This window comes from Lotus japonicus, chromosome 2 (assembly GCF_012489685.1).
Source record: "Lotus japonicus ecotype B-129 chromosome 2, LjGifu_v1.2".
In the NCBI taxonomy this organism is placed as follows: domain Eukaryota; kingdom Viridiplantae; phylum Streptophyta; class Magnoliopsida; order Fabales; family Fabaceae; genus Lotus; species Lotus japonicus.
In genome coordinates, this window is record NC_080042.1 from 43374331 (window position 1) to 43492842 (window position 118512).

Here is a 118512-nt window from a genome sequence, read left to right on the forward strand (position 1 = left end):
TAAATTAGTTTTCATATATATAATTTAAATTATAAATAAGTCAATCGTGTATAAGTCAACCGTATAATAATATATGAAGAGAAAAATGAAACAAATAAATGAAAATGTGTTGTATATATCAAACAATTTCAAAAACATCCTTAAACACTACATTTACAGTACCGATCTGTTGTTTGCCCGACTCATCCAGTTAGGGATGATAATTTCCACCTGCATGTGGGGATCCTGTGGGATTGCCCCATTATGGGACCCGATCTTGGAGAATTTTTTTCCTATGAGGGTGAGGGTGGGGACGAAATCCCCCCAGAGACAAATTTGGGGATGGGGGTGGGGATCAACCTCCCCGCCCCATGTGCATAGGTAAAAATTTAATAATACCCTTAATAATAAAGTCAAGTAGCTAATAAAAAAATGTAAAGGATCATAAACGTAGCCGATTAGGTACTTCAAAATTTCAGTTTGAACAACAGATTTATAATGAAGATAAAAATGTTATTGTTGTAAAAAGAATGTGATTTCTATATTTAAACATTTGTGTTACAAGTACAAATTCATGTATTTTTTATTTTATTTTTAATGATATATTGGTGATCCCTATGGGGATCCGTGGGACCTGTGGGGTGGGGTTCACCCCGCCACGGGGATAGGGACTAGGGATGGGGGCAGAGAAGGGATGCGAGGATGGGGAGTGGAGAGGCACTCCATGGCCCCACCCCGCGCGGGTGTCATCTTTGCATCCATTATACAAAGTTTAAGACCCTTTCTTGAGCGTATTGTAGAGAGAGGTACATATAACTGATCATGAGTGAAGACGGGCCTCAGAAGGAAGAGTCCAACCTGAGATAGTGTTTGTCCTTGCTTTTGTTTATGGTCATCGCGAAGCATATTGCAATTGGAAACTGTCATCTTCTGAATTTAATTGGAAATTTGGAATTAGAATGGACTTGGTTCCTTCTTGAAATGTGTACTTTGTCATTAGCATTTGTTCCCGTGATAACAGTTGCACCAATAGCACGTTCACCAAGTTCATCCACAATTAACCTGGTTCCATTGGTAAACCTACTGCTCAGTCTATATTTCTCAAAAGCATGACTGAAGTACCTACTTTCAATAATAGTTTGTGGTTAGGGATTTCTGAACTTTTTGTGTCGTTCAAAAATTCTATGGTAACCCACTCACCCCAGATTTCCGAATCCTCATCAGATCGCAAGGTAGAGTCGGAGCTCAGATATTCATGTTATGGTGCAGCTACCATGCCAAGCATGTAAGTGTTCATCATTTCAACTGCCTCCAGTTTAGCGGCCAATATTTCTCTATCTTGAAAGAATTGCGGGTCTTTCATTTTGTGTGGAAGGTCCGAATATGTATATTTAATCAATTCCATTAATGGGTCGGGACTAATTGGGATGAGAAGATCTAGCGAGATTTGAACATCATACTTTCATGCTCAGGAATCAGAATGATCGTCATTTCCAATTTTAAGAATCTAATCTGCAAACTCCTTGATTTCTTTTGCTTCATCAGCCGTCTCAGCTGCGGTTAGACGCATGTTCTTAGACAATTTTATAACTTTAAAATGCTTCCACAATGATGAAGAGTTTACAGTAGCTTCCACAACTTCCTGTTTGCTTCCTCTAGTTATTACAGGTAGTATTTGTCTAAAATCACCTCCAAGTATTACTATTTTCCCCCCAAAAGGTTTATGTACGTTGTCTTCATTTTTCAACCTCATTAAATCTCGGAGTGTAACTTCAAAGAGCTTCGAAACAAAACTTTTTCAAAATTGAGCTTCATCCCATATAATAAGGCTTATTTCAAGCAGAAGCTTTGCTCGTAGACTTCTCTACTTTATATTACATATTGAGGTCTATGTAACATCTAATAGAATGCAAAATTTAGAATGAGTTATTCTGCCTCCTGGCAAGAGTAATGATGCTATGCCGCTGGAAGCAACATTAAAAACAATTAGTCCTCTAGATCTAAGTGACGCAGATAAAGTGTTCCAAACAAAAGTCTTTTCGGTTCTACCATAACCATATAAAAAGTAGAAGCCTCCTGAGTTTGAAAACACTGATGTGACAACCTTATCATATACATACTTTTGCTCATGTGTAAGCATACTAAGCAACTCTTCATATTGTACCTTTAATGCATCTTTGTCATAGTTTAGTTCATCGACAATAAATCTATTATCAAATTGCAGGACTTCATCATATTCTGGAGATGACAAAGATGGGTAATCATGTGGCATTTAGGTTACAATATGACCAACTTTGGTGGATGAGTTATATATTTTTTTTTTCGAAAGCAAAACAATATTATAAATTGATGAGGAATAAGAGATATACAATCCACATCAAGAGGAAAAGTAGACCATAAAAAAATCAGAACTAACCCAAAAAAAATCAATAGCCAGCCCTGAAAAGCTCCAAAGGAGAGACAAAAGCCCCAAGCCTAAAGACAAACAACACTAAGATTCCAAGGAAAATTCAAACCCATCATAGACCCCAAGAGCACAAGCAACACCCACAAAACTACCGCGGCTGCCTTATGAAAATCTCTGCGCATTGATATGTGCTGCAATTTGGTAGATGGCAACATCATCAGTGTAATCATAAACCATGTCCAACTGTTTCCCCATATATTATTAAGATATGAAATGATTTTGGCAAAGGCCAGCAGGTAATTTCTCATTAAATATTGTAAGAATTCATAGCTGCCCCCATAATGTAGAAAAATAAATAACTGATTATATAGTAAATGCTAAAGAATGTAATTCATGCAGAAGATCATAACGAAGAATCAGAATAACTTACACACACAAAAATGACAATCTTTTAATAAATTATAAAAAAAAAATTATTCCATACACACATATAAAAAAGAGGGGGGGAGAGGATGTGAGTGAGTGAGATTCACACAGTTGTTTACATTATTAATATTGTATCATTTCTTGTACTGTTTTCCAAGAGCCTTTCTTACCTTGTGAGCATCGCAAATAAAAAAAAAATCATTCTCATATGAATGTAAAAATGCCTTCCAAAAAAAAAATATGAATGTAAAAATAATAATTACTCAAAGTTCAATTATAAAAGAAACATAGTTACATAGAGTAACATATCTAGCAAATGTCAATCTTATAAGCAATTTGTTAACCGTCGATGATGAGCTTTTATGATTCTGGCATTTTTTTTTAACATGACATATTCATGAATTTGATAAAAGAATAAACAGACCCTGTGACAAATAATTAAGCAGCTTGCATAATTGATATTAAAGCACGAATGATCACCTTAATCTATGGGACTAGAAGAAATTGTCCTTTGCAGTATTAAAAGCATGGATAAGCTTTTTTTTGTTGAATGTTAAAAGCATGGATAAGCTAGATCCTTAACAATATGGGGCCGGTAGGCATTCCTTCTCTTTGACCTATTAACACAATCAAATGTCAATTGTCTAGAAGATTTTAAGAACTTAAAAGTGATACATAGAATTAAGATTAGAAAAAGGAACCTAGACTGGGCGGGTCAGTACAAGCCTGTTGACCCGCATTGTAAAGTTAGAGCCTTATGGATAAAGGTGTGGGTCTCAGCTTAAGGACGTGGGCCCGGAATACTTTGTCTTGTTTATATTTAAGGTATTTTACATTGGGATTTGGGCCTTGTGTGTAAGGCCCAAATCCATGAATATTCTAGATAAGGATCACTCCCACTATAAAAGGGGTGTCCTCACCTTGTACTAAGTACCTTTTTTATCATTAATGAGATAATTTCCTTATTCATATATCACATATATTCTTTTAGCTCTGCTAGGGTTTATCAAGGATACCTTTTATCCTCTTTTAGACCTAGTCCAGAACAGAACCTTTGATATTCCTTCCACAACAGCCTTCTTGTAAAGGTCAAGTAGAAACTGGAAAGGAAGCTGAACCCATGGCGAATTAAAAAAGTTGAACAGGCACAACGGGAAGGAAGGATGCAAAAGGTAGAACAGAGATGAAAGGAACAATGAGTTTGACATTGATAGAGAATAAAACACAAGTATTTAAGTGCAAAATTCATTACAGAGGAAAAAGAATATGGCTTTGAGATTCAAAAGGAAAGAATAAAAAAAAGTACCTTATTGTCTGACTGCGAGGAAGAACGGTCATCGGAATAAAACGCCAAAATTATAATTTTGAATGTAGCAACCGCGACGGAGATGAGAGGAACCGTGAACCAAGAAGCAATATGCGGCCAAGGAGAAAAAAATAGGGAAGAAATATCAAGGTTGATGAATCAGTTGTGATATCCGAGTTCCTTTCAATTTTGACATTTGAAAAAAAATGATGCCCGCATAAGTAGAGGAGAGAAATAACAGATTGAAAAAGAGTGCACCGCCATTTTCTTGAGTTGATTTATTGATTGTGCTCAATTAATTTTGTCAAAATTTCCATTTATAAACATTAAAAATAAATGCAAAATGATGATTCACACTCAAATTTGGTGTTGAAAACGTATTGCATAAACATGCGGTATTTTAATGATTTATTTATTGGTTTATTAGTTTATTGACTCATTAATTTGGACCAATGAAAACTAACTAATGTGGACCAATAAGATTAGGACATTTGTCTTTAAAAAAAAAACATTAGGACATTTGGAAATTCAATAATAACAACCAATGAAATGAAAACATGAGGAAATTAATTAACAATGTGGCCCACTTTGGTGGATGAGCTTTATATATTATTAAGATATACTGTATTCTAGTAAGGGAGGACTTTACGGTAATTTCCCTACTTTAAATGGGGTGCAAAGCCTAAGGGGTGGGGCGGTAAACCCAATTCCTGATATTGCGTTAAAAAGCAAGAGTGACCCGTGAGGTTTTTAATGGGAGAGTTTAAATCTGAACCGTTTATTTCAATTTAAGAAGCATGACTTAATGCTCTTACCTCTCATAAATAAAGCACTTCTCTCACTTGATATGCCCTCTTGAAATATATAGCGAGAATGTTTCAGAAGCTAAAATGTCAACTTACATCAAGCCGGGTGAGATCAAGGAGATGACACAAAATCATGTTCACTTGTAGACTCGGGCTGCAGGCAGAGTATGTGATCTATACCCAGTTAGTCGCAGATCATTAAATGATGGGATGCTCAAAGCAGCATGAATATATATATATATATATATATATATATATATATATATATATATATATATATATATATATATATATATAAGTAATGCAGAATGAAACTTGTGTTTCAAGTTTCAACAACCAAGCTATCAGGTGTGCTTCTTAAGGAGCTAACCATGAAGGAGACTATCGAAAAAATCAAAAACCTATCCCATTTTGAGATCTTCCTAGAGAGACGATAAGGAGCTTTATTTAGAGCTAGAATATGCATTGCCGCTGAACAGATAAACAGGACCCAATCCTTATACCCTAGCTTTTGTGTAGATTGATCTAGTTTCAGCATCTAATGCTCCTTCCTTCCCCCCAAATGATAAAACCTTAATAGAAAAGTTCAGATGAACATTTCAAACTAGAATATCACAGGATGCTATTGGTAAGTTCAATATCCATTCAAACAATTTCATCAAGCAATTAGTGGGCATGAAATTTTTATACCCAAGTTTAGGAATGAGGTCATACTAATTTCAAATACAAACAAACTCAGTTTATCACATAAATTTACCTGAGTCTTCAACCGGCAAAACAACTCAAACTCATAGAGAACAATCCCTATGATTAACAATTATCCCCAATTTGAGGAGCAACCATTTCCATCTCAAAGACAAATAGTGAAAATACAAAGTGTGAGGTCCCCAAATCCTCAATAGAATATTTACAATTAGTAGTAAAAAATAGAAAGACACAGTTCAGAATCTGCAGCAGCATGAATCAATAAGAAAGCAAATTGAAGCAAGATCAAGTCAGTGTAAGCTTTAATGAATAACTACTGAACGCACAAGTGATCTTCGACTGTGATTCCAAAGCATCTATCTGCCAAGTCTCAAAACTCCATTAAAAATGCTATAAATACATAAAAAAAAGGAAATTTCAAAGAAACAGTAGCACAGAAAGGAAATAAGAGAAACAAAAATCTCCCTTGTATTCCATAAGTCTGCTTTATACAATATGCAAGCGATGTTTATTATCTCGGACATATTTAACAATCTCTTTGATAAAAATAATTTGGGACCTGCAAAAGTATAGAAAAGGCATTTCAATTAATCACTTTATTTTTTTTGGTGCCTCGGAAAACAATTAATCACTTTATTAACATTGTGTACTATGAGACTATATATTAATCATGAAATTTGAATGAAAACAAATGGAAGGATACTACGACTTACCCAGTTTTGTAGTCCCTTCCAGACAAACCAGCAACTTTGAACAAAGCAGAAGTCCATTCTAGTATCTTATCCTCTTTGAACCTTCCTTTCTTCTTGGTAATGGCTTCGCCAAAACTTCCTTTCAGATATCTCACGTATGAGGAATCCACTTTGTAGAAGATTGGCAAAACCAATTGTTTCATCTCTTCCCTGCACTTAAGAATCTTGACAAGTTCGTCAAGACACCAAGAAGATTCTGCATAGTTTTCAGACAAGACAAATATTGAACACCTTGATTGTTCAATTGCTTTAATAAGAGCTTCAGAAACTTGGTCCCCACTCCGCAGCTGTTCATCATCTTTGAAGACCTTGAATCCTCCTTGGGTCAAATCTTCAAAGAGAGAAGCGGTAAAATGGTCGCGAGTATCTCTTCCTCTAAAGCTGATAAAAATCTGGTGGCAGGCTGGTGTATGCCTTAGACAGTCTAATGTTTCTGTCCAGTATTCAGTGTTCTTATTTTGTAAGGAAGACACCACATCTTCGATTACACGAGGTAACCCCTTACATTGAAAAGCAACTTCACGACCCACCTTGAATATGTCGGGTGGGGAGTCACGATCTATGCCGGAATATTGTTGGAGCAGCTTCCAAGCATCCTCATCAGATAAGGGACCCAGATGGATCCAAGGGTGACATCTGATCATTTTGCAGTACTTTTTCTCATGTGTGATCAAAAGGATCTTGCACTGTTTACTAGGATCAGGAATGCCAATATCTTCAATATTTTGAGGACCAAAGTTTGTGGAAACATCATCAAAGATGACAAGGACTTTATCCTTACTTTTTGATAATGTCGACTCAATTGCTGATGTTCTTTTATATTGACTTCTAACTTCTTGAAAATTCAAATTCAACTGAGGAGCAATTTGGTTTTGAAGGTTCGCGATATCTCCTTTTTCTGACACAGTGACAAATACAACTGGATGAAAAATATTTTTATACTTCGGTATCTCAGTCTTCACTAGAGCTGTTTTACCAAAGCCCCTCTCTCCAAACAATCCAACAATATGGTATTTATCATCTTGTAGTGCCTTCAACAGATCATCTTTAGCCTGATTCGTAGAGCCCAAATACCTGAAGTTTCCTGAAGATGACTGTAAACCTTGGAAAGCATCAGCCTCCAACTCTTGATAAGGAGCTTCTTTGTTAGACTTCCCAGCTAAAATGTTGAACTCAACAGGCATGGACTCTGCAAGAGATTGGGTGGACTTGACAGCTGAAGATTGGATGGAGTTAGAGGGTTGTACAAGTGGAGACATGAGTTGATTTAATAAAGAAGCTCGATGGGATAACCCCCCGTTACCTTTTGTACTTGCTTCGACCTCGGTAGAGTCAGAAGACAAGGAGTTTGCAGACAAAATTGGGATGGACTCTAGAGGTGGAGTTGCAGAATGCTTTGTCAAAATTTGTGCAAGGATGGTTTTGAATGCCTTGTCAACATTGGTTGCCTCCAGAGCAGATGTCTCGATGAAAGAGAGGCCTTCTTTCTCGGCATAACTCTGCGCATCCTTTGTGGCAACACAACGGAGATGCTTCAAATCCGTGTTGTTGCCCATCAGCATGATTACAATGTCAGCATCAGCGTGATCCTGATCATTTTCAGCCATGTGGTTACGTTTTCGAAAGTGGCTGGTTTGGTGACATCATAGACAAGAAGAGCTCCGGCAGCCTTGTTACGGTTTTCACCCAGTAATGACATAACCGTTGTCCTGTAATATTCCTGACCTGACGTATCCCATATTTTAGCTTTCACCATTCTTCCCTGAACCTGCATATATTATAATATTATGCCCCACATTCTGATAACTCTTGCTTTACTCATTTGATACATAATCACATATCATTAACAATTCAATATATCATATTCAATTCATTCCTCTCCTCGTGTCTAGACTTTAGAGATTTAAAAAATTAAGAATAGGTTTTCTAATAGAAAGGTAAAATAAGAGCAATCTGTAGTGACGACTCTTTCTATTATAGAATGGTATATATGCCTAAAAAATGAATAATGAAGCAGGGCAGTGAGGGAAGGGAACTAATGACTTAGAACAAGTAAAATTAAAATAACAATTCTGATGAAGTGAAAGTGAGAAATTGTCCTGACCTCAAGGATACGAGTTCGGAAACCAACGCCGATGGTGGGCTGGGACTCCAAGCAGAATTCGTTGCGAGAGAATCGGGTTAAAAGATTGGATTTTCCGACATCAGAATCGCCGACCAACACCAGCTTGAATAGATGATCGTACTCATTTTCACCCGTCGTCTTCGCCATCCCTCCACCACGAACCACTTCTCTATTCTTCTGAAACTGACTTGGGTCTTCTTCTCCTTTTCGTTTAAGTTAACTGCCCTCCATTACCTTTGACTTTGACTTTAACACCTCCATGGCTCCATTTCATAGGCAATTTCTTTACTACCCTATCCATTCAAAAGTGAAGGTTCCATACATTTAGTAATGTTTTATCCTAATAAACTTTTTAAAATTTAAAATTTAGATAAAAAAAAATGAACTAAAGGGTATTATACTCTCATATATTCAATGTGTACCGGAGCAACACCCCTAAATATTTTTTATTTAATTTTTGTAATCTTGGCGTTGTACGCTATTTTACAAAATATTCATATGTCAATTATTATTCACGCAAGCAGACAAGAAATATTTTATAAGAATATTTATTATGTGATGATTTTAATTGAGCCAATTTATTTTACCATTTATATCATTTTTCCGATGACGGAAAATAATGTCATACCTTGACCCGTTGTTTTATTGTTATTTGAAGGGTATGCAAAAAATGCTACTACTTTTGAACATGGATTAATTTGTGATCTTATGATATTTTATTGTGTGATTAATTTCATGTGGATGAGTGGAGGGATGATTGTAGGCGTGTGATGCCAAGATAGATTAATTGATGAAAGTCACAATTCACTTCTTTGTCTTGGGTAAAGACAAGATTAGCTAAAATTTAAAAAACAAAAAAAAAAAGACAAGATTAGCTAGAAAATAAATCGGGGTAAATCACCAATTTAAAACTCCATTTAAAATGCACAACATGAATCAATTTAAGAAAGCAAATTGAAACAAGATCAAGTCAGTGCAAGCTTTGATTAATAACTACTGAACGCGCAAGTGATCTTCGACTGTGATTCCAAAGCATCAATCTGCCAAGTCTCAAAACTCCATTTAAAATGCTATAAATACATAAAAAATTGAAATTTCAAAGCAACAGTAGCACAAAAAGGAAATAAGAAAGGAAGATAGTACCTTTCTTAAAGAACTAACAATAATTTCCACCACCTAAATTTAAGGAGATAATTTTTTGAAGTTTAGTTTATAAAACTTCAATATCTTTGAGAACCTCCAGTGATATAAAGGAAATCAGAAAGGAACATAGTACCTTTCACCTGTAGAGAAGATTTTCACAATGACGACACTGGCCTGATCATAACTGGCAGCTAGCTCCTGGATACTTCTCACGAGTTGCGAATACGAATCTGGCTGCAAAAGAAAATGAGTACGAAGATCAAAGGCGCATGATTATGCATCATGCCATTATCAAGTATTGTACTACTGGTCCCTGAGAAAAGAAATCGATTTTGTTGAACTCTCAACTAATTACATACATGAAAATTACCAATTACTAAAACACAATGGTATTAGTGATGAGATTTTACACTTTAGTGTACTAAGAGTGTCTCTAACCCACAGAGCTGGATCCAAATATTTGGAGTTCATAACCAATATAATTTTTTCCCACCTTGTGTTCTAGACAATTTGTCAGATACATATTGAAGGTAACTTTAACTGTACTATAAACTGCTCAACCATAATTTGGTAGTCTATCAAACACAATGTCACATGAGATACATGCTCCAATGCCTGTATTCGAAATCCCTGTACAAGGTTATCCTCTTCTTCCCATTATGTTGGATTGCCTTTAATATGAATTTCATGAATCATGGAGAACCGCTCTGATCCCATTAAGTTTTCTAATTTGGATTGTGCAATATGTTGCCACATCATACGCAACAATGTATCAGACGGAATTAAGAGAGCATAACTGTAACGAAAAGGGTACCGCAGATAATCAAGACCAACCGGATGTTTTACAAGAAGAAAATAGAGTTTTCAAGGTCAAATCCTGTGTTCTTAATAAAAGCCTCTGCTTCATACAAGCATCCAACAAGAGCAAGCAAATCAGCCATGCAAGAGAAGTGCTCTCTCTTGTTAGTGGAATCCCTAGTTCCTCTTCCATGGAATATATTATAAAAGTTCCAGCCTTCCTCCACCAAATCCAATGTGGCTTCATGCACTGAGAACACCCAGATATGAGAACACTGAATGCACCATTTAGATTTGAGAACTTTGTGCACCTGGTTAGCAAAGAGTTGCATATGGCTACTTCCTTATCGAAACCTATTTTGATAATGTAAGAATGAATTTGCTTCCTTGGCTGACATACATAAAAATTTCACAACAAATATTTTAAGAAGGCAACAAAAAGTTACCCCCTTGTAATTCAGCAAATATTTTACAATGATACTCATTGTTATTACAATAAAATGGTTAAATAAACTATAATAGTTTGCAGACCCTATTTATCTGTTACTTCATTCTGCACAACAGTGTAATAGAAGCAGCAAGGTAAAGGAGGATACAGTGGTGGTGATGAGTAGAAGCAGGAAGGTAGAAGTGGATACACTGGTTTTCTAATGGCAGATGGAAACTGCGACACACCATTTTCAAATTTAATATCTTCCTTGTTGTTTCCTTCCTTGTAGATACCAACAAGGGTCCAGCTTAATGAAAGTCCAGTTCCAACCCAAGTTTCTGTGGCCATTGCCAATTCAGAACTTGGTCTGGGGTATTTCGCCTCACATAAAATCTCAACATGATTCCATTTATTCTCTGAAAATGCCCCCTCAACTTCGCATTTTAAATCACACCAAAATGTTTGCCACCATAGACCATTAGTTACATAGGTGCATGCAGAGTCAAATTGTTTCCTGCCATTGACAAGTACACTGAACATGAATTCCAAAAGCACGAGACTTTTCACATGGGGAACTACATGACAACACAGAGCTATCTTGGGGAATTTCTTTCGGAATGAGAAACATGTTGATGTTTTCTTGCATCTAGAGTTCAAGTCCCTGTGATATGCAAGCTTAGTGAACAACAAGTTAAACTCATGATACACTTGGGGATCAGGACTGCATACTTGAATCACATTATCAGGGCTCATGTGCGGATAATACACATCAAGGACATATCTGGCTTCAGCTTCATGATAAACAACCATGACATCTGAAGATACTTCTGAGCTCATCTTTTCTTTCTCTCCATGCCCTATAAAAACACAAAATCCTCCATGCCCATTACCCATTAACACTTCAACTTTTGGCAATATATAGATACTACCCGGTAGCTGATTAAGGCCTCTGCATCCCTTGAGGGATAATCGTTCAAGCCCAACAAGATTTCCAATGGAAAATGGCAATTTTCCTATGGCAGTGGCGTCTAAATTAATTTCTATTATTTTCTCCATCTTTTCTAATACTTCTGGGAATCTCTTGAGACGTGAGCACCCCTCGAGATCCAGAATTTCAAGAGATGTCAACTTGATGCAGGGAACAAGAATTTTTAGCTGGGTGCATCCTTTAGCGCTCAAAGAGCGGAGATTCTCAAGAAACCCAACAGATTCATGAATTGTAACTAAACTTGTGCAGTTATCAAGGGACAGATTCATCAGGAATGGTGCTGCACTTAGGTTCGGTAGTTCAGTTAAGAACTCGCAACCATCAAAATTTATTGAAGACAAGGATTCCAACATCTGCAAAATAAAAGAAATTGATTTAAGATATCATCAACTCTTAGGTCTAAATTCATATTGAAATGAAAAACTGCGAAACTGCTACATGCCTTGGGGGGTTGGAACAATTTAAGACAACTTTTAGACATATTGAGTATCACAAGTTGTTTAGGATTGAAATCAGATGGTAAAGATGGTGATGGATAATATCTCCAATCTAGCACCCTCAAACTATTTGGTAGATCTTTGGGGCCTGTACAAGATGCTGCATTTTCCATAATTAGAACTCTCAGGCTTTTCATCTTCTCGAAGGCATTTCCACCCCACTCCACTTCATTGTTGTTGTGCATATCAAACTTTATGAATTCGACTTTGTCAGTTCCCTTCCAAGGCCAAAAGTAGAATTTAAACACAAAATGTACATGTTAGCAGTGTCGTCTACATATTTGAAAAATTAACTCATCCAAAATCCTACATTTTCTACTAATAATTTTTCAAACAAGAAGCTGAGAAAGGAGGATTAAGAATCCCAAAATTTAGCACATATTCATGAAAAAATGATACATAAAGGAATGAAACATGAAGAAATACCATGTAGAGATGGTTATAATTTCTTACGTACCATATTGTCTTCCAAAACATGAATGATATCCTTATCTAACCATAATCTACTACGTCTTCCAGGCTTGTTTGTTGATTCTTGCCTAACAATTTCTCTGCCCATGTCTTGAACTAAGTCATGCATTCTCAAAACACCAATAGCATCAATCTTAATAAGAGATCTATCTGTCAACACTCTAATACCATCTTCTACATGAAATCCACGAGCCTGGAGCACTTGTTTGACATAGTCAATTTCATATTTATTGAAGAAACAAGCAATGTCAAGGAAAATTCCCTTCTCATCTTCTCCCAATCCATCATAGCTTACCTTAAGAATTTCATGGATCTCTTTATGAGGAATTCTTTCATATTTATCTAACGCGGACTTACACTCATCTAAACTTTTCCCAAATAAGTAAGAACCTATGACTTCCAAAGCCAACGGAAGACCACATGCATAAGAAACTGCACGGCTAGAAATACCCAAACAACTTGTATCAACTTTGTTACTTTTAAAGGCATGCCAGCTAAACAATTCAAGAGCTATTTCATCACATAAGGGTTTAACATCAAGCAATTTTACTACCCCATGAGCAGCTAGCAACTGTTTGTCTCTTGTTGTGATAATGATCTTGCTACCAAAGCCAAACCAATCATACCCTCCCGCAAGTGATTTTAACTGTGCCAATTTGTCAACATCGTCTAGAACCAAAAGAACCTTCATTTGTTGAAGCCTCCTTTTTATTATTGGAATTCCTTGATTGACATTTCCCACTTTGATATCTTTCTCCCCAAGTATTTCAGAAAGTAACATTTCTTGGAGTTGTACAAGACCATGCTTACTAATTGTCGATTCTCTGATATCAGCAAGAAAACATGAACCTTCAAATTGATCAGCAATCAAGTTATACACAGCACGAGCAATTGTGGTTTTACCTATTCCACCAAATCCATAAATGCCTACCATGACCACTTCAGATCCATCTCCGAGGAGGGATCTCACTTCTAGCACAGCAGAGTCTAGCCCAACAGGGTTATCAACAACATGTAAAGGAGTGCGATTGATCTTTTTTGAGACCTCTTCAACAATATTGTAAATAAACATATATTCTGGTTCAGAACTGCCAATCATAAAAAAAATATGGAAATCACATTGTTTCAGTTCAATCAAAGTTAATCATAAAGAAATTAATGTCTCAATTAGATAATTTCATTCATCTCATATTTTTATTTATTATTAATACTAAAACCTTTAGGCAAAAAGAAAAAGAAAATCAAAGTTTAGGATACCCACCCAAGTTGGAAATGCCAGCCTGATAGATTAGCTGCTTGACATAAAGCCTTCCTCCATTTTTGTACCTTTTCCCTGTCATCCTGAAACCTTTCCTCATGTTTCACCATGGCTTCTGCATAAACCCCCGTTTGATGCCGAACTTCTGATGGATCGACATCATAAAAAATTGGCCATACCAATCGACTGTGTACATTCAACGACTCAAGAATCTTGACAAGTTCATCCAAACAAAATGTTGATGATGCATAATTCTTGGAGAAAACAATGATTGCAATTCTAGACTCTTGAATGGCGTTGAGAAGAGCTGGTGTAATTTCCTCCCCTCTTTTAAGCCCATCTTCATCATAGAAAGTGTGAATTCCCTTTCGACGCAGAGAATGGTAGAGATGACTTGTGAAATTTAACCTGGTGTCTTCACCTCTAAAACTGAGGAAGACATCGTAAGTCCATTGAAATTTGAAGTTGGAAGACAAGGATGGTGCTGCTTGCTTTGCCATGATACAAGAACTTCAAACTCGGAAACAACAAGAGAACAACGAGAGGTGTCTTCACCTCTCTGATCCGCCACCGCTGCAAGGGTGTATCAGGTCACCGTCAGACCTGCCGGAAGTTCGCCGCAGCGGGTGCTCCATGGCGGAATCACGTCTCGAATCTCACTCTCTCTGCTACCGGAGTTCACCGCGAACCACCCATAGGCGTTGTAGGCAGCAATCGCACTATCATTCGCCGCTCACAGTAGCCGCAAGCTCAGCTTCTGGTCACAGGTCAACCATAGGTGCGTAGATGGCAATCCATTTCTGTGGTCATGGCAACTCATTTCCTTTCCTTTCTTAATTTTATAACTAACAATACCAACTTAAAAATAAAAAAATAATTAAATACAACTAAAAAATAATCAAACGATAGTAAAATGAAAGGGCATTAGTTTTAACACCCCTCTTTTATTTTCTAAATTCTCATAATACCCTCTCTTATAAAGAAATAATCAAAGTGTGATAGTATTTTCACACCTACTAACTGTGAAACATTTTTTTCACACTCAATGAGTGAAAATACTTCACACCCACTAAGTGTGAAACGCTTAAAACGAAAGAAAGAATGTGAAGAGAATGAACATATTCGATTCACACAATTGTGTTTCACACTCAAGGGTGTGAATGGACCAACTGTTGAGGATTTTATTTTCAATTTTAAATTTTTTCGTTTCTTTAGAATTAGATTTCACGCTCAAGTGTGTGAAACATTTTCAAATTTCACACTCAAAAGTGTGAGTTATTGAACTGTTAATAATTTTTTTAAATTTTTTTTTGTTTTTTTTATATTTTCATTTCACACTCAAGAGTGTGAAATTTAAAAAGATTTCACACTCAAGAGTGTGAAGGAATCAACTGTTAAGAATTTTATTTTTAATTTTAAATATTTCGTTTTTTATAATTAAATTTCACACTCAAGTGTGTGAAACATTTTTAAATTTCACACTCAAGAGTGTGAGTTATTGAACTGTTAATAATTTTATTTTTAAAAATAATTTTTGGTTTTTTTATATTTTCATTTCACACTCAAGAGTGTGAAATATTTTCAAATTTCACCCTCAAGAGTGTGAAGGAACCAACTGTTAAGAATTTTATTTTTAATTTTAAATATTTTATTTTTTTATAATTAAATTTCACATTCAAGAGTGCGAAAAATGCAAGCTCACACCCTAATGTCAAACTTTCCCTTGTATAGTTTGAATTTACCACCCTGCTCACACCCTAATGTCAACTTTCCTTCACATTCAAGGTTCCATAGTCAGACCTTATCATAATAACAACAAAGTCATTGTTCTTCCCCACCAACCGAGCCCAATCAAAGACTTTCATGCCGATTTTGGAATTTCTACAAACAACAAACACGGTTAGCTTATTATTTAATAAAGTCAATAAATTGTATATATCATATTAAGCACATGAGATATGTGATATTTTATCAGTGGTGAAGGCTTCTGTACAATCTACCATAACAACATGAGATAATGCATTCATGTCATCTATTGCATTCATTAAATCTTCATCCTCCTTCAATATGTGACCCCATTCTTTCATATCATCCACTTCATTATCTACTTCTTTCACATGATCCACCTTGATATGATCCCCTTCAGCCACATTATCAACTTTCTCAATGAGCACATGAGACATGATTAGCTATCCTGAAATGGAAAAGGGTAAAAATCAAAATGAAAAATTCACAAACAAGTAAATTTCATACTTTTGAGTGTGAACGGAACAACTAGTTCCCACTCCAAAGTGTGAACTGCAAACCAAATTCACACTCTAAAGTGTGAAATACGAACAACAGTGATAAAATGAAATTTTCACACTTACTAACTATGAAACATTTTCACACTCAGTGAGTGTGAAAATGTTTCACACTCATTGAGTGTGAACACTTAAAACGAAAGAAAGAAGGTGAAGAGAGAATGAACATACCTCAGTTCACACTTACAAAGTATGAAATGTTTTCACATATATTAAGTGTGAAAAGTGGCAACGAAGAAAACTATGAGATGAGAGTAAAAGGGAAGGGTGGTGTGACAAACAAAAATGATGGTAGTGATAAGGTAGGCAAAGGGATATGTTTGGAATGAAATTAAATTTTAAAGGGTATATGAGACATTTTGGTTCATAAAGGAGGGTGGGGGATTAATTGAGGGGGTGTTAAAACTAATGCCCAAAATGAAATTCGGGTTAGTTTTTTTTTAAAAAATAGTAATAATAAAAGTAGATAGGGTTAAATACTTAAATATGTTTTTAGTGCTGACTACTACACTATAATCTGAAATGATCCTTGAAAAAAAAATTGCATAGTTATTTAGTTTTTTTGTCCTTGAAAAAATATTTTGTTTGAAAATGGTCCTTTTGACATCATAAAGTTTTGAGAAATTTTTATTTCTCAATAATCAATCCACGTGGACTTTCACATATGTTTTAGTCCTTCCAAATTTCTTTCATCAAATATAGTTCTTCTATCTTAATTTTTTAGTATTCTTCATTGTTCTAGCCCAAATTAAGATGACAAATATTCTTAATTTTTGGATTTGTCATCTTTATCAAACCCAAAAAGCCATAGACCCAACAAATCCAAACTCAAACATCAACATATCGAAAACTAGAAACATCAATAAATTCAAACCCATAATGACAAGGTTTAACATTTAAAAGATCGTTCAGAAACATCAACATATATCCAAATTCAAAAACCCTCATCACCACCTCAAACCCAGTAACCAAATAGAGAAGAGGGATGAGAATCTTGCTTCGTCCATCCCTACATCCCGCTCTGTCGATCTTGAATCTCACTCAATCAATATCTGAATCTCCCACTATCGATCTTGGCATCTCCCTTCGTCATCCCTAGATCTTCCCCAATCATCCTTGGATCTTCCTATGTCGTCCCTGAATCTTCAACCGTAGTCGCGCTTGTGGGGGGTGTTGAAGAATCTTGCTCTTTCGATCTCTACATCCCGCTCTGTCGATCTTTGAATCTCGCTAAGTCGATCTCCAAATCTACCTCTGTCGATCTTTGCATCTCCCTTCGTCATCCCTAGATCTTCCCCAGTCATCCTTGGATCTTCCTATGTCGTCCCTGAATCTTGATCCGTTGTCGCGCTTGTGGGGGTGTTGAAGAAGCGGAAAGTGTGGAGAGCATTGTCAAGGTCGAACCCTCTCCACCGCGACCTTGCCTAGAGATTTCGAACAGATCTTACGCGGATGTTGTCAAAATGGGTGCGGGCATGAACTACCCTCCATGCTCGCCCTCTTCATCGTTTCCTTGAGCTTTGCAACCAAAGCGAAACCTTTACCACATTGGTCTCTCATGTTCCAACCATCACCGTCTCTCTTCATCTCTTGCTCTCTCGATCTCACTCTCATCTCCCTCGCATTCTGTTTCAATCTTTCTCTTTGAGCATCTGCATTTACGCATTTTGCTTAAAAATAAAAACATTTTGCTTAAGCCATCGATAATTGGCGGGAACCGCAATGGGAAAAGGTTTTTTCGTGCGAAACCTTTCATGGAAAGTTTTCGATGGTTCTTGAGATGACGATGTTCGTCGGTAATTCCACAGACAATTTTTGAAGGATTTTCCGACGGTCCTAACCGTTGATAATTCCAACGCCCACTTTGGTGAACATTTCGCGGGTTTATTTTGAAGCATTAAATTCCCCCCCCCCCCTCCCCCCATTTTTCGGGATGTTATCAGCAACTTAAATTGTCGGTACTATAATCTTTATATAGCTTACCAATGACTTTAGCGACAACTAAAACCGTTAGTAACCTATATATATTAGGGTTGCCTAGCACTTTCACTCACACATCTTCTTTTATCTTCTCTTATTTTCTTAATCTTCTCATATTTTATTGCATTGTTTTTTTATTGTTGTTAGTATTTTGTAATATGTTTATATTTTTTATTTTGTAGTATCTTTAAGGCTTAATTCCAGTTTGAGCCCCTGATGTTTCACAAATGTGCGGTCTGCACCCCTATGTTTAAAACATGCGGTCAAGGTCCTTCATCTATCTAAAACGGTCGATTGAAGTCCTTCCTTCCATTTTAGTCAGATGATCAAACAGAAATGGTGACGTGTCACTTATTTAATTCATAAAATATAGGCTACTAATTGATGACGGAAATAATCCGTCACAAAACCCTTCAGCAAACACTTCACGCACTCTCACTCTCTCACCCGTTCACTCACATCTCTCCCTCTCACTCCCGTGTTTTTCTCCTCTCCCTCACAATACCATCTTCTTCATTACATGCACAGAATTCAGAGTATGAAATTTGGAGATGGACAAGAGGAGAAATTTAGGGTTTTGAAAGGGGAATTCAAAATTGACAAAGAGAATCACCTCTAAACAATGATCGGACTTTGGATATGGGAAGAGGAGGTCGAAAACTTCCAGATCCTGCCCTTGATTTTCAAAACGATGCACGCCGGAGAAGACCTCGGAGTGACGGCGACCGATCATCAAATTGGTTGAGGGGTTTTGAAGCTGGCTTCAAGGGGAGTCAAACCGTGGAGTTGATTTTTCCATTGGAGGTCGGACGACGCCGGAATCGGGACCAGAAGGTGGCAGCGTCTAGGGTTTCATCTCCTCTGTTTTGTGTCGATTTTCTTCGAATCGGGAGGTGGTGTTGTAGCGTCGGTGTTTGCTGAGACAGAGGGAGGAGCACGCGATTGACAGGTGGTCGTCGCAGCTCCGGTGGTGGTCGTTGAACCATTTGCAGGGGTAGAGCTTCATGGTTGTGGCCAATGATGGTTATTGCGTGCGTGGAGGTGGTGGTTCAGCCAAGGAAGGAAGGAGAAGTAGTATGATGAGGGTGATTAATAGAGGAGAAGGGCGCTGCCATGGTGTGTTGGGTTGTAGAGGAAAGGGTAAAGAAAAATGAAGAAGATGATGTTGTGAGGGAGAGGAGAAAAACACGAGAGTGAGGGGGAGAGATGTGAGTGAAAGGTGAGAGACTGAGAGCGTGAGGTGTTGGCTGAAGGGTTTTGTGATGGATTATTTCCGTCACCAATTAAATAAGTGACACGTTAGCATTTCTGTTTGGTCAACAGACAAAACCTAGTGGAAGTTAACGGAAGGGCATCGTTATCACGTTTTAGATAGATGAGGGACCTTGACCGCACGTTTTAAACACAGGGGGTGCAGACTGCACATTTGTGAAACATCAGATACCTAAACTGAAATTAAGCCTAAGTTTAATTATTGTGAGAATTTTACTATGCTATATAAAGTTAAGCTTAATTGAGGTTAGTAGAGCTTTTCTTTTATAGTTGATTTGTGTGTTAATGTATTAGGGATGGTGGAAGAAAAAATACCCTCTTTATTAGGGATGATATGTGTTATCGGTTGCAATTTTTTTAATTTTTGATTGGTTGTACTCTTCATAATAATGTTATCGATATTATTGTCTATAAATATCATATAAATGTTTGTGTTTATACTAATAATGAGATAATATTAATTGTATAGTTATCATAAGGTACTTATCAAACGGTGAAAATTAAGAGAATGTTACAAATTAAGAGAATGTTACAAATTTTATTTTGTAATATTCTACTACATACATCGATAGTGGTAATTTTGTGATAGACGAAAAGACATGCATTCATATGGAATTTGGATGAATGGGTGCAATATATTGTCTTGAAGACCGCAAAGAATTAAAACTTAAATTATATTTTTCAACCGAGAAGGCACTTTATTCTCTAGTAAAAGGGGTATTTTTTTCGTCCTAGAATATAATTTACTGAAGGATTTTACCAACGATCGTAACCGTGAGTAACGTACCGACAGGAAAACCTTTGGTACGTTACTGACGAATAGGACCGTCAGAACTTATCCATAACTATGACCAAGAGTAAATATTACTGACGAGTGCTTTGACGATCGATTGTTAGCCATTAGAATACCGTCGGTATTTTATCATTCCCGAGCGTTTTACATCATTACTGACAACCTTTAGCAATTGGTAATTCGTGTTTTTCTCGTAATGCCACTACTATTTCTAGCCAAGCCACGGATGAGCTCCGCCATGGACCACGGCAGGAGAAGCAATCAAGACTCCAGCACCATAATCATCATTAGTAACCTTCATGGGAAGATTTCTATGATTGTTTTGTCTTTGTTGCATCAGAAGGAGACCAGTCATCACGTGCAAAACTTCCTTCAAGTGTTTTTTTCCGAGCATTTGCAGCTAATCCTCCCCAGCGAACCCTCAGGCTATCGATCCCACCCTTAGCTTGCTATTTTTAGGGGTGTTCCTTATGTCATTCTAATTCCTTGTACGAGGGCTTTCGGTGACGAGGACTTGCCCTTTTGGGTAGTTGGATGTCGGATGATCTGGTTATAGCTCTGTGCTTGGGAGCGAAACTCCTGGTTGTTGTCGTCACTAGCCAAGCGGGCCATGTAACGCCTGAGTCGGCTGTCTCGGGCGAGATGTTCAACTTTGTCCATTGATAGCCCTTTTGTGTGTATAAAATGCAATCGGCCGTGTACTGATCATTATCAAGTAATAAAATTATTGATTCTCATGGATTCTTTTAGTGCTAATTTCTACTAATTCTCTACTAGATAAACCGTTGTAAAAGTTTATCTATTTATGATTATGGTAACAAGCGGAAAAATACGATTATAATAATCAAATGCTAAAAACACATCAAAGGAGAGATTTCATTAACCAATTGCTATGCTTTTACCTACTTCAATTATATTAATTTTGTTCTACTCTTCATGATGCTTTGCCAAATTATTTACTTACTAATACCGCAGTTAAGAAAACTAGTTGTTTGAAAGCATTAAGATTTAAATTCAAGGCCAACATAACTAAGTCTTGCTTCTTATCCCTAAGGTAACAATGTTCAAATTAATCAACTTCTGAATCCCTAATCTAACACAATTTTCCAATTGTGATTGAAATATAAAACAACCAAAAGGCTCTTGGGCACGAACTAAGGTTAAGCAGCGGGCGGTTTCGGACGGTTTCAGGCTCATTTTGGCCCAACCGACCAAAATTGAAATGTTAATAATGTGAACCGTGGCCGACCGTGGTTGTTCTCGGTTATGTCGGTCTCGGGCCATGTCGGATGACGGATTGTGCGGGTGGGTTGGGCGGGTTTGGTCATCAACATAAGAGAAGATCAAGCAGAAAAAAAAAAGAGGATTGAGAAGATTTGAAGCATTCTTATACAGGAGCAAATATACAAAAGAATATCAACTAAAAAAGAAATAACAAGTCACAAACCAAAAAATATATATAGAAGAAGACAAAAAGAATACAAAGAAATTATTGAAAAAAAATACAGAGAGAAAGATCCAGTTGCTTTAAGAAAGTGTTGCTGACTCCAAGTGCAAGCGGCTCCTAAGGTGAAACAAAGCCCAAAATTGCCGAGATCTGAAACTAATCAAGCCTTACTCCGGCGAGCCCGAGCTTGAAGCTTCGATCCCAACATGCAACAATGCCGAAAGTGCTTAAGCCTGGAGCATGAGCTCATCTCTTTAACTTGGAACTTGCTTTGAGGCTGAACTAACCATAGATCTTAGAGGATAGGAGGTTAGAGACAAAAGTCTTGGGTAGATAAAGTGAAAAGAGGGGCTATCTGGGGTTGAGAAATGAGAATATGATGGAATAAGTCTTGGAATCAGAAGAGAAGAGACGACGATGGGCGGTGGAGACATGGAGGTAGAGGATGAAACTCAGAGCCAGAGGGAGAGGGGATTTGGGTTTAACACCCCACCCATGAGGCTTCCCACCCCACTTTATTGAAAACGGGATTTAAATTTCCGTTTTTAATACAAATAAAACGGAACTTAAAAAACCGTTTTGTATTTTAGCATATGTGGCACATTTTCAACCATTCATTGTATACTAAAAAAAAAACGGAATATTAAATTCCGTTTTAAAAACGGAAATTTAAATCCCGTTTTCAATAAAAGTGGGGTGGGAAGCCTCATGGGTGGGGTGTTAAACCCAAATCCCGAGGGAGAGGGTAGCGTGTTTGAGAAAAATGAAAGAGAAGGAAGGGTTCTCTCACTTCTTTGACAGGTGAAATAACAATGCTGCAAGAGAGAAAGTCACTTTTGATAAAAAAAACAATGATGCAGGCTATGTTTGTTTTTCTGTTTGCACCCCTCAATGTGCTTTTGACCTGCACTGAACATTGTGCCATTATTTTCGGGTAGTTTGAACCCACTTTCATCCTAACTCAGTTTTGGTTCAAAACCCACTTTCACCCAACTTAACAAAACCATCACTTTTACTTTAGCTTTGAGCAGTTGAGGATAACAATCTTCACAATGTCAACCTAAAAGTGCTTTCCATTAGTATTATCCAAACATGATTCATGATATCAAACTTTGTTTCGAACTAACCTACTTTGACTCAAACTCTGTTTTCCAAACCCACATTCACTCAAACCCTGTTTCACAAACTGAAATCCAAACACAGACGCAACCTGCAAGAGAGAAAGTCACTTTTGAAAACTGATGTTGCGTGTCATTATTACTCTATGTTGGGACAGTGTGCCTAGTGTGAGACAGCTGCAGATTTTTATTTAATATTGATACTATCTCTTGGGCGGGTTCGGGTTCCAATGGATTAAGTTTTCCAAATCCGAACCCGCCCGTGTAAACCCATAGGAAACCGTAACAGTGACCCGTGAAACCGTGAACCCGTCTTGGACCGCCCGTTTGCATTGGGTTGGGCTCGGGTAAGCCGGGTTCGGTTCGGACCGATTTTTTTTACCAGGCCTAGCACGAACAAAACAGGAAAGAAATTTATGAAGAAGTAAAGAAATTCATATATAAAAACCAAATAGTATCAAAACATAGTGTTAGGTTAACTACATCATCCCCTAGTACAAAGATTTACCTAGGCATAGCTACATAAGAGAGAAAGATGATCATGGAGAGGTTGGAATTCGTGACCAAAGTATGGATTGTCAATCCTTGCCCTCGCAAAGCTCATTTTCTCCTCACAACCGTCCAAATGTGTTTTTGAATGTGAAAGATACGTAAACGATGCAAAATTTCTATTAAAAACCACAAAAATCCTTAATTAAACTTAAAGTCGCAGAGGATGCTCAACTTTTTATCCCTCAGTCCTGGCACCGGTGGAATAGTGCCCAAGATCGGTGCGTTAGCGCCGAAAGGGATCAGAGCGATCGCTCCATAATGCTCCTTGTGATCGCGCCAACATACTTGCACACCAAAACCAGAAAAAAGACATAAAAATACCATAACACTCTAAAATAAATTAGCAATGCAAGAACGTATGACCTTAAACTAAACTAAAATGCATTAAGATTAACAAATTGATCTACTAAATTATCGTTAAATACCCAAGAAAATGACCCTCTACCCAAGGGTCATATTCATGTACTCATCTGTCACGTGTTCGTGACCCTGGTGGTAGTCGCAGTACTTCGTAGTGTTCGTCCTTGCCCATGGCCTGAGGGACTGGGGCTAATCCACATTTTGTAACTTGGTGGGCATGGTCTTCTGGCATATGCGAGACAAAGGACTGTTGAGGGGAGCATAGTAGTTATACCTCCCTCTAGGTCCCTTCTTATCTCCGACTTGTCTTGTGGGAGCCTCCCTCCTATAACCTTCCTACCGATTGTCTCGGGGTTTCTCCGAATGATCTAACATTCGTGTTTTTCACGTCCTCTAAGTTGAGGTACTTCTCGGGTCGTGCTTGAAACTCATCCAAAGTTATGGGGGTTGACTTGGCGAGGGATTTGGACCTGAAGAGGAGGTAATTGATTAGGCTTGCTTCTTTGTAGAAGCAGTTGAGGAAATTTCTGAGTGCTTCCCTTGCTTAATTCGGGATAGGGTTCTTGACATCCCGGCATGATCTCTACTTGAAGCAAACTTTCGGGGGAAATAGGGGCTAATGTTGTTCCACCATTGTATTGAATCGAGCAAGAGCGATTGAAACCATCTCAGGGGGCCTTTCCTCCGGCTCAAAGGTAAACACCGTCAAAAGAATACTTGGTTGTGCCTGTAGAGGCATGAGAAAGAATAGTCGGTTGTGCCTGGAGAGGCATGGGAAAGAATAGTCGGTTGTTCCTGGAGAGGCATGGAAAATACTACTCGGTTGTGCCTGGAGAGACATGGGAAAGACTACTTGGTTGTGCCTGGAGAGGCATGAGAAATAATACTCGGTTGTGCATGAAGAGGCATGGTAAAAAAAATACTTGTATGGAGAAGTCTTTTATACTTGTTTAGTGAAAAGCTTGGTGGTTGCCAAGGACTAGACGTAGCCCTATGATTTTAGGTGAACCAGGAAAAACCATGTGTGTACACTATAAGCTGCCTTCTAGATTATCTCTACCGTCTACATAGCGTTTTCCGAGACGATGCACATATCTAAAGCTATTAGTGCAAATCATGAATGATCTAGTCAATCGCTATCAAATTCCGTAGACACAATCCAACCCCCCTTGTTGTGTCCTAGTGGTTTTCCTCAGTTTGTGGCTCTGGTTGGGTTCTCATTCTCGAGATCTTTTCTCTTTATGATACTCCTCGCGCTCAAGTTGTTGTATTCAGGATTCTAGGTCGTGTACAATGGCTTGCGAATCAACCCTTGGAGGTTCGACCCTGACTTATGCAACGTCTTGAGAGCGTTCCATGTCCTCAACTCGTTGTTGGAGCTTGATTAAGGTATGGTTTGCAGTTGTAGCAGGATGTCGGCAAGTGCCTAGCGCATGTTGATTGTATATCTATTGTATTCTGTAAGTTTACCCTAGCGCCTTGGCTTTTTTGTATGTTTGTGTTTGGGCGGTCGGCCTGCTGTCAGGCGTCCGTCGGCCGGTTCGTGATGATTCGTTGTGCGGGAAAGACCCGGAGCAAAATGACTATTACTGAAGCTTTCGACGAGGACCCGAACTTCATGTCTGATCGAGGGAGGGTCGATGATAGTAGTGTGGGATATGGGTGGTTAGAGTCTTTTGAGTTGGTTGTTACTGTCATAGCTCTGATTCGTCATTCATATTTTGGGGCAGGGTAGGTCCCCGACACGTTACTTTCGTGTGGTTCTCCGTAGTTGGGAATCACATGGAGTAGTCGGTTGTAGAGGTCTAGAGGAGGCCATCTGGGGCTGACTATTCCTTTCTGTCACTTGTATAATATTTCGAACTAATTATGCTTTCTGAAAACTTGTAAACCTTGCCGTCATTTGAGGATACTCGTGACGATGTTTTTAGTTACAGCAGGACTGTAATAGTATTGTATATTAGTTTATGTTTATCGCATTTTGGGGTTGAGTCTTTAGTTTAGAATGTTCTTTATTCTAAAAGAAAACGAAAAAAAAATATACCTGCATTTTCCGCTTTATTTTATTTTCAAGTTACTAAGTGACACCCGGAAATCGGGGTGTTACATTGTGGTATCAGAGCTTGTCGAGTCTTTGGGGAGTCTTTGGGGAATAGGTCTTCTGTGCTAAGTTGTGTGACTCTGCAAAGAGTAAAACCTTGATTGTCTGTCTGCCAAGCGATTTTCGCTTTAATTGATTGAAGTTGCTACCTAATCATATTGAATAGCTATGCATAATACTATCTTATGATTGGTAGTGACTGTTTGCTAAACGAATACAGAACATGGTGAACGCGAACCAACTTGCTGAGATGGTAGCCACTTTGGTCCAAACGATGACTGTACAAACGAATGACAATGCACAGAGGCGTGCTGCTGAGGACGCACGCGAGCTACACCTGCGTCAGAGGGAAGAATCTCTGGACCAGAACAGGGGATTGAATAATTTCAGAAGACAGAATCCACCCAAGTTCACGGGTGGGACTGACCCGGACGAGGCGGATCTCTGGATCCAAGAGATAGAGAAGATTTTCGAGGTGCTGCGGACTGCTGAAGGGGCCAAGGTGGGCCTGGCAACTTATCTACTGCTGGGCGATGCTGAGTACTGGTGGAGGGGCGCCAGAGGGATGATGGAGGCAAACCATGTTGAGGTGAACTGGAATTCTTTTCGTGCTGCTTTTCTGGAGAAGTATTTTCCTGATAGTGCTCGTGACGAGCGTGAGTCGCAGTTTCTGACTCTTCGTCAAGGGAGCATGACTATTCCGGAATATGCTGCTAAGTTGGAATCTTTGGCCAAACACTTCCGATTTTTTCGTGATCAGGTTGATGAACCCTATATATGCAAGAGCTTTGTGAGGGGACTGAGAGCTGACATTGAGGACTCAGTGAGACCGTTAGGGATTGTGCGGTTTCAGGCTTTGATTGAGAAGGCTACAGAGGTAGAATTGATGAAGAACAAGAGATTGAACAGAGCTGGAGTTGGGGGACCGATGAGGTCGGGTTCCCATAATTCTCAGGGAAAAGGAAAGTTTCAGATGAAGAAGCCTTATCAGCGTCCTACGGGGGAAGGGTTTACCCCAGGACCGTACAGGCCTACGATTGCTGCTGCGGGAGGAGCAGGAAGCTAAGCTGGGAGCCGTGAGATAACATGTTTCAAATGCGGGGAGATTGGGCACTACTCCACGAAATGCCCGAAGGGGAAGCTGAGGTGTTTCAAGTGTGACCTACCAGGACATCTGGCCAACAACTGCAAGACACCCAAGGTTGAGCCATTTGTTAACACCGTAAGGGGAAAGCGCCCTGCTGCTAAAGGAAGGGTTTATATCATGGACGGTGAAGGAGCTGAGGGGTTAACCAGAGGAGAGCGCAAGAACGATGGTAACCTTCTAACTATTCTTTCTCATTCTAGTACAACATGCTCTTCATTACTCTCGTAGAATGTGCAACACACCTAACTTGCTTTTACTGTCTGAGTTTTGACCTTATAGTTATTACAACTACTAAGACTTTATTTGACTGTTACTCGTGTTTTAACTATAGAAGTTACACGAGGTTTAGAATGACACGCTAAGCCTAGAAAGTAGTCTTGCACCGATGCGTTTATAAGGAAGCTAGAAGCTGAAGAATGAATCTTAGAGAAATTTCTTATGGGCAGTATACGTGTTATGTTGAGGGTGTGTGGTTCCGTAGCGGAATCGTTAGGGACTTGATATCAGGATATTTGTGGTTACTGGATGTTAGGAACTCATTGACTGTTCCAGTGGGTTTTTCTAAATTTCCACCTTCGATGTATTAGGCCTGATCACCTTAATATTGAGGGGGTGATATTCGGAATCACAGCTGGTCATGGACTTTGATAGAAGGATGTGTAAGATGAATTTGAATTGATCGAGGATTAGTCGGATTTGAGAGGAAAGTTCGTGTTAAGTAATTGATTTTCTTTGGGAAGGAGTTGTAGTTTTAAGAAATGAATATTCATTTAAGAAGTGTTGGAGAGTTAAAGGATATTGGTGGTCCAAACTTAGTGAAGGACAAGAAATAGGGACATAAGTCGAGTTTTAATTCGAATAGTGACTAAGTAGAAGTTTGATTTCTTGGTGTGTGTAAAGATAGTTACGAAGTTGGAGGTGTTTTAATGGACTAGCAGTTTTCAAGGGGATGATTCGTCTAGGAGTTATCGAATGATCAAGTGGAGTTTTGGACTGTAGATGAAGATCACGAGGACAAGTTGAGTATTTACTTTGAAACGACAGAGAGGCACCGAGTTTAAGAAGAATTTCGGGCGACCGAAAGTAAAGAAGCAAGTGGCTAAGATTGTGCGACTGCACAGAGTGCCAACCGGTATCATTTCAAGCAGAGATCCGACGCAAGTGATCGAGCCAGACGACATGAAGTTGAATGATGGTTTGTCTTTTGAGACGCCGCCAATTAGCATTGGGGATAGAAGAGTGAAACAGTTAAGGGGAAAACATATTGCTTAAGTGAAGGTTATGAGGAACAATGACACGGGCAATACTACATGAGAGTTAGAAGAGAAGATCAAGTAACAGTATCCCGGATTTTTCACAGAACTCTGAGTTTCGAGGACGAAACTTTCTTTTTGGAGGGGAGTATTGTAAGACCTGGATTTACAGAACTAGTTATTTTCCGACTCACGCGTAGATTCAGTGTAAGCGTGACAGGAGCTCGCCGTTTGAGAAAGTTTAATGAAGAATAAAGTTCAGGAATTGCTTGAAGATAGTACCATAGTCGTTTTAGGAGTTAGTGCGAGTCGTCTGCACACCTGCCTTATGGCGAGAGTGTCCAGAATAGGCTAATTCCGCTCTTAAAGCATTGTTTAAGCGAAATTCTAAATCCTTGGAAAAATAAGAAGTTCTCTTTATTTTTCCTTCGACCAGTGTTTCATTTCGGAACCCTGGACTGTACGCACGATAGTATTCACTTCTCGGAAGTCCGACGACGCTAATTTCTTTTCTTCAAAAACCCTAAATTCAATCACTGAATGAAGACTTTTTCTATTTGGAGCTTTTAACGAAGTTTCTATCCACGTAGCCAGATTTGTTTCGATGTTTCCAATCTTTCTTCAGAACGGAGTTTTGTCGTCTGACCTTCACAGCAAAAAGTAGTTTTTCGGGACAGATTAACTTACACCGCTTTTGGATCGTTTTGGATCGTTTTTCCCTAATCCTAGAGATTTGTTTTGAGTTCTGGAATTCTGTCGCTAGAATCTCGCTTAGAATGCATCGATGAACGTGCTGCAAAAATCGGAATCGCGAAATTTTCATTTTCCCGCGATTTCACCTTCCTATAACTAGTAAAAAAATTAAAATATCTCCCATTCTTCCCATTTGTGGCCGCGAGTTGAGGAGAGAAAGGAGGAGAGGAGAATTTAGCCGAAACTTGACCGATCTTCGAGCTGTTTGTCCCTACTTCAAGGTATCGAGGTAACTAGCTTGATTCTTACCTCTGATCATTGTTTCTACTGCGTTTTTATATCTCTTTCTGTGCTCAAAGTTTCGAGCTTTTCGTAAAACTATCTGTTTTTCCTGATTTTTCTGTTGGGATATCTTCTATACTTGCCCAACAACCTAGAACACTCGCCATTGTTCGCCGATTTTGATCGAGTTGTCAAAGATCTGAAAAACTGCTTAGAAAACCCATTTGTGCACATATCGAAACTTTAATGTCGAAAAGTCGCAATCCGACTTAGTTCCTTTAGGATTAGTTGCTACAAATGTCGTTAGGAACATCGCTATCAAATTTGTTTTCTGAAGTTTTAACTTTGAGTTTTTGAGCTTTTATTTTGGACCAAAACGCCCCTGAATAGCCGTATTTTTACCCGGTTGTTCTAAAATTTTTCCGACAGTTTCTTTACCCTAGTTTTACCCTAAAACTACCTTGTAATTAATTTAGATCGAAGAAAAAGCGTCGGAACCCTTTTCTCCTAAGTGGCCGTGAGCATGTTTGTGTTGGGGGGGGGGGAGTTTTTCGTTTGCGAAAACTTGTCCTTTCGTACTCGATTGTTGTATTCTGAAACTCTGATGCTTTGTCTATCGTTAATGAGTTGTATTGTGATCGAGCTAATCGATTTTGTTTGGATTTCTGCTTTGTTTTCTCCGAGGTTCAGTTGAAGGAACTTTGGGATTTACGGAGCAACTGTGTGTGGAGAACCTAGACCAAGAGACTGGAACAACTCGAGGTGAGGGAAACTTACTTGCTAGCTAATGTCACTAGGCGTCGATTTATTCGACTTGGTTATTGTGTTGAGATTGAATATTGCTTGATTTGATTATTGCTTGGAACTGAGAAAATGATTTCTGGAGGCTTCGGCCGAGTGAACTTATATGAGACGTGTGTCTCCGTTTTCTGAGAGGCTTCGGCCGTTTACTGGTTTCTGTCTTATCGCTTTTTAGTGGATATGACAAGGTTATTGTAAGACCTGGATTTACAGAACAAGTTTAATTTCCGACTCACGCGTAGAATCAGTGTAAGCGTGACAGGAGTTCGCTGTTTGAGAAAGGTTAATGAAGAAGAAAGTTCAGGAATTGCTTGAGGAATGTTTCATAGTTGCTTTAGGAGTTAGTGCGAGTCGTCTGCACACCTGCCTTATGGCGAGAGTGTCCAGAATAGGCTAATTTCGCTTTTAAAGCAACGTTTAAGTGAGATTTCAAATCCTTGGGAAAATAAGAAGTTCTCTTTATTTTTCCTTCGACCAGTGTTTCATTTCGGAACTCTGGACTGTACGCACGATGGGTTTCACTTCTCGGAAGTCCGACGACGCTAATTTCTTTGCTTCAAAACCCTAAATTCAATCACTGCATGAAGACTTTTTCTATTCGGAGCTTTTAACGAAGTTTCCGTCCGCGTTGTCAGATTTGTTTCGATGTTTCCAATCTTTCTTCAGAACGAAGTTTTGACATCTGACCTTCACAGCAAAAAGTAGTTTTTCGGGACAGATTAACTTACACCGCTTTTGGAAATTTAGAGATCGTTTTTCCCTAATACTAGAGATTTGTTTTGAGTTCTGGAATTCTATTGCCAGAATCTCTCTTAGAATTCATCGATGAACGTGCTGCAAAAATCGGGATCGCGAAATTTTCATTTTCCCGCGATTTCACCTTCCTATAAATAGTTGAAAAATCAAAATATCTTCCATTTTCTTCCATTTGAGGCCGCGGATTGAGGAGAGAAAAGGGAGAGGAGATTTTCACCGAAACTTGACCAATCTTCGCGCAGTTCGTTCCTACTTCAAGGTATCGAGGTAACTAGCTTGATTCTTACCTCTGATCATTCTTTTCGTCGCGTTTCTTTAGCTGTTTCTGTGCTCAAAGTTTCGAGCTTTTCGTAAAACTATCCGTTTTTCTTGATTTTTCGCTTGGGGTATCTTATGTACGTGCCCAAGAGCCTAGAACACTCGCCGATATTCACCGATTTTGATCGAGTTGTCAAGGATCTGAAAAACTGATTCAAAACCCTTTTTGCACACATTTCGAAACTTTAATGTCGAAAAGTCGTAATCTGACTTCATGCCTTTAGGATTAGTTGCTACGAATGTTGTTAGGAACATCGCTGTCAAATTTGTTTTCCGAAGTGTTAACTTTGAGGTTTTGAGCTTTTATTTTGGACCAAAACGCCCCTGAATAGCCATATTTCGATCCGATCGTCCGAAAAATTTTCCGACAGTTTCTTTGCCTTAGTTTTACCCTAAAACTACCTTGTAAACAGATTAGATCGAAGAAAAAGAGCCGGAGCTCTTTTCTCTTTGTGGCCGAGAGCATGTAGTGAGGGGGGGGAGTTTTTCGTTTTCGAAAACTTATCTTTTCGTACTCGATTGTTGTATTCTAAAGCTTTAATGCTTTGTCTATCGTTAATGAGTTGTATTGTGATCGAACTAATCGATTTTGTTTGGATTCTGCTTTGTTTTCTCCAAGGTTCAGTTGAAGGAACTTTGGGTTTTTCAGAGCATTTGTGTGAAAGGAACTTAGACCACGAGGCTGGAGCAACTCGAGGTTAGGGCAACTTACATATTAGCTAAGATTGCATGATAGGCGTCGATAAATTCGACTTATGCTTTACTTTGATATTGATTATGATGATGAATTAATGTTATGATGTTTTCCATAACTTATGGTATTGAGATGTTATTGAATTGTGCGTATTGACGCGACTTCGGAGCGAAGAATCACTGAATTGATTCATTTTGATTTCTCGGGTTGGATGAACAACCCTAGGCAAGTCCAAACTCAAGGTTTGAGACTTAGCCGTTCGTTTGTATACTTAGACTTTCCCCGGGAATTTCTTTTGGTGGGGTTTTGGAAAACTTAGAATGAATAGAATTTCGAAAACTAGAGACTTTGGGAAACTTAGACTTTGAGAAATAAACTCATAACTTGACTAATTGAGTTCGAAACATTTTTATTAACGAATAAATCATAGGGAATCTCAATGGGAAAAAGATTGCGAAAGACGGGGAAAAGTCGACTTTTGATGTGGGTTTTGGGGAATTGGTGGACACCTCGGGGGTGAGCCACGGTGATGATTGAAAGTCACCGAGTACTTTAGTGCTCTTGTTGTTGGAGTTGTGTTGTATTGACCGACACTAAACTCTTGAGTTATGAGATTGGGTTTTGAGCTAAACACTTGCGTTGGGAGGACGATTCGATGTTTGGCTAACCATATTGCATCATGCATCATTTGGTGAAGAACGGGAATGCTTCATCATTCGGTGAAGAACGGGAATGCTTCATCAAGAGTGAAGAACGGGAATGCTTCACGAAGGTTGGGGAACTGCCTTCATCGAAGAACACAAAGATGTATCTTCGACATAGCGGACTGATCCGACTATGCATGGGTTTGTAAGCGACACCCGAGCAGAAATGGTTAAACACTAGGCCGGTGTTAGGACTGACTCGATGGTGCCCATCCCAAACAACTATCCGGATCATATTGAATTGCATTTCACGCATACATTCGCCCTGACTGGAATTGTGTGTTGTTTGCATTACTGAATTATTGTTAGAGCCGATAACATGCTAGGAATATATTTATATATATATAATAACATATATATATATATTCCCCAATCACATGTTGAGTGTATATCTACTTTATTCCGTGAGTTGACCCTAGCGCTTTGGCTTTGGTTTCATGTTTGTGTTTGGGCGGTCGGCCTGCTGCCAGATGTCGACGGCGGTTTGGGTTTCGATGGTCTCTCCCACGGGGGGGGGATCAGGTTTGAGCTGGTTGACCGACATGCCCCACCGTTTGGGTGATCTATCTTGTGGGTCATCGGGCGACGTACTGGGGAAGGGTCATGGAGGACCGGACTGACGAGCGTGGACGTCTGACGAAGGGAGTTTCACGACGCATGGAGCTGAGCTTCAACTTGCCAACTTCAGTTCGTTGTGGACTTGGACTCTGACTCTGACACTGATGTCGACTACTACGTCGGGAGCGACGAGGAGGAGGAGGAGAAGCTTTGAGCGGTACTGGGAGGGTAGGTTTAGGCAGGCGTCATATTTTGTGTAGAGCTCTGATTCGTTTTGCTTTTGGGACAGGGTAGGTTCCCGACGCATGACTTTTTGTGTGGTTCTCTTACTGAGGGATCACAGTGAGTCAGTCGGACCATAGGGGTCTTTGCCTAGGTTATTTTGAGGCCGACTTTCTCCTAGTGGATTGTAATTATAACTTTCTCACTTACACTTCTGGTTCTGTATATATTTGCCTGCGGGCACACTACTTTGGAGTCACTGCGAGTGCGCGTGACGTGGGAGTGCAGCTGAGGCTGTACATGTGTATATATTTGTATATCGGTTAGTTTAGTTGTTGAGTTATGTCTTTATTTTCTATCGCTTTAATTTAAAGGAATCAAACGGAAAAAAAATTACCTGTTTTCCGCGTAAAGTTTATTTTTAGTTACTAAAGTGGCACCTGGAAATCGGGGTGTTACAGTTATGTTTACAGCACTGCCATATTGATTCATCGCTCGATAGAGCTTGATGTATTTGCGTTTATGATTAAATTGTGCTGACTATATTCGTGCATTTTGATGCCACTTTTGGAGTGTAGAATACACTTATCTTCGTCATGACAATGACGGGTTTGTTTTGGGAATGGTTGTTAGGTCGAACCAAGGTTCGAACCTTTATTGTTTTAGGGGATCTAGTGTTTTCTCGGGGAGTTGTTTGGGTTTGATGGGAACTTTGAACTTATAGAGTTTTGGACCGAAAATAATCATAATCTGTTTTATGTAAATAAATCCATAATATATTTATTAAGAATATAATGCTTTTAATTAATGACGATGATTCAACGGAAAAGACTTAGGAATGAAAGTGAGTTTGGAAAACGGGAATGGGTCGGTGATCCTAGCTTTGGGAACTTTATTTTGAAAGGTGTTGGAAATGAAAACTGAACTTTGGAATTAACGACATAATGGACTAACTTACGATGGAACATTTTACCTAATAAGAGAACTTTATTAAAGGGAACTCATTTTATGGAAAAGAATCTGAAGACGGGCTTTAGCCAAGGGTCTGGGCGTTAGTAAGGTACCTAGTAGAGTACTCTTGGCACAACAGGAAGTGACGGTCAGCCGCGTAGAGTTGTATCGTTCCTGTTGATGTCTGGCGTAGCAAGCAGGATGGTTAAACCCGTAGGGTCACAACCGACTTGACTATAGCCTAGGTTTCTCATTGTAGATGCCTCTGGTCAATGAACCAACTTTTACCTGTGAGGACGAATCGTTGTTTTGCTAATCATATTGCACACATGCATACACGCGATGAAGTGCCAAGTGGAGTACTTCGGTATAGCAGGAAGCAACGATCAGCCGTGTAGAGTTGAATCGGTCCTGACTATACCTGGCACAACAGGATGTAACGATCATCCGTGTAGAGTTGTATCGCTCCTGTTGAGGTCCGACATAGCAAGCAGAAATGGTCGAACCGTGTAGAGTTGGATCGTCTTGACTATAGCCAAAGGTGATAAGCGACGCCCGAGCAGAAATGGTTAAACACGAGGCCAGTGTTACGACCGTCTCGAGGTGCCCAGCCTTTAAGTGGCAATACCGTTGGTTTGTCCCGTCGCCAAGCAGAGTGACGTTATTCGGATTTGTGTCAGCACATGGTGCATTGGCACACAATGCATCTTATTATGATTGACGTTGTATGACATATCATGCACTCTAACTATAGTTGTTGAGATCTGGTGATTTGATGATTGAATTGTGTAAGAGATTCGATAACATGCTATGTATATACCTTAGGGTAGGCAATACATAACTTATATGTATATATACAACATATATATATATATACCCCCTTTATCGCATGTTGATTTTAGGCTTAATACATCAGAAGGCCCCTGAAATTGTAAAGGGAATCAGTTCCAGGGCCTGAAAAATTTTCGCATCAAATTGGGTCCCTAAAAATTTTTTTTTAATTCAATTAAAGCCAAATGTTGCCACCTCTCAATTTTGTCCTAGTCACCAATTCCACGTGGCATTTTTAATTTTTTTAAATTGAAAAATTATAAAACTTTATTTTTTAATTCCAACTCATATTAGTTAAATTTTTCTAATAACCTTTATTCTATTTTTAAATCCTAATCTTTCATCTTCATCCTCTTAATTGTCATCAAGAAAAACCCAGAATGTAAAAATTAAACCAAAAAATTAACATTATCATATTCACCCAAAAATTATAACAATAAGCCAGAATAACTCATTCACAACCATTCATATTCATCTTCATCTTTTGAACTCACATGAAATGATGAAAATAACCCAGCAAGAAACTGAAAATCTAGGAACATCAACCCAAATCCCAACCCCAACCCTCCCTCACGCTCCCCAACCCCAAACCCAACCCCTGAAAACCCGAAAGGCAAACCCTCTTCCCCCATCATCAATCTCCCTCAACCTTCATCTTCTTCTTGCACAGTTCAGCCTCCATATCATAAAACCCTCATATCAGAAACAAGGAAGAAGAAAAATGAAAGAGATGGTGCAGATCGAGGTCAGAAACTTAGAAGAATAGAAACAGATTGGCTGGGTCACCTCGGCGGCGTGGCGTGAACGGGGAGAGGAACCGGGTCAGGGTCGAGAGGGTCCGGGTCAGATTTCGGGTTGGAACTGCAATTCCAGTACAAGGGGTTTGTGATGTCGGCGAAGGTGGACGGGGAGAGGGAGAGTAGCAGGCCGGAGGTGGAGAATGGGGTGAAGCACGTGACTTGCACGGAGGATGCTGCGACATTCGTGGCATCTGCGACAGCCATGGATTTGAGCATGGATGCTTGCAAGCTCTTGTCTCAGACTTCTCTCAGAAGCTCCAAAAGGGGTGAGATTTATGGCTTTGATTATGGTTTAGAGGCTTTGAAGGGATGAAGAAGAACAATGTTTGATGTGGAGGTTTGAGAGCTTGAAGACCAGATCTGAAAAATTTGAGTGTTGCTGGGTTGATGCTGCGTTGTTGAATTTCTAATTAGAAATTGAGGTAGACTTCAATTTAGGGATTTGTTATTAGATTAGGTTAGGAATTAATTAGATTTAGGTTTTTGTTTAGGTTATTATTAGATTAGGATTTTATTAAGTTTTGTTTTCTGCTTATATAATTGAGTTGGATTTTAAAAATAATTTTTAATTAATTTTTCTAATTAAAATAAAAATAAAAAAGCCACATGGTATTGCTGACTAGGACAAAATTGAGAGGTGGCAACATTTGGCCTTAATTGAATTAAAAAAAAATTTCTAGGGACCCAATTTGATGCAAAAATTTTCTAGGCCCTGGATTTGATTCCCTTTACAATTACAGGGGCCTTCTGATGTATTAAGCCATTTTATATCTATTGTATTCTGTAAGTTGACCCTAGCGCCTTGGCTTTGTTTGTATGTTTGTGTTTGGGCGGTCGGCCTGCTGCCAGGCGTCCGTCAGCCGGTTCGTGATGATTCGTTGTGCGGGAAAGACCCGGAGCGAAATGACTATTACTGAAGCTTTCGACGAGGACCCGAACTTCATGCCTGATCGAGGGAGAGTCGATGATAGTAGTGTGGGATATGGGTGGTTAGAGTCTTTTGAGTTGGTTGTTACTGTCATAGCTCTGATTCGTCATTCATATTTTGGGGCAGGGTAGGTCCCCGACACGTTACTTTCGTGTGGTTCTCCGTAGTTGGGAATCACATGGAGTAGTCGGTTGTAGAGGTCTAGAGGAGGCCATCTGGGGCTGACTATTCCTTTCTGTCACTTGTATAATATTTCGAACTAATTATGCTTTCTGAAAACTTGTAAACCTTGCCGTCATTTGAGGATACTCGTGACAATGTTTTTAGTTACAGCAGGACTGTAATAGTATTGTATATTAGTTTATGTTAATCGCATTTTGGGGTTGAGTCTTTAGTTTAAAATGTTCTTTATTCTAAAAGAAAACGAAAAAAAAATATACCTGCATTTTCCGCTTTATTTTATTTTCAAGTTACTAAGTGACACCCGAAAACCGGGGTGTTAAAGTCAGTTTTGGAGAGAATCAATCGTTGGTTGCGATGTTTGGGTGTTGGTTGCGTTATGGGCTAGATTGAGCTATTTGTTGCTCTTGTTTATGTATGAGGATCATTTACCCGGCAGACACCGCTTAGGTGTGCATAGGAAGCAATGTTAGGTCCGTCTAAAGTCAGAATTCATTAATCGGGCCGTGCATGTGGAGGTCATGAGGTAGGGGTTCGCGACTACCAGAACACCAACCTTGAGATCCATTCATTGTTTTCATTTGAAGTATTGAAGACCACCTTGAGGTCATTGTTCCTATTCTCCTTCAAAGGTGATTTTTTAACCCACCTATCCAAAATGTTGTCATTCAATTTAATTAGCATTTAACTGTAGTTGAATGTCTACGTTAGAAAATGTTCGAAAATAGTCTAGAAAATGAAACTTACAGTACATCCAGGTAGCTCCTCAAGTCCATAAAATCACTATCTACCTACCAAAAAGTAGTTTTGATCAAGAAAGTAGTATAGTGAAGAAACTATTGACCTTGCAACAGCCCTATCTCATTAGGCAAACTAAAACAAACACAATTACAAATAAAATGAAGTAAAAGACTTGGCAGCATGATCAAATAACATACAAATATAATGCTTTAAACATTTGGCAACTAGAGCATAGTCATGAGAGCCCTCTATAATGCATTAAAGGATGTACCACAGAGACTGAAAAATGATTTTCTGAGTGAAATCTTGACCTGAAATCCAGGTAAGAAAAGAATAGTGGTGAGGGTACAAGATTGCATTTATGAAGTTCCTATTCTCTATGAGAAAATGGAATTTATCCGGTTAAAAATCAATAATTATCATTGAACATAATGACCTTATATATCAGAAATGAGTCAATAACAGTATAACATTACTGATGTTTATTCTATCTAAATTAATCTTGTTAAAACAAAATCATTTTAAAATTGAGAAACTTTCGTATATGTTCAATAAAATAAACAAAGATTTTTCTTCTACCAGAGACAGCATAAACTGAAGTGACATCGGAATGAAGCCAAATTTAGGGACAGTTCAATCAAGAGAATAGAAATAAAGCATACAATCAAATATATCATCGGTGGCCATCTTGAGCAACAAGTCTAAATAAAGCTAGAGCTTAATTTCGACATGTATCACTTTTGAACATGTCTTTCATTGTTTTCACTGGGAAAATATGTCTCATTCTAAGAATCTGCCTTCACAGCCAAAACAGAAAATCTTTCGCTAAGCTGTTGGACCAATGTAGCATAAAGGAAAAAACACAACCAACCAGAAATTCTTCCTTTTGCTTTGCTTCTCATACTTTACTTGCTCCATGTTACTTTTAAATAATTATAGATATTGTAGTAACTGATTAATGAATAGTGAGAAATATCAATAAATGAAAATATTAAAGGGAAAATCTAAAAAGTAAAGAATATCTTCTTATTATTACAAAGTTCTGAGTAAATTGAAGAAAAAGAAAAACATAATAAAGGCAGATATTATAAGATCCATGGAGTAATAGTGTAGTCAAAGCAGCCGGGTATGGCTGGTTTTGTAACAGGAGATGGAAAATCCGACTCACGATTTTCGAATTTAATATCATCCCTGTTGTTTCCTTCCTTGTAGACCGCAAATAGTACGCTACATAAACATCCAGAACTACTCCACTTTAAAGATTCCATTCCCACTTCAGAACTTGGTACAGGGTAAATCGACTCACACAAAATCTCAACTTGATTCCATTCATGCTCTGCTGATTCCCCCTCTACATTGCCTTGTAGGTCACACCAAAGTATGTGCTCGGAAAATTTAGCTATATAGGTACATGAAGAACTGAACTGTTTGACACCATTGATGAGCACGCTGAACTTGAATTCCAACAACTTGATCATTTTCATGGCGGGAACTGCACAGCAACATAGAGCTATCTTGGGGAATTTCTTTTGAAATGAGAAATGAGAAATGAGTTGATGATTTCCTAAACGTGACATACCACATCGCGTTGTTTAAAAGCTCATCAAACAACCTTACAAATTCATGATGCACTAGCGGAATGGGACTACATACTTGGATGAAATTATTGGAGCTCATGTACGGATAATACACATCAAAGGTAGTAAAATCACTACTTCCTTGCTGAGCTTCATCATATACAAGCATTGTACTTGGAGATGCTTCTGAGCTCAACCTTTCTTTCTCTTGGTGCCCTTCAAAAAATCTAAAGCCTCCATGCCCAAAACCCACTTCCACTTTGACTTTAGGCAACATGTGGATACTATCCGGTAGCTGAATTAACACACTTTCCCCATCCCTTGAGGGACAGTCGCTCAAGCCCAATAAGATTTCCTATGGAAGATGGAAACTTTCCAATGGCAGTGTCGTCTAAATTAATTTCTATTAATTTCTCCATCTTTCCCAATACTTCCGGGAATCTCTTAAGACATGAGCATCCCTGGAGATCCAGGATTTCAAGAGATGTCAACTTGATGCAGGGCACCAGAACTTCTAGCTGGGTGCATCCTTTGGCGCTCAAGCAATTGAGATTCTCGAGAAACCCAACAGAATCATGAATTTTAACTAACTTCGTGCAGTTATCAAGGGACAGATTCTTCAAGAATGGTGCTCCACTTAGGCTCGGTAGTTCGGTTAAGAACTTGCAATCATCAAAATTTATCAAAGATAAGGACTCCAACATCTGCAAAATATAAAGCCATCAATATTTACACAGAATTTCATTTCCAAACTAAAAAGTTCGAAACTTTACGTGCCTTGGGAGGTTGGAAGAATCCAATGCAACTTTCCGGCAAACAAAGCATCTCAAGTTGTTTAGGATTGAAATCAGGTGGTAAAGATGGTGATGGATAACAACTCCAAGCTAGCACTCTCAAACTATTTGGTAGATACTCAGGGCCTATAGAAGACTTTGTTGAATTTTCAATGATCATAATTCTCAGGTTTTTCATCTTCTTGAATGCATTTCCACTCCATTGCATTTCAATGTTGTTGTGCATATCGAGCTTTATGAACTCAACTTTATCAGTTCCCTTCCAAAGCCAAAGTACAATTTAAATCACAAAATGTGCACGTTAGGAGTATCATCAACATATAGTTTTAAAAACTTATAAATGCAAAATTGCAACATTGTCTAGAAATAAAATTTTCCGACATGAAAGGGAATGAAGGTTTAAGAATCAGAAATCTAGCACATATTCATGAAAAATGAGAAATAAAGGAAAGAAAAGAGAATAAATAACACGTACAGATGGTTTAGTTTCTTACATACCGTATTTTCTTCTAAAACATGAATGACATCCTCATCAAACCATAATCTACTGCGGCTGCCAGGCTCATTTGTTGATTCTTGCCTTACAATTTCTCTGCCCATGTCTTGGATTAAGTCATGCATTCTTACAAAACCAAAAGAATCAATCTTAATAAGAGATCTATCAGCCAACACTCTAATACCATCTTCTGCATGAAATCCATGAGCGTGGAGCACTTGTTTGACATAGTCAAGTTCATATTTATTGCAGAAACAAGCAATGTCCAGGAAAATTCCTTTCTCATCTTCCCCCAGACCAACATAGCTCAGTTTAAGAATTTCATGGATATCTTCATGAGGAACTCGTTCATATTTATCTATTTATCTAATGCAGAGTTACATTTATATGAACTTTTACCACATAAGTGAGAACCAATCACTTCCAAAGCCAATGGAACGCCACATGCATAAGAAACAACACGGTTTGAAATATCCACATAACTAGGATTAATTGTACTACTTTTAAAGGCATGCCAGCTAAACAATTCAAGAGCTTTCTCGTCGCTTAGCGCCTTAATCTCATATAAATTTTCTACTCCATGGGTAGCTAACAAGTGTTTGTTTCTTGTTGTTATAATGATCTTACTGCCAGAGCCAAACCAATCAAATCTTCCTGCAAGTGCCTTTAACTGTGCCGGTTTGTCAACATCATCCAAAACCAAAAGAACCTTCTTTTGTTGGAGCCTTCTTTTTATTATTGGAATTCCTTGGTTGGCATTTCCCACTTTGATATCTTTCTCCCTAAGTATTTCAGATAGTAGCATTTCTTGGAGTTGTACAAGACCATGCTTACTAATTGCAGTTTCTCTGATGTCAGCAAGAAAACACGAACCTTCAAATTGATCGGCAATCAAGTTATACAAAGCACGGGCAATTGTTGTTTTACAAATTCCCCCAAATCCATACATGCCTACCATGACCACTTCAGACCCAAGTCCTAGGAGAGACCGCACTTCTAGCACCGCAGAGTCCAACCCAATTGGGTTATCAACAACATGTAAAAGAGTGTGATTTATCTATTTTGAGACTTCTTCAACAATATTTTGGATAAACACATTTTCTGACTCAGAACTGCCCATTACAAAAAATGTGGAATTCATATTTAGTTCATTCTGTTGAATACAAATTAATCCCATAAAATTTAATGTATGTACTCATATAGTAGTCAATAGCGGGAAATAGCGGCGCTATAGCGGCGTAGCGGAGCGGAGCGGCTCCCTGCCGCTATTGAGATGAAATAGCGGCCAACTTCACAATAGCGGTCGTAGCGGCGCGAATAGCGGCCAAAATAGCGGCAGATCGCGGCCAATAGCGGGAAATAGCGGGCGCTATATGAACGCAGGAGAAAATGACTCAAGCCCCTTGGTTTTAAATCGTTGGGGAACCTTTTTATGGGCATGTTAGGACTTCTCAGGGCCATTATAGGTCAAAATTGAAAGAATTAAGCTTCATTCTTCATTCAGATTTGCAAATTCGACTTCTTTACCTTGCTTTTGAGAAGTTATTAGTTGTGTGTTATTGTTCAAGACTTATGATTTTTATTTCTATTATGAATGTTATGAATTTTAGACAATATTTGACATTGTTTGCTATTTATATGTATATAGTATTAAACTATTAATGATATAAAATTACATAAAAAAATTCAGAATAGCGGCCATCCCGCTATGCGCTATCACGCTATCCCACTTTTGGGGCCGGCCGCTACGCGCCGCTATCCGGGATTGACTACTAGGTGTACTCATACATTCCATTCATCTCATATTTTAATCTAATTTTCAGTACATATTTACTATTAATACGAAAATCATTAGGCGAACAAAAGGGGAAAAAAACGATAGTTTGAGAAATACCCGTTTTGGAAATGCCAGCCTGATAGATCAGCTGCTTGACATAAAGCCTTCCTCCATTTTTGCACCTTATCCTTGTCATCTTGGAACCTTTCCTCATGTTTCGCCATGGCTTCTGCATAAATCCCTGTCTGATGCCGAACTTGTGATGGCTCCACATCATAAAAAATTGGCCATACCAATCGACCTCGTACATTTAATGACTCAAGAATGGTAACAAGTTCTTCCAAACAAAATGTCGAGGAAGCATAATTCTGAGAGAAAACAATGATCGCAATTCTAGATTCTAGAATGGCGTCAAGTAGAGCTGGTCTGATTTCTTCTCCTCTTCTAAGCTTTTAATTATCAATGAAAGTATGAATTCCCCTTTGCCGTAGAGAATAATTGAGATGACTAGTGAAATTTAACCTGGTGTCTTCACCTCTAAAACTGAGGAAGACATCATAAGTCCATTGATATTTGAAGTTGGAAAACATGGAGAGTGTTGTTTGACTTGTCATGATACAGGAACTTGAAAATCGTAAACAAGAGACCAGCAAGAACACTTATATGCAACAAACAGTGGAGTGATAGGTATTTAATTACTAACAAGAAGATACTAGCAAGGTATTTATATGCAACAAACAGTAAACAAGAGACCAGCAAGAACACTTATATGCAACAAACTGTGGAGTGATAGGTATGTAATTACTAACAAGAAGAGACTAGCAAGGTACTTATATGCAACAAACAGTGGAGTAATAAGTATGTATGTAATTACTTTCATACGGGTTGAAGGTTAGGGAAGAGATCAGATTCCCTTTCGTTTCTTAATTTTATAATTACCACCTTCAAAAGTTGTTAAATAAAAATAATAAATAATAAATGGTGGTGTGAAATGGGTTCTGATAATTTTTTTATTAACTAGTGTATTGACTAATAAAGCACTGTCATTTTTTACTTTTCGGAGCTAAGCAGTACATTGAGTTTAGTCAGTATTTTACATTCACCTGCATGTGCTCGATCATGTATTTGATCTGACCACAGCTCAATTAGAACAAATATTTTAGAACAAATAATTATTAACTAATCCCTTTAATATATTAACTAAAGCCCCCATCATTTATTACTTCTTGGAATTAGAGTAGTTGATCTTTTTTTATTAGCATCCACCTTTTATTTTTCGAAAAAGCCAAAATGAATTAAAGGAAGCAAAAGCTTCAAACCAATACAACAAAAGTTTACATAAACAAGTAGAAATAATACAACTGAACCCAGCATATTTGACCAAACAGAAAATGAAACCCCCTCCCACTTCAAAAACCAAACACCAAACATGCGTAATCAAACATCAATGTCATGACACTTGCCCTTGCTTGCTCTCCATTCGTGGTTGCATGCAGGTACCGATGAACAAAGTTGTTAATAGATGCATTGTCCAAAAAAAAAAACAGCAATGTCATAAATAAGAAATCTAGTAAGACACAAAAACAGCCATTATGGACTGCTTGTGCTATACTAATAACCATCCCTACACTGTTATCAATTACCTGCAGTAATTTCCATTAAGCCTCTTTACACCAAGGCCTGAGCAGAACCGTTGGAAAATAGCCACAATATACTCCAAACAGTGAAAGAGTTGAAACAATGAGTTCAAACCTGAAACTATCGCCCAGATGATATTTGCACAACACTTCACTTTAGGCAATAATCTGGATCCATACCCCATTGATAGAAAGTAGCTTTAAAATTATTCACATTTGCTTTTAACCACAACCAAGACCTCATTTTAATCAAGTCAAGAATAGGTTCTGCACTAAATCCCCCCGTTAAAAAATACAGAGTTCTTTAACAGCCATATGCCGCAAATAGTGGCATACCATATAACCTTCCATAACCTGCTCAACTTCTTCTCCTTCCCCAACTGTACATGCTGAAAGAAGTGGCCTTTTCAATCATTTGGAAACACACTCTGAATACCCAACCACATGTTGCATCCACCTTTAATGACAAAGAACTATAGGAGTCATGGTGAAGGTTGTACAATACCAAATTTACGCATGAAATTAGATAATTATCCTTAAGCATTTTTGGGTGGTTTGTGACCTCAAAAACAGGTGACTTTATTAAATTTTGAAACTCCTTCTAACATTTGAAACCACCAGAAATGGTTACTTTGGTTGAAAAAATAAGAGATTTTCTGGTCGTGACTGTTGAACACCCAGAAATTGCTTTTCTAATGGGTAATGGCTAAATAAAAAAAAGGTATATGACCGTCTTATTCAGAAGTCAGAACTCAAGAATAAAATCATCAGCATGCTTTAAAGTGCATCTAATCTCCTTCTGTAATTTCTCTTCATTAACTCTGGAGCATAGATAGAGGTTTCTCTGGGGTTATATAAACAACCAACAAAAGACTTTTTCCCACGGGGTATCTAATAAATGAGAATTCATCAATTTGTAATTACAGAAGTTGTACACCTAATTTTAAACATACACTAAAAATATTTGATAACATCTCTTAATTTGTTTAAAGGAATTCATCAATTTGAAGTAATAGTAAATGGATTTATATGATAGTGACCAGAACTTGAAAAAGGAGTAAAGGAACTGAGATAAGTCATTTAGAGGGTTGAATTGATCTAATCTAATATAAAATAGTAGAATAGTAAAAAAAAATTGAAGAAAGAACAAGAGAGTGCTTTGTACAGTCAAAGACACCCTTTTTTCTCTCCAAAATATTCCAATCTCAAACTTCCTTGCCTAAGAGACTCTTGACACATCCCCAGTTTTAATTCCTATCACAATCCTCATTCACTGGTATAACATTGAATCAAATCAATGGGATATATAAGCACTAAAAAACTAGAAGCACAGAACGAAATCAAAGGTAGTACTCACTTATGCATTTTACAGCTTTAGAGGACCATGGTCAAAAAACTGAGTTCTGGATGTATGATTCCCTGTCAGTCACATATCACATATCTTATTTTATACATTGGTCAAACCTTTATCAGTCCATCGATTGTTTGAAGCTCAATCTACAATAAATGAATCAATTGATTGTTATTAGAATCTTCCCAGTAGGATCCCACAAAAATAATGAAAAGGGCATGAAGTGGACGATGATCTTAAGAAGAAAACAATACTAGAATTGAGGGACCAGTGTATTCTCTTCCTGGTTGCTGTTACCATACTCTATAAGGGACCAGTGTATTCTCTTCCAGGTTGAGCATATCAAAGTCCAGGATGCTGTTACCATTACCAACACAATAGAGTTCAGTTAAAATCACAGAAGAAAAGCTAATTAAGCAGATTCTGATGACTAATCTACTAATTTCAGAGATCGTTAAGCAAAACCTAGGCTAGCTAATTAACAAACTTGATAGGAAGTATGTATAAGTTTTTTGCTTAGTGCGAACTGTGAAGGACTTACTTGCTATTGCTACTGCAACAAGATCTTTTACAGGTAGATTCTTATTTCTTCCCTGAGCTGCACATAAAAAATAAACCACTGAGACTGATCCCTGCACATCTCCTCAAAATGCAGGTTGAACAACTTGAGCTTCTCCTTCATAGGCTTCGCCGCTGCGGAAGCCATTGACGGACCCATTATTCTCCTCCACCTTAAGAAATCCCCCAACACATTGTTCCAGGATCTTCTAATGTACCTCACATTAGGCATCATGAAAACAGAGCACAAACCAGAGTCATTATTAATTATGGCAAATTGCGCTCTAGCTACCAACTCCAAAATCCGAGTGATTAGCGTTGTAATCCTTCAATGAAAGGATATTGTGATGGAAAACTAGTTCTAGGGTTTACCGCGACCAGCACGCGGTTTGATAAACGCTTCCCCTAATCTCTTCCAAATAGTGATTGTTACTGATATAAGAACATCGATCAGCGAGCGACTTCTGATGTCAACAGCATTAGCCATTTTCAGCGGTTGAACTGTAGAATCACCTATTTTGGTAACCGCTGATACCGATTTCAACAATGCCAATCTATGTCGAGAACATGGAGTAAACAGCCATTCTGGTCCTTGAATGTGTTCACTTATGATGAAGTGGTCCTCAACTGTTGGAAATGGTCTTTTTTCATCCCTGTATGTGTTACCGTCGGTCAAGTTAGTCCTTGGACCAATTTTCCGTTGGTCTCTCAGACGGAAAAGTTCAAATGTCACCATTTTTGCCACATTGGCTTGACAAATCATCAATGACTCACATCTTATTATGTCAATTTAGTCCCTCAGGAAATTAAAAAAAAAAAACCCCTCTAAATGTTCACCTTCTTCATCATCATCTGTATCATCTAACCCAGAAAACCCAGAAAATTAACATTTTCATCTTTTTAATTTATCATAAACGTTAAAAGAAAAATGAATGGCCCAAATCTTTATCTTCATCACACAAAAAAAAACAACAAACCCAACCGCCTCCAATATCAAGTCCAAACACGTACTATAATTTTATTGTACTTGTAAGCTGATTTATGAACGTGCCACTATCTTTCCTTCTTCAATTGGTCCTATAACCAGATCTTCATCTTCATAAAAAAAACTACAAATTAAACCTAAAACAACTTTTATTCAAAATATTATTTAGATAATGAAAAGATCCAGAAGCTTTAACAGAAGATAGAGAGGGAGAGATACCTCTTCATCTTCATCTGCAATCTCCATCCAATATCAAGTCTTCCCCTTCTCCTCTGCTACAGAATATGCCTCTTCTCTCCATTCTTCTCCTCCCATTCCCACCACCGCCTCTGTTTCTCATCATCTATGAACCCATAAACCCATAAACTTTAGATGAACCTAACATTTCCTTTACCTTCATCATCCCTGAACCCTAAACCCAAATCAACAACAGAACATTGAGGAAAACTCGCTGCCGCTGCGCCCTAGTTGCGATCTCCTCCACAAGCCGCGCCGCTTCGTCAAAATCAAACCTTCAAAGTTTGCATCGAATTTGTGCAGATCTGGTTTTTCTTACCCTAAAGGTTGTACCTTTTTAAGGATTTGTTGATGTGGAGAAGAAAGGTTGTGGCTTTGGTGATGGTTGGGGAACCGTTGCAGCATTGGAGGAACTCGTGTTCAGGGACTCCAACTCCACCTGAGAACAGAAGCTGAATCTGAAAGAAGAGTGAACCGATTGAGGGTCAGCATTGGGCAATTTATCACAACCGCATCCACCAGATTCCGCAAGCAACCAAGCCTTGATGTGCTCCAAACTCGTCATCTTGTCACCGTCGTCGCTTTGTTCGTGAATCAGGTTTCTGTCGGAGCTACCCGGCGACGGAAAGGGTGAGAAACGCAGGCGAAACTGAAATCCCAGATCATTTTTCTCAAAAAGTTTCGAAATTTGAGCTTGTTGAGGTCACTGGAGTGATGAACTGTGATGGGTGCTATAGAAGAAGAAGAAGAAGCGTGTGAAGGAGCGTTTTGAGCATTTGAAAATTCTCTGGGACCAGTGCAAGTTCTCTCTCTTTCTCTCAATGGTGTTCTACAATTCTAAGGAAAGCCACTGGTGTTAATAGTTTCCATCTGGGACATTGTTGGCAGCTGTTCTCGTGAGTGAGGGTTTTGCACACAGGGTGAGTGAGGGTTTCTGGGTTCTTATGAATAAATGTGATTTTCTGGGTTTTTTAATTTTTCTTACCCATTGATTCTCTAATTTTCTGTTAATTCGTGTGAGAATTTGTTTCGTTCATTCATTGGTTATTACCTCACAATTTTGTTTGATCTTGAATTTAATTATGTATTCATGTTCATAGAATTGGAATGAGTGTCCGGAATCAAACAAGAACAAACTAGTGTCAAGATGAATTCTTTTTAAGCTGGAAATTTGAATTAATAAATTCAGATGATTTTATTTTTAATTTCCTGAGGGACTAAATTGACATAATAAGATGTGAGTCATTGATGATATGTCAAGCCAATGTGGCAAAAATGGTGACATTTGAACTTTTCCGTCTGAGAGACCAACGGAAAATTGGTCCAAGGACTAACTTGACCGACGGTAACACATACAGGGATGAAAAAAGACCATTTCCAACAGTTGAGGACCACTTCATCATAAGTGAACACATTCAAGGACCAGAATGACTGTTTACTCCGAGAACATGTGATTCTTCGGCACAAAATCTTTTGAATTATGCCGATGGTGCAGCTTCAGTGGCAGACTTGGGATAAAAACTTGGGACATTGATTGTTATGATTTCGTTGCATTTCATATTCACCCCTTAATTTTATGGGAATTGTTATTTAGACCCCCCATAGCTATTCAGACCCCCAAAAATCTGAGAAATGTAAAGAATACCCTTAATGAAAAAAGAAAAATTGAAAAGTACCCCTCCCTCCATCCTCACCTTCTTCCTAATGCTTTGTTCAAACCCCCCCCCCACCCCCCTCTCACCACATTCTCTTTCTTCTTCAACTTCCAAACCCACTCTCAACTTCCATAACCACATTGTTGCCGGCCACCGCCTCCACCACTCACGCCACCGCCGCCGTCGTCCTCACCCAACACCATCACTAACGCTGTCGTCGTCCTCACCTGACTTCTCCTCCCTCGTTGTCGTCGCCGTCGTCTGTGAAGGTACTGCACTAATCCTGATCTAGATTTATCGCACTTTTAATAAGCGTTAGCACCGTACTCTTTGTGTGCGTTAATGTCGCACTCTGAAAGTGCGACAGAGACGCACACTGAGAGTGTGTTTTTCTATTATTATTATCCCGACGCAATGTTAAACCGCCTCTCTGTCGCACTTATAAAGTGCGTTTGTGACGTGCGATTTATACAGTTTGGCCTGTAACAGAAACAGTAAACAATTTGCAATTTTTGTTTTGCATTTCAGAATGAGTCTCCCTACTTCATATGAAGTGGACATGCCACAAGAAAGGGTGGAAGAAACGCAATTAGCCAATGTAGAAGATCGACATGATGTGCCAATTGCAGCGGACTACACAGAACAATTTACCACAGACAGGGTATTTTCATAACCAATGAGTGAGTTTATGTCAAATAAGTTGAATTTATATGTGATGCGTATATGTGTTAATATTCTGTAGGTTTTTGGTACTCGGGATGAGCTTTTGGATTGGGCTAAGAATGTAGGAAAGCAACTAGGCTTTGTGATCATTATTAGAAGGTCTGATTGTGGGAGCAAGGACCGTGGGAGAAAAGGCAGACAGTTGACTATTTTTGTGTGCAAGATGAGCGGCAAGTACAAACAGTACAAGCATGTGTTGATGCAGAAGGGGATAGAAACCAAGAAATGTGATTGTCCGTTCAGGCTCAAGGCGAGATACACATCAGAAGATGGTTTGTGGAGGTTGACTGTAGTACGTGGAGACCACAACCATGCGCCGGCTGATACTCTAGTTGGCCATGCCTATGTCGGTCGCCTTACAAGTCAAGAAAAGGATATAGCGGGTAAAATTGTTGACAATAAAGTCAAGCCAGGTGTTAACACCAAAATTTCCAGGTTTAGAAAGTAATCATTGAGATATGGTGTACATGGATGCATGGTATGTTTTAGTGTAATTTTTACCCTTCACAGCCAAATCATTATTATTTTCCTATATTGGTCGAAAAATGGTATTGTCACTGGGTCGAAACTCATTATACCAAAGTGGTCGAAATATGATATTGGCATTGGGTCGAGAATCATGTGGCACATATTTAAATTGCTAAATGATGATTGAAGTTATATGGTCATATACTAGATTAGTATTTCGACCAGGTAGTATTTGATAAAGTGGAAATAACATGGCATCATGTTAATGCCAAGGTGCTTAACGTATGGAGTTCAAAGGGAAAACAATGTGGCAAATGCATGGTTCAAGGCACAGACGTGAATACTTGAGTTTTAGCTTATCCATTTTGCATGTCTTGACATCAATTTCGACAGAGAAATTGTGGCAGTGTTACTCGAAGAAAATATATGAAGCAAAGTGGAAGTCACCACATGCAGCGGTTACAAGAAGTCACCAGAAAAAGCAGAAGTTAGTGGGAATATTTAGTGACTTAATGGAAGTTACTAGTGGCTATTGAAGTGGAGTAGTGGAAAATGTGGCAGTTACTTACTGAAGATGCAACATGAACGTGCCTTGGAAAATGGAAGTGGTTGCAAGTTATTATGTTTGTACTTATGCCAAGTGTATGGCTCTAGTGTAAGGAGTTATTTTATAAGATTTAATCTCTACCGTAGGATCTAGTGGCAGTTTCATTTCTTATTCTATAAGTAGCAAATGTGATTGTAAAATTACTCAGACTCACACAATTATTCAAAACTCTCCATGGGTGCCTCCAAGTCTCATGTGACAAATGGCTACAAAGAGACTAAGAGTGTGCTATGATTCTCACCTTTTATGTTCAATGCAATGTTATTTCCTTTGCCATTTTGATTTCCTTTTACTTTTTGTTCTTCTTTTTTCCTTTCAATCTTCTACCTTTCTACTCTTTTTTCCCTTTTGTTCTTACCGTTCTTCACAAAAACCCAGCATTGACATTTAAAACGTCTTCACTAAAGAACCCAAAGAGGACTCTGAATCTGGTCCTTAAATTGCTTTTGGATTCTGTTTGTTTACCAAAAATCAGTGTAAACACCAGGTAACATGTTGCTGGCATTGAAGGATGTCAACCCTCAGAATCTGACTACCATAAGGCAAGTGTACAATGAGCGGATGGCACACATTAGAGCCAAGATGGAACAATTGTCAGAGATGTAACACTTGATGAGGTTGTTGGAGGAAGACAAGTACATGCACTGGTCCAGAACTGAAGAGGGTTCCACGGTGATCCGATCCTTATTTTGGGCCCATCCAGTTTCCATTCAACTGTTCAACCAATTTCCTACTTTTGTCTTGCTTGATAGCACGTACAAGATCAACAAGTATAGGATATCATTGCTGGAGATGGTTGGTATGACATCAGTTGGATTCACATACACCATCGCTTTTGGCTACATGTGCAATGAGCGTGAACCTGAAGTTACATGGGCACTTCAAAAACTAAGGGGGTTGCTACTTAGGGAGGAGGACATGCCTAAAGTCATGGTTACTGACAAAGACACTACTTTGATGAACGCAGTTACAGCCACATTCCCTACAACAGCTCACTTGCTATGCCAATTCCATATTGCTAAGTGTGTGAAGACAAAGTGCAAGCTCACTATCGAAGACAAGGAGATGTGGGATGATGTCGAGGACGCATGGAATAGAGTCATCTATGCCGAGTCAGCGGAGGAGTTTAATGCGAGCATAGACTTCTTACGTTCACTTGTTGGGGAGCACTCTAACCTCATGCATTACATTAAGGAAACTTGGTTGCCGTTTAAGCACAAGTTTGTGAAGTATGCGATTGACCGTTATATGCACATGGGTAACACAACTACAAACAGGTACATTCTTAGACACTGACATTCATGAAGTATGCTACAGTCATTACGTATGTATTAATGTTAATGTTATACCTTTGCACAGGGTTGAAGGTGCACACGCAAAATTGAAAGCGTGCATCAAAGATAGCAAGAGTGACATGTGTACGGCTTGGGCAGCTATACATAGGTGCACACTTCTCCAGCATACAAGGATTAATGCTGCTTTTCAGGCAAGTATCTTCATCAGAGAGCACACATTTAAGGAGAAGTTGTACGACAACCTGCGTGGTGTAGTCTCAAGATATGCGCTCATGTTGATCGCAAAGGAGAAAGCGCGCGTTGGAAAATGCGGCTGCACTATGAGGAGGACACGCGACTTGCCTTGTTCATGTCAGATTGGTAGAATGACCACTATTCCATTAACGGCAGTGGTCCAACATTGGAGGAGTCTTACATCAACATCTCCACCTGATGAATCCCAACCTGTTTTGGGATTGAGCATTGCGACAAAGTTAGAGGTCATTGCAAAGATGTTTGAAGAAGCTAATGTTCCGAGAAGACAAGCTATCAAAGAGAGGCTTCGGGAGATTGCATACCCGGATCAGACTTCTATGTGTCCTCCTCCAAACAAGTTTCCTACAAGGGGTCGGCCCAATGAACCTAAGGTTCTACCAGACGCATTCCTTCATCTTGGGAGAATGCTGATGCAATAGCTGGGTCAAAGCAAGCTAGCAGCTACTCATCAGCTCCACAAGGCAAGGGGCGTAAGACCCGGTCGACAAAACGGAAGAGCATTCCTTTGAAGCAATCTGCACCTAAGAACAGAAGCAAAAGGATTGCAAGCAACTCAGCTAAACTCCCGCCACAGCACCCGAAAGGCAAAGTTTACTCGGCCAACTACATCCATGAAGTGTCCGAATTCCTCCGTGAATATGTCATTGACATTTAGAATGTTGAAGATGATGGGAATTGTGGATATAGATGCATTGCTTCCTTGATGGGTAAAGGAGAACAAAATTGGCGTCAAGTCCGACAAGACATGATAAAGGAGCTTAGATTACGGCAAGGTGTTTATCATGGAATGTATGGCACCAACACACATTACGAAAAAGTACTACAAATCTTGCATCTTGCTCCAAATGAGTTTGCAACGGAGGAGAAGTGGTTATGCGTGCCGGATATGGGCCACATTGTTGCTACGATGTACCAGATTGTGTTCGTGACCTTGTCGAATCAAGGGGGCGCCACCTACTTCCCTCTCACCGGTCCAGTTCTACATCCGTCAGAGCACCAGATTATATGTTTACTCCTTGTCAACAACAACCACTGGGTGAAGGTACTGATCAGTATTACATTTAGTATGAATTTACCTTACATTACATGAACTTTATGAGATACTTAACAATACAATTGATCATTTTGTAGGCGCTTATTTCAAGTGACTTTCCTTTGCCAACGGTTCCACAATGGATGTATAATTGTATTGTTGAAGCTCATGGTTGGCAGCTACCATACATGGATCGCATGGCCCTATTCAACGAACTCTATCGAAAGACAAATGTAGACATACATAAGATCGATGGAATCATAAATCTCGCTGAAGATTAGTTTCGTGATGTTGTAGTAGTCCATTTGCAAATGTTCATATTAGTTGTAATGTATCAATGATAGATTATAATGTAACCTTTATGTTTCTGTTTCTATTGTGTTAAGGTTTCTGTTTCTGTTGGATTTTCTGTTTCTGTTTGTTTCTGTCAAGTTTCTGCAAAATCTCGCCCTTTAAAACTGCGTGACCAACGCACTTTCAGTGTGCGATGGTAACGCCTTTATTAAGAGCGACGCATATTACGCACTTTGTAACGGCACGACTAACGCAGTTCACTAAGTGCGTATATGTGCCTTTCTTATGTATAGTCAGACACTGGGACATCAACTCTGGCACTACTTAATCGCACCTTGAACGTGCGCTCGCAACACATGTTCAAGGTGCGTCTACGTTGCTCCATGGGTATGTGCGATAAACACGCACTACAAGGGTGCGTTCGAAATTGGCATTTTCGGATTTCCGGTTTTTCATTAGGTTTGAATAGCTGTGGGGGGGGGGGGGGGCAGGGGGTCTGAATAACAATTCCCTAATTTTATTTTCAAAAATATCTCTCTTAAAAGGGAAAAAGGATGATGCACCGACAATGCAATTTTTGTTTACACCAAACCAATCTGATTTAAAGGATGTGAGGAAATCTCTCTTTTTATTTAATAAATCTCTTTATTTAATTTCATTAATTGACGTGACACATCCTTGAAATCTGATTGGTTAACGGCGTAAAAACACTTTACACCGTCAATGCATAAAAATTAAACTCCTCTTAAAAATACCCCATTTTTAATTGGCTAAAAAGCAGTGTTTTCCCCTGGCGTTTCAACGTTTTGCAAAAGTCGTCCCTACTTTTTTTTTGTCTACGTTTCTGCCCTTGATGTTTCACAAATGTGCACTGTTTGCCCCTCCGTCACTTTGACGTTAAAAAAAGGATGACGTGGTTGTTAAATGCCACGTTAGCATCCTACGTGGCGGGACACGTCATTAAACAAAATTTAAATCTTGAGAAGAGGGGGTGGGGAGTTTTGAACACAGGACCTTGTACTAGTAAAAACACCCTCTTACCAGTTGAGCTACACAATCAACTGACTAGTTTGAATGATGGTTGATCCCGTAATGAGCAACCCCGTCGCAAAACCGGGTTTGAACGATTTCAACCATCACTATTAGGTTCCGGTGCGAGGAGCTCACTCCTTTGCTGCGTCCGTTGGTGCAAGAGGAGTAAAGCAGCGTGGTCGTGTCGTCCCGGTCAACTCGGTCTCTGATCTGATTCGCCATGAGTTCGGTTTTCATCATCTGGTCCAGGGTGGTTGCAATTTTGGCACCTGAAGATGGTGAATCTAGATCGGAATCCATGAGAACAATTGGGAGGGAGGGTGATGCGGCGATGATTTTGGGGAGCAGGGGTGTAAGACCCAGGTTTTAGACCTAGATTAAATAAATTAATTTCCTATTCACGCCTAGGTTTCGGTGTATCGTGAAAGGAACCTGAACTGTTTGCTGATTTGGATAACTCAATGAAGAAGATAGTTCAGAAAATGACTAAGGATAATACTATAGTAAGTTTAAGTGATAGCTCGAGCCATTTCCACACCCGGCTAAGTTCAAGAGTGTCCGAAAAAAGCTATTTCCGCTCCTAGAGCAATGTTTAAGCGAAATTCAAAATCTTTAGAAAAACAAGAACCTTCGGGTATTTTTTCCATGACTAGTGTTTCGCTATGGAACTTTGGACTGTACACACAATAGGTTTGGCTTCCCAGAAGTCCGTCGAAGCTAGGCCTTATCTTCTCAGGGACTTTAATTAAGACCCTGAATGAAGAGTTTTTCTATTCGAAGCTTTTAAGGAATGCAATCTTTCGACGATTGCAATCTTTCTTCAGAAGAAAGTTTCTTCATCCGACGCCAACTGCAAAAAGTAGTTTTCCGGCGTATTTTGATCCATACTGCGTTTGAATCGTTTACTTCAATTTAAAGAACCTCGTTTTTAGTTTTGGCATTATGTTGCCAAATATTCACTTCTTATCAGCAGATGAAAGTACCAGGACGACCGGATCCGTGAAACCTTCGTTTTTCGTTTTTCCCCCTCCGCTATAAAAGGAAGGGAAATGAGAAAATAACTCATTTCCCACCTTGAGATATAGAGAGTCGCGGGTAGAGAGAGAGAGAGGGGGAGAAAGTTCCCGAATCTTGTCTGATCGACCCGACTTCAGTTGCATTGGATCGACAGCGAGGTAACATTTCTACTTCTTGCCACCGTTTCTGTTTTCCGTTGTGTTTCTCTATGTCTTTCTGTGCTCAAAGTTTTGAGCACTTTGAAAAAATATCTTTTTAATTCGATTTCTTCTTTCAATCATTATCTATACCTTTCCTGCGTTCCATATTCACTGTTGGTGCGCTTAGATTTTCACCGTGTCGCCGTAGATCTGAAAATCTAACTCAAAAACCCATTTCTCTGTGAGTTTACTTTTTGAACCAAAACTTCACGACTTAACCTAGTGTCGTTAGGATTAGTTGCTATAAACGGCATTCTCTACAACCCTATCGAATTGCTTTTTCAAAATTTCAACTTTGAGTTTTTGAGCCTAAAATCTTGACCCAAATACCCCTAGTTAAATTCCAATTCCGATCATTTTTCCGACTTGTTTTACCCTAGTTATGACCCGAGATTACCTAGGAATTAAATTAGATCGAAGAAAAAGCGCCGAAACGCTCATTTTCGGGGAGTGGCCGAGAGCTCAATGAGGGGGGGGGGGAGAGAAAATTCTATTTCGCAAAAACTCTTCCTTTCGTCTTAGATTATCGTACTCTAAAGCTCTTAAAGTTTCGTCTGTCGTTAGTTGATACTGTTTAGATTGTTTCGACTCTATTTGACTGAATAATGTAATGTTTGCTCAAAGGTTTGGTTTTGGAAACCTTGGGAGCTATTGAGGAAGCGAGTGAAGGAACCCTGCACCGCGAAGCTGGACAATTTGGAGGCGAGGGCAACTTACTTGCTAGCTAATGACTTAGGCGTCGATAACTTCGACTTGCTTATTTGATTGTGATGATGTTGATTGAGCTGCATTGGAAAATGTTTTCTGAGGCTTCTGTCGTTGTTAAACTTGAGACTTGTGTCTCCGTTTTCTGGGGCTTTGGCCGACATATGTGTTTATGATTTGATTGTTGCTATGATTGATCTTGACTGAATCACATGCTTTATATGTGTTAAGTGGCTAATAATAGGATGTGTTGATATCTGTGAATATGCTTTGTTGGATTGTACTAACTGAATTGTGCAATTACTTATACATATTGTGGAATCGTCGGAGTGTGGGGAAACGAGAAGTTGTGCCATGCTAGTGACCAAATTCGTAGTTCATAGAACTTTAAAAATTTAAAACAGCAGCAGAGCTTGTAAGGACTACTAAACATTCACCTTCTAATTCCTAGAAAATGTTAGGAAATAACAGAGCTGAAAAAGTTAAAATAAACCAGGAGCGGAATCAACAACACAGTGATATAACGTGGAAACTCCAAAATCGGAGAAAAAATCACGGGCGTTGTCAAAACCGACAACCAGAGAATAAACATTATGTGAAAATTATTACAACACATAGACTTCACTCTCAACCACCCCATGACCTCAGTACACCTACAGTCTCCAAAGTAAATATTTGAACCATATCTCACAATACTCTTAAACAAGAGCATAAGAGAAAAAGAAAGCACAAACATAAACTTAAAGTGTTTTCAGGTGCTACTGCTTTGATGTTTGGGTGTGTTGAAACAAAGAGCCTAAGATCTATATATATGACATTGGACTCTCCCACCCCTCACTAATATAAGTAATGTGAGACTTCTCCAAAGCTTTCCTTGATCTTCTTATTTTCCTTCATTAGCAATGTGAGACCTACACTGCAATCAACCCCAAAAGAAAAATACAGGGGAAATAAGTGAATGCTAATTATTATTATTTTTAATGGAATTCTCATCAATTTTGCAAATTGAAGGCAGAAATACAAGGCTGCAATGTTTGATTTTGCTGAAATTATCAAGAAGCATAACAGCTCGAAACAAAATATTGGTGTTTACAAAAGAGATGAAAATCCATAATCCATAATATATATATTCAGGAGTTTTTCTAGGTCCAGTCATCGCCTGCATGGCACCTCTTGATTGGTTAATATATGAAAAAATCCTACATGGCATGCATTCCTTCATTCTTATTATCCTACACCTTTCTTCTTAACCTACACTCATCTCTCTTTAATACCAATTATTATAAAAACACGTTTTTCCCCCTCTCTCATCTCTTTTCCTTCTTCCGTTTCATCACAGCCATCATTTCCCTACCGAGCATCGGATCCACCAAATCAGATTCATGCTTCTCGCGGCCTCATTGCTCTAGCTTCTCATATCATCCAATTTTCCCCAATTTTGGAACTGGGACTGCTCCAACCGATTTAAATCTGGAACGGAGCAAGGTCCCCCTCTCCATTCGTCGTTTGTTTGACGCCGACTCGACGACTCTGTTTTGTCATTTATTTTTAGGTACACATTTCAGACTATTCAATTTCTTGAGGTTTAGGGCTTAATTGATTTAGGGTTTTAAATTTCTCATTCAGTTTTGTTCCAACACTTTCACATCTCCTGTGTCGCACCTTTCTCCGTCTCAGCCACCGCCGCTACTCTCAGCCACTCATAGCCGCCGCCATGTTCCTTCAGATATTCTTCAAACCCTAATTTGGAGCCTCCAAGCCCATCTCTTTTTCCATAATTTTGGAACTGATTGGCTGCTGAAAAGTGGAATCCCGTAAATCTCTCCGTAATCAAGCGCAGGTAACATCAAATTTATCCTTTTCATAATTACTATTACTATTTTTGTTACTATTTCAAATTAGTGAATTTATTTTCGAGAAAATAAAACTTGATGCCCCTGATTAGATTCAATCATCCAAATTAGAAAAAGAAAGTTTCAAATTCGTATATGAAATTTGACCCGCCAAGCCCATCTCTTTTTCCCTATTTTTGGAACTTATTGTCCACTGAAAAAAAGGTTATCCCATAAATTTCTTATCATGCGTAACATTCTATTCTAGGCCTTATTTGGTATTGTTGTTCATGTTTTTATTTTATTTTGACAACTTATTTTTTTAATCATCTCTCATTTTGGCAGTCAAGTGATGCTATTTCTCCTCTAGAGACCAGAGGATTGAGTATTTGCCATATCTTAGCATTCAACTCATCACAAGGAGCATTGGTGAGCTTTTTTTTGATGGCACAACAAACTGATTTTTATTTTCTCTTTCACTTTTTATAAGTTTTTTGGGTTGCTTGATCATTGTTTGACTCTTTAATTCTGTGTCAGAGATTCTTTGTTGTCGCTGTTAATTTGATGGTCTAATATTGCACTTTTGCCCCAAAGTGGGGCCTTCTTTCTTTTTATATATGTTAATCTGATGTTAGTTTTGTAATATGCCATTAGCAAGATAATTTTTGAACTGAATTCAAATCCAAAAAATCACTCAATCATGCATGGGCTTCAGGTATTCCTTTGTTTTGTTAATCTGATGCTAACTTTCTTTTCTATTAATCAGGAGAAGAATGAGGAACTTTGCTCATGCGCAATAGCAGGGGACATAAGAGTTTTCATGTATGATAAGTGTACTTTCATCTACTATAATTTCATGTAGAAGCTTCTATCCTTCTTTCAGGTACCTCAGTTCATTCTCTTTATTTGTTAGGTTTCCTTCATCTAAATCATAATATTGAGATTCATAATCATAATAGCTTTCATCCTAGGAGGATATTTGTTCACCTAACTAAGAAACAAATTTTGTAAAGCAGCACACAAATTTGCCTTATACAGTTTTGTTTGCTAGGGGTATAGCATTCCTTAGAGTATCTTCTATATTATTTTGCCTCATATTCTTATACTGTTTTTACTTGCAATTTCCAATGAAGCAAGAACTCCCGTAACACAGTTAAGAGTTCACTAATTTTTCTTCTACTATTATTGATTTAGCCACATATTTCATTTTGTGATCTAACATCCAGTGGTTATCCAGAGGAGATTTTGTGATCATTATGTCATATGAAGATTTGTGATTATTTCTTATTGTTGGAATGTACTAATATATGCATTGAAAATTGTATTATATTCAATCAGAAATGGCAATCGATTATCTTATTTTGTTGATCCATATTTAATTCCACATGTTCTACTACATTAAACTATCACCAAGGTGTGTTTTCTTATGTAAATCATATTTACAATACGTGGATCTGTGTCTGTTTCCAGTGCTTTGATGGAGGTTTGATCTTTCCCAAGTGAAATATGATGTGTCTGATGAAAGGTGGATCAAGCTTCAGAACCCAAGTAGCAAGAAGCTTCTGGGTCCTGTCAGTGATTCTGATAGGCACTACAACATGGTTTAGGATCAAATTTATTATCAAATAGAGAACTTCTTCTTATAAATGATCTGACTATTGTCTCTCTGCTATTGTTTGAGAGCTTTATTACCAAGAATATGCTTAGAAATTTGATTTGATAGATTTTGGTGGGGGAGAAGTGATTATTGAAGGTTTAATCATTGATTCTCTCTTTGGTTTTGGCTTGCAGTTGCGGGGCTTGAGACTGAAGCAGTTGAAAGTTGAAACTACTTCCATTTTCAGGTACTATTTACATTTTCATTCTCTAATTTTCTTAATCCTTCTGTTCCACCTCATGGTATGCAGAGCTACTGAAAACCCTAATTTTGGGCTGCCAAGCCAATTTGGCCTATTGATAATTAATGAAATTTGAAAAAAATAAAATAGGAAACAACTTATATGAACATTAGAGATTTTTTAAAATAGGAAATTATAATAATTACCATCAACACATATTTGACAAGTCATTGAGTTCATTAAGCACAATGCTTGCAATTCAATGTGATATAGGTGGATTGTGATGAGTGCAAGAGATTGTGCAGCAAAGGAGTCTCTGGTCAATGTCATGGGGGAGAGCATCCTGAAAAAAGAAGGGATACCTGAACCTAACGGTATGTGTTCTGAAAAAATAAAATAATATAGAAGAATGTTGGTCTATGCATCTTATTTCTTGATATCTCTTCTAGTTAGTTTTCTGCAATGGCTCCATCAATCTTCATTGCTTCAAGTGTTGATAAAGTAGTTGATCTGAATGCCTCTATAAAAGAAGGTATTCATTCTTGCTCTTCAATGAGCAATGAAAAGATTGTTGTCTCTTTTCTTCTTTTTGTAACATAAATTGCTAGATTGTATAATTTATTACATATGGACCACTTTACATTGTGCAAGGTGCCGCTAGCAAGATAGCCATTCATTTAACTATGTAGCTTCACTCAGATGGGATTGGGGTGAGATGAAACTTTGGAAATTGATGACACTAAAATTATTCTAAAGAAAAAATATATATACAAATTATTGAAATTATTCCATCAAATACACATGGTTGCCCTTTTTATGTTCTTTTTCTTTGCAATCAAATAATCAAATAGCATTATCAACCCAATCATGATCAGTTCATTTCTTTCTCTCTTTTAATTTTGTTATGCTCAATTTATGATGTCAATCAGGACCGTGTAAACTTCCTGGGAAGGGAGGGGCGACATTGCCCCTGGAGAAGTTTCATGTGAGAAGATGAATCTCTACTATGTTACATATTACAATAGAAGAATTCAAGGCATTAAATAGAGTTATCTTTGATTAGAGAAGAAGGCTTTTAGCTTATTCAAGCCTTTTATCTTTGATTAGATTTTCAAGACTTTTCAGTCCTTCTAAGTTCTATGTCTTTGGCTTCTATGCATGTTTAAGATTTTTGGGTTTAAAACCAGATGAGATTTTTTCACCTTAATTTATAGGTTGAAGAAAATATCCGCAAGTTTGCAATGACAGGTTTACTCTTATCGCTGATTCGGGTGGTTACATTCGAGACTCGCATGTTATCGCTCATACCAGTGCTGCATGTATCAGAGGAAAACTGATGTAGTTATTTTTGGTATTGTTCTCTATCTAAATGACTTTCTCTTGCATTTTTTCCCTCAAGGATAGTCCTTTGCTCCATTGTCAAGGACATGACTGTTGCTGATTTAGTTTGCATTTAGGAGAAACCTTTGAACTTTGATATCACCAGATTTTGATTGATGGATTGTTACTTTTTTTATAATGATATTAATGGTTTCCCCCTACAGCCGTAACCACATCATTTGCTTACGGGTTATTCTACTTTGCTTGTGAAGTGATCACATAGCGAAGCGCTAAACTAAATGCAGTAATTCCATTCTTGCAGAATGAGCTCAATCCATTAAGGAAATGGAGAAAAGCTCTCAAATAGATGAGTGCTACTACCAATTGGAAAGAAGTTTCATGGGAGAAGATAATCTCTACTATGTTACATATTAGAACAGAAGAATTCAAGGCATTAAATAGAGTTATATTTGATTAGAGAAGGAGCCTTTTAGCTTATTGGCTTTGTGGATGTTATAAGAAACGAGGCGAAGCAGGATACTACTGAAACAACTTTCTTCAAGGTGTGTTATTTGATGAAGCCTGGGCCTGGAGGCTGAAACTGGTACTAATAGAGAATAAACTTGAGTATAATGTCATTATTTTTTTCATAAATTTATAAAGGCATTGTAGTTACATTCTTATTAGGATTGTACTCTCATTCTTGAACAGAGAGTGACTCAGCTACAAGATAAGGAAGGATCTGCAGTTGTTTTAGAGGATAAAGCGAGAACTCAGACTAATTAATCTCTCTCTATCTGTTTGTATGTTTTATGAGTTGGGGTTGAGATTGTTTTTATGTATTCTGTCTCAGGAACTTTTAGAGATGTAATTAATGAGTAAATATTAAAAAATTTGTTCAACAAAGAACATAACTGTAATTAATGAGTAAATATTAAAAAATTTGTTCAACAAATTAAAAAAAAAAATAATCGAGAATAAATTCCCCCGGGCCTTGCATGGGTCATAAACTAGTAAAACTTAAAAGAGACGATCCAACCTCACATAAACAGAATTCTAATAAATGAAACTCCAAATGAAGAAGCTTTACATCACAATTAGATTCCTTCCTTATATAAAAGATGTAATCTTCCAAAGTACAATTTTTTTTCAAGAAAATAAACCACATAGAGTAAAAATTGAATCTTGCATCCTTCTTTTGAATCTACCAGTACTCAATGATAACAGTGAGTCTTACATCAGAACTAGTGTAACATGTAAAGACACACAATGAAGCGAAGAGGGTGAAAATTCCATACCTAGATCAAAGGAGCGAGGTTTCTTGGTGTGGATGGGAGGTTGATACGACGACACAGCAGATGCAGCGGCGACGAGGTTTCTTTGGTTCTGGAGAATGGAAAGAAGAATGAGGATTTTGGTTTTTCTGGGTTTTTGTTCTTTTTAAAAGAAAAAACCAAAAATAAATCAATTGTTAAAAACAACAAAGGATTGTAGTTTAACAGGGATGGGTGGATCCAGCAACAAATAATCTAAATTCAACAACAGAGCTTGTGTGTTTAAAATCCAAAAATTAACCTAATTTTTCTTGCCTTATCCCCTATGCCTCCCTACTTACAAAATATAGCTTGCCCATAACATGAAGAATGAAAACAAATGCTGTAAAGCCGGTGCTCATTACACGAACCACATTTGGGGAGATCTTGACTCCACGGGCATCATCGGTGTAAAGTTTAAGCATGTTCTCAGCTACTCCTCCAGCGTCCGCACCCCCGACTGGTTTCCTTCACCTCATGCTTGCAGTAGTTGCAGGACCTTCCTCTTTGGGGAGCTCCTCCACCTAAAGCCATTTTCTGAATGAGAATTCTAATGAGGGAGGTTCGTCGGCGTCGAAGATCTGAAACGGAGAACTGAGAGGAACAATTGAAATGGGTTTTCGTTCTTCTTAGAGGAAGAATCTGATGTAAAATTTCAGAATTGTGAGATGAAGATGAAGAACCACGAATTTGGGGCTTTAGGGTTTTGATGGGACTAAATTGACTAAGGTGACATAACAAGATCAGAGTCATTGATCACGTGTCAAGCTAATGTGGCAAAACTAGTGACATTTAGAATTTTCCGTCACATGGACTAACGGAAAACTCAATCAAGGACTAACTTGTTGACGATGACTCATTCAGGGACAAAAAAGATAATTTCCAGAGTATGAGGACTGGACCGTAGTAAGTGAACACATTCAGGGACCAAAATGACGGTTTACTCGAGATTAACACATGAGGGGATCCAAATCCAACGGATGTAACTAATAGAGACGTTACAATTGGAAAGCAAAAGCGAGAAAAACCTCTCTCACAAAGGAGATCTACCAAGCTATACACCGGACAACTAAGATTACCTCAAACAAACGGTTCAGATTTGATTCTTTTTTCAATACATATAAAATTACTAAATTAACCATTAGAAAATATTAGTCCATGTTCAACTATTTATTGAATTACAAATTTACCCTCCAAGCTGCAAAAACTGCTCCTTTATATACATTATAGATAAATAGATTGATTATAGACTTTAAAAATATTAATATTAATATTAATAATAATATTAATAAAGTATTATTATTATTATTATTATTATTATTATTATTTTAAAATTTAAACGTATAAAGAAGAAGCTACTAAAACCACTAAAAAATAATTTATTATTATTATGTTTATGTCGTGTAATTAATATTATCATTAAGTACGTAAAAGAAAGTATAATTATTATTATATATTGATAGTTATTATATACAATATCAAGCTTTAACCACTTTCCTATAATAATAATAATAAAAAGAAGAAAAATAATATAATAATAATATAATATTAATATTATATTATAATATTAATATTATTATGAATATAATAATAATAATATAATAATAATAATTATTATTATTATATGATATATTATTATTATTTTTTAAAATATTGGGAAGAAGTTACTAAAATTAAGCCACTAAATATTTAAATTTAAATTTATTATTATTATTATTATTATTATTATTATGTTTATATGGTGCAATTCATATTATCATTTTTTATTTTGAAATTGCAATTCATAATATTAACAACTTGAAATTATGAAATATAAATGATAATATATCTTTTAATGAAAAATGGCTTTTATGATTTCATATATTTATAGAAAAATGTTCAGTCAAAAACATATATTTTACTAACCTGATTTATTTGACTAAAGAAGAATAAATATAGAAAAAAAATTAATATAAAATATAAAGAAAAGTCATGTATATGGGAAAATAAATAGTGAGTTGAATACCCTCAATATAGAATTGATTGAACTTATCTCTCCACATTTACAAATATATCTTTTTATGCAAGAGTAATTTTTTTACTATATTTTTTTTTAGAACAAAAGATAGATATTATTAATAGAAGAATCTATGAGAACAACCCTCTCATAGTTGGCAAGATAGGTAATAAAGGGCTTACAATTGCAAATAAAAAACCCCCACATGGTCAGCCTCATTAATACCTCTCAAGGGAAAACCCAGTGGGAAAAACCCAAGAGAGGAAAAAGAGTGTTGGACCATAAGCTAACCGTAGCATGAGCCCAAACCAACAAAACCAGCACAAAACCTGGACTGGGCGAGCCCCTAGAGGGGCAACGCCCAGCATGTATCCCGCCCTGAGGCGGGGCCCTGGCCTTCAGATGGGCCTTGACCTCGGAGGCCCAATTGGCCCAATAGGTAGTACCCAAGCTCTATAAATAGGAGGTAGTTATCAAGTGTAGAGGACTTTTGGCTCATTTGATGAAATAACACTCGAAATTCAGCCCTCTCTCTCATTCTCCTTCTCTCTTAGCACAATCCCTCTACCTCTAGGTACTATACCTCTCTTCAATGTTCATTCCCAGAACAAAACCCAACAGATCGACATCAAACACCTACAAGCCAACATGCCAATTCTCTCTAAGCTCCTCCGCCAAACCACGAATAGCCTCATCATCACTAAGTGTTGTACAATCTGTTTTTTTGGAAACAAGTGTAGCACAAAATATTAACATTATAAAAAGAATTACTAACAAATAATAAATTATAAAATGAGAAAATAATATAATAATGAGTTTTCCAAAAGATGATTATCACAAACACAAATGTTCATGCATTTTTAGGGATGTCAAGACTACCCACACTCGTGAATACCTGCGGATAAAAATCCACTATGGGTAAAATTACCCGCACCCACGGGTATCCACAGATTTATTTCATGGATATTTCCACTATCCATTTATTAGTGGGGCGGGTACGGATATAAATGTATCCATACCCATGGATACCTACCCGATATATAAAATACTAAAATATCTTTTTATATATACATAGATGTATATTAAGTCTAATATCTTGTGAATTTGTTTGAGTTATAATTCTCCTTTAAGTAAACTTATACAATGGTAATGGTGTAAGAAAGCCCTAAGACAAAAAAAAGTAGAAAATAAGTATTTTCCTTCACACATGCATTGATTGACCGTAAAGTCTAATCTTAAATTTTACTTTTAATATAATTTTCTTTTAAACAAATACATGTGAATTTATTTATGTTTATGGGTGTCGGGTGCCCATGGATATCACAGATATTTTAAAATCCGGTTAAAACCCACTTAATGGATATCCATGTGGGTATGGAGCGGATATGAGCATAAATTTTTACATGTGGAGCGGGTGGTGGGTATACACTATCCATGCCCACCCGTACCCATTGACATCCCTATGCATTATAGTAGTCATACATAGATATACATTTATTCCTCAATAATTGTCTCCCAGATATATAAATATCTTTATTGTTTAATATTTTAAAATCTTTACATATAAATAACCTTAAAAGGAGTAGCTAGTGATCTCAATCTGCATCCTATCTTAAAAAATGGATACGAAATCAGATTCAAGAACCAATGTGACTATAACCAAAGATGAGTTCCTCCCTTCTCACAACATCGACCGCCAACTATTCTCACGCTTGGTGGTAGAACTTGATCTTGAAACCAGTCAATCCACACATATCATGGCCTTCATCTAGTGGGTTGAAAGGAAGAGTCACCTTAAAGTTGTGGAAAGCCTTCTCAAATGGTCGACAACTTATCTTAGCCTCCTCGCAGATGAGGTCATCGTGGTCATGGCTTGCATTGAAAATGCTGATTTTCCTTATGCTGATGCTAATGAAAGTCCATTGCCTTTGATTCAGAGCCTGATGTGCAGAGATATCAGACTTCAGTACTTCCATTCTAATCGCATGGCAATCATCAGTGAAGTGACCCAAATACTTAATGGTGTATGTGTAAGGGCTTTCACTGACATAGTGCACCAGGTGCAATATGCGAAAGCTCTGAAGGAACAAAGCTATCATGTTGAAAATTATTATGAGCCAGTGGCCTACAATCCTTATCACATGCAACAGGTAGTTGGGGATAGATGAGTGTACAAGTAATGAGGAAGTCACAAAGACATTTTTTTCTAATACAATAGTATTATAATTTTATATTTGTATCACTTAATATTTTTATACCACCTCCATTGGTTAAGCAAGGTTAATTTTGTTTAATATGTCAAATTTTTGCCCCTCACCTATTTTTTATGGTTCTGTCACCACAGGTACGGTATTGTGTTCCTTCTCCTGGGGTTGATTTCGTGCCCCAACAAATTGCTGTAACAGTGCCACATTCGAATGAATTAGGACATTCTGAAGCACAACATGATGATGGTCAAGTCGAAACATATGATGCTTTAGAAAAACTAAGTTTTAATAAGGATATCATTGAGGATTTAGCCAAGTTAGGGTTTGCTGAGGTTGATGATGATGTTACTAGGGTTGCTGCTGCTAGAGGCAGAGAAAGAATGTGACTCGAGACGAAAGGCATGTATAATGTTGAGATCATGGAGCATGTATAATTTCTTTCTCTCATGAATTCTTAGTCCTGTTGTTGCTTGGTGCTTTTATTTATTTCGGATTTTTTCTTGGTCGAGCTCATTTTGTCTTTGAGTACTTTGCTTGAATTTTGGTGGTTTTTCTATTTTTCTTTGGCTAGTTGATTGGGTTTTATTGCTTCAAGTTTGGGTGTAATTTCTTAGTTTCTTCTGCTATCTTTTTTCTTCGCGTTTAAGAAAAACTAACAATTGGCATCTAAAGCCATAATCTTCCGAATTTTGGAAAATGGATTCTGAATCAAATTTCTCACAAGTTTCAGCCCTAGTCATTAATGTAGAAAACTACCACATCTAAGTTGTCAAGATGGAGTCTTTGGATCTTTGGGAAAACATTCAAGCACTAATTCAATTGCAAGAGTCTTATCTCAATCAAAACTATCATTTATGGAGACATACCTTACCACTGTGGTGAACCAATTTATTCAATTTAATAAACAACATAATTCAAGACTTGGAGCGAGACATCACAAAGAAATTTTGGTGACTAATGGGATTCATGACCACTAGTGGCAGTAGCAGTGTCAGTGACAGCAGTGGCAGCAGCAGTGGGGAATTAGGTTTGGCACCCCACCTATTGGGGTTCGCACCCCACTTTATTAAAAACGGGAATTAAAATTCCGAATTTAATACGAAAAAAACGAAAATTAAAAAACCGTTCTGTGTTTTAGCATATGTGGCACATTTTCAACCATTCATTGCATATAAAAAAAAATCGGAATTTTAAATTCCGTTTTGAAAACGGAAATTTAATTCCCGTATTGAATAAAGTGGGGTGCCAAACCCAATAGGTGGGGTGGTAAACCCAAATCCCGCAGCAGTGGCAGTAGTAGTGCCAATAGTCGCAGTGGTAGTAGCAGTAGTGGTAGCAATAATAGTAGCAGTAACTCCTCGTTTGAGGAGTTCCACAAAAGTATTTAAAAACTGAAGTTAATAACTGAGGCATAAGAGAAGGGGGTTGAATTGTGTCTGTAAAATTTTTTCGTGGTTGGCAACTTAAAAACTCTATTTCAAAGTTTCTTCATGCATTGTTTCTTGATAAATGCAGCAAATAGATCTTGTGAGAAAAATTTAGAGAAAGATAGAAATATAAGCACACAAAGATTTATCTTGGTTCACCTGAAATCCAGTGTCATGTTCAATCCTTCACCTTTCACCAAGATTTTCACTTAATCAAATATTAGTAGGACTTCTCCTTCAACAAGTATCATCCGCAACTTCTCCCAACAAGTATTCTCCTGAACTTCTCCCAAGTATTATTTTAACATAGCCTCTTCAGGCTCCTTCAAGTTGGCATGAGTTCTACTTAATTTGTCTCAACAGAGATGATAGTAGACAAACAAAGCTCAGGTTCTCTTGACTAATTTTCTTTGATATGATATTTTCTACAAAAACTCTAGACTGTAGCAAACTAGTTAAGAAAATAAGTGATAAGCTAACTTAGGTGTATGAATCAGAGAAAAAAGCCTAGCACATCTAAGGTGTTATAAACGCTAGTAAAAGAAAATGAGAAAATCAGTAAAAGCACTTTAAAACAATCAATCTGAATTTGAAAGGAGTTACACACAACAGGTAGCTTCTAAAGAAGAATGAGAGATTACCTTTCTAAGCAGAAAGAATAGAAATATAAAGTTTGCTTTCTTCGAGAATGCAATCTGCAACATTATGGCATCAGAACATGTTTAGATTGTGTTTTCCACCAAAATAGCGCAACACACAATAAAGGAAAATACTTAACGTTAGAAGTTAAGATGGCTGGAAGGCACAAACAAAAAGAGTTGCATAGGACCAGAATGACATCGATGTTGTTGTTTCCTATGAGCTTCATATGCTTCCTGAAGCCCACAAAGCACCTGAAAGAAATGTTCTTTAGCTTAAATGTCATTTATATTTAATAACAGCTTGTCACTGGTATCTATTTCATCCAAATAATTTAGTGAAAAATGTCTTTCAAGATTGAATTCAAGTTGAATATTGCAAGGGTGCAGGATGTAAGAACTTAATATAACAATTACCAAGAACCAAATCTTTTTTTTATTTTTATTTTTAATAATTCCCTGCAACTTCATTGGTGTTTTTACTAGGATTGCCATTCTCAAACTTTTTGAACTAGCTTAGCATACTAGCATATAAGCAACATATAAAATTCTTTGAATGAAGTAGAAAAAATTAATAATTCAAACCTTTGAGAATGCCACCCCAAGATGCAAAATAGATCAGAGATCCCATGGCCTGCTCGGAAGAATGCAAAATAACCAAATTAAGGTGAAGGACAACAGCCTTCAATTTAAAATTAAATCAGTAAAGCTTTGAGAAATAGTGAATACTAGTGAGCTGCTAACTTTCACTCAACCCTGAAGAAAAAATTGATTCATAGAATTCAAAATTCATAATATAGAGAATTCAAAATACCAAACCAAAGTCATAAGTTGTGCACTAAATAACTGAAAACCAATGTGAACATAATCAAGGATTAATAGTTCAAATCTAATAGCAAATTCATGAAAACTAATAACTACTAATTGAAAGAAATACTCATCTTCTTTTATGTGAAAACTCATCTTGACTCCTTTCTACTAGAGTGAACTCAAAATTAACAAGAATCATGACAGAAAAAGGGGAGCAGAAACATCAAAACATTAAAAAGCTTTAGGACAAACAACGATACATGTCTTAGCTTTTAGATCATGTTTCCTTTCCCTAACTCACGAAGAAGTAGAAATATTTTATTTGGACAATCCCTCGAAGTAGGAAGAGTACCAGCGTTAGGAAGGAAAAAAAATCATGATATGAATGTCAATGTCTAAGATACAACTCCCAACAATCAATAAATCAGTTAATGGAATCAGATTTTACAAACCAGATTTCTGTTAGCATTAAGGGGAAACCATGGATAAAATTAAGCAGTAAAGAATACCATTAATGTGTCCCTTGGGGATATCACATTGAGAAAGTAAAAGTGCTAACTGAGGGACTTCCAGATTGAGAAAGTAATGAGTACCTTCCTGAGATGATTGACATGTCTTCTGGAGAATCTTCAATGGATTGACTACAACACTCGGTGCACCTTATATCGTGACTGATGTTTCTTGCCTGAGCATCAACTATAAGGGCCTCTTTCACCGCATCATCTTTACTACTCATACAAACCTACGCAAAAGACTATTGTTATTAATTACTCTATTCTATCTTCCTAGCAGCATAATCCATTAAACCATTTTCAAACAAAGAGTAAAAATATTAACAAAACTAGTGAATTGAATGAGAAAATAATAAAAGTTTTCTTACAGCTGTGTATTTCATCAAACAGCTGCAGATCAAAACCATGACAAGAACAAAAGAAATACCAAGCGTAAAATGAATGATGATTCCTTAATTTCTAACGTCTAATGATATTTGAATTAACATGTTCAGACAAGCAAGTATCAAATTAAATCAAAAGACAAAGGAACTTTCTGATGTCAGATCAGGAATCAAATATTCAAATCTTTAGACAGGAGCAAAAGAAACACCGAAATATCAAAGTGGAGCTATATTCTTCATATTTTAACGAGGAAACAAAGCCTTGGTAATAGGATAATAGAAAGATAATCGTTCTCAGCCCCACCACCTTCCTCTCTTGGTGGACCAGATCGAACAATGGAGGAGGAGTTATGATAGTTGCTTCAAATTGAAGGATTTTGGGTTTGATTTTTGTGATTTGGTTCGATTTGCGGGTGGGATGTTGATTTGGAGGAGGAGAATCCCAACACAACAGCTTAGATTTGGGGGTGGGGGTTGATTTGGTGTTCAGTGCTGGTAAAATCACTCCAATCTCCCCAAAACACCTTCAGATTGATATTCGTTTCAAGTCAAGTTATTGCTTAGTGTCTAAGTAATGGTACTTTGCTTAAGGTCTGGAACGAGCTAACTTGAGAAATGTGGTGTCTCCCTTCCACAAGTGACGTCTTCACCCGACTCCTATCACTCGTGAACGAGCGACACGAACCTTTTTTTGTTTTGTTTAAGTTACCGCTAATCCTTTCTAACCATGTACTAACTTAGAGACCACTAAGACCGTTTCCAGTCTAAGAGTTCCCTTCCAACCTTTCAGATAAATGACCATGAATCTAAGTAAAGCAAGTTAGCAACGAAACACAAGCATCTCACACGTAGCATACGTGGCCTAAGCCATTGTAGAGTTCAAATGACAGAAATAAATAGAGTGTTCAAGTGAGGATACACATAAAGACTTTCATCGGACCATACGCTTCACTCCCCAACTTCCTCCTCCTCGGGATCCTCCTCCATTTCCCCGCTATTCCCCTCCGCTTGCACTGGCATCGGTACCCTCTCTCCCAAACCGTCTGGTCTCACGAACCTCTGTCGATAGATCCGGGCTGAAGGTATGAAAAACACTAGAAAGGGGGGGGGGTTGAATAGGGTTTTGGAATAAAAATGATTCCTTTTTGGTTTCAAGAAAATCTCTCGATAACAAAGATTAAGGAAGCAAAGAGTAAAGAGACAAGGACACAATGATTTTATCCTGGTTCACTTGAACAATTCCTCAAGCTAATCCAGTCCACCCTTTAAGGTGATTTCTTCCTTCGTTGAATGAAGGTAATCCATTAATCAAAGGTTGTTACAACTACACTAGCACAACTTGCTACGTGACTAACACACCTAAGAACTAGCAACCACTAAGACACACAAGTCTTAGTCTTCTCAAGGATTCTGACCTACCCGGTCCCTTAAGCAAATACAAACAGTATGATCCAAGTTTGTGTTTACAAAGGGTGCTTCTAAAACAAGCAAGGTGTAAACAAATTTAGAACAATGAAGAAAATGATAGCTAAGGTATTCGCTGATAGTAATTTGATTGCAATGAGTTTCTTAGCATTTTCTTCCTTTCTTCAGCCTTTATATACTCCAAGCCTAGAGTGATTTTTCCATTGTGAAATTCTATCCTTTGGAGGGTACTTCTGGAATTTCCATATCATACAATGGTTGATCCTCGTTAGGTGGTGGTCAGGATAATACACTGCGCTTGTACTATTTGATAGTGACCCTTGCCTTTTGCATTTGACTTCTGATCTTCAGAGACGCTTCATATTGGAACTTGTGAAGATTCTATTCAGAGTCACGAGGATGCTTGGATCTTCAGAACTTCAAGTCTTCAGCATCTAGACCGTTCACTTCCGAACTTCTGGTCTTCAGAGCCAGCTTTTTTGAGTCTTCATAATCTTCAAGTCTTCAGAGTCTTTGACCGTTCTCTCAGAACTTCTGGTCTTCAGAATCTTCAGCACTGGATTCTTCAGAACCCAGCGTCAGAGCTTTTATCTTCAGAACATCTGAAGCAATAAACTACCATTCATTAGAACGTAGTGAGTGTAGAAGCGGATTATTGGACAGCTGGAGTGCTGGCGCTTGAGCGCCAGCTGCTCGCTGAAAATGACTCCAAATCTTCTTGTAACCCTCATTTGAATGCTTCCATCAATTCTTCGTGCTTTTTGGCCTTCCCTCTTCATGAGTTATCACCTGAAGCACTTAAGGACCAAGACACATGCAAGTCCTAAACTTTATAAAAATGCAAGAAAGACCCTTATAAAACTACAAATTTTCTAAAACTTAACAAAAACTCAAATAAAGATAAAAATGCATGAGAATGCATGAAACACTACATGAAACAAAGAGAAAAGACTCAAAACTCACAAAGAAATGACCCTAAAAACACTACTAAAATCACACCACTATACTCAACGACAGCTCGCCCTCGAGCGTAAAAAAACACTGCTTTCCCTCAAGCGCAAGAAATGCTCCCAAAACAAGTGTCTCAACAAGGAATACTTACCACAAAACAGGGGGATAGAGTAACTACAACCGGTTCTAAGAGAAAGATTCAACAACCAACTTCATGCAACTTTCAAATAGAGAAGAGTGTAGAGTCCATTCATGGAAAACATATAGATCTAAAACTCCTAGGGTGAGATATTGAAATAGTGCACTGAGCACACAAGTAGTTCATAGGTTCTGGGTATTATTCACTCAAGAGCAACAGAGATCAAACATGCACAAATTCAAAGAGACTTTAAAGAGGGTTGAAATGTTGGCTTGGTTAAACATTATGGTAGTTGGTCCCTAAGGATGACTAGGTTTTCAAAGCATAATGAGTGTGGTCCAAATTAAATACCCTGGAGCTTTCAACAACAAACCTTTTAAGCACACAAGTCTCTTGACCCCTTTTTTCAACTTTTTCTTTTTCTTTTTGCAACTCCAATTTGATTAGGAGTTTTTCTTTTCTCTTTCTTTTTCAACTTATTCACTTGGGGCAAGAGACTATTTCATAATTTATTCAGCTCCATAACAATTCAAGGACCAACACTGCCCAAAAGGGACAATGTACAAGTCAATAAACTTAGAAGCTCAAAATCCTAAAAGTCTCAAGAAATAGGCAAGAATCACAAAGCATGCAATGAGTGAAATCAACGCAGAACCAAGAAGTACAAGTGAATCAGAATCCTCAAGGGAATTTTTATGATGAAGGATCAAAGGTAGACCCTTAATGGACTCACACCGACCTATTCTCACGAAACACTCGGAAGACCGAAGTCTCCCCCTCTCTTTCCCAAGCATGCAATCACTCAACCCCAAAAACAACTTAAGTATCCACAAAAACATTTTCAAAACCAGCACAAGTACAAGAGAAAAACTTGCGGGCAACAATATGTGAGTATAGGGAAGCAATAGACCCAACAAAATAAACAAAGCTAACTATATAATGCATGAGCAAAAGAAAAACAAAAACTACAAATGGAAAATATGATAAAAATGCATGACCTATCTAAGGTTAGAAGTACCTCATCACAAATCACTCCATGGGGCCTTGATTGCCCCTCCCATCATCATACTCCGGATGAATTCCGGCATCATGCATTAGGCTCAAATCAGTCATTCCTTGCTCCAATGTGCTGAAATCCATTGGGCCATTATACCTGGGATCCGACGTGCTACCACCCCTCCAATGGAGATCAAGATCCCTGTGAAGGAGATCTTGTCTCATAAACATACGCCTGAAGGCGGCCTCCATCCAAGCAGGTGAAGGGTCAGCACGCGGTCGAGTTACCACCTCATTCACTACCTCGTTCTCCTCTTCCTCTTCTTCTTCCTCTGGCTCTATAGGATCCTCTTCCTCTTCTTCCTCTTAAGGCATCCTTGACATCCATTCCTTAAAAGTTGGTTCACCCGATCCTTGCTCATAATAGGGGAAACCGTCAACCTCTTCTACACAACAAAGATTAACCTTCTAGCCTTGCCCCTAACATCATGAATCAAGGCACAAATCAGTTGAGGAAAGATGGGTCGAGGCTTCTCCTTATCTACATTGTAGTGTGAGTAAATCTTGTAAGAAATAATCCTCGCCACATCTATTGGGTGGCCTCTAATGATGCAGTAAATGGAAATCAACACCACCACTCTCACTTCTGATTTGTGAGAGCTAGGGAACAATGAATCCTGCAAAAATTCAGCCCACACTCGAGCCAGCGGTGTCATGTTTTGCCTCAGCAAGTAGGTGATATTCCATTTTTCATTCATCTCCCATTTTTGACCGGGCCTAACCACCACTACTTCCAGATCCTACCGGAACGCTGAAGAACGATCCGAAAGTATATCATGGAAGGTTCTCTTCCATGGGAAAAGGCCTCATGCTCCGTGAGAAGACCAAGAAACCCTCGAATCCTCTCAGCTCTATAATCGATAACATCACCTCTGAACCAAGATGAGAAAGTTGGGGTTCCGGTTTGTTATCTTGATCATCACAGTAGGTATTCGCAAAGAATTCCCTAACCATGATTTCACAAGCAATAGGAATTTGATTCACCCAATTCCCCCACTTTCTCGTCTCCATAACTTCTTGCACGCCGAGGGAGTCTCTCCTCCCATCCCTATAGAATACTCCTCGCTCCCTTACACACTCCTTGTGTGCTAGGACAGATTTATAATACTCCTCCTTTGTCGCCGATAAGAAGCGGCAGCGGCCAAAGTCCTAGGTTGTGGAGGAAGAACGTGTTGCTCTTGTGGGATATATTGCTCTCTTAGAAGGCATCTGCACAAAGTTAGTACAACCACAAGCCGCAACAAAACATTATACATGTTAGTAAAAAAAACAAAAATCAAAATTAAAGGGAAATTTTTTTTACAAAAATAAAAACTTAAACACCTAAGAGCACCCAACAAGCTTTCTAGTGAATTTGGCAAGGAAAGGAGAGGAACCAAAAAGAACTTGCCCTAAATCGAATAGGAAAACCCATTGGAGCATTCTGTCAAACACCTAGAAGGCAAAAAACAAAACTAAACTAAACTATTACCTCCAAACTACCCAACTCTCCAAAATTCTCACACCCATTGCTAATTTTGGCACAAAAAACCCACAACAAGCAATTACAACCCCAACCCAACTTGCACAAGCTTAGAATCACTCACCCACAACCCCCAAGAGTCATGCATTACAAAACCCATGAATGTAGACGGAAAGAAGTGGAAAGATGGAACTTACCTTGAACTTGGAGTGAGTGGGTGCAAGTGGAATGAACTTGATGTAATGCAAACTTGAGAGATAAAGAGTGAGCAAAAGTGTGTGCAAGTGAGATGGGAGGAGTAGGAAATGGGTATAAGTAGTGAGGGGGGCGGTTTTAAAGAGAAAGGGAAGTTGGAGAGTGGGAAAATGAAAGGTTTGGGGTGTTTTAAACAAAAAACCATGTGTGTGTGCGTGTTGGAGCGCTCAAGCGCTGATCATGGGTGCTTGAGCGCCACTGGGTGCCCAGAAACCCCAAAGTATCTGTTGAGCTAGCGCTTGAGCGCCCAACCCAGCTCAAAATTGCTTTTTTTTTCTTTTTTCTTTTATAAGAATAAAAAGAACTATCCTAAAGCATTCTTAAACAAAAACAAAAATAAAAAGTTAGTTGTAATCTTTGTCTTGTTTTTTTTCCTTTTTTTTTTTGAAAAATAAAGGATTGTATATTATTATCCACAAAAAACCCATAAGGACAAACCCTTATGGAACAAGGAAAAGCCCAATATAAAACGAGGCACCCCGACAAGCACACAACGACCCCAAAATGCCGAAAACCCCCCAACCAAGACAAAAGCAAGGACACCCTAGGACTAATCAACAACACCCGAGAGACACAAACAAAAATCAAGTTTTGAAGTGTTCTTCATAAACCTTCTCCAACCCTCGAAAAGCTTCAAAATCGCTTCCCTCAAACTCTAACCCCAAGACTTTTCCAACTAACAAAAAAATAAAAAAATAAATAAAACATGGGTTGTCTCCCATTTAGCCCTATGTTATAGTTATTGGATCAAGCGCTTACCACTACGCCAAAAGCAATTGTTGTTAGTGAGGGCACAACTTTATTTCCTTATAGCACAGAGTCCTCAAGGGGCTGCAATGTTAAGCGCCATGGGGTGGGATGTTAAGCCCATCGAATCCTAAGGGTGACTGCTGGATTAATAAATCCAACAATCTCCCCCCCAGTGTTAGCCAGGGGATTCGAACCCATGACCTTGCTCTGATACCACTTATTGGATCAAACGCTTACCACTACGCCAAAAGCAATTGTTGTTAGTGAGGACGCAACTTTATTTCCTTATAGCACAGAGTCCTCAAGGGGCAGCGATGTTAAGCGCCATGGGGTGGGATGTTAAGCCCATCGAATCCTATGGGTGACGCTGGATTAATAGATCAAACAATAGTCCTAGGTAGACTCACCTTCCTTCGATGTTAAGCCCATCGAATTCCTTGCACAAAACCTTTGAAACAAATCCTCCCATGAGGTTATGTCTTGTTGCTCATCAAACCATGCTCTCGCTCTCCCTTCGTCAAGGAATAAGGGAAGAGTTTGATTTTTAACTCATCATCACTCTGACTCTCCCACTCCAGTCGTTGCTTTTCTTTCTGTTACTTCGAGAGGGACCTTTTCTAAAGTATATATAACCATTCTAAAGGCTCTCACTCCCTCCTTCTTGACAAGAGAACTTGCAAGGGTAAACTTCACCATATGAGCATGGAGATTCTCGTACTTTGACCCCCCCATACTTGTTTCCACTAACAAGCTTGATGAGAGCCGGACGGAACTCAACATCTTTTTCTTCCACCTTGGAGGTCTCTTCTTGAACCTTTGGTACGCTTTTAATCACATAACAAACAAAGTTATCAACATGGTTAGTCTTTAACATGAGATTGAAAACAGAAAATCTTACCATATCCTTACCAACTCGAAGAATGAGATGACCCTTGTCGACATCAATCTTAGCTCTACCAGTAGTTAAGAATGGTCGGCCAAGAATGAGAGGGATCTTCTCATCTTCTTCCATGTCAAGCACCACAAAATCCACGGGGAACGCTTACTTGTCGACCCTTACCATTACATCCTCCACGATCCCGTATAATGTCTTTAGGGATCGATCCGCCATTTGCAAGGAGAGCATAGTTGGTTTAACCTCTCATAGATTCAATCTTTCAAACATGGTGAGCGGCATCAAGTTGATGCTCGCTCCCAAATCACAAAGTGCTCCCACATTCGCCAATCCTTCAATCTCCACCAAAATTGTGAAACTTCCGGGGTCTCTTCTTTTCCTTGGCATTTTCCGCTGTAAGATGACACTACATTCCTCCGTCAACATTACTGTTTCATCAACCTCCTTCTCTTAGTCAAGATATCCTTCATAAACTTAGCATATATAGGCATTTGTTCCAAAGCATCAACAAAAGGAATATTGATGTGGAGTTTTTTGAAAACATCCACAAACTTTGAAAAAAATTTGTCTAAATTTTTCTTAGCCAATGCTTTAGGAAAAGGAACATTGCTAGTTTCAGGAGTAAGACCAATTGCCTCTTTAGTCTTGATGGGAATCACAACTTCTCCCTCAACTATCTCCTCATTTTTTTCTCCCTCTGTTTTTTTCTTCAATTCATTCACCACCCTACCACTTCTAGTGGTCACAACAGAGGCATTTTCTTGCATAGGATTGGATGTAGTATCGGAAGGGAACCTACCTTGAGGCCTCTCGGATATTTGCTTGGCAAGTTGGTCAAATTGATTCCGTAGGTTTTTAATAGCCGCCTCTTGGTTCTTGTAATTATTCTAAGTTCGGTTGATGAAAGTCTCAGCCATCTCTTCCAAACTCTTCTTGCTACCACCACCATCAACTTCACCTCGCTCTTGAGGCTGTCTTGAGGTTTGGCCTTGGAAACCTTGATTGGGAGATTGCCTTTGTTTCTCCATCCAGGATTGTAAGTATTTGAAAATGGGTCATTACGAAATTGGCCCATGGCTTTGACTTCCTCATTATCAGGTTTAGTCTCAGTGCATCCTTCACTATCATGAGGCCTTCCACAAGTCACACACTTCACTTTGGCAATTCTACCACCGATCAGTTTGGTGGTCTTCATTGTGTTATGAATCTCCGCAATTTGCTTGGAGAGTTGCTTGTTGGAGGCCATGAGTTGATCATAGGCTTCAACTGCTAGCAGTCCTCTTCGGGCTTGGCGATCATTATTAGAGTTCATAGCTCTCACAACCATCTTTTCGATCAATTCATACCCAACTTGTGGAAGAAGGGCATCAAACTCTCCATTTGAAGCCGCGTCCAAACCAAACCTTGAAGAATATTTGAGGCCAACATAAAACTTAGCCACTTGCTCCGCTTGGGTGAGGTTGTGCTGTGGGAACTTCCTCAAAAGCTTTTTGAAGCGCTCCCAAGCTTCATAGAGATTTTCATCGGCCACTTGGACAAACGTCATTATATCATTCTTCAACTTTCTCAAAAGAGCTCTCAGGACAAATCTAGTGGTGAACTTCTCGGCAAGATCTTCCCAAGATGTTATGCTACCTTGGGGCTGTGAATTCAACCACTCCTCTATTATGTCCCTCAACGAGAATGGGAACAAACTCAGGCGGTTTGTGTCCGCTGAGACGTTCTGAACTTTGTAGGTGTTACAGTTGTGGATAAACCGCTCCTTATGTGCATGAGGGTCTTCGAGGGCACCTCCACCGTATTGGTTATGGCTCACCAAATTTATGAATGCCGGTCTTAGCTCAAAGTTTCCCATGCCATCCGGGAAAACTATGCTACCGGAATAGTAGTAGCCTATGAGTCTTGTAAGATCTCTCAAAGAGCGATTGACATTTTCTGCCTCTTGCTCTATGAGTCTTTGAGCAAGAGCCTCTTGCACCCTTTCGTTTATGTGCGCTTGAATCTCCTCTTCCGTCATTTGGGCAGCCATGGAGGCAACCTCAGCAGCTCTTTGCTGACCTCGACGATGGTGGAGAGTACGTTCAGGCTCTGGATCAAACACCAATGACTTCGTGTCAAGCCTACCTTGCATACACTGAAATAACAAAGCCAAAGAAAAGGTTAGTAAATTTGTCTAATATCAAAGTATTTTAAATAGTTTTGACTACATAATTAATTATTTTTTGCTTATTGACTACTTTATACTCCCTCTGTTCCTTTTTAGGCTTAAATGCAATTTTGGACCCCAAGTTTACATTTTTTGCGATTGTTGACCATGATCTTATTTTTCTACGAACCGAGACCCTCTCCAAGCAAAAAGACCAGCCATCTTCTGCATGCAAATTGCCTGGAGAGGGTCTCGTTTCGTAGAAAAATAAGATTAGGGTCAGCAATCGCAAAAAATGTAAACTTGGGGGTCTAAAAGTGCATTTAAGCCTCCTTTTTATAAGATGACACAAAAAAAAAACTGATTCTTATGAAAAGGAACAACCTACACCCCTCTTTTGGTTCTTATAAAAAGAACCGAGGGAGTATTAATTACTTCTTAGAAACGTGCTAATCTCATTTTAACATTTCTTATCATCCTCAAGTTTCTACCCTTGACACAACTGAAGATATGACGTTTCATGGAGCAAGTGCACGAATTTGCGCATACAATTTATGCGTTCATGGACACCAATACAACCATAAGTAAGAAATTCAGGTATTAAATGTTTGTGTTATGGGTTCATATGTGCTTAATAAAATTCATCGTGGCGAGTTTTGTTTCCTAGTGTGTTGACACGTCAGAGAAGCAGAAAAGTCTGCGTATCTTTGAAATCTCAACTGCCAATCTCGAAACGTCACCTCACATCATAAAGTCACAGAATCCGAACCAACCCTACGTTACAACGTCCCTCAAGATTGCACCACTTGCTTTCTACAAGGCAATCATTGCCCCTTGTCATCATGAAGCGCGACTCCGCATCATCCACAGGCAACGAAGCAGTTGCTCGAGTTCTACACGCGTCCTGTGCCAACAGTCATCCCTATCTTATAAAGACCCTCATTCTCCACCATTTACCACTTTCGAAACCTCCACTTTTCTCGTCCTTAATCTCCTCCAAAAGGTCTCCGGCCAGTCTCCATTCCCGCTCTGTCGCTTTCCATCCTCTCGGTTATCCCCTGTTCACCTCCTTCCTTGGTGAGTCCTCTTCTTTGCCTACTGCATCTTGCTTCTAAACCCCCCACCCTTTTTACCTTCCTTCCTGGCATCCAAACGCCAAACCAGGAACTCCTCTCGCCACGCCGCTCCGGCTTTCTCCACGGCAGGCACCAACGCCCAGGGTGCCAACTGAACCTTCTTCCCCCAGCGGGGTCCCTCTCGAGTCATCGACCAAACCTTCTGGCTCAAAAATTTTGCCACCCTTCCTCTTTTTGCCGAAACGACCCTTCCCCAAGAGGCCATCGACCAACCCTCTGTCTATGAGAACCATAATTTTGTCTCAGATATTTCCTCGGAGATCGGGGGCTTTTGTCACGAGGTTCCACTGGACAACATCCTTATCTAGACTGGGCGAGCTCCCCAGAGGGCCTCGCCCAGGGTCACCCACCTCGTGGCGGTCACTCAAGCTCAGAGTTGGGCCTCCCCGTGAGGCCCAAATGGCCCATTAAGGGTAGTCGATTCACAAGGCCCAACCCCTAGCCTATAAATAGGGAGAGGTTACCATTTGTAAGAGACTCTTAGCTCATTTCTCAATAACAAACTCTAAATTCAGTTACACTCTCTCTCTCTCTCTAGGTAGTTACACATTCCCTCTCATAGCAATCCCTGCACTATAGGTACTACACCCTATCTCTATGTTCTTGGAAAGAACATTTGGCGCCGTTTGTGGGGACCAGTGAATTTCGATTCCTAGACTACGTGGATTGCTTTACAATCGAGAGAAGTTCATAATTCTGTGACATTCTTTGAGTTTTAGTTGTTTTCGGTTTGATTTTCTTGTTTACGGTTGATTTTCTATGGAAACTCGTTGTCGTCGGCGTAGTGAGGCAAATGAGGAGAGGCGCGGTTCACCGCCGCGTCGTGTGAGAGGAAGACCCCGTCGTGAGGAGGTCCGTCGCGAGGAGTCTGAGCAACTGACTCCTCCTCCGCCTCCACCGCCTCCTCCTCCTCCCTCTCCAACGCCTCCGCTGCCTTCTCCGCCAACCTCACCTTCGCAACAAGGAACTCCGGAGAATTCCCCGATCCTTGCAGAAGACGGATCACCGCAGCCTCAGAGGCCAGGTACTCATAGAGATTGACAGCGTTTGATCCGCAACGTCGACACCATTCGACAACAAAATGACTATTTGCAAGAGCAGCTTGACTACCTCGGCCACGACCAGCAGGACGAGGGAGTGCGAGAGGCGGAAGCTGTAGTGGAGTTCGAGCCTTTCTCGGCGGCGGTGAGAGAAGTCGCAATTCCAGACAATATGAAGAATCTCATCCTGGAATCTTACAGTGGAAAGATGGATCCGAAGGATCACCTCCTATATTTCAACACGAAGATGGGGATTAGTGCGGCTTCGGACGCGGTGAAATGCAGGATGTTTCCATCAATGTTCAAAGGCACAGCGATGGCGTGGTTCACCACTCTACCTCGCGGATCTATCACGAACTTCCGTGTTTTCTCCTCAAAGTTTCTTATTCATTTTTCTGCGAGCAAGCTCTAGCAAATCACGATCGATGACCTGTACAACGTTCGTCAGATGGAAGGAGAAACTCTAAAGCAATATGTGGCGAGGTACAACGCAGCGTCTGTCAAGATCGAGGAATTAGAGCCGCATGCTTGTGCGAGAGCCTTCAAGAACGATCTGCTGCCTGAAATGTTGAACAACAAGCTAAGCAGGAAACCAACTCATTCAATGGAGGAGATTCGTGCGCGGGCAAACACCTGCATTTTGGACGAGGAGGACGACGCGTTCAAAAGAAAGTACGCGAAAAACTAAGTTTTTCTAAAGTATCATCAGCGCTAGCACCATCCACCCCAAAGGTGTCTTCTTCCCTCACAAGAACTGAACAAGCTTCCACGAAATCTTGAGTGCCATTAACATTAACAAAGCCACCGACAGAGCAAGCGCCAACCTCAAAGACTGAATGCGATAGACGAAAAAAGCCGAGCCCACCGCAACACAGAGTACCAACATCTTAAGCAGAAGATATTGGACCCCCATCATCCTCCTTGGAAGTCAAAAATTCACCCGCCGCAAGCCTAACAGAAGTGCATTATGAAGAAACCGAAGAATAGATAACAGATTGAAGAAGCAGATAATCATTAAACCAAGTCCAAAAATTACTCCTAGAACCAAAGGGAGCAATCAATGATATTTTAAAATTCAAATTCCCCATCTCCAAGGAAATCAAACCGTCCCTTACATTAATCCTTTGGATAACTCATTCCTTTAAAAGCAACTAAATAATCATGATTAAGATGACGTGGAGAAGGCTGAATCCATGCCGCTTCGGCTAACTCCACGCCGCTTCAGCCACCACGGGTGGCGCCGCACCGCCAGCCCAAGCATCCATCTCAGGAAACAAAAAAACGTCGCTCACACGTGGCTCCTTAAGGCAGATGAAGACATGACACCTAAAATGATGTGTACCGATAAACAGACAAGCTCTGATTGAGTCAACATTCATATATTTGTATTAATATTTTCATTTATAAATTTTAAATGTTAATATTATTATCATTATTTGCAAAGTAATAATTCAGACAGTTCTCAACTCATCTTCTCCTCCCTGTATTTCCAAAATTTTGTTTCTAAACCTACATGTGGAAACCTGCACCATCATTTCAATCGTTGGCTGATCACGATCTCTAGATGTCATTGCACCATCATTTCAATCATTGGCTGATCACGATCTCTAGATGTCATCCTCCCGGTCATCAATAAGCCTTGACAAGTAAAACCCTATCGCAAACAAGAATAATCTACTGGGCCACTTACCGCAGATAATTCAACTTTTTTTGTCTTTTGAGTGGACAGTCATTGATTATAAAACTCATAACTCAGAAGTCAGAATTCATCTTGGTGTACTGAATAACCACTCGCCGACAGTCATTGATTTACAAATCTCATAACTCATCTTGCTGTACTTAATAATCACTCGCCACTCAATCATTGCTTGCACTAGTTGAAGTTGTCTAGCTGAGCTCTTTGCATTCACAAATTTCAGGTTCGAGTATCATGGAAAAGGGAAGAGCAGAATCCTCATCTTCTTTCAAACACGAGTGGACATACGATGTCTTCCTTAGTTTCAGAGGTGAAGACACCAGGTTCAATATCACAGGCAATATCTATAATTCTCTGGTCAAAAAAGGGATTCACACTTTCATGGATGATGAAGAGCTTAGAAAAGGGAAAAAAATTACACCAGCTCTTCTAAAGGCAATTCAGAAATCCAGAATTGCAATAATCATTTTCTCTAAGAATTATGCATCATCCACGTATTGCTTGGATGAACTTGTTGAGATTCTTAAGCTTGTCAATGCAGAAGGTAGATTGGTATTGCCAGTTTTTTATGATGTGGATCCATCACTAGTTCGCCATCAGAGAGGAACTTATTCAGAAGCCATGGCGAAACATGAGGAAAGGTTCCCAAAAAACAAGGGCAAGGTACAAAAGTGGAGAGGAGCTTTACGTGAAGCAGCTGATCTCTCAGGCTGGCATTTCCAAAACGGGTATCTCACACTTTCCATTCATATATATATATGTTATTGCCTCTGCTTTGATTGAGTTAAGTTATGTTCACACCTTTGCACTCAACACTTCTAGAGAGATATAGGAATCTAGGAAGAGAAATTAGTGATATGATATGTGATGCGATCGAAACTGTAGAGGGGGGACAGGAAGAAAAACAAGGTGGAAATGAATTGTAAGAGATGGTAGAGTGTGAAAATATCACAACTCGCTTTAATTTTCTGTTTGCCTAATGAATTTCGTGTTAAGAATAATGTGTAAATTGATATAAAGATGAATGAAATTGACTTAATAGAGAAATTAATTTATGATGAGTAATTCATTTTCATTGAAGTGTTAAACTAAAGGAAATTCCAACTTTTTAATGGACAGTTCTGAGTCAGAATATAAGCTTATTGATAAGATTGTTGAAGAGGTCTCGAAAAAGATCAATCGAGTTCCTTTGCATGTTGTTGATAATCCAGTTGATCTAGACTCTGCGGTGCTTCAAGTGAGTTCTCTCCTTGGACTTGGGTCTGAAGTGATCATGGTAGGTATTTACGGATTTGGAGGACAAGGTAAAACAACAATTGCCCGTGCTGTGTATAACTTGATTGCTGACCAATTTGAAAGTTTGTGTTTTCTTGCTGACATAAGAGAAACGGCAATTGGTAAGCTTGGCCTTGTACAACTCCAAGAAACTCTTCTTTCTGAAATACTTGGAGAGAAAGACATCAAAGTTGGAAATGTCAATCAAGGAATTCCAATAATCAAAAGGAGCTCAATTGAAGGCACTCGCGGAGGAATTGATTGGTTTGGCTCTGGCAGTAAGATCATTATCACAACAAGAGACAAACAATTGTTAAATTCTCATGGAGTAGTAAGATTACACGAGGTTAAACTGTTGAGCCATCAAAAAGCTCTTGAACTGTTTAGTTGGCACGCCTTTAAAAGTCATGAAGTTAAAAGTGGTTATGTGAAAATTTCAAAGCGTGCAGTTTCTTATGCACGTGGCCTTCCATTGGCTTTGGAAGTCATAGGTTCTCACTTATGCGATAAAAGTTTAGATGAATGTAAGTCAGCATTGGATAAATATGAAAAAGTTCCTCATCAAGATATCCATGAAATTCTTAAAGTAAGCTTTGATGGTTTGGGGGATGATGAGAAAGGAATTTTCCTTGACATTGCTTGTTTCTTCAACAAAGGCGAAGTGGAGTATGTAAAACAAATGTTACATGCTCATGGATTTCATGCAGAAGATGGTATTAGAGTATTAGCTGGTAGATCTCTTATAAAGATTGATAGTTGTGTAGCAAAACTGAGAATGCATGCCTTAGTTCAAGACATGGGTAGAGAAATTGTACGACAAGAGTCAATACGTGAGCCTGGTGGACGTAGTAGATTATGGTTTGACGAAGACATCATTCATGTTTTGGAGGAAAATACGGTATGTGTGAAATTATAATCATCTCTGCATTTCTTCTCTTTTTCACTTCTTTATTTATCCTTTGTTATATATATCCTTTAGATCTCAATATTCTTATTCCTCCTTTCTCAATTTCATGTTCAATGAAGTTTATCAAAAACATAATATACTTCGTTTTTATATTGGTAAATTTTATAAAATATGTAGATGATATAGCTAACTTGCACATTGTGTGATTAAATTGTACTTTGGCCATGGAAGGGAACTGAGAAAGTTGAACTGATAATGCTTGATGGTTGCAAAAACAAAGAAGTGCAGTGCAGTGGAAAAGCCTTCATGAAGATGAAAAACCTGAGAATTCTAGTGGTTGACAATGCAGTGTTTTCTACAGGGCCCAAACGTTTACCAAATAGTTTGAAGGTGCTTAGTTGGAATTGTTATCCATCACAGTCTTTACCCTCTGATTTCAATCCTAAACAACTTGAGATGCTACATATGAGAGAAAGCTGCCTTGAATTCTTCCAACCTCCCAAGGCATGTAGCAGTTTCAATTTTTTTTAGATATTATGAATTTCCACCTAATAATTGATAACTTGAGTTGTTTGCCTTTATTCTGCAGATGTTGAAAACCTTAACTGTACTTTATTTTGAAAAATGCAAGTTCTTAACCGAATTGCCAAGCCTAAGTGGAGCAACATTCTTGAAGAAGCTGTCCCTTGATAACTGCACAAAGTTAGTTAAAGTTCATGATTCAGTTGGGTTTCTCAAGAATCTCCACTGCTTGAGCGCTAAAGGATGCACCCAGCTAGAAAATCTGGTGCCCTGCATCAAGCTGGCATCTCTAGAAATTCTAGATCTCCAGGGGTGCTCACGTCTAAAGAGATTTCCGGAAGTATTGGGAAAGATGAAGAAAATAAGAGAAATTAATTTAGACAAGACTGCCATAGACAAGTTGCCATTATCTATTGGAAATCTTATTGGGCTTGAACAATTGTCCATCAAGAAACGCGGAAAGCATGTTATTCAGCTACCAGACAGTATCCATGCATTGACTAAAGTTGTGGTGGTTACGAGTGACAAGCCTCAGGGCTTTAGATTTTTTAGAAGGAGCCATAAGAATGAAAGATTGGGCTCAGAAATATCACCAAGTTCAATGCTTGTTTATCAAGGTGCTCGGCGAGAAATGAGTGATTTCACCACCTTTGATGTGTATTATTCGTTCATGAGCCCCAATAATGTTATCGAAGTATGTATTCCCATGCCTCTAGTGCATCATGATTTTGAAATGTTGTTCCCAAAGATGCCAACCGATTTCCAGAACCGACTTACTAAATCATCAATGTGCTTCTCATTTCGAAAGAAGTTCCCTAGGATCGCCCTATGTTACCATGTTAGTCCCAACTCTACTGGAAGCCTGATGTCGGATTTCAAGTTCAGCGTACTCATTAATGGCGCCAAACAGTTCAGTTCTTCATGTGCCTGCATAGCTCATTCAACACGGGGCCTAATATTTTGGTGTGATCTACAGAGCAAAGTGGATGAGGTATTTACAGAACATGATTGGAATGAAGTTGAAATTCAATGGGAGTTAAACAAACAGAAATCAAATTCTAAAAGTGGAACAATGGACGATCACTGGGAGGGAAATGGATGTTTATGCTGGACCCTAATCGGTCTCTACAAAAAAGGAAACAACAAGCAAAGAGTTAAATTTGAAAATCCTACGTCAGATTTTCCATTGCCCTGCTGCTCCCCTACTACACTTTTACACGCGATGGGTCATCAGATAAAGCTTCAATCACACGTCTTAAAAAGTGAAAATGAAGTGAAGAGAAGATAGAGATAGGAAAAAAAGAGAAAGTAAAAGATATCATAGATGATATGATTGAAAGAGAAGAGAGATAGATAGAAAGTGAAGTGGAAATGAAGTGGATGGGTGAATGAACGGTAGCCCTATGTCATCTTTTCCCCCATTTTCGATAAGGTCTCTAACTCTCTATACATTCACACTCCATTATTTTCCAACCTCATTTCCATTTTATCTTTTATTTCTTTCATTCTCATTTTTTTTTTCTATGACATTAGTATCATATTTTTTATTTATTTCTTCTATTCATATCTCTTTGTGGGTGCTGATGAAGAGAGGAACATGTTTCCATGGAGCTTATTGGCTCCTCTACCCTTCTTGCCATAGGTTCCCTCTAGCGAAACACTCACAGGAACTTCTCACTTTCTCCCCCAGCTAAGGAGGAGGCACAGCCAGTGGTGCAGGAGGCACCGGCTGCAGAGGCACTAGCCTAGCTAGATCGGAGGGCAGCTGATGAGCCCGGTGTACCGCATGTTGAACACACCCGAGATATTGGTGCGGATGCTGATTTTCACTCTAGTGACATTGCTTCACAGTTGCTAGAGTGGATGACTTGACGCGGACCATCCAGGCGGAGATTCAACACGAGGCCTAACATTTTGGTATGATCTACAAAGAAAAGTGGAAGAGGTATTTACATAGATCACTAAAGTTGTAACTCTTGAATGATCCTTCTCTTTTTGATCAAATTGAATGCTTGAATCAGGAAAACTGCCTTTATCTTTCTCCATTAATTTTGTTGAGTGTACTTAGGCTGAGTAAACCAAGGTGACTTGTTGATAATGATGGTCGCTTGCTTCTTGACCAGGATGAGCTTTCAATTGGATGCTACTATCTTGATTTCTCTCTCAATGATTTCTTATATATAAAAACTATATGTATTAAAGAATTGCAAAAGAATAGTTCTTATATGCAGGAACCTCCATGGTTTCTTACGAATATAATCTAATTAGTAATTACTATTATATAAAATGATAGTTATATAATGTTTGTTAAACTTATCACTGATACAGCATGAGAGAGAACATAACAAGTAAGACTTTCCGATAGTTAACTTGGTCTTGGCCTCTTGGGTCACAAGGCATGTTTTGTAAGATGATATGATCCTAATTGGGTAGTTGATATAAGATTAAATTAGAGCTATTAAGGCAAGGTTTGTAAGACCAATCCTGCTAATGCTTTTTGTTATGGAATGAAGTTTGTTTTTCTATAATGTGGCCTGCTGCAATTTTCTTGACCATCCTTCTAAGGTTCATGCTTGGAACGTACATCTATCCTCTGGACTGTTTCATTTTTTCCCCTCTTTGATTAGATTTTATGAATGAGATGACAGTTATCTGGATACATTGATTGCATTTTTGCAAGGCCATTGAAGTTTCAAGTGTCCTTTATCGCGTGGTTGAGTTCAGTATGATATGTTTGCTAAGTTTGTTTGGAGAGGAAACAGAAAGGTTTATTTGTCGCTATCAGGGAGGTTAACGGTATTTATTATTATTATCATCAGGCTCACAGGCTTCTAAATATATATACAGCGACTATATGAGGGGGGTCAACTGTATTTATTATTCTATTCTCTAGTGTATATGACTATATGATTTTTATATTCTTTTTTACTGATCCACATCCATTTAAACCTTTATTGTGATTTTGGTATACTTGTTTACATGCTTCTAGTAGATCAAGAGTAAATTCTCGGGGGAAGTCCCTGAATCAGAGAACACACAAGCTCTACACCCAAAACATGATGGAACCATATGACTTTAGGCACTTAAGTGGTTCTTAGTCATTTCAAGTTGAGTGCTGACCATGTTTTTAGTAAAATTTCAGTTACTATAACTTAAAACTCTGAGATAGTGTCAATAATATGGACACAGTAATGGAATAATTTTATTTTGATCATGAAAGAACTAATGGATCTACGTGGAAGGAAGAAGAGGGTCTTAGCAATATTGAACCCTGGTATTTGTTTATAATTGTGCTGTTATGGATTGTTGAGAACTTGAAATAATTCTAGATTGACTCAGCACAAGATGCTGCTATCTACAATCTGACTTGCTTGTAGGGTGCTTTCATGCTCAATCACCTCATTTACTGAGTTCTTGCGGGGATAGCTTTCCCTAATTGAGAATCTATTTATAATATATTAATCTTGAGATGCAAACTATAGTGGTGAAATGTCAGTTAAGTTTTAGCCACATAATACACATTTTTGCACCTGAACAATAATCCAATGTGGACAACTCCACATTCTTCAAATCCTCCAATTCCAATCCATTCAACCCATCTCCTCTGTGCACTCTCTTTTTACCAGGTTTATTCTCTTCTTATAACTCCGCTTATAACTCCTCATTGTTTTCTCACTAATTTTTGCATTTTGGCTGTGTGATTATTGATGAATCTAAAGAAGAAATCACTGGCTACATTATTAAAAAGATTTAGGGATGTTAGTTGATTTATCGGCTCCATATTTAATAATAGATGGTCCAATTATCAAAAAGTCTTCTGTTCATATCTATTTACATTATATTAAATTTTGGAGATGCGAAATATAGTGCTGACACTTCATTTTCTTTATACCACTAGCAATAGTATCCAGCTCAGCATTTAGTCTCACGTGTAATGTTATATTATTCTAAAAGATTCAACATCTACAGACAACATCGTTTCACAAAACAACACAAAACCATTCTAAAAGATTCAAAATCAACACAATCCAAGATACAAGCTCAGCAATACCAGGGCACAGATACAAGCTTATGCTTTTTTGGTGGGTCATTTGTGAATTTGCTTCAAAATAAATTGGGTATGTGATTTGTGTGTGCACTTGCACTACATCTTTAGATTGTAACTGATTTGTTACTATTGTTATTTCATTTATCATGGAAAGTGTTCCAATGATGGATCTATATTCTGCTTTTGAACATAAGAATGAAATTGCAGAAGCAGGTATTATTTTCTGTTTTTCAGTGTGTTGTGACTTAAGGTATTCTTTTATTTTCTTTTCTTAATTTGTTTGCTTTCACTTCCTAGATGTGTAGATGTGTATAATTTTATCGTAGAGGAGCTTATTCATCAAACTTCATAGTTAAGGTTAGGCTCTGACTTGCTCGAACTTATTGTCTGGATTATTTCTTTCTTAATTTTTAAAAGTTCCAAACTTTTGCTACAGTTATGCTCATTTACATGTTGAATGCATAAGTTGTGTGGAGTCTTCATGTTTGTATTCTTAATGCTCACTTTCAAACTTAATTCTTAATAATTGCTTCTTTTCGAAGTTCTTCCCAGCGTTAAGATAGTAACTGTTGCTTCTTTTCAAAGTTGTGTGCATAGACTTTATTCATTGAATATTAGTTGAGACTATATTACAAAGATAAACTACAAAGCGCGCAGAGGCCAAATTATAATAGAAGCTAACTTACAAGAATAAGCTGTAAATTTTTTACCCTCCCAGATACATGTAATTCCTAAGAATTATGATTTCAATAAAATACTAGATACAACATCATGAATATTCTTCTTCTTGTGTAGGGGTTGCGCACCCCTTGTGCTTCTAATTTTAATAAAATCATTTGGTTTTTCCAAAAAAAAATATCATCATGAATATTCTCTTCTTCTCTTTCTCTTGTTTGTGACCCAATCTTCTAGTGTTGAATTCCCTCAGAAGTTGCTTCTTTAAACTGTTATTGGCTCTCAATGTAAATTGGGCTACTGGTTCTGTACTAGTCATTCAGCCATATCATGGCTGGAGAAGGAGAGCAGATCACCAACCATAATTAATCTCTTGAGGGAGCCACATTTGACTTGCAAGTAGAAGGTGGCAACAGTGAGGAGTTAGCTAGAAGAACCATTGTTGGAAAAATACTTTCTACAATTAGTCAAGAATTCAATCAAGAATGTTAACATCTGCAATCACAGTTTCCTTTGGAATTAAGGTACTTGAAGAATAAATGTCTCCCATTTGATGAACTCATTTTCTCATGTAGCTTTTCCTTGACAGACTTTAGAAGCAAAAATTGCCATCAGACCAGACCAGCTATAACATTGGAAAATGATCCTGCAGACAAGTGAGTAATCATGATAGAAATCAATAAATTCAGCGCAGATGCACTAATCATGACAAAGCAATAGAAATCCACTCATGTCAATTGAAAATTATACTGTGAATCCAACAATTTATAAAGAAAGACAAATGAAAAATAGTAGGGGGGAGTGCGGGTTGCGGGTTGTGAACAATGGATTTGGGTGTGCGATTGGGTAGACATTCAGGACGATTGGAGCGGTGCTCCCGATTAACGGTGGGACGATGAGCGATGGTGAGATGATCGGGGTGGCATTGCTTGATGAACGATTGCGGCAGACACAACTTGAACAGGGGAACATGATGGAGAATGAGAAGTGGGTTCTCCAGAACGTTGGAAGATTAAGAAAATGAGGAACGTGAGTGACTTAAGTGACTTAAGTGAGTGTTTTAATCTAATCTGTTTATTTTAATCTATTTGCTGAAAATCATTCTCATAATTATCACATAAGAGAAGCTTTCTCATAAGATACATCATACATCACGAAGTACATATCTCCCGACTACCTAGTGCATAGATGATCAACTGGTAGGTTTGAGTCCCTTCGAATATAGTTGCGTTAAATATCGGATAAAAAGAGCCCCATTATGATAATTTGTAATTATCTATTTGCCTGCTTGAGAGGACTGGTCTGGACTCTGGAGGCTCTTTGTTAATAAATAAGAGTTTCTATTGTCGAAAAAGAATATTTGATAGAAAGAGCTTATCACCCTTGGAAAAGCCGCCATATATATATTTATATTACTCGTTCTTTTTGTTTTTCTGAAGACAGTGACTGATTACTTATGTTTTATATATACCTCTCTTCTGGCCCGTGCACATATTATATTCCAAAGCAGTCAGCGTCTATCAATCTGTGTATTGATATTAGTCCCAGTCAAGTAGTCAACCGTCTACGATACCACAACACTTATGTGAGTATGATACACGAAAAGGTTGTGGACCAATCACATCCTCCGTATTTAAAAAGAAAAAAATGAAAATATAAATTATTTTTATTGTGGACCAATCACATCCTTCATGTATGATACATTGTGGGTATCATAGAAACCACCATATATATATATATATATTTACTGATTGCTTACTTCGTCCTAAAGAAATATTAATAAAATAATTTGAAAACAAGGAATGAACTTCTGGGCAATTAATTACATATATTACAAGTTGTCTTGCAGAGCATTTGAAAGTTTGTGTATCATGGATAGGGAAAGAGGAGAATCCTCACCTTCCTTCAAACATCAATGGATTTATGATGTCTTCCTTAGTTTTAGAGGTGAAGACACCAGGTTAAATTTCACTGGCCATCTCTATAATGCTCTATGCGGAAAGGGGATTCAAACTTTCATGGATCATGAAGGACTTAAAAGAGGGGAGGAAATTAAATCAGCTCTTCTCAACGCCATTCATTCGAAATTCTAGAATTTCAATAATCATTTTCTCTAAGAATTATGCATCATCCACGTATTGTTTGGATGAAGTTGTCGAGATTCTTAAGCTTGCAAATGCAGAAGGTCGATTGGTAAGGCCAGTTTTTTATGACGTGGATCCATCACAAGTTCCGCATCAGACTGGGACCTATGCAGAAGCCTTGGTTAAACATGAGGAAAGGTTCAAGGATGACAAGGACAAGGTACGAGAATGGAGGAAGGCTCTATGTCAAGCAGCTAATCTATCTGGCTGGCATTTCCATCACAGGTATCTCACACTTTTTTCTTTTGTTTCCCTAATGATTTTTCTATTAATAAAAATGTGTACTGAGAAATAAATGAAATATGATGTGAATAAAATTAACTCAGTACATACAATAGTTTCTATGGGAATATATTTTTTAAACAACTGAATGAACTAAATATCCATTCCACGTGATATTGGGCAGTTCGGAGTCGGAACATATGTTTATCCAAAAGATTGTTGAGGAAGTCTCAAAAAAGATAAATTACACTCTTTTACATGTTGTTGATAACCTAGTTGGACTAGACTCTACTGTGCTAGAAGTGCGTTCTCTCCTAGGACTTGGGTCTGAAGTGGTCATGGTAGGCATATATGGATTTGGGGGAATGGGTAAAACAACAACTGCTCGTGCTTTGTATAACTTGATTGCTGATCAATTTGAAGGTTCCTGTTTTCTTGCTGACGTTAGAGAAACAGCAATTAGTAAGCACGGCCTTGTACAACTTCAAGAAATGCTACTTTCTGAAATACTTGGAGAGAAAGAAATCAAAGTGGGAAATGTCAATCAAGGAATTCCAATAATAAGAAGAGGCTTCGACAAATTAAGGTTCTTCTGGTTTTGGATGATGTTGACAAATTGGCACAGTTGAAGGCACTAGCAGGAGGTCGTGATTGGTTTGGCTCCGGAAGTAAGATCGTTATCACAACAAGAAACAAACAATTGCTAGATGCTCATGGAGTGGTAAGATTACATGAGGTTAAACTGTTGAGCGATGAAAAAGCTCTTGAATTGTTTAGTTGGCATGCCTTTAAAAGTAATGAAGTTAATCCCGATTATGTGGAGATTTCAAATCGTGCAGTTTCCTATTCCCATGGCCTTCCATTGGCTCTAGAAGTGATAGGTTCTCACTTATGGGATAAAAGTGTAGATGAATGTAACTCTGCATTAGATAAATATGAAAGAGTTCCTCATGAAGATATCCATGAAATTCTTAAAGTAAGCTTTGATGGTTTGGGGGAAGATGAGAAGTGTATTTTCCTTGACATTGCTTGTTTCTTCAACAAAGACGAAATGGGTTATGTCAAAGAAATGTTACATGCTCATGGATTTCATGCTATAGATGGTATTAGGGTATTAGCAGATAGATCTCTTATAAAGATTGATGATGTTGGTTTAGTGAGAATGCATGATTTAATCCAAGACATGGGTAGAGAAATTGTAAGGCAAGAATCAACCCGTGAGCCTGGTGGACGTAGTAGATTATGGTTTGATGAAGACATCATTCATGTTTTGGAAGAAAATAAGGTATGTAAGAAATTACAGTTTTATATTTTGTAATTTTTTAAAAATGTGTTGAAGACATAGCTAACATGCACATTGTGTCTTGAATTTGCACTTGAAGGGAACTGAGAAAGTTGAATTCATAAAGCTTGATCTGTACAACGCCAAAGAAGTGCAGTGGAGTGGGGATGCCTTCATGGACATGAAAAACCTGAGAATTCTAATAATTGAAAATGCATTGTTTTCTACAGGCTCCATATATTTACCAAATAGTTTGAAGGTGCTAGGTTGGAGTTGTTACCCATCAGAGTCCTTACCGTCTGATTTCAATCCTAAACAGCTTGAGATGCTACATATGCCTGAAAGTTTCCTTAAATTCTACCAACCTCCCGAGGCATGTAGCAGTTTCAAAGTTCTTAGATTCTATATGAATTTTCATCTCATAATATCATAAATTGAGTCGTTTTCCTTTATTTTGCAGATGTTGATATCCTTAAAATTAATTAATTTTGAAAATTGCAAGTTCTTAACTGAATTGCCAAGCCTAAGTGCAGCATCACTCCTGATGAATTTATGTCTTGATAACTGCACAAATTTAGTCAAAATTCATGACTCGATTGGGTTTCTTGAGAATCTATGCTCTTGGAGCGCTAAAGGATGCAACAAACTAGAAAATCTGGTGCCCTTCATCAAGTTGGCATCTCTTGAAATTCTGGATCTCCAGGGATGTTCATGTTTGAAGAAATTCCCGGAAGTATTGGGAAACATGGAGAAAATAAGAGAAATTAATTTAGACAAGACTGCCATAGAGAAGTTACCATTTTCTATTGGAAATCTTATTGGGCTTGAACGATTGTCCCTCAAGGAATGCGAAAAGCGTGTTATTCAGATACCAGAGAGTATCTATACATTAACTAAAGTTGTGGTGGCTTTCAGCGACAGGCCTTGGGGCTGTAGATATTTTGAAGGGCACCAAGAGAATGAAAGGCTAAACTTAGAAGTATCACCTAATGCAATGCTAGTTTATCAAGGTGCTCGGCTAGGAATGAGTGATTTTACCACCTTTGATGTGTATTATTCGTTCATGAGCCCGAATAATGTCATCCAAGTATCTAGTCCCAATCCGCTAGTGCATCATGATTTTGAAATGTTGTTCCAAGAGCTTCCGATCAATTTCCTCAGCCGACACATGAAATCATCAATGCGCTTCTCATTCCAAAAGAAATTCCCTAAGATCGCTCTATGTTTCCATGTAAGTCCCAACTCTACCAGAACCGGAAGCCTGATGTTGGATTTCAAGTTCAGCGTACTCATCAATGGCGCTAAACAGTTCAGTTCTTCATCTATCTACATAGCTTATTCAACACGGGGCCTAACATTTTGGTGTGATCTACAAAGCAAAGGGGATGAGGTCTTTACAGAACACAAATGGAACGAAGTTGAAATTCAATGGGATTTGAACAAACTTAGATCAAATTCAAAAAGGGGAACAATGAACAATAACTGGGAGGCAACTGTATGTTTATGCTGGACCCTGATCGGTCTCTACAAAAAAGGAAACAACAAGCAAAGAGTTAAATTCGAAAATCCCATGTCAGATGTTCCATTGCCCTGCTGCTTCTATTACACTTTTAGACGTGATGGGTTATCTTTCCCCCATTTTTGGTAATGTTTCAATCACTCCATTTTTTTTCAATTTCATTTCCATTTTATCTTTTATATCTATCATTCTCTTCTTTTCTTCTCATATTACTTATCAGATTTATCATTTATTTTTTCTATTCATATCTCTTTGTGGGTGCAGATCAATTTGGGGTGCTAACCAATTTTTTTTTTTTCTTTTCGTTTTGGTATATTTAGGGTCAATTTGTTTTACTGTTTGATAAAGTTAAATTTAAAAAATGATAGTTTTTTTTTTTAATATCAATACACCACATTATTAAACTGAGATAGAAGAAGTATCAACATAAGAGCTTGGGACACCCTTAAAAAGAGTTCACCCCACCAAAAACCCCTAGGAAAATCATTAGCTAAAGAAGCTAAAATGTGGGCTGAGCAATTTGCCTTCCTAGAAACACGGAAAAAAATTATCTAACACTTTTCTTTCAGACATAACAGGTTCAATAGCAGATGGGCAGACTTCAGAACTCACAGCATTATGGAGGATAAGTGAATCACTTTCAAACACAACTGAATCAACATGAAGTTGTTGTGTCGACATACACCATCCAAGATCTAGAACTTCTGCGACAATGGGATCAAATCTTCTATCTTCTAAGTGGGTAGCAGCACACATCAGCTCACCATCATGAGGCCGAGACACATGACCAGAACCTGACCAACCCGCATCAACATTAAACTTGATGAACCCAGCTTGTGGTGGTTTCCAAACAGCATCACTAGTGTGAGGGAGCAGCAGGATTATTACAACCAAAGTGCACTGCAACAAAGGAACCACCTGAATTGAGCAGTGTTAGAGCAAGAATTAGCCGCATACCAGTTCTGAAGGAAAAGGATTGCAACACTCAAGTTAAATGTTAGAAAAATAATAATAATATACAACCTGGACGGTCCTGCCTATCTCAATTATGACCTGCCCAAACCTTTAAGAGGTAGGTGCTTCTTTTGATTTATTATCCTGAGAATGCACAACATTACTTTTAACATGAGTGGACTGAAGCTGAAGGGTAGTTGTTTGATGGGAGGGATATTTTTATTCCTTGCTTTCCTGATTAAACTAAATCATGATATGAATATTGTGCCTACTGGTGTAGATGGAGATTAATATTCGTTATCTTTATTTGTAATAAATACAACTAAACAATTCTTTGCTATAACTTTTGTCTAATCTAAAATGAATTAGAAAACACTGTCTGGATTTTATTTGTGTACTTGATGGAGCTCATGCGGAACCCTAGGATATAGTTGTTTTCAGTCCTTGTGAGTTGTGGGAGACGCAAAATATAGCGTTGACACCTCATTTCTTATACCACTAGCAATAACTTCGAGCTCAACATTTTGTCTCACGTATCATGTTCTATTATTCTAAAAGATTCAACATCGACAAACAACATTGTTTCACAAAAATGACACAACCATTCAAAGAGATTCAACATCAACATTTCAACACACAATCCAAAATTGAGTACTTGCAGAAAGGGTGGTGGATAATTACTACAAGCTCAGCAAAACCTGGGCACAGGTACGAGCTTATATATTTTGCTAAAGCAGTTTATTTTCAGTCAATTCCTAGATGTGTACGAGTTTATTTTATTTTATTAATTTGTTTGCTTTCAATTCCTAGATGTGTAGAGGAGCATAATTTTATTTTAGAGGAGCTTCTTCGTCAAACTTTATAAGTTAAGGTTAGGCTCTGACTTTCTCAAACTTATGTTTGTATCATATTTTAGAGGAGTCTTCAAGTTTGATTTCTTAATGGTCATTTTTAAACTTAATTCTTAATAATAGCTTCGTGTCAAAGTTTTTCCCAGCATTAACATAGTACCTATAGCTAGTTGGAGTCATCATATATGGAATAATTGTGTAATCCTCAAGCAACTCTTCTTCTTATTTTGATTTTTAGGGTGCTCAACATTGGGTATGGTTTCAACTTGGTTAAGCTTAACTGCAAAAAAGATTGTCTAAAGCATTGTTTTTCTCAGAAACTAGGATAAAAAATTTCAACCTCCTTTACTCAACACCCTCTTTGAACCACCATAACTTCACTATCATCTCAGAATTCAACAAATGGAAGTTCAGCAACATCTGTAGCCTCCCACCCCTTGTGAACCAACTTTCACCTATAATCTCTCTCTCTCTCTCTCTCTCTCTCTCTCTCTCTCACACACACACACACACACACACAAATCTCATTCCTCTTCCTGGTGTTTTGAAATATATTGGTTCTGCAAAGCTATTTTTACTGATTAATTGTATTTTAGCGGAAGAGAGTACCAATGTCTATATTGTATTCAGTTTATGTGATTCCTTAGTTCTTCAAATGAATATATGTTTGCTGTACCAATATATGTATATGGATGTTCAGCATCATTTTGGTGAAGGGAAATAGTCTTCAATACCAATATATGTTCATTCCTATCTCTTACATTGTTGAAAGTTAAAATGAAGATATTGGTCCTTGGTTACATTGATAAAGCTAGTACTGTAATAAGACCAGCAAAACCTCCTATTAAGCATGTGTATGTGAGGCGCCATGCTGGCACTAGTGAGATTAACTAACTGCAGTTTATAGTGTTAGAATAGTGAGGTTAACTAACTGCAGTTGGCAGTTAGTGTTAGAATGTGCTATAAATAAGGGGATTTACTACTCAGTTAGGTATCATTCTGGTAGTTAAGGGTTGGTTGGGACTGATTATTGGAATTAGTTAGGGTTTCCTCTTCCAGATTGTAACTGTTTCATCTCTGTAATCTTTCCTTTCTCGAACCAGAATCTCCATTGTTACTGGCTGAGCTCTCTGTTGCAATTCAATAGCATTTCCTGTGAATTGAGGTTACCAGCTCTAACATACATGCTGGAGCATCTCAAAATTATGTATGAAATTGAAGAATAAAAGCTCACTATTCAAGACCTCGAATTGGCACTCGTAAAACGTTGAAGGAAGGCAAAAAAAATGCAGACAATTTGTGGAGGTTCAATCTTTTTGTAGGACCATGTTGGAGAAGATGATTAGAGACATAATGCACCAGTAACCCTCAAGAATCTTCGCATCTTCTTACAGGACCTTCTGTTTTATGTTCACAAGAAGTATGGACAAAATATGATATAAAGCCCACAATCAGGACAATAACATCCTTGCAAAAGGAGCTAGAGGGTATTTTGAGGGGGAACAAAGGGCATCTGAAGTTGTCTTATCTGCAAATGACGAGCAAAAGCTTGAGGAGCCGAGCATGTCAGCTAATACTTACACAGAAGAAAAGCTTGAGGAACATAGGGAGCACATGTTAGCTTGGATGAAAGTTCAACTGAACCAAGACTTCAGAAGCTAGAAAAGAATGAAAACAAGAGAAATTATGGTGCTTCATTCACTGGTCTTCATGGGTAAAACTGAGGAAGATGAAGAAACCAAGAAGCAACATGGCAGAGGGAATGTTGAGAAGGGGCTTCAAACGCTTTGGAGAGTAGAAAAGATGGAAGGGGTCCACAAGAAACTAATGAAAAAGCTTCTTGTGGGGGACTGAAGAAATAACCTGGAAATTGAATCAGAAGTACCAAGAAGAGATAAACAAATTAAGGGGGTTCCTCTCGGCCTTTGATATGCCTTTGAGGGTTTCCGCCTTGTTTGTACCTCTTCCTCGACGAAACTCTGAGATCCTCCCACCAAGTCTAAGAACCAATATGTTAGACTTGGAGCTTCCCCTGTATTTAATTTATAAAATGATTTAGGCCTGCTCTTGACGTTACTTTTCCGTTTTAACGTCGTCACTCATCTAACCAACAAGCTGAACAAAAGGCCAAGCTGTTAGAGTTAATGATCAAGATTACCCAACTAAGGTCAACATCTAAAAGCCATTAACATAACAGCTTGTCAAAAACTCATCCTCTCAACAATTGCTCATTCCAACCTCTAAATAATATATAAATTTAGGTTTTGATCAATCTAAAAATTATACCTCTAACCATAAAAATGAACAAATGGCTAATAAGGCTAAGTGGTAAGAGTTAATGATCAAGATTATTGAAGGTCAAACATCTAAAAGCCACCAACATAACAGATTGGAAATATAGGTTTTATAAACTAATGAAAATAATTGCTCCAGGATCCCATAATTTTTTTTCCCGAGTGGACAGCCATTGATTATTCCTCTCTCACAATAATGATATTCTCCTCTGCCGTGTCCATTAATATTTGTCTAATAATATTGTCTAAGTCAACCGTGTGAACATTTCAAGACTACTTTATCTGATAGTGTATACTACTATATAATTAAACTAAAGTTTGAATTTCATGATAGTTACTGATTGCTTACTTCGTTTGATTGATAATAATAAAAAAATGCAATTTGGAACCAAGGTATGAAACTTCTTGTTATTACTTTCGAACTACTTGCGACTAAATACTTGGGAATTGCATATAGTACAAGTTGTCTAGCTGAGCTCTGTGTTCACAATCTTCAAGTTCGTGTATCATGGAAAAGGAAAGAGCAGAATCCTCATCTTCATTCAAACATAAGTTGACTTATGATGTCTTCCTCAGTTTTCGAGGTGTAGACACCAGGTTAAATTTCACTGGCCATCTCTATAATTCTCTACGCGAAAAGGGGATTCACGCGTTCATGGATGAAAAAGGGCTTAGAAGAGGGAAAGAAATTAAATCAGCTCTTCTCAACGCCATTCAAAATTCTAGAATTGCAATAGTCATTTTCTCTAAGAATTATGCATCCTCCACATATTGTTTGGATGAACTTGTCGAGATTCTTAATCTTGTAAATGCAGAAAGTCTATTGGTAAGGCCCGTTTTTTATGATGTGGATCCTTCACAAGTTCGGCATCAAACTGGGACTTATGCAGAAGCCTTGGAGAAACATGAGAAAAGGTTCCGAAATAACAAGGGCAAGATACAAAAATGGAGAGCAGCTTTACATGAAATATCTGATCTGTCAGGCTGGCATTTCCAACTCGGGTAACTCACACTTTCCTTTCGTATGTATGTTTGTCTATGCTTTAATGTTTGCCAAATGGTTTTCATATTAAGAATAATATGTGTATGAAAAAAGAAATAAAAATTAGTGGAATTTACTTAATAGAGAAATCAATATTGTGTAATTAGTTTTGATTGAAGTGATTGAACTAAAGGAAATTCTACATTTTTCAATGGGCAGGTGTGAGTCAGAATACAAGTTTATTCAAAATATTGTTAAAGAGGTCTCAAAAGAGGTCACCCGCATTCCTTTGCATGTTGTTGAACACCCAATTGATCTAGATTTTGCAGTGCTTCAGGTGCGATCTCTCCTTGAACTTGGGTCTGAAGTGGTCATGGTAGGTATTTATGGATTTGGAGGACAAGGTAAAACAACAATTGCCCGTGCTGTGTATAACTTGATTGGTGACCAATTTGAAGGTGTGTGTTTTCTTGCTGACATTAGAGAAAGGACAATTAGTCAGAATGGCCTTGTACAACTCCAAGAAACTCTTCTTTCTGAAACACTTGGAGAGAAAGACATCAAAGTTGGAAATATCAATCAAGGAATTCCAATAATCAAAAGGAGGCTCAAACAAATAAAGGTTCTTTTGGTTTTGGATGATGTTGATAAACCGGAACAGTTAAAATCACTTGCAGGAGGAATTGATTGGTTTGGCAGTGGCAGTAAGATCATTATCACAACAAGAAACAAACAATTGCTAGATGCTCATGGAGTAGTAAGATTACACCGGGTTGAACTGTTGAGCGATCAAAAAGCTCTTGAGCTGTTTAGTTGGCACGCCTTTAAAAGTCATGAAGTTCATCCTGATTATGTGAAAACTTCAAAGCGTGCAGTTTCTTATGCAGGTGGCCTTCCATTAGCTTTAGAAGTGATAGGTTCTCACTTATGGGGTAAAAGTTTAGATGAATGTAACTCTGCATTGGATAAATATGAAAAAGTTCCTCGTGAAGATATGCATGAAATACTTAAAGTAAGCTTTGATGGTTTGGGGGAAGATGAGAAGGGTATTTTCCTTGACATTGCTTGTTTATTCAACAATGATGAGATGGGGTATGTCAAAGAAATGTTACATGCTCATGGATTTCATGCAGAAGATGGTCTTAGAGTATTAGTTGATAGATCTCTTATAAAGATTAAGAATGATAGTGATGTGGAAATGCATGACTTAATTCAAGACATGGGTAGAGAAATTGTCAGACAAGAATCAATACATGAGCCCGGTGAACGTAGCAGATTGTGGTTCAATGAAGACATCATTCATGTTTTGGAAAATAATACGGTATGTTAAAAATTATTATGTCTCTGCACGGTATTTTTCTTTCTTTTTCTTTGATTATCATTTTTTCTTATAAATATATGTTGGATCTCAATATTCTTATTCCCCCTTTCTCAATTTCATGTTTGAAAAAATTTATTAGTGAGAAAATATTATAGTTTATATTTGTAAATTTTTTAAAATATGTATATGACATAGCTAATATGAACATTGTCATTTTGACCTTGGAAGGGAACAAATAAAGTTGAAGTCATAAAGCTTGGTTATTGCAAAAACAAAGTGCAGTGGAGTGGAAAAGCCTTCATGAAGATGAAAAACTTGAAAATTTTAATGGTTAGAGATGGTCCAAAGTTTTCAACATGCCCCAAACATTTACCAAATAGTTTGAAGGTGCTACATTGGGCTAATTATCCATCGTGGTCTTTTCCGCCTGATTTCAACTATAAACAACTTAAGTGTCTAAGAGTGGAAAGAATCACGTATGTATACACCCGACATCCTGCTATTTATGACATGGTATGCAGGTTGTGGTTAGTTCTTCTTTTAAGCACATCCCAATTGCAGTGTAATCTCCAAATCCTATTTTGTGCTTTCTTGGAGCAGTGGAAGTGGTTGCTTTGTTCCCTGTTTCTCAGTTTCTTCCGGTGGAAGCAGCGAAATACGTTGCCTCCCTTCTGGCCCTTGTCACTGTTTCTTGGTTTTTTCCGGTGGAAGAGGTGGTTGCCCTCTTTTCAGGCGGAAGTAGAGCTTCGGCGGATAGAAGACATCTGTCAGCTGATTCTTATTAAAAACCTGCATCGAAGCATAAGAAAGTTTATTTTGAGAGGCCACCGGTTTGTGTACTTGTCGTCGCCTATTACCATAAGCCTCCTTTTGGCAAAGGTGCTTGGCGTCCGGTTTGAAGACCTCTTGCTGCTGATTAGTATAAGCATCCTTTTGGTAAAAGTGCATCAAAGCCAGGTGCATCAAAGCCGTACTTACCCCATTGACCATGTGGTCTGGCATTGTGGAGAACATCACAAGTAGTGAATTGGATCCCAATCTTTCACCTAAAATCTTAAGATCTTAGGTATATGGATTTTCTCACTTATAAATTGCTTAAAGTTGTCATTATCTTCTATTGTGAGATTTACTCACACTTTACATCACAACAAATTTGTATGCTCGTATATCTTTTTCTACAAAAAATAAAATAAAAATATTTATTTTTATATATAATGATACGTTGGGTAGCAATAGAAGTTTTAATTATAGCTCAATACAGAAACATCTATATATTTTATAAAAAAAAAAATCGTTATCCACAAAATTATAACACATGGCACTCTAAGAATGACTCTCCTCTCACCCTTCTCTCTGGCTGACAAGTGTCGCAGCCAGAGAGACTTTCACACATTAATTGATAAAATCAATTTCTCAATAATGCTCATTAAATGCGATATATACAATAAATGCTATATTCGAAATTTTTTAAAAAACCTTTTGAATTGACCTATATAATGATTATTTAATACATTAATTTTGACTCAATTAAAAAATACTATAAATAGTATATTCCTTTCCTTAAAAAACGTTTTAAATAAACCGATAAAATTATTATTTCCAAAATTAATATTAGTAAAATATTAATATCATTAACAGCTGTGCTCACGTATTTAACCATTTTTAAATCCATTTTTTTTTGAAATTGTTTTTAAATACATTGATCAAGGGTCAATGGTAGAAAAAAAAAAGATTCTTAAATACATTAATTTTTAGTAAATAAAAAATTACAATAAATGCTATATTCCTTTCCTTACAAAAAAAAACGTTTTTAATACACCTATTTAATATTTTTAAATACATTAACTAAATATTTGTTTAAAAAAAATGTTTATACTGAACCATATTTAATTGTTTTTAAATACATTAAAATATTTGAATCAGTTTTTATAATAGAATAATTAATATATCATAAAACACACATTTTGTATTGTTTTAATTAATTTTCTATTTTAATATTTATTCAAATCATTTTTATTATTAATAAGATAATTACGGAACAAAATACGACACGTCTTTAACGTTGATTAATCAATTATCGTAGTATTTAATTAATGTCATTATTTATAGAAATTTATTGACAACATTAATCATGTACAATTAGTTGCAAATTACTTACATTTTTGAACAAATTTATGCCTAAAAAATGTTTTAATTACTAATTTTTATTGACTTTCACGTCATGTTATTAAATGACCCGTGCCTTGAAACCAATTAACATAGTCTGTTACTAAAAAAATTCTAATTTCCCACCAATAGAACCAAATATGACGGCCTAAAAGGTTGATTCCTATTATAACTCCACATTATAACTCTTTTGTTTGAATACCCAATGTCCTAAACCTAGATGTCAGCTACAACTATTTAATCAGTGAGAGTTTCTTATATATATTTTTGTGTTATGTTTTCATTAATTCCATATATTGAGATTAATTTCAAATATGGATTGTCAAGCTTTAAAGGTGTAGTCGTATTATAAAAGCATTTTAAGTTTAATAAAGTTATTTTTGCTTTCGAAAAAATTGATCAATGAAGAAAAATTTTAAAAATAAATAAATGAGAACATGTACCAAATTATGAGAAAATTAATTGTGATAAATTCACTTTTAAAAAATAGTGAGATATTCAGTTTAGGAATTTATCATGTTTTTTATGGTATTATTTTTCACTACAACCTAACATAAATTTTAAAAACAATAATAATAGTAAATAATTTCGATGAGATATTATCAAACTTAATTTCATGCTTTTAATGTGCAAAATATTTAATAGGATAACAAAGGTTTTTGCATACAATTAATATGTTTTCCAATGAAATTCTTTAATGAAATCAATTATGATTAAGCTTCAAATTTGGCATAATCAAACAATCTATGCACATATTAATTATGATTTGTTTTCTTAAATAATAACTAGCGTTTTTACCCTTCCACGACGATATTTAATCTCATTATTTAGGCACGTATTAATAAATTAAGATATGAAAAAATGAGCATTCAACCAAACAAAATCACAATGAGTGTCACACACAAACACATAAATAATAGTGTTTTCAAATCATATTTTCAAGAACTCAAAAAGTAAAACTTCTTATATAAGAACCTAGTTCTTATTTGTAAGAACTAAGAACTCCATGTCATCCTCTCCAGTGGTTAAGAACTCAGTTCTTAGTTCTTAACTCAAAAATAAGAACTAAGAACCGTGCATTGGAGATGCTCTAAGTAGGTATGGTTTGATCCGCGAATTTAATTCTAAAATTATTATGGTGGGTTGAATTGAGTCATTGATTTGGTTGGAATTTTTTCTGAATCCAACTACATCGGTTCAATATATTATCGAATTTAGGGATTGAATATTCGATGAATCCAAATCAACTCAATGGTATTGATTTTTTATTTTACCATTCAACCTGAAGAGCTTCAACCCATTATTTTTACATGTACTTTTACATTGTAGTAATCTTTTATGTTTGTATTGCAGATGTTCGTTTTACCAATCATATGGAATGCTTTATTCTTTTGTAGATGTTGGATTATATGTAGTTTCTATATTTACTATAACACCTCACGCTTTAAAATAAATTTCATTTCGACAATTCCTTTTCAAGAATGTAATCTTTGAAAGCGGCTCTAAAACAACTGTGTAAGATCAAGTTTTGATCGAGTAGTACAACTCTATGTTTTGATGATTACAAGTTAACAATTTAGTATGAACAATTATGGTACTCTAACGTGTTTTTCTGAGTGTGCTATTTACAGGCTCTGACCTCTATTTTATCTCACACAAATCAGAAGCACTGTGCTTAAAGAGTGACCCAAGCAACGCTTTCGCAACATCCTTGTTCACTCTGAACAGTAGAAAAGCTTCAGAAGATCTAAAGTCTTACAAGCTCTGATATGGACTCAGTCACTTGAAGTTCTGAAGATCCAGACGCTCTGACAACCCAGACACTCTGAAGGTTCAGATGTTCTGATGGTGTAGAAGACTCTGAAGATCCATAAGCTGAAAAGTGGAAACTCTGATGTCCAGAAGCAAGATGACTCTGAAGACCATGTACTTCCCTCTGAGTTCAGAATCAGAAGATACAACGGTCAGAGGATCTGTGCTTCCCTCTGATTCTGATCAACTGGCTTCACAAGTTCCAATATGAAGCTTTCCCCTGATCAGAAGTCTACTAGGTTTAAAGGTCAAGTCATTATCCAAGTACAAAAGCAAATGTACTATCCTGACGACCTACCTAACATTCTCAGCCACAGCAGAAGCTGGAATTTCCAGAACTGTCCTTGTGTGCTTTTCTATCTCTTATCTTAAGCACTTTGTTCTCGAAAGATTTGTTAAAATCTTTAAGGTGGAAGTTTTATTCTTAAAACGTTATTCAAAACCCCCATTTCTACCGTTTTTCATACCTTCAATTGGTATCAGAGCGCAAGTTCTGATTACCACACCTAACAGTGTTCAGTGATCCGGGCCGGTGTGAAAAACAATGGCTACCACCAGTGAAACTCAAAAAGATGGTTACAACGCAAAGCCTCCCATGTTCGACGGTCAAAGGTTCGAATATTGGAAAGATAGACTTGAAAGTTTCTTTCTGGGTTTTGATGCAGATCTCTGGGATATTATTGTGGATGGCTATTAGCGTATAGTTGATGAAGAAGGCAAGAAGATCCCAAGGTCAGAGATGACTGCAGATCAAAAGAAGCTTTACTCACAACATCACAAAGCTAGAGCAATTCTTCTAAGTGCTATCTCTTATGAAGAGTACCAGAAGATTACAGATCGTGAGTATGCAAAAGGCATCTTTGAATCCCTGAAGATGTCTCATGAAGGAAACAAGAAAGTCAAAGAATCAAAGGCATTGTCTTTGATCCAAAAGTATGAATCCTTCATCATGGAGCCAAACGAGTCCATTGAAGAAATGTTTTCCAGATTTCAGTTGCTGGTAGCTGGAATACGACCTCTCAACAAGAGCTACACAACAAAAGATCATGTCATAAGGGTCATCAGAAGTCTTCCTGAAAGCTGGATGCCCTTGGTGACTTCAATAGAGCTTACGAGAGATGTTGAGCGTATGAGTTTAGAAGAACTCATCAGCATACTGAAGTGTCATGAGCTGAAGCGCTCAGAGATGCAAGATCTGAGGAAGAAATCAATAGCCTTGAAATCCAAATCTGAGAAGGCTAAAGCTGAGAAGTCAAAAGCTCTCCAAGCTGAAGCAGAAGAATCTGAAGAAGGATCAGAAGATTCTGATGAAGATGAGCTGACTCTGATCTCTAAAAGACTCAACCGCATCTGGAAGCACAAGCAAAGCAAGTACAGAGGCTTTGGAAAGGCCAAAGGAAAGTCTGAATCCTCAGGCCAGAAGAAGTCATCAATCAAGGAAGTCACATGTTTCGAGTGCAAAGAATCAGGGCACTACAAAAGTGACTGTCCAAAGTTGAAGAAGGACAAGAGGCCAAAGAAGCACTTCAAGACCAAGAAAAGTCTGATGGTGACTTTTGACGAATCAGAGTCAGAGGATGTTGACTCTAATGGTGAAGTCCAAGGACTCATGGCTATTGTCAAAGACAAAGGAGCAGAGTCAAAGGATGTTGTTGACTCTGACTCAGAATCAGAAGGAGATCCTAACTCAGACAATGAAAATGAGGTATTCGCTTCTTTCTCAACCTCTGAACTGAAACATGCTTTGTCTGATATCATGGATAAGTATAACTCTTTATTGTCTAAGCATAAGGAGCTGAAAAAGAACTTATCTGCTGTTTCTAAGACTCCTTCTGAACATGAGAAAATCATTTCTGATTTGAAAAATGATAACCATGCTTTAGTGAATTCTAACTCTGTGCTTAAGAAACAAATTGCTAAGTTAGAAGAAGTTATTGCATGTGATGCCTCTGATAGTAAGCATGAATCTAAGTATGAAAAATCTTTTCAAAGATTCTTGGCTAAAAGCGTAGACAGAAGCTTGATGGCTTCAATGATCTATGGCGTAAGCAGAAATGGAATGCATGGCATTGGCTATTCTAAACCAATTAGAAATGAGCCTTCTATGCCTAAAGCTAAATCTTTATATGAATGCTTTGTTCCCTCTGGTACCATATTGCCTGATCCTTTACCTGCTGAAGTTGCTAAACCCCCTCTCAAAAAGGGATCTTTCTCCATGTCTAAATATCATGCAAAAATTCCTTTACATTACCATGTTGAGAAACCCAAGGTGATCAGAACCTCTGGGGTAACTAACAAGAAAGGACCCAGAAAATGGGTACCTAAGGATAAGATTATCTATGTTGCAGATATCCTTGATAGCTCCATTGAAACACCAATCATGGTATCTGGACAGTGGATGCTCGCGTCACATGACGGGAGAAAGGCGTATGTTCCAAGAGCTAAAACTTAAGCCAAGAGGCGAAGTTGGCTTTGGTGGCAACGAAAAGGGTAAAATTGTTGGTACTGGTACTATTTGTGTAGATAGTAGTCCATGCATTGACAATATTTTATTGGTAGACGGCTTAACTCATAACTTATTGTCTATAAGTCAATTAGCTGACAAGGGTTATGATGTTATCTTTAATCAAAAGTCCTGCCGGGCTGTAAGTCAGATCGATGGCTCTGTTCTGTTTAACAGCAAGAGGAAGAACAACATTTATAAGATCAGATTATCTGAGTTGGAGGCTCAGAATGTGAAGTGCCTTATGTCTGTTAATGAAGATCAATGGGTATGGCATAGACGGTTAGGGCATGCTAGTATGAGAAAGATTTCTCAGCTGAGCAAGCTAAACCTTGTCAGGGGCTTGCCCGCTCTGAAGTTCTCTTCAGACGCTCTTTGTGAAGCATGTCAGAAAGGCAAATTCACAAAAGTCCCTTTCAAGGCAAAGAATGTTGTCTCAACCTCAAGGCCGTTGGAACTTCTGCATATCGACCTATTTGGACCAGTGAAAACTGAGTCTATAGGTGGCAAGAGATATGGGATGGTCATTGTTGACGACTATAGCCGCTGGACATGGGTAAAATTTCTATCCCGCAAGGATGAGTCTCATGCTGTGTTCTCTACCTTCATAGCCCAAGTGCAAAACGAGAAGGCTTGTAGGATTGTGCGTGTCAGAAGTGACCATGGTGGAGAGTTTGAGAATGACAAGTTTGAGAGTCTGTTTGATTCCTATGGAATTGCACATGATTTCTCTTGTCCCAGAACTCCTCAACAAAATGGTGTTGTTGAGAGGAAGAACAGAACTCTTCAGGAGATGGCTAGAACCATGCTCCAAGAAACTGGCATGGCTAAGCACTTTTGGGCAGAGGCAGTAAACACAGCGTGTTACATTCAGAACAGAATCTCTGTGAGACCAATTCTGAATAAGACTCCTTATGAATTGTGGAAGAATATAAAACCCAACATTTCTTACTTTCATCCTTTTGGTTGTGTTTGTTATGTTCTTAATACTAAGGATAGATTGCATAAGTTTGATGCTAAATCGTCTAAATGTCTATTACTTGGTTACTCTGAGAGATCTAAAGGTTTTAGATTTTATAATACTGATGCTAAAACAATTGAAGAGTCTATACATGTTAGATTTGATGATAAGCTTGACTCTGATCAGTCAAAACTAGTTGAGAAGTTTGCAGATTTGAGCATAAATGTTTCTGACAAAGGCAAAGCTCCAGAGGAAGCTGAGCCAGAGGAAGATGATCCAGAAGAAGCTGGTCCCTCTGATTCACAACCTCAGAAGAAAAGCAGAATCATTGCATCACACCCTAAAGAATTGATTCTGGGCAACAAAGATGAACCAGTCAGAACCAGATCAGCCTTCAGACCCTCTGAAGAGACTTTGCTTAGTCTGAAAGGATTGGTGTCCTTAATTGAACCCAAGTCAATTGATGAAGCTCTTCAGGACAAGGACTGGATTCTGGCTATGGAAGAAGAATTGAATCAATTTTCCAAGAATGATGTTTGGAGCCTAGTGAAAAAGCCTCAAAGTGTCCATGTAATTGGAACCAAATGGGTGTTCAGAAACAAGCTGAATGAGAAAGGTGATGTAGTCAGAAACAAGGCAAGGCTAGTCGCTCAAGGCTACAGTCAGCAGGAAGGAATAGACTACACTGAAACATTTGCTCCAGTAGCTAGACTAGAAGCAATCAGACTGTTGATCTCCTTCTCAGTGAATCACAACATAATTCTACATCAGATGGACGTTAAAAGTGCCTTCCTAAATGGATACATATCAGAGGAAGTCTACGTTCATCAACCCCCAGGTTTCGAAGATGAAAAGAACCCAGACCATGTCTTCAAGCTGAAGAAATCTCTTTATGGTCTGAAGCAAGCTCCCAGAGCATCGTATGAGAGACTCAGCTCATTCCTTCTGGAGAATGAGTTTGTAAGGGGTAAAGTAGATACAACTCTCTTTTGCAAAACTTACAAAGATGATATCTTAATTGTGCAAATTTATGTTGATGATATTATATTTGGTTCTGCTAATCAATCTCTATGCAAAGAATTTTCTGAGATGATGCAGGCTGAATTTGAGATGAGTATGATGGGAGAACTCAAGTACTTTCTGGGAATACAAGTTGATCAAACACCAGAAGGAACATATATCCATCAGAGCAAGTACACTAAAGAACTTCTGAAGAAGTTCAATATGCTGGAATCTACAGTTGCCAAGACTCCAATGCATCCTACATGCATTCTGAAGAAAGAAGATGCAAGTGGTAAAGTTTGTCAGAAGCTCTATCGTGGTATGATAGGATCACTTCTATACTTAACTGCATCTAGGCCAGATATATTGTTTAGTGTTCATTTGTATGCTCGTTTCCAATCAGATCCAAGGGAAACCCACTTAACTGCTGTTAAGAGGATCCTAAGATATCTGAAAGGTACCACTAACCTTGACTTGATGTATAAGAAAACATCAGAGTATAAGCTTTCAGGTTATTGTGATGCTGATTATGCTGGAGATAGAACAGAGAGAAAAAGTACTTCTGGAAATTGTCAATTTCTGGGAAGCAACTTAGTCTCATGGGCAAGCAAGAGGCAATCAACCATTGTACTATCTACTGCAGAGGCAGAATATATCTCAGCAGCAATATGCAGCACTCAGATGCTCTGGATGAAACATCAGCTGGAGGATTATCAAATCCTTGAGAGCAATATCCCAATCTACTGTGATAACACTGCTGCAATTTCATTGAGTAAGAACCCTATCTTACATTCAAGGGCAAAGCACATTGAGGTAAAGTATCACTTTATTAGAGATTATGTACAGAAGGGCGTACTTCTTCTGAAGTTTGTTGATACTGTCCATCAATGGGCAGATATCTTTACAAAGCCCTTAGTAGAGGATAGATTTAATTTCATTCTGAAAAGTCTGAATATGGACTTTTGTCCAGCATGAAGATGGTTCAGAACCTCTGACTATGATACTTCTTTATCAGAAGATGTCTAGTCCATAAGGTAACTCTATCAGAGTTTATGTACCCATTGGTACTGACTCTGAAGCTGAGACAGTAACACGTGTGTCAGTATCTCTGATGCATAGTTCCTTGTGCCCTTGTGACAGTCTGTCGTAATGAGTGTTGATGTGCTTCTCTCCTGCGTGTGATATGTGTATTAACTGCTACTATCATGTCTTTAATTTTTAACCGTTGATTTTAAATTGCTTTTTTGATCAACAACGGTTATTTGTCAAAACCCACTATACACACACGTTCTCCTACACTTACGATTTTACCTTCTCTCTCTTCAGTTTTTCAAATCCTTATCCACACGATCTCTCTCTCTCTCTCTCTATTCATCTTCTTCCTTTCTACCCAAAACCTTCAACCGACTTCAAGATGGTGAGACAAAACAGAAACGAAGCTGCAGGTGCAACCAGGTTTCCTCATATGGTAGTAGGGCAAGCTACAGGTCAATTGGGTCCTGAAACTCCAAGTCAAGGTCAGGCTTCAGAGAAGATGATTCCAATTGCAGAACGGGGCTGTGCCGTTCACTGCATTTATGCTCCGGAAGAACTCCAAGTGCTTGCTGAATGGAGATTCGACCTGGATAATATAGCTGCAAATGGGTATGATCTTCGTCCTGAAGTTGAAGTTCAGGGATGGGAAGAGTATTTCAACAGGTTTAGAGGACCAATCTATGACAAATTGGTCAAGGAATTCTGGAAGCATGCCAACAGCGATGACACTCAAGTGGTTTCCTACATTGCTGGAAGGAGGATAATCATCACTGAGAAGTCCATTGTGAATCTTCTGGGTGCAAACACTGGAACTGGGTATAGATTCCAACTGACGGAATCAAAGGTGAAACCCAGAACCAAGGATGAAACGAACAAGGCTCTTTACACCACCTACAAACCTGGCAAGAGTGATTACAAGGTAGTGGATCTTCATCCCAAGCTAAGAATCTGGCACAAGATTCTGCTTCACTGCATCAACCAGAGGCCAAAGGGAAGCTCTCCTGATTACATCAACTTCTGCCAGAAGGCAATGCTGTTCTTCATTCAGGATAAGAGGAAGATATGCCTTCCTTTCTTCTTGTTCTCTTACCTGAAAGAATGCATCAGGAAATCCAGAACTACTGCCTCCATCAAGTCTGCTATCAAGTACATCCCCTTTGGGAGACTGCTTTCAGATCTCTTCATTGAGAGTAAATTCATAGAAGATCTGATCAAGGCAGGATGCACAGAGGATCTGTCAACAATTGTCAGTGATGTCTTCACATCCACATCTTTGAAGAAGATGGGATTGGTCAAGAAGAAGGTTACCTCTGCTCATGAAGATACTTCTGATGAAGTAAGACAAAGAAGGGTGCCTCTGAATGATTTCCCTCTGTGGTCCCAAGCAGATAACCCAGAAGCTATCTTGTGCTATATTGATGATCTGAAGCAACAAGGGTATGAGATTGATGTGGACGGGTTTTTTAGAAAACTGCCACCAGCTCCAGAGTTTGACTCTCCTCCCAAGAGGAAAGTTCAGAGAAAAATGGTCTTGGAGGAATCTTCTGAAGAGTCTGATGATCAAAAGAAGAAGAAGAAGGCTAACAAATCTAAGAGGAAGCACGAGGAACCCACCAAACCAGATGCTCCATCTGATGGTGATAATGATGACGGTCCTCCTCCACCAAAGAAGAAGAAGCAAGTCAGAATCATGGAGAAGCCTACCCGTGTGGAACCGACTGCTCAAGCGATCAGACGGATTGAGACTCCTGTCAGAGTGACTCGGTCTTCAGTGCGATCAACAAGTAAGTCTGCTGTTGTTGATTCTGATGATGACTTAAATTCATTTGATGCACTCCCTATCTTTGCGTTGCTCCAACGCTCTTCTAACCCACTCACTCCTATCCCTGAGTCCTAATCAGCTGCACAAACCACTTCTCCACCCAATTCACCAAGGTCTTCCTTCTTCCAACCTTCCCCACATGAAGCACCTCTTTGGAACATGCTTCAGAACCAACCTTCTAGACCCTCTGAACCAACCTCACCCATTACCATTCAATACAACCCATTAACCTCTGAACCCCTCATTCTTGAACAACCAGAACCTGAACCCAGAACGTCTGATCACTCTATCCCCAGAGCATCAGAACGTCCTAATCGTAGAACTGCTGATACAGATTCTTCCATTCCCTATACCTCTGTATCCTTTCCTACCAACGTTGCTGACTCCTCACCTTCCAACAACTCTGAGTCAATTCGTAAATTTCTGGAAGTCAGGAAAGAAAAAGAGTCTTCTATTCCAGAGTACTACCTCACAGTACCAAGCCCTAGGAGATACCCTGGACCTAGACCAGAACGTCTAGTTGACCCAGATGATCCTATCCAGGCTGACCCCTTGCATGAAGCAGACCCTTTAGCCCAACAAGTCCAACCTGACCAAGTTCATCAAGAGCCCATTCAACCAGAACCAGAAAACTCTGTGTCTAATCACTCTTCGGTTAGATCACCACATCCTCAGGTTGAAACATCTAAACCAAACCTTGGAACCTCTGAACCAAATGTCCAAACTTTTGATATTGGTTCTCCTCAAGGTGCCTCTGAGGCAAATAGCAGCAACCACCCAACCTCTCCTGAAACCAACCTCTCCATTGTTCCCTACACATACCTCAGGCCAACCTCTCTCTCTGAGTGCATCAGTGTTTTTAATCATGAAGCTTCACTGATGATACACAATGTGCAAGGTCACACTGACCTGAGTGAGAACTCTGACTCTGTTGCTGAAGAATGGAATCGTCTGAGTACTTGGTTAGTTGCTCAGGTTCCTGTTATGATGAGTCATCTCACTGCAGAAAGGGATCAGAGGATTGAGGCTGCTAGGCAGCGGTTTAACAGAAGAGTTGCTCTGCATGAACAACAGCAAAGAACTAAGTTACTTGAAGCTGTTGAGGAAGCAAGAAGAAAGAAAGAACAAGCAGAAGAAGCTGCACGTCAAGAGGCTGCGCAAATTGAAAATGCAAGATTAGAAGCTGAGAGACTACAAGCTGAAGCTGAAGCTCTTAGATGTCAAGCTCTTGCACCAGTGGTCTTCACTCATGTTGATTCTCATTCCAGTCAAGCTCCTCCCTCTGCTCAGAATGTTCCCTCTACCTCTACACAGCCAAGTTCTTCCAGACTTGACCTCATGGAACAACGTCTCAATTCTCATGAGACTCTGCTGATGGACATGAAGCAAATTCTTTAAGAACTCCTGCGTCGCTCTGACAAGCCTTAGTTTTAGGATTTCTTTCGTTTTTTCTTCTTAACTTAATTTATTTTTCTTTCTATTTTATTAGCATTATTTGCTATGTTTTGCTTACTAGTAGTTCATCATTGCACACACACATATATATATATATATATGACTTTGTGTTTGCAAAATCTTTTTCTTTAATCATGGTAATTCATATCTATTACATCATACATTTTATTCCCTAAATCTAGAATGGAGGATCCTTCCTCATTCTTCTGCATTCTTGGCGCTGCTCTACCCTCTCCTTCTCCAGACGATCCAATGAATACTCTATGTTGTTGAGTTTGATGTTCAGCTCATCCCTCTCCAGACTATCTTCTGTCGTCTTGAGTCTCTTTTCCAAAGCTTCCCTCTCTTCCAGAAAATTCAGTTCCAGCTCGCTAAGTTCCTGAATTTCCTCCACGAAGCCAAGGAATTCTTTCAGATCTTTCTCCAGCTCTGGACAAAGGTCTTCTTCAAGCAGTGTCTTCGTCAGCTCTTGTATCGTTCGTGTACCATCAGGGTGCCGGCTGTTAAGGAACATGTCTTCCTCGAAGGCCTTCCTTCTGAGCTCTTCTAATGCCATTCTGTATGATGCCATTTTCTTAATTGGTATTACTTGAGTTGTGAAGCTTACCCTCTTCTACATCGCTTTATATAAGCTTCATTCTCTCCTTGGAAGTTATTGCTCTTACAGTTTCTCGAGGTTAAGTCCTTGGTAACTGAAGCTTCTATTTACTCCTGTGGCCGGTGGTAAACGTTCGTCTTTTGCATTAACTCCCTTCTTTAATTCGCTTAACTCTCATTCATGCATTGTTTATTTCTTTTTTTTTTAAACTTAGACCTTCTCTAAGGGGGAGTACCTTGTACTTCAAGCTAAGTTTTTCACACCCCATACTTTTTGCTTATGACAAAAAGGGGGAGTACACCCAGTTTTTGATGTGTAAGCTGTGTTAGTGTGATTTATTTTTCCTTTGGAGAATTTAAGAGTTCCACCTTTATGACCATAGATGTGTCACTGGGCAAATACAAGGAATACATTTCACTTCTTCTGAAGTGATTCTATTTGACTCTGATACCACTGATTGTTGACTCTGAATACTTATGCGCTCTGATTACTTCAATTCATCTATGTCATATACTTTCACTCTGAACTCTTATATTATTTAACTCAGAATCTAGACATTTCTAACGTTTTCATTAAGTCTTAGATTCAGGGGGAGCTATGCTCAGAATCAAGCTGTGACTTGGATTCAGAATGAGCAAAATAAACTATTCACCTCAGGATAAGTCTAATTCTATATCCCTAAACTCTGAGTGAATTCAGTTTATTGTTTAAGAATTGTTCATCAAAATACTTGGTTTTGTCATCATCAAAAAGGGGGAGATTGTAAGATCAAGTTTTGATCGAGTAGTACAACTCTATGTTTTGATGATTACAAGTTAACAATTTAGTATGAACAATTATGGTACTCTAACGTGTTTTTCTGAGTGTGCTATTTACAGGCTCTGACCTCTATTTTATCTCACACAAATCAGAAGCATTGTGCTTAAAGAGTGACCCAAGCATTGCTTTCGCAACATCCTTGTTCACTCTGAACAGTAGAAAAGCTTCAGAAGATCTGAAGTCTTACAAGCTCTGATATGGACTCAGTCACTTGAAGTTCTGAAGATCCAGACGCTCTGACAACCCAGACACTCTGAAGGTTCAGATGTTCTGATGGTGTAGAAGACTCTGAAGATCCAGAAGCTGAAAAGTGGAAACTCTGATGTCCAGAAGCAAGATGACTCTGAAGACCATGTACTTCCCTCTGAGTTCAGAATTAGAAGATACAACGGTCAGAGGATCTGTGCTTCCCTCTGATTCTGATCAACTGGCTTCACAAGTTCCAACATGAAGCTTTCCCCTGATCAGAAGTCTACTAGGTTTAAAGGTCAAGTCACTATCCAAGTACAAAAGCAAATGTACTATCCTGACGACCTACCTAACATTCTCAGCCACAGCAGAAGTTGGAATTTCCAGAACTGCCCTCCAACGGTAGCATTTCCATGCAGCTTTCAAACCCTAATTCTTGGAGTATAAATAGAGGTTGAAGATTGAAAGAAGCGGCTAGAAGTACTTACACACGCGCAAGCAATATTCAAACCTTCTAAGCTTTCTTTCATCTGAATTTCATTGTGTTTACTATAAGCTTTTTAGAAGCATTCTCCTTGTAAACAAGAACTTCATATACAATTGTATAGTTTGCCTTTAGGAGATCAAGTTTGATCGAATCCTAGAGAAGACTAAGAGAGTGAATCTTAGTGTGAGCTAAGTCAGTGTAATTGTTAGTCACTTGTAGGTTTCAAGTGCAGTTGTAACATTTACCTGATTAGTGGATTGCCTTCATTCTAAGAAGGAAGAAATCACCTTAACGGGTGGACTGGATTAGCTTGAGGGATTTATCAAGTGAACCAGGATAAAAATCCTTGTGTGCTTTTCTATCTCTTATCTTAAGCACTTTGTTCTCGAAAGATTTGTTAAAATCTTTAAGGTGGAAGTTTTATTCTAAAAACGTTATTCAAACCCCTCCTTTCTACCGTTTTTCATACCTTCAAACTGTAGGTTGGGTGGTTTCAAGAGCAAAAAGACCATGGAAGTTGCTTAATGAATTGAACCAAATTGACTTACTGATGAAGGAGATCAATTGCTTGGAAATAAGGCACCCATACAGATAAGGAAACCTAGTTGCAGATTACCTTGCAAACAAAGGTTGTGAAAGAATGGATCCTATTTGGGTGCTGTTAGAAGACAGAAGGGAATCCTAAAGGGTGTGGTTACTCATGTTTTTTTCACCTAGGACCTTCTTATGTTTTTCTATTGTGGTAGTATGGTCTCTGATCCTTTTCGTGTTAGAAGAGGTGCTGGCTGTTGAGCGCTTGTTTGCTCATATAGAGATGCCATTTCACTTTGTTTGTATACTTTGTTACATTCTTTTAATAATATTTAAT

General features: G+C 38.2%; 5 protein-coding genes, 1 long non-coding RNA gene, 1 other non-coding gene and 4 pseudogenes across 31 annotated transcripts; 6 read left to right on the plus strand and 5 right to left on the minus strand.

The window, feature by feature from the left end:
- Positions 1 to 5986: 5986 nt before the first annotated feature.
- On the minus strand, positions 5987 to 10661 carry LOC130738051 (putative disease resistance protein At3g15700; annotated as a pseudogene).
- Positions 10662 to 10804: 143 nt separating this feature from the next.
- Positions 10805 to 14915, minus strand: LOC130738050 (disease resistance protein RUN1-like). Its single transcript, XM_057589955.1, has 4 exons — positions 14095 to 14915; positions 12820 to 13921; positions 12308 to 12580; positions 10805 to 12218 (listed from the first exon to the last, which is right to left on the minus strand). Exons 1-4 carry the CDS (start codon positions 14589 to 14591, stop codon positions 10980 to 10982), a joined length of 3111 nt encoding a protein of 1036 aa, XP_057445938.1. The 5' UTR covers positions 14592 to 14915; the 3' UTR covers positions 10805 to 10979.
- Positions 14916 to 38865: 23950 nt separating this feature from the next.
- Positions 38866 to 46624, minus strand: LOC130738052 (disease resistance protein RUN1-like; annotated as a pseudogene). The gene is made up of 7 exons (XR_009019125.1): positions 46050 to 46624; positions 45763 to 45865; positions 45515 to 45654; positions 42638 to 44614; positions 40746 to 41855; positions 40231 to 40506; positions 38866 to 40157 (listed from the first exon to the last, which is right to left on the minus strand). The product of XR_009019125.1 is annotated as a disease resistance protein RUN1-like (transcript).
- Positions 46625 to 49285: 2661 nt separating this feature from the next.
- On the plus strand, positions 49286 to 57686 carry LOC130736462 (uncharacterized). Its single transcript, XM_057588292.1, has 9 exons — positions 49286 to 49389; positions 49472 to 49604; positions 49686 to 50101; positions 51494 to 52018; positions 52101 to 52662; positions 52947 to 53333; positions 53423 to 53557; positions 53711 to 53814; positions 57584 to 57686. Exons 1-9 carry the CDS (start codon positions 49286 to 49288, stop codon positions 57684 to 57686), a joined length of 2469 nt encoding a protein of 822 aa, XP_057444275.1.
- Positions 57687 to 57870: 184 nt separating this feature from the next.
- On the plus strand, positions 57871 to 62400 carry LOC130738053 (uncharacterized). 16 transcript variants are annotated; one of them, XR_009019130.1, is made up of 9 exons: positions 57871 to 58124; positions 58250 to 58412; positions 58750 to 58833; positions 59171 to 60248; positions 60516 to 60616; positions 60692 to 60774; positions 61172 to 61227; positions 61457 to 61593; positions 61885 to 62400. XR_009019130.1 is itself a non-coding variant. In XM_057589956.1 (9 exons), exons 4-8 carry the CDS (start codon positions 59194 to 59196, stop codon positions 61577 to 61579), a joined length of 366 nt encoding a protein of 121 aa, XP_057445939.1. In that variant the 5' UTR covers positions 57872 to 58124; positions 58250 to 58412; positions 58750 to 58833; positions 59171 to 59193; the 3' UTR covers positions 61580 to 61593; positions 61885 to 62400. The 16 variants fall into 16 exon arrangements, 1 of the variants encoding a protein (XP_057445939.1); XR_009019133.1 differs by having other exon boundaries at positions 60696 to 60774; XM_057589956.1 differs by lacking the exon at positions 60692 to 60774 and having other exon boundaries at positions 57872 to 58124; positions 59171 to 59226; positions 60196 to 60248.
- A 162-nt stretch (positions 62401 to 62562) lies between these two features.
- Positions 62563 to 71494, minus strand: LOC130738056 (uncharacterized). Of its 9 annotated transcripts, XR_009019146.1 has the most exons (8): positions 71156 to 71479; positions 70547 to 70695; positions 69729 to 69777; positions 69284 to 69398; positions 69147 to 69200; positions 68665 to 68946; positions 67189 to 67267; positions 65594 to 66811 (listed from the first exon to the last, which is right to left on the minus strand). It is a non-coding gene; the product is annotated as an uncharacterized LOC130738056 (long non-coding RNA). The 9 variants fall into 9 exon arrangements; XR_009019145.1 differs by lacking the exons at positions 65594 to 66811; positions 67189 to 67267 and adding an exon at positions 64951 to 65587 and having other exon boundaries at positions 71156 to 71477; XR_009019148.1 differs by having other exon boundaries at positions 67189 to 68946; positions 71153 to 71494.
- Positions 62992 to 63409, minus strand: LOC130738055 (protein transport protein Sec61 subunit beta-like; annotated as a pseudogene).
- A 7744-nt stretch (positions 71495 to 79238) lies between the features above and the next one.
- Positions 79239 to 79345, plus strand: LOC130741596 (small nucleolar RNA R71). The gene has a single exon (XR_009020485.1). It is a non-coding gene; the product is annotated as a small nucleolar RNA R71 (small nucleolar RNA).
- Positions 79346 to 83639: 4294 nt separating this feature from the next.
- LOC130738058 (disease resistance protein Roq1-like) lies at positions 83640 to 88670 on the plus strand. The gene is made up of 5 exons (XM_057589959.1): positions 83640 to 84527; positions 84919 to 85972; positions 86213 to 86485; positions 86571 to 87935; positions 88146 to 88670. The coding sequence occupies exons 1-4, from the start codon at positions 84034 to 84036 to the stop codon at positions 87789 to 87791; spliced, it is 3042 nt and encodes a 1013-aa protein (XP_057445942.1). The 5' UTR covers positions 83640 to 84033; the 3' UTR covers positions 87792 to 87935; positions 88146 to 88670.
- Positions 88314 to 97899, plus strand: LOC130738057 (disease resistance protein Roq1-like; annotated as a pseudogene).
- Positions 97900 to 98231: 332 nt separating this feature from the next.
- LOC130738059 (TMV resistance protein N-like) lies at positions 98232 to 103918 on the plus strand. Its single transcript, XM_057589960.1, has 3 exons — positions 98232 to 101494; positions 101694 to 102795; positions 103024 to 103918. The coding sequence occupies exons 1-3, from the start codon at positions 101001 to 101003 to the stop codon at positions 103816 to 103818; spliced, it is 2391 nt and encodes a 796-aa protein (XP_057445943.1). The 5' UTR covers positions 98232 to 101000; the 3' UTR covers positions 103819 to 103918.
- The last annotated feature ends 14594 nt before the right edge of the window (positions 103919 to 118512 follow it).

What these genes read in the sequence shown, in the direction of transcription:
- LOC130738059 (XM_057589960.1), top strand. Translation starts at nt 101,001, where the DNA reads ATGGAAAAGGAAAGAGCAGAATCCTCATCTTCATTCAAACATAAGTTG. An exon ending in GGCTGGCATTTCCAACTCGG is followed by an intron (nt 101,495 to 101,693) that starts GTAACTCACACT and finishes TTCAATGGGCAG; the next exon opens with GTGTGAGTCAGAATACAAGT. An exon ending in ATGTTTTGGAAAATAATACG is followed by an intron (nt 102,796 to 103,023) that starts GTATGTTAAAAA and finishes TGACCTTGGAAG; the next exon opens with GGAACAAATAAAGTTGAAGT.
- LOC130736462 (XM_057588292.1), top strand. Translation starts at nt 49,286, where the DNA reads ATGTCGCACTCTGAAAGTGCGACAGAGACGCACACTGAGAGTGTGTTT. An exon ending in AACAATTTACCACAGACAGG is followed by an intron (nt 49,605 to 49,685) that starts GTATTTTCATAA and finishes AATATTCTGTAG; the next exon opens with GTTTTTGGTACTCGGGATGA. An exon ending in ACAACAACCACTGGGTGAAG is followed by an intron (nt 53,334 to 53,422) that starts GTACTGATCAGT and finishes ATCATTTTGTAG; the next exon opens with GCGCTTATTTCAAGTGACTT.
- LOC130738053 (XM_057589956.1), top strand. Translation starts at nt 59,194, where the DNA reads ATGCGCAATAGCAGGGGACATAAGAGTTTTCAT. An exon ending in GGGGACATAAGAGTTTTCAT is followed by an intron (nt 59,227 to 60,195) that starts GTATGATAAGTG and finishes TTTGGCTTGCAG; the next exon opens with TTGCGGGGCTTGAGACTGAA. An exon ending in AGGGATACCTGAACCTAACG is followed by an intron (nt 60,617 to 61,171) that starts GTATGTGTTCTG and finishes GATGTCAATCAG; the next exon opens with GACCGTGTAAACTTCCTGGG.
- LOC130738058 (XM_057589959.1), top strand. Translation starts at nt 84,034, where the DNA reads ATGGAAAAGGGAAGAGCAGAATCCTCATCTTCTTTCAAACACGAGTGG. An exon ending in GGCTGGCATTTCCAAAACGG is followed by an intron (nt 84,528 to 84,918) that starts GTATCTCACACT and finishes TTTAATGGACAG; the next exon opens with TTCTGAGTCAGAATATAAGC. An exon ending in ATGTTTTGGAGGAAAATACG is followed by an intron (nt 85,973 to 86,212) that starts GTATGTGTGAAA and finishes TGGCCATGGAAG; the next exon opens with GGAACTGAGAAAGTTGAACT.
- LOC130738050 (XM_057589955.1), bottom strand. Translation starts at nt 14,591, where the DNA reads ATGGCAAAGCAAGCAGCACCATCCTTGTCTTCCAACTTCAAATTTCAA. An exon ending in GGCTGGCATTTCCAACTTGG is followed by an intron (nt 13,922 to 14,094) that starts GTGGGTATCCTA and finishes TATGATTGGCAG; the next exon opens with TTCTGAACCAGAATATATGT. An exon ending in ATGTTTTGGAAGACAATATG is followed by an intron (nt 12,581 to 12,819) that starts GTACGTAAGAAA and finishes TGGCCTTGGAAG; the next exon opens with GGAACTGACAAAGTCGAATT.